Raw genomic sequence first — 144,179 nt, forward strand, 5'->3', positions numbered from 1 at the left:
CCCAAAGTTCAATTTAAAATGTGAATCCTAAATGTCATACTAGCTAGCAAAATCTGAAGCCTGCAGTCTCTCTCCAGTAAGATCTTACTAAGAAACCCTATGAGAAGGAAAATTGGTGAATTGAATCAAATTGTTGAACATAATTGGCTTTTCTCAGGTTTTGGATTTCATTTGTCAGCAAATTAAAAAAAAGAAAAATAATCAGTTAGGGCTACAAGTAAAGACAAGTAAAGACATTAAAAATATATCACTAGAACTACCATTTTTTTAAAAAAGGAGGAGAGACATATAATTTCAGACGGAAAAATACACTCCTCCAAAAGAAAGGAAATGCCAACTTTAAAATTTCATTTTTGCCATTGACTGGTGAAAATTTTATTGTACTTTCATGCTATTCCCTAGACCAGAGTTAGTAAATCACCAAATTAGATATTTTAAATAGCTGTTGCATTCATCTCTCTGTATAAGTAATTTTCCAGTGGGCTGGTAACACCTAGAATCAATTGGCTACAACTTCTTTTATCCCTTTCTACACGAGGGTGGGCTTGACTTTGAGACCAGAATATTTGGAATTCATCAATTCATTTGTTTAGATTTCTTACCTCTTGGATTTATTTAGCTATAAATATTTGTCTTAAAGATTTTTTTTTTTTATGGTTCTGAGGTCCTACCCAACTTCCACACACTGTCCAGCTGCTGTGGGCTGAATGTTTATGTCCCTCCAAAGTTCATATGTTGAAGACCTAATTCCAATGTGATGGTATTAGGAGGTGCGGCCTTTGGTAGATGATTAGGTACCTCATTAATAGGATGAGTGCTGTTATAAAAGAGACCCCAGAGAGATCCCTTAACCTTTTCACCATGTGAGGACACAGTACAAGGATGGCCACCTATGTCCAGGAGGCAGGCTCTCACCAGATCCTGAATCTGCTGGCACCCAGCCTTCAGAACTGTGGAGAAATAAGTGTTTGTTGTTTAAGCCACCCTGTCTATGTTTTTGTTATAGCAGTTCAAGTGGACTAAGACACTAATTACTACATTGTATTTTGGATAAATAAACACATTTATTTGGATTATAGTCAAGTCCAGATGGACCAAAATACATTGTTTCTTAAAGTTCATTTTTCTGATATAGTGTGCTTTGATTATAAAATATTAGCTTCAGAGAGTGATCTATTTACCTTCCCAAGTTATTCGTGAACATTTGTCTTTGGCATCTGTTTTTTTTATTTTTTTTTTATTTTATCATGTTATGTTAGTCACCATACAGTACATCTTCAGTTTTTGTTGTAGCGTTCCATGATTCATTGTTTGCATATAACACCCAGTGCTCCATGCAATACATGCCCTCAATACCCATCACCGTGCTAAGCCATCTGGTTTTAAGAGCAAATAACACTATCTACTTTAGCAACCTCACAGGTTTATTTTGAGAATAAAATCATGTGGTTTGTCCATAATAACTTGGCAAACCACAAAGGACTGTGCACATATTTAGGTTTATTGCCATCATTTGTAATAAGGGCCAGAGATACCAGTGATGGGCATCTTTTTTATTTAAATTAAATTTAAATTACTGGATCAAACCTGATAGTCTTCTCCAACAGGCCAACTTGTATCCATTCTACCTATCATTCAAGTTCTACCTCCAGCTCTCTTTCTCCTGGCTCATTTGACTTTTGAAGCTTTATCATTATCTTCTACACTGACTGATTTGATGCCAATGACCAGAGAATGACCTACCAATTATGGGAAAGGGAGACATCGGGAGTATTATCAACATATGAGGAGAAAAGGACCTTAAACGAGTGATCGTACAAGGAACAGAGACTAGTTTCTAGTTTGGGCACCACCATTCCCAGATCTTTCTACATGTATACTTGAAGAATCTGAGCAAGTATTGAAAAATAGTCCAGAGAACGTCCATGACCTCCACCTGTAGCACTTGTTAATTTGTCACTCGAGTTATAAGTGTATGTATGTATTGGAGGGCACGTACTGCATGGAGCACTGGGTGTTATACGAAAACAATGGATCATGGATCACCACATCATAAACTAATGATGTATTGTATGGTGACTAACATAATATAATAAATTTTTAAAAATTAAAAAATAATAAGTGTATGTATGTATAAATGCATATACGTATAGGCATGTGTGTGTACGTTTTTACAGGACTAAGATAAATTATTTTGTATTATAGGACATTGCTAATATATGTTTAGTTATTGAGCTTGAGTTGACTTGAAATCATTAGACTCAGAAAATGGGATTCTAGACGGAAAAACATTTAGTAGGTCGTGGGAGTAAGCATTCCTCTAATCCTGCCCGTACAGCTACTCATTTGGTCTTAGGATGTCTCAGTCTCTCTGGTTCTCAATTTCCCTGCCGATAAATATGGCTAAAATAATTCCCATGTCCATTAACCTTGTACATTATAAAATAAGACATTCTACACAAATACAAGACACACTGTCTTCTAGCTTTTAATCTTTCTCCTTTTTTTCCATGTTACTCCTCACCCTTCTGCCTTTTTTTTTAATCACAGAGGTTAAATTTTTCCTTTAGTGATGTAGTTCTTACCAGGTAAAACCTCAAATAAGAACAGGCTCTAGGAAAGGATACATTGTGTCAACTTCAATGTAATCATTTTTTATTTAAAATCTATCATCTTTCTTTGAATAATAACTTTTAAATTATACTTTATAAAATAGAACGTGTTCATATAATAAATTCAATAGATATATAGTTTTGTTAATATTTTATGTGATAACTCCCTTTCTCTAGGTCTCAAATTCCTCATTTGAAAGTGGGTTAAGGTTATTAGATGTTCTTGAAGATCTTTAAGATTTTATGACAAAAAAATATAAGTGATATTGCTTAATTGTTTAATATTTTCCGGGCACTCTAATAAGTGATTTAAAGATTTTATCATGTGATCGTCACAATAATCCTATAAAGGAGGTAGAGTTACCGTCCTCATTTCCCCCTTAAGAGAACAGGACTTGAAACCTGATATTTTTCTTTACAAAATTTATAATTTATCCAGAGATTCTGCCCATGAGGTCAAGGGGAAATGAGCAATAGCTGAGACAACTAAGCATCATGGAGAGAGCAATTTTAACCTTGCCAGCTTGATGAGCATTCGCTCCTGCCTTCCCTCACCTGGTCCAGGTGTGTTGACTTGTGTTAGAGGAGTAATGCAAGGTTGACCTGGTCTGTTTTCTGCAGTTCCCTGCCCACAATATAGTCTTCCTTGGAGTCAGGAGTCAGGAAGACTGTGGCTCAGTGAGTCTTTGATGGAATCTACTATAATGGGTATCACAGCTCCTTGGAGAGTAAACATCACCTGGGAGGGAATCTCAAGGTTTTCTGATACGATTCATGGGGAAACCCTTCTGACCACTGAGCTGAATCAGTGTTCTTTCTGTTACTACCTGATTCAGTGTCGTTTTTGTTCTTTTCAAGTAGTGGGAAAATGGTGTCTTCAGAAGTCACAGAGACCGGGACGCCTGGGTGGCTCAGTTGTTAAGCATCTGCCTTCAGCTCAGGTCATGATCTCGGGGTCCTGAGATCAAATCCCGCATCGGGCTCTCTGCTCAGTGGAGAGCCTGCTTCTCCCGCTCCCATCCCCCCTGCTTGTGTTCCCTCTCTCTCTGTGTCTCTCTCTGTCAAATAAATAAAATCTTAAAAAAAAAAAAAGTCACAGGGACCGAGGGGCAGACTGTGCAAAGCAACCTGTGTCTCCAGCCTCTGCCAAGTCATCAAATAATGTAGGGGTCTAGGCCTAGTTTCACCGGTCACTATTACACTATATGGTAATCCCTCAATTCTGGATTTTCACACGGTACAGTGACTCAGGCAGGAATCAGGCCCGAGATCAATCAGAGACATTATTGCAACCTGGTATATCACATAAGCCAGGGAGTGAGAATAAGGAAAACTCCTGGGACAGAGAAGTAATATGGGTTAAGGTAACTCAGCAGAGCTATAGTAATAAAGAGAATATAGAATGTAGAATATACACACTAAGCTGAACAAATCACTCCCTTGGCTCTGCTCAAGTTTCTGCAATCAAATTAATTTCATTCTTCATCTGTTGGAATTTTGGTCTTCAATGTTTAGTAAATTCCTTAAAAGTTAGAATACAGCAATGTCCACAAGAGCCAAACTGTGGAAAGAGCCAAGATGTCCATCGACAGATGAACGGATAAAGAAGATGTGGTATATATACACAATGGAATATTATGCAGCCATCAAAAGGAATGAGATCTTGCCATTTGCAACGATGTGGATGGAACTGGAGGGTGTTATGCTGAGTGAAATAAGTCAATCAGAGAAAGACATGTATCATATGACCTCACTGATATGAGGAATTCTTAATCTCAGGAAACAAACTGAGGGTTGATGGAGTGGTGGGGTGGCTGGGTGATAGACATTGGGGAGGGTATGTGCTATGGTGAGCGCTGTGAATTGTGCAAGACTGTTGAATCACAGATCTGTACTTCTGAAACAAATAATGCAATATATGTTAAGGAAAAAAAAAGAAGATAGCAGGAGGGGAAGAATGAAGGGGAGTAAATTGGAGGGGGAGACAAACCATGAGAGACGATGGGCTCTGAAAAACAAACTGAGGGTTCTAGAGGGGAGGGGGTGGGGAATGGGTTAGCCTGGTGAAAAAATAAATAAATAGATAGATAGATAAATAAGTTAGAATATATTATCACTCTACAAATGAATTTATTACCTGGGTTCTTTCTTAGTGGTTTTCAGGATATGAACAAAGATAGAAATGCAAAGATAGAGACCAGTATGATACCCTTAATAGCCTTAAGAGAACTTGACATAAATTCTGCAACACGGGGAGAGCTACTGTAATACCTCAAACCCAGGTTCAAAAAACAAACTTGAGAAAATAGTTCATATAAGGAAACCCTCCCCTCCTATAGTACCACACCTTTCACAGTTCTTTACCAGCTCGGCTCCTTACCTTTACCTTAGGAGCTCAAACAACTGGGGACATTACAGAGGGAGGGTGGTGTGTTTCGGGAGTCACATCTGGTGATCTTTCCATTCTTTGGGGGGCCTTGACGTATTTAGCATACATCAACCTGCATCCATCCATAAAAGTTTTTCTGAGTATCTAGCACCCAAACCTCATAAATAAGTGAAGCAACAACATGTCCTAAATATCAATTAAAAAATATGGCCAAAATAGGTAACACTAATATTTAACCATACCTTAATCATAAAATAGATGACCGAAATGCAATTAAAAACCAAAGGGAATATAGAACCCACTAAACATAGGTGAGAAATATAAAATTTCAGAGCACCAAAAGGTCATCCAGAAAGTTAAAAGAAAAGAGGCTCAAAAAATAAAGGAAGATTTGAAATACTCATTAACGGTAGGAATCTTCCCCTTACATTAGTCCTTTATGTAACTCAACTCAGCTCTAATTGATTACCTTCTTTTTAAAGTCACTCCATTGGATGAGATTATTGGGGGAATGATTAAGTAGTGGAATATGGGCCAAACCTCTGAAAAAGGTAATCTGGGAGAGAGAAAATGTCCGATGAGAGAATTGGAAGCAAACCATCATGAAGTAGTGTCACAGAATCTAGGAACAAAGAGAACCTTGGGATAAGCCTTCATATCTATTTATTTGGAGGTTGCTAGGAAGAATAATTTTGATTGAGTGGAAAGGGGTGATGAATAAGTAGATCTGGAGATTGCAGACCCATGACTGCAAAAGTCTGGAAGTAGAAAGATCAGTGGTAATGATCACTGGGTCTGTGAGCAGATGACTTGGAGATTCTCAGCACCTTCCTGGTCATAAACCTTGTGAGCCTAAGTGTCAACCACATCCTGCTGACTATGAGATGTTCCACTTAATAAAACAAAGCATCTCTCTCTCTCTGATTCTTTGCAATGGCAGTTGTTTTGAGTTGGAACATATTTTCAGAGAGGCACTCAGTTTTACCGTGGCTCATCCCTCAACCTCTAGTCATGAACACCAACTCGTGTAGATGAGCATGCATAGATACCGAAGCACGATTTGCTTGGGTTTGGAAAATTAAGAGCCTATGATACATATAACTCTGTATAATAATATAGACAAACAGAACATTATTCACTCCCATTTGAGAGAAATCTAAGTGGTTCTACTTGACAGAATGTAGGACAGAGAAACCAGAGGGTTTTGATCCAGTCCCACTTCTACCACAAGGTGGCTGCATGAGCTCAGATAAGGGGGGACAAAGGGTCCCGGGAGGTATGTAGCTGAGTGGGATAGCCTGTATCTGATGGTGCAAAGATTAGTGAGTGTTAAGTGTTAAGTGCTTCCCATGAGAGTGTAAGAGAGCAGAGGTCTCTCTGTTTAGGAAGTGCCCTCCCCATGATATGCTTGGCACTGGCTGGACTGGCAAATGTTCTTGGCAGACATAGGTCATACTAAGCCTCCACACTTTGATTGGGCCTTGGTGCCCATCTGATTTATCTCACAAGTCAGAGCACTTTTGAGAGTGTAGGCATCATTAAGAATCATGCACAAACTCCTCTGGTGAACATGGACGTAGGACATTCCTACACAGATATGAAACCCAACAATTTGATTAATCTCCTGTCCATCAGCCCCTTTTGTCTCCCTACTGTTCTCTCTCCCCATTTCCACTCGGGCTTCCAATCATCCTCTATTCTACCAATTTTGCTTTCCCTGAAAATTATGCACATATCACTCATCCCTGCCTCTGCAAGATGTTCCCTTCTCTTTTACTCTATGCACTTTCCAACCTTCTGTCCGACATTCATTCATCCTCCCCTATTATTCATCCTTCAAAGTCTAGCATTCATGCCACCTTTTCTGCAAAGCCTTCCCAAAGACCCCTAAGTAGAAATAATCACTCACTCCTCTGAGCTTTAAGTTTCTCTGTGTCTACGGTGCTGATGTGGTCATTCAATTATTAAAAGAAAGGACACTGGAGTCAGATGGTAGGACTTTTAATTCCTGTTTTGTGACTTGCTAGCTGGGAAAATTACTTAGCTTTCTCATGTATAAAATGCAGATATTACTACTACTGATACTTCACAGGATTATGGTGAGGGACAATGAGTTAATAGATGTAAAGTGCTTATGAAAAATACCTAGCATGTGGTAAGCCCTAAGAAGAGTTTTCTGTTGGTATCATCACCTTTTATTATGGACAATTCTATAATATCTGATTCTAACAACAAATGGTGGAATCCTTCAGGGCAGAGACGTTTTTTGTCTTTATAGACTTAGTTAGCATGAGAATAGTATCTGCTGAAAAACGGATGTTTAATAAATACTAACTGAATTATTTCTCTAGGGCGTCTTGCTGGAAAAGAGATTTGGGGGTATTAGGCTGACCTTTAACCAAATTGAAACCTACAGAACTGCCTTTTTGTTTCTCTTTCCCTCAACCATAAACAGACAGCTCTCTTTCTCAGCTAGACATCAGCTCATTTCTGTTACTTCCAGGGGAATTTGCTTTTAAAAAGAGAATATAGAATTTGGGAGGAAATTCGTTTTTTAATTTATTTCGTGATTAGTTTCAGAGGTAGAATTTAGTGGTTCATCAGTTGCATATACCATCCAGTGCTCATTACATCAAATGCCCTCCTTAAGGCCCATCACCCAATTCATTTTTTAATGACAGAATTCCAGGCATGAAAAACATAAAATACTTGGGAACAGGCGCTCTGACCAACATGATTTAGAGTATACCTTTATGAAGACTTTAAAGTTGGCTCAATGTACACAGTTCGTGTCCCCCTTCCCTGTTTTATTATAGTAGTCAGAATATAGTAATAAGAATGTTAATGGATTCACAGGATCTGAACCCTTTTTAAGGAAAAACACTAGGCTATATTTTATTGTTCCAGCATAGACTGTCAGGCCCCAGGCCTCCCACCTTCTCCTAATTGGGGGTTCAGAAAAGAAATCACTGGGGGCGCCTGGGTGGCTCAGTTGGTTAGGCGACTGCCTTCGGCTCAGGTCATGATCCTGGAGTCCCAGGATCGAGTCCCACATCGGGCTCCCCGCTCAGCAGGGAGTCTGCTTCTCCCTCTGACCCTCTTCCCTCTCGTGCTCTCTATCTCTCATTCTCTCTCTCTCAAATAAATAAATAAAATCTTTAAAAAAAAATAAAAGAAAAGAAATCATTGAATAAGCTACATAAATGTATCTTGTAAATGTTTTGTTAACCTGAATTTCAATATTTCTGAAGCAAAACTTGCTTTTACTTTAAACATTTTTGGATTCCTTGAGTGTATTGTGGGAGGGAATGGAGAAAATCTCTGGGCATTGCTAGGTCCTCTTCTTCTTTATGAGACTAATTATTGAATAAAGTGAACAGCTCAGCTGAAAGGAGAGGCAAAGTGGTTGCCTCAGAAAACTCTGTTTCTAATTAAGAAATAAAGAGGGAGGAGGGTTAAAGCATAGAATGCCACTCACTCCACAGTCTCTCCAGCGGACTGAAACAAGGAACACAAAGGAGCTTAACTTGGAAGCCTTAGAATAAATGCATGGGAGCCCTGGGGCTCTTTGAGTCTTCCCTGGAAAACCACTGGTTCAGTCTAAAAACTTGACCTGATAATATCACACTCATAATCACCCTATGAGCTGGTAGTGAAATGGAAACATCTAAACTAGGGCATTAGTCACAAAGCTTTCACTTTCCTTATATAGTTGGGAGCTAATCGTATTTGCCTAAGGACCTACAAGCAGAGAGGACAACCATGCGATGGAGAGGAAACCATCTTTGCTGATAAGTGCTAAGTTATTCCCCTTTTATACAGTTGAGGAGACAGAGAAAACATTTTATTTTGCCTCTGACGTTTAGTCCGTTCATATTGAAAGAGAGAAGATCCTATCATGCTCTCAATTAGTTATTTAAAATCCCTTTCTTCTGCTTATTGCCTTTCCTCATAAACTTGGTCTCATATATAGTTTAGAGGGACATAGGCTGGGAAAGGTAGACAAAATGCTTCAGGGCCAAAGACAATCTTTCTTCCTTGTAGCGGTAGAAGTTTCTCCACAGAAGAAAGGCAAAACAACAGTAACCCAGACTGTTATTTTGAAGCTGGGGGAGCAGACTTAGGTAAAACAAGAAAACAAAATAAACAAAACAATGAAGTATTGTGATAGAGTGAGCCATGCCTTCCAGCGTGTGCTGAAAAGTCACATGTGAGGATTTCAGAAGGATATTTCGCATGTGGGATCAGAAGAATTCCATTCCATCAACCCATCCATCCACTCTTACTAACTCTCAGGAACGTGGTTTGTCCTGTGCAAAATTATTTTCAGGGCTGTTTTAACTTCTTTATTCCTCAAAGTATAAATTAAAGGGTTCAGCATTGGTCCTACCAGATTCATCAGAATTTGAACCACAGTGCCCAGCATGGGGTTAGGCGTGGGCTGCAGGTAGACAGTGATGATGTGCCCGTAGGCACAAAGGATGGCAATGAGGTGGGCACTGCAAGCGGAGAAGGCCCGGCAGCGGCCCTCAGCTGAACGAATATGCAAGATGGAGATGGTGATTCGCGTGTAGGATAAGAGGTTAGGAGAAAGCAGAGGAGAGATACCAGGCCAACGTTGGTGAAACTCACCCTCTGGGCTAAGGATACATCAACACAGGCCAACGGCAAGAGTGCTGGAATATCACAGAAGAAGTGATCCACTTCATTAGGACCACAGTATGGCAAAGTGAAAGTGAGCAAAGTCAAGAATGGACTGGAATGGATACACCCTAACAGCCATGTGCCCACAGCCAGAGCCCCACAGATTCTAGGGCTCATGATGACTGTGTACCGCAGAGGGTAGCAGATAGCAGTGAAGCGGTCGTAGGCCATCACGGTATAGAAGCATTCACAAGAAGCATTCAATGCTGCCAAGGAAATGGAAGAAGAAGAGCTGGGAGACACAGTTCTCATAGGAAATGAGGGGGCTCAGTCCCATGAGGTACAGTAGCATTTTAAGACAGGTCACAGACGAGAAACGCATGTCAAACACAGACAAGTTCCCCGGGAAAAAATACATGGGTGTGTGAAGGCGAGTGGAAGAAAGAATAGCCACCAGGATGGACACATTTCCCAGCAGGGTGCAGGCATAGAAGGGCAAGAACAAGACAAAAAGCATAGTCTTCAGCCCCTTTGTGTGGGGAATCCCCAACAAGATGAATTCAGTCACCACTGAGCAGTTCTTCTTCCCCATGGGAGATGGTCCTAGGGGAGGAAAAGGAAGCACAGGACATGGAAGAATGCCCTGGCTTGATGGCAGTGAACATACTGGACAAATGAAATGTGTAATTGGAATGATAGCATTTTCGTTCAAAGTTAAGGAAAAATTGCTGAAGACCCATATCACAGGGCATTTTAACCGGAATATACTTGTCATAGAAAACTTAATGGTTACTGTGCCATATATTTTTGTTACACCAATTCTAAAGGCAAACATCCCTTATTAAAACAATACTTAAAAAAAAAAAGTATCTTAGAGCAAAGATTTTCAAAGGGAAGGACAGGGCCCACACAAATGTGTGCTCCTTCAGAGAGGAAGGATATCAGAAGCCTCAGAATCAACCAGGGCTTTTTCACATGTTGAGATATGAACTATAACTCAAGAATCACTATATTTGTGATTAAGGTAATTACAAACTTCTACCTAAGCCCAAAACAGCCATGATTCATGACAATCTTTCTTGAAAAGGTCAAAATCAGTAGTTGGTGTGATTATGCCAAAGTATTCTGTAACTTTTGGCTCTGTCCTTTGGAATAAATATGTATTTTATATTTATCCAGAGAATTAGGAACGGCAAAAGAAGAACCCCATTATACTAAGTCCTTTTGAAAGTTCTGGGGGCTTGGCACCATGGGGATTTAAGGATTGCTTTTATGGGTAACTAGGAAAGAAGTTAGCCCAGTGTAGCTAGAAAGAAGGCAGTCTATCTATCTGTCAGGCCAAGACCAATGCTAGTTGCTAGTACCACACCAATAGCCCAGTTAGCTCAGTTCCTTAATAAGAACTGGTCTGTTCCCAGAGTAGATAGAAAATAACTAAAACATGCAGTGGGATGATCCCTCCTAGAGAACTATCATCACAGCCCATCAGTTTGTTTCTCGGTGAAGATAATGGAAGCACAAAACCCCATGATTTCTGGCACTATTCTCAGAGGGTCTGGTCCCACCACTTGAATGAGCCACAGCAACTCACATACGTACACACACCACACATTATGTCCTTTAGCACTGAGCAGTCAGACAAAAGGCAGCAGGAGGAGATTCACTCTGTCTAGCACCCTGTTAAATTGATGCAATAATCCTATCTTGGGACAGATTTTGGTAGACTTGTCAAAATCATATTCCAAGGTGCCTACCCAATCACTCTTGGTGTTTCATGAATGGAAAACTAATGCAGTGATTGATGCTAACAGGGGGAAGCTGAAAAACTTGGGAGGTGAATGGAGATTGCTTGTATGAGCAAGACTCATACAGTTCATTGACCTTCATGCCTAAGGAAACTGGCCACAAGCATACAAGGAGCAGAAGTATCGGGACATGTCTAGGCATCAGCATGGATTACATCCAGATGCCTCTGCTGCAATGAAGAGTTCTCAGAAGGCCTATTTGAGGTGCTACAGAGTTCTCTCACCATCAGGGTGTGCATACCTTGTCCCTTATCATCCTTCACTGCCTGTCCTTCACCCCCATCCCTGATCAATAATTCATCTTGGGCCCTGATGGCACCCAGCCCACATCAAATTCCACTCTTAAACCATTATCCACATAGCCTTGAAGAAAGGTGTTCTCAAAATCAACTACCCTCTATGATAGGAGTCAGCAAACTATGACCTGTGGGGCATATCTCGTTTGCTGCCTGATTGTTTAAGTGAAGTTTTATTGGAACAAGCCTCATCCATTTGTTGGTATACTTTTCTATAGCACTTTTCATGCTACCATAGCAGAGTTCAGTATTTGTGATGGAGACCATATTGTCCTCGAGGCCTAAAATATATACTATCTGGACATTTAGATAAAAGGTTTGTTAATCCCTGGTCTATTAGATAGGGAATTTGTCACAGGTTTGTATCAGTTAGAATTGCTGTTCAGCTGTCTTCAAGGCAGAAAGACAACTGTCATGGATACATTTTTTTTTTTTTTAATGAATTTAATACACAAATGGGAGGAAAAAAAACTTTACCCACCAGGGGATTAGTGACCTTCTGAAACAATCTGCCCCCCAGCCAGTTTTTTCAGGGCTCCTTTGACATCTTTGTTTCTCAGAGTGTAGATTGTGGGGTTCAGCATGGGGGTGACTACATTGCCAAAGATTTGTACTGGGGTTACCAGCACCTCACTCTAAGATGGCTGGGTATAGATGAGGGCACAGGGCCTGAAAAACAGTGTGACCACTGAGAGGTGGGAGGCACAGGTGGACGCTGCCTTGCACCTCCCCTCAGCAGAGTGCATCTTTAGGATTGCAGTGACAATACCGACATAAGAAGCAAGGATGAGGAGAAAACATGTCATGGGCACAAGGCCGATATTGGTGAAGCTCACTGTCTCAATGATGAGGGCGTTACCACAAGCCAATGTGACTACAGGGAAGATGTCACAAAAGAAATAGTCTACTTTGTTAGACCCCCAGTATGGCAGTTGGAAGGTCAGTGTGGTGAGAATTGTGGCATGAAAAGAGCTAGTAAACCAGGTGCCGGCAGCCAGCAGGGCACACACCTGGCGGTTCATGATGATGATGTAACTCAGTGGGTGGCAGATGGCAGCAAATCGGTCATAGGCCATCACCGTGTAGAGCAGGCACTCGGTGCTACCCAGGAAGTGGTAAAAAAAAAAAAAAAAAGACCTGAGACATGCAACTACCCAAGGAGGTGACTCAGTTCCTCACCAGCAGGTTAGCCAACATCTTCGGGCTGCTCACAGAAGAGAAGCCAATGTCCAGCACAGAGAGGTTACAAAGAAAGAAATACATAGGAGTGTGGAGGTGGGGATCGGACATCACAGCTACAGGATAAGCAGATTTCCTAGTACGGTGCAGAGGTAGAAGACAGAGAACACAACAAAGAGCATGGTTTCTTGCCTCTCTGTGTATGGGACGCCCAGCAGAATGAACTCTGTAACCAAAGTGTAATTCCTCATCGCCATAGAAGTTAGACTTTATCCTGGAAAGGAGGAAAAATGACAATGAGTGAATGACCCAGGGAATGAAATTGCACTCTTTGCTACCAGTAGATTCATAAAAGGAAACATAATCATAGGCTCTATCAGTGAAAAGATAATATTTATTGTTACTTGGACTGAGGGGCAGCAAATGCCCCAGAAGGACGTGTGGTGTCTGGGGTGAGGACGCAATGCAGGTAACTTGACTGGTATATAGACAGGTATTATTTTATTATTATCAGATGGAGAAGAACAAATGGCAAAGAGTGTAGAAGTTTTGAGAGCTGAGAGAAGACAGGAAAGACAAAGGAAGGATAAAATAAGACAGAGAAAAGAGGAGGAATGGATTAGGCACATTTATAGTTTACATAGAATTTTCTTTCATAACCATTTGCTTCTGAAGCTTTAACAGAATCCCAGAAGCCAGGTATAATATCTCCATTTCATAGATGATGAAGAAATGATGATTCAGGGAAGTTAAATAACTTGCTCAGGTTCTCAGATACAGATTGTGACAGATCCAGGATCGGAACCCAAGGATTCTAGATGCATCATACCATAATTGGAAAAAGAGAAAAAAGAACTATGGAAATGCAAATAAAAGAAAAATCAATATATTCTCTAAACTGAAAGGGCCTTAACAATAATTTAGCTCAATCCCTGACTTTTTAACTTGGATGTTTCCATAAACATTCTTGCCAAGTGGTTCTTGAGTCCCTCTCTAATCATTCTTATGTTAATTCTATCCCTTTGTCTATTATTGCTCAACACTCCAGACAGCTATGCAACAAAGAATGTTATCACGGCATTCTTTATTTCAGTCAACCCGCTCAAACATCTCAAGAACAATCAAAGCGATGTTGAGAACACTATGACCTAAAATTGAACTTTTTCAGATGTAAAACTATAAGGAAGATTTTTCACCCTGGTTTCTGCTAAGTGCTGGAACCATTCTTTTTTGTTGTTTTATTTTGTTTCTGCAAAATCACAGGTCCCTACATATATAGTTTAAAGGTATCCAGTTTCACCATTTTAGTATTTACCCATCACCTAAGCCTATTAAAGCATCTTTCTGAGTTTTGACTCTGTCATCCAGTATAGACTGTGTTCTTTTCAGCATGACCTTCCTTTAATCATGTGGCCTCCTGCCATCCATCTCTAAGTACTTGCCCACTAGAAGCATATATATATATTTACTCTGAAGAAATCGGTAAGAGAATCTGTCCAAAAAGGTAATAAATTCTCCTTGACTAAGACTTGGATATATTGTACCTCCTTTTCCTGATCTCAGTGGAGAAGAGATCTAGATTATGTGTAATGATCCTTTCAATTTAACTACATTTGGGGGATTCCATTTAACACTGCACAGATGTACATACAGATTTTTTCATATCCTATGGATAAAGAAAGTCACTGCAAAGATAGAATATTTCATGTTTCTAGAGGGATTTTTTTTTTTTGCTCCAAAAGAGATTAAGAAAGAACAAATTCCATGACCTTGAAAGATTTTCCTCTAAGAGCAAGAACAAGGTAAGTATGCCCAGTGATACTACTTCTAGAGAAAGAAATTAGCCAAAAAACAAAACAAAACAAAACAAACAAAAATAGACAGAAACCAAAACAAAACAAATGAAAGAAAAACAACAAAGACAAGAACAACAGCAGCAAATATCCAAACTGGAAAAGAATAAGTAAAATTTTGTAGATTACATGATCTTCTATATAGAAAACCTTGAAGACTCCACATATGCACACACACACAAATAGCCACCACAAGTGAATGGATGAAGAAAATGTTGTATATACATGCAATAGAATATTATTCTGCTTTAAAAAAGAAAAAAATTCTGTAATATGTGACAATGTGGTTGGACCTTGAGGATATTAGTCTATGTGAAATAAGCCATTCACAGAAGGACAAACACTGCATGATTCCGCTTACATCAAGCATCTAAAATAGTTAAATTGATAGAACCAAATTGTGGAATGGTGGTTGCTAGGTGGGGAGAAGGAAATGGGGATTTACTAATCAACACGTGTCGTTTTGTTTAAGCAAGATGAATAAGTTCTAAAGATCTGCTGTACAGCATTGTACCCATAGTCAATATTCTGTATTATACACCTGAAAATCTGTTAAAGGTGTAGCTCTCATGATAAGTGTTCTTACCACAATACAATAAATTTAGGGGAAAAAAAGTATTTCTAAAAATGAAAACAAAAGGATCACAGAGGGGCACCTGGATGGCTCAGTCAGTTAAGCATCTGCCTTCAGCTCAGGTCATGATCTTGAGGTCCTGGAATCAAGCCCCACATTGGGCTCCCTGCTCAGCGGGAACTTCCTTCTCCCTCTCCCACCCTGCTCATGTTCTCTCTCTCTCTCAAATAAATAAATAAAATTGTAAAGAAAATGGATCACACAGACTAAAGGGAAAATCAATGCAAATAATTAAATAAATATGATACAGTATAATAATTATAGCATTAAAGATATATGTCTGTTATAGTTATGATATGATTAATACTTTCTGTTGGGGTTTTGAGGGACGTCTTCATAAAGAGTATCCAGGGTGTGTACTGTAAGATGCACTATATGAAGGAATAAAATATTTGGATTTTAATCAGTGATGCAAAATTATGAGCTTCACATTTGAGATAAATGACTTTGATAGCAATGTATGGGGTTTTATAGGAGAAATAGTTTAGAGATAGAAAGACAAGGTAAGAATCTAAAGCAACCACCCAAACAAGGGAGGAAGAAATGATAAATTCACATACACTTAAAAAGTGAATTAATGTCTAATAAATAATAGAAAGCCTAGAGATGCTTGGGTGGCTCAGTCAGTTAAATGTCTGCCTTTGGCTCAGGTCATGATTCCAGGATCCTGGGATTGAGCCCCGTGTCTGGCTCCCCACTCAGCAGGGAGTCTGCTTCTCCCCCCCTCCCATGTGTTCTCTCTCTCAAAACAAATAAATACAATCTTTTTAAAAAATAGACTAGGTGGATGGTAGTGCTATTAAACAGGATATGGAATTAAGTGAATTACAGAATGAAAATCAGATGATGTCTAGAAAGCAGTTGGATGTAGAACTCTGAAACTGAAAAGAAGCTCAGGACTAGACATGTAACGAAAAAATGGAAGATTACTCCTTGAATGTATGAAGTAGAAGAGTGCTGAAGATAGAACACAAGATAGAGGGATGCCTGGTGGCTCAGCTGGTTAAGTGGCTGCCTTTGGCTCAGGTCATGATCCCGGGGTCCTGGGATCGAGTCCTGCGTCAAGCTCCTTGCTCAGCGGGGAGCCTGCTTCTCCCTCTGCCTGCCATTCCCCTGCTTGTGCTCTCTCCATCTCTCTCTCTGACAAATAAATAAATAAAATTTTTAAAAAAAGAACACAAGATAGAGCACAAGAAAAGGGCTGGGAGCATCTGAGAAGTGTGGGGAGTTCTGAGGCCATTTTTCACTCCTTCCCACTCCCCAGATTATTCTGTGGCTCAGATATACTGTTAAAATCAGTATATTTAAGTAAACAAATGAAAATAACACTCATTTAGCACTCACTCTCAGCTAGAAAGGCATTACTCTAAGCCTTTTATATACATTAATGTACTTAATCCTCTTAATAACCACCTATAGTGGATACTATTATTATTCCTGACTTACAGAAGAGTAAACTGAGTCATAGAAGGTTAAGTAATTTGCCAAATTACTTTAACATTACCAGGCAGTAATTTCTGGAGCTAAATAGAGATCTTATGAGGTCTTGGGCTAAATTGAATCATGTGATTATGGTCGGTCTATTTTAGGAGATGATTATTTCAAAGTTTCTTAGAGCTCAGTCCAGGTTCTATGTTGGAGAGGGGGAAAAAAAAAAGCCTTATACAGTTGTGTGGCTTAAGCTTCACAGGGTGAGTCAAACACTTCACTGGACGCAGAAAAGACTATAGGATGAGTGCTAACTTCATGTATGACAGTATTGAAGTGAATTCCACAAAGTGACTCATTAAGCAACGCTAGTCCTGTGAATGACTCTCCAGAAACAAGTACACTGTAAGTATGTTAAGATAGTGACTTCAAGATGTAATGTATGGTGATTAACATAACAATAAAAAAATTTTAAAAAAAGATAGAGACTTCAAATTTCTTCTCTTCAGCAAGTCCCAAAATCCATGAGAACAATTATGCTAAGGGATATTTAACAATCTGGGAGCCCAAATTTTAAGGTTCCAGTAGTTAATCCCATAGTACAGTTCTTTAACTGTAGACATGTCTTTATCATCATGAGACAAACGAGGGCCATAGCACAGGCTTATATATTGGAACTCATGCAGAATAAATCTTAGATGATTCATTCTGAAAGGAAGCAAAAAGATGATCTCAGTTTGTGCCTCAAATACTACATGAAGAGGTGAATATCAGGAACAAAGAAATTTGCCCAATGTCGTAGACAAGGTAGGTGTGATTCTCAGTGAGTTATACCTAATCCCTTGACATCATTTCCAGCATTATTATGAAGAGGGATACACACACACACACACACACACACACACACACACACTTTTCTGGGGAAATGTCCAATGGTTTTCTTGTGTTCTTAAAAGAGTTCACAACGTCAAAATGGTAAGGAATCACTATTCAACCTAGAAAGATGATAACATGACATCTGCGATTGAGCAGGTTAATGGGAAGGTGAAATGAATACATTTTTTTTGTTCACTTATTTTCCATAAAGAAATAGTGAAAACATTGTACCTAGTTCACTAAGAGCAAATGTTGAACAAAACAGAGTAAAGAAGAGATGTAACAGAAAGGGCAGAGAAGAGAGAGAGCAATGGGGAAAGATAAAATGAGAAAGAGAAAGCAAAATATCTAATAGAAATATAGGCTTGGGGAACCTGGGTGGCTTAGTCGGTTAAGCGTCTGACTCTTGGTTTCAGCTCAGGTCGTGATCTCAGGGTCATGAGACTGAGCATGCATAGGGCTCCACGCTCAGCAAGGAATCTGCTTGGGGTTCTTTCCCCTTTCCTCTCCCTCCCACTCTGTTCCTCCCACTCTGTTCCTCCCCCTGCTCATGTGCTCTCTCTCTCTCTTTCTCTAAAATAAAAATTAAGAAAATAAAGAAATATAGGCTTACACCCCGCATGTAAACAGTGTTCTGGTCCAAGTTAAATGCAGGCTTATTCTCTTCTGTTTTTCTGGAACCACTTATAGATGCTTTTCTGGGTCACCTTATTAAGAAAGGATCCTAGAGACTGGCTTGGTCCTGAGGTCTTTAGACTTATTTTATGTTTCTGTGTTTCTACTCTTGAGCTAGTCAGTGTCTGTGAAAATAAACTCCCAATCAAAGGCTTAAACAGGTTCCCTGGAGTCTATGTTGAGTCCCTAAGTTTTAGAGGTAACATCATTGTCTCACTAATTAGGTTTGGAGAAACTAGTAATTTTTTATTATTTTTTAAATTATTATTATTTTGGAATGGGACATAACCAATTAATCCTTATACACAGATGATGAAACTTCTTCCCAAGACTATTCTAAAAAAGCTATCAGATACCTTGGAGAACACTCCACTTATTATCTCTGAAAAGCAAAGAGATAGTGCTACTTAAAAAGTGTTTACTCCTGACACTTTAATAGTCTCAATGATTGTTTCTTCCCCAAACCTACTACAGGGTTCATGATTGCTCTATGAGAGCCAGACCACAATATTTTGAATTATAAGGTCTGAGTTCAAGTCTCAGCCATGCAATGACTGATATATGAGAATGAACAAGTTACTTAAACTGTCTGATGATCACCAAATTTCTTTATCTGTAAAATTGAGATGATAATACCTATTGCATTATATATATATTTAGAATTTTTTAATTTTTTTATTATGTTAATCACCATACATTACATCATTAGTTCTTGATGTAGTGTTCCATGATTCATTGTTTGTGCATAACACCCAGTGCTCCACGCAGAACGTGCCCTCTTTAATACCCATCACCAGGCTAAACCATCCCCCCACCCCCCTCCCCTCTAGAACCCTCAGTTTGTTTTTCAGAGTCCATCGTCTCTCATCGTTCATCTCCCCCTCCGATTCCCCCCTTCATTCTTCCCCTCCTGCTATCTTCTTCTTCTTCTTTTTTTTTTAACATATAATGTATTATTTGTTTCAGAGGTACAGATCTGTGATTCAACAGTCTTGCACAATTCACAGCACTCACCATAGCACATACCCTCCCCAGTGTCTATCACCCAGCCGCTCCATCCCTCCCACCCCCCACCACTCCAGCAACCCTCAGTTTGTTTCCTGAGATTAAAATTCCTCAACAATGTCCACAATAGCCAAACTATGAAAAGAGCCAAAATGTCCATCGACAGATGGATGGATAAAGATGTGGTATATATATATACAATGGAATATTATGCAGCCATCAAAAGGAATAAAATCTTGCCATTGGCAACAACGTGGATGGAACTGGAGGGTGTTGTGCTGAGCGAAATAAGTCAATCAGAGAAAGACATGTATCATATGACCTCACTGACAGAATTTTTTAAAAGATTTATTTCTTTATTGTACAAAGAGAGAGAGCACGGGGGTTGGGTGGGAGAGTCAGAGGGAGAGAATCTTCAAGCAGACTCTCTGCTGAGCACAGAGCCAATGGAGGGCTTGACCTCATGACCCAAAATATCATGACCTGAGCCAAAACCAAGAGTTGGATGCTCAACTGACTGAGCTACCTAGGCACCCTGCCCTCATATTATATTTTTATGAATTTCAAATGAGATACTGTGTGTGCAAAGCAGTTTTTGAAATGTAATCTCTCTGTAAATATGAAGAACTAACACTACTTTGACTATTTTTCATTTAATAAATACTATTAGAAATGGCTGGTCTAATGTCTTGAAGAGATCTAGACTATTGGCATTTTTAATAACATGTTTACTGAGATATAATTCACATACCATAAAATTCATCCTTTTGAAGTATACAATGCAATGATTTTTAGTAAATTTAGAGAATTTTGCAACAAATACTGCAGTCCAATATTAGAACAATTCCAGCACTTCAGAAAGTTCCCTCATGTCCATTTGTAGCCAGTGCTCATATTCTCATCCCTAACTCCATGAATCTACTAATGTACTTTTTTAATCTTTACGGACTTGTCTTTTCTGGACAGTTAATGTAAATAAAATCATATATTACATCGTCTTTTGTGTCTGACTTCTTTTATCTTGTGTAATGTTTTCAAGGTTCATCCACCTAACTGTACTTTGTTCCCTTTTATGACCAAGTAATAGTCCACTATATGGATATACCACTTGTTGTTGATCCATTCATGAGTACGTGGGTTGTTTCCACTTTCAATTATTATTAGTAATGCTGCTATGAAAATTTATGAACAAGTTTCTGGGTGAACGTATGTTTTCAGATCTCTTGACAATATATCCACTGCAGGATCTAGATGACTGGTTTTCAACTTGACTTACATACAGAAGGGAAAAAATATTCATGGTGACTTATAATTTCTTATGTGTTATATTATCTCAACTATAAAACTAGATATGAACTCTTGCTTACAACATTTCCACAGTGATAAAACAAATATGAACTAAATGTAAAAAAAAAAAAAGCCCATAGAACCAATACAATTCTAATAGCACTCATTTGTTTTAATGGATTATAGGGGTTTTTTTCCTGAAACTTGATAATTGATATCGAATTTAATTAAAGAAAAACATTAGATTTGTGAATCTTAAATGTTTTATTTGTCAGCTTGATTCTATAACTCAAGGTATATTCAAACATCGTTTGAATTATCCTTCTTACCCTTTGTTGTAATCTTACTTCTTTTTGAAAATGATCTTTTACAATTATCAGTATATTATGTTTACTGGTTAACTAAATTTTAAAGTAACTACGACAATTAAATTTCAAAGGAAAGTCATCAATCCAAAGCAGTCTCTGTATTGGATGTCAATGTGGAGGCTGCTGGGGGACAAGATCAGCAAGCCCCACACTGTCCCACGCAAGGTGATGGGCCACTGTGGTTCTGCACTGGGGCGCCTCGCCCCTGCCCCCAGAGGCACTGGCATTGTCTCAGCCCCTGTGCCCAAGAAGCTACTGATGATGGCTTGTATGATGACTGCTATACCTGGGCCAGGGGCTGCACTGCCATGCTGGGTAGCTTTGCCAAGGCCATTTCTGATGTCATTTTCTAGACCTACAGCTCTCTCACCCCTGACCTCTGGAAAAAGACTGTTCCCACCAAGTCTCCCTATCGGGGATTCACTGACCATCTTGTAAAGACTCACACCAGAGTCTCCATTCAGAGAACTCAGGCTCCAGCTATGGCCAACCCATAGCTTTATACATACATACATACATAAATTAAATAAATGAGTAAAGTGAATTAAAGCCTGTTTAAAAAAAATCCATAATGGAATGGCTCAATCCCAGCAGATGTGGAGACAGAATAGATGACAAAGGCCACCACAAGGCACTGTGCATATCAGAGGAGACCAAGAGAAGGTGTATCAAAGTGGAGGAGTGGACCTTCCTCCCCACCAATGCTATAGTGTTAAGTAAGTCCCAGAGTTTAGAATCTGTTCTGGGGAAATGAGGGATGAGGGCAGAAAGTTTAAAATAGACTGGGTGTCTTAAATTCCACATATGAGTGAAATCATATTATATTTGTCTTTCTCTGACTGATGTATTTCCCTTAGCCTAATACCCTCTAGTTCCATCCACGTCACTGCAAATGGGAATTTAAGAAACAAAACAGATGAACATACAGGAAGGGAAGGAAAAATAAAATAAGGTGAAAACAGAGAGGGAGGCAAACCATAAGAGACTCTTAACTACAGGAAACAAACTGAGCATTGCTGGAGGGGAGGTCGGCCGGGGGATGGGGTAACTGGGGATGGGCATTAAGGAGGGCACCTGATGGAATGGGCACTGTTATATGCAACTGATGAATCACTAAACTCTACCCCGAAACTAATAATACACTATGTTAACTAAGCTGATTTTAAATAAAAATTTAAGTAAATAAATAAATAAAGACTGGGTTTGTAACTTGAATGTAATAATTTTGTAATTCAAATATGACAAATGTAACTTGAATGTCACTGACTTGAATGTAACTAGAATATTTTTTCCCCAGCATTTAGTAGAAATAGAGGTTCAAGATAAAAATAAACTTAGTTATGGAAAAATAAAGGAGGTGACATTTTGCACATTCATATACACAAAGGAAGTTTGTAGCATATGAACTACAGTTTACCCTCCATATATCCCCTCAGTATGTTTGAAATCACCCTCTCAGTATGTTTGGAATCAGTATGTTTGAAATTGTGGCTCCCCAACTACTGGGTATTTACCCCAAAGATACAAATGTAGGGATCCGAAGGGGTATGTGCACCCCGATGTTTATAGCAGCAATGTCCACAATAGCCAAACTGTGGAAAGAGCCAAGATGTCCATCGACAGATGAATGGATAAAGAAGACGTGGTATATATATACACAATGGAATATTATGCAGCCATCAAAAGGAATGAGATCTTGCCATTTGCAACGACGTGGATGGCACTGGAGGGTGTTATGCTGAGCGAAATAAGTCAATCAGAGAAAGACATGTATCCTATGACCTCACTGATAGGAGGAATTCTTAATCTCAGGAAACAAACTGAGGGTTGTTGGAGTGGTGGGGGGTGGGAGGGATGGGGTGGCTGGGTGATAGACATTGGGGAGGGTATGTGCTATGGTGAGCGCTGTGAATTGTGCAAGACTGTTGAATCACAGATCTGTACCTCTGAAACATATAATGCAATATATGTTAAGAAAAAAAAAAGAAATTGTGGCTCCCCAGGGGAACCACAGTGACATCAGCTATATATATAGATATAGATGTAGATATAGATATGTATCTCGAGTCAATCAAAGGCCTAAGAGTAGGAGGCCCAAAAGGAGAATTACAAGGAAGATAATAGGCCTAATTATGTTTAATGGACTTTGGAAATTGTCTGACCAGCCTGTTATTTTACTTGCAACATTTTCACTGACCTTAAAGCTTACACCTCATTTCACAGGGTTTAGCAAACTGGCTTTGGTCTGTTGCTGACTCACAGGGTCCTCTCTATAAGGTCTCCATGGAAACCAATGGCAGAAAGGAGCACACAGAGAGATAGTCTAATTAGTTTTTTTTTAAGGTTTTATTTATTTATTTACTTGACAGCGAGAGACACAGCGAGAGCAGGAACACAAGCAGGGGGAGTGGGAGAGGGAGAAGCAGGCTTCCCGCAGAGCAGGGAGCCTGACGCAGGGCTTGATCCCGGGACCCTGGGATCATGACCTGAGCCGAAGGCAGACGCTTAATGACTGAGCCACCCCGGCGCCCCAGTCTAATTAGTTTTAAGCCTGCTGTTTCTTTTTCCTTAGAGTCTGACAGTAGAGCCAATGCTTTCAGCATGGCTTATGCCAAATGAAAATAAATATATTATATATTACATAACACTATGCCATAAACAGTTTAAATACTAAAAAAATACTATAGTATAAAATAAAAATAATGTATAACATTATTATATAGGTATGCATATATTGTATCTACATAAATCTGATATATAATAATAATTCACATTATTTTGTAATAATAATATACTGTATTATAAATATATAATGTTAAATATTATATATTACTCATTTTTTTAGCTAAAGAAAAAAAAGTGGCATTTTTCTTATATTCTTGACATTTGTATGCCTTAGCCTCTCCTAAATTTTCTTCCAATGGTTACCCCATGCCCAAATGTTTAAATCCTATCAGCCAATAAGACTCAGTTTATATGTTGTCTCTTCCTTTAGGCTTACCCTGATATTCCCAGATCAAATTAACCTCTCTCATTTGAACCTACTTAGTATTTTAACTATATTTTTCTTGACAGGTAATATATAACTAGTTTTATAAGTTAATTACATGAAGACCTCTGTCTCATTCATTTTTTTATTCTCCATAGCACTGAGCTAAGTGACTTAATAGATTCTCAAAGAATGTTTGCTAAATTAATACCTCATTTAATTAAAATAAGAGAAAACCTATTTAGGCTTCAGATCCACGGATGGAGAACAGAACTCCCAATTTAGTACATTCATTTCCATTCCATCATTTAGCTACATAGGCCTCTTTCCTCATTTTGGGGAGAGGTTATAAGGGATCTCTGAGGTCCCTTCCAGCACAAAGGTTCTATTTAATAATCATGACATAAAAAATAAAATATAATTGTGATGCATTTAGACTAGCTTTTCTTGTGGGGTCCAGTCTAAATTTTTCCTTTTAGTCCTACTTGCCATTAGGTTCCAAGTAGATAAACTTAAGTCTGTAAATAATGAAATTGGCAGAGGACTGAGGTTTAGGATATCATTTACACATGGATATCCAACTGAATATTACAAATCCTGAAAGTCTTTCAACTGTGCTCAGGCCCGTGCTGAACCACTACAGGGGGAAAAAAGATGGAATCAGAGGTACAAGACATGTGGGGCATACAGGGCCTATTCTCAGGGAATCAGCAATCTATGAGGTGGATGGGACAAATAGAAAGATCATTGTAAAAACTTATTCTAAGGCAGATAAGATTAACAGAAGATTTAAATCCTAGATTATATTCCATTCCTTTAAGTGAAGAAACTCTCAATAGCAGAGCATCTCATTTTGTTCTCATTTGTTCTGTGTTATTTTATGTATGTCGTTTGGCCTACCTGGGTCCTGTTCTTTCCTCATATATAAAATGAGATAATTACTTTATGTGGTATTTAAGGTCTCATCCAACTCTATCCTCTTAAAGGGACATAAGAATCCATCTCTTTATTTTTTTTGTTTAATTTAATTTTATTGTGTTATGTAAGTCACCATACAGTACATCATTAGTTTTTGATGTAGTGTTCCATGATTCATTGTTTGTGCATAACACCCAGTGCTCCATGCAGTACGTGCCCTCCTTAATACCCATCACGGGGCTAACCCATCCCCCCACCCCCTTCCCCTCTAGAACCCTCAGTTTGTTTCTGGGAGTCCATAGTCTCTCATAAGAATCCATCTATTTTGATAGTGGTAGTTGTTTACTGGAGGCCCTAAAAAGATTTTGATGATTCATTCAAGATTTTGATATTTCATTCAATCAGTATTTTATCAAAATTATTATTATTCCCATTGATTATGTTATACATGAGTGCAGGTATGTGTTGATAGTGATAGTTTGTTTACTGGAGGCCCTAAAAAGATTTTGATGATATTTAGTTAAAAACAACAGATTTCATTCAATCAATATTTTATCAAAATTACTATTATTCCCATTGATTATGTTATATGTGTGTGTGGGTGTGTGTTTCTTTGTGTGTGTTTAGGTAATTAAATATTCCTTAGTGCCCATGGGGTGCTTGGGTGGCTCAGTCGGTTAAGCATCTGCCTTTGACTCAGGTCATGATCCCAGGGTCCTGGGACTGAGCCCCACATCGGGCTCCCTGCTCAGCGGGGAGCCTGCTTCTCCCTCTCCCTCTGTCCCTCCACCTGCTTGTGCATTCTCTCGTGCATTCTCTCTCTCTTAAATAAATAAATAAAATCTTAAAAAAAATTTCTTAGTGCCCTAAAAATAACTAAGAATGTAAAGCACCCCTAAATCTTGGATTTCAAAATTGGCAGGGCGGTGACATGAGCTGTGAAAAACCTTCACAGCATGCCTGATGGAAACAAACAAGTATTCAGTTCACTTAAGCCATGAGAACTGTCATGGTTGCTAAATTGAGCCTCCTGCATTCCCGCTTGAAATTCACCCTGAGGGTGCCTAGGTGGCTCAGCTGGTTAGGCAACTGCCTTTCGGCTCAGGTCATGATCCTGGAGTCCCGGAATCGAGTCCTGCATCGGGCTCCCTGCTCAGCAGGGAGTCTGCTTCTCCCTCTAACCCTCTTCCCTCTCGTGCTCTCTATCTCTCATTCTCTCTCTCTCTCTCAAATAAGTAAATAAAATCTTTTTTAAAAAAATGAAATTCACCCTGAGTCTCAAATCGCTCACTCTAGCCCCACTGTTTGGTCTAACCGCCTTGTTTTAATTCATGCTTTTCACCATGTGCTGGGCAAAGCCAGCTCTGAACCCTGAAATGTGAATGACTGATTCCAGTTATACTTCTCCAAGAAAGAAATTTCCACACTTAGAATATGCAGCCTTTTATAACCTTGACGTTAAAAACTCCATGTTTGCACTGTTCTGTGAAGACTACCTAACTGCATCCAAACTGGCAAGTGACTTTTTTTTATCACTAATGCTCACAAGGAAAACAATATCATCCTCTCTCTCTCAATGCAGTGATTTAGGAGGAGTCAGCCTCATGTTGGAAATGCTAGAAAAACTGATGTGAAGAAATTGTGCATGAGCGTGTGCTTAGAAAGGAGGCTGTAAGTTATGTGTGTGTTACATGCGTGTTACATGTGTGGTTCACACCCTTGGTTTTTTCTTGGAAATATAATTGCAGAGGGAACCCAAGACTGTAAACACTTTAACAAGGCTTTTGCACTTCCTAAGCCAATTAATTTCCAGTCTCATTAATTCACTTTGCCCTATTACACTGCTCACAAGTGGTGAACAAAAATTAGAGGGGAAAAAAAAAAGCCAAAGTCATAATGAGCATGAGAAGCATCTCATCAGAATGAGTCCCTTTGAGATTAATTAGCTAAAAAGTTCTCTTCTGGACCATTTGCTTACACCACACACAAAAATAGACTCAAAATGGTTGAAAGACCTAAATGTGAGACAGGAGTCCATCAAAATCCTAAAGGAGAACACAGGCAGCAACCTCTTCAACCTCAGCCACAGCAAATTCTTCCTAGATACATCACCAAAGGCAAGGGAAGCAAGGGCAAAAATGAACTCGTGGGATCTCATCAAGATAAAAAGCTTTTGCACAGCAAAAGAAACAGTCAACAAAACCAAAAGGCAACCGACAGAATGGGAGAAGATAGTTGCAAATGACATATCAGATAAAGGGCTAGTATCCAAAATCTATAAAGAACTTATCAAACTCAATACCCAAAGAACAAATGATCCAATCAAGAAATGGGCAGAAGACACGAACAGACATTTTTCCAAAGAAGACATCCAAATGGCCAACAGACACATGAAAAAGTGTTCAACATCGCTCGGCATCAGGGAGATCCAAATCAAAACCTTAATGAGATACCACCTCACACCCGTCAGAATGGCTAAAATTAACAAGTCAGGAAATGACAGATGTTGGCGGCGATGCGGAGAAAGGGGAACCCTCCTACACTGTTGGTGGGAATACAAGCTGGTGCAGCCACTCTGAAAAACAGTATGGAGGTTCCTCACAAAGTTGAAAATAGAGCTACCCTATGACCCAGCAATTGCACTACTGGGTATTTACCCCAAAGATACAAATGTAGTGATGCGAAGGGGTAAGTGCACCCTGATGTTTATAGCAGCAATGTCCACAATAGCCAAACTATGGAAAGAGCCAAGATGTCCATTGACAGATGAATGGATAAAGAAGATGTGGTATATATATAAACACAATGGAATATTATGCAGCCATCAAAAGGAATGAAATCTTGTCATTTGCAACAATGTGGATGGAACTGGAGGGTATTATGCTGAGCGAAATAAGTCAATCAGAGAAAGACATGTATCATATGACCTCACTGATAGGAGGAATTCTTAATCTCAGGAAACAAATTGAGGGTTGCTGGAGTGGTGGGGGTGGGAGGGGTGGGGTGGCTGGGTGATAGACACTGGGGAGGGTATGTGCTATGGTGAACGCTATGAATTGTGTAAGACTGTTGAATCACAGACCTGTACCTCTGAAACAAGTAATACATTATATGTTAAAAAAAACAAACAAAAAAGAAGATAGCAGGAAGGGAAAAATGAAGGGAGGGGAATTGGAGGGGGAGACCAACCATGAGAGACTATGGACTCTGAGAAACAAACTGAGGTTTCTAGAGGGGAGAGGGTGGGGGGATGGGTTAGCCTGGTGATGGGTATTAAAGAGGGCACGTACTGAATGGAGCACTGGGTGTTATATGCAAACAATAAATTATGGAACACTACATCAAAAACTAATGATGTAATGTATGGTGATTAACATAACAGTAAAAAAAAAAAAAAAAGAAAGAAAGAAAAAGTTCCCTTCTCAATGACTCCCGGAGAGAAATCTTGTAGCTTGAGTGTAAGAAAAGTTTTGTAAATGTGTTTCTTTTCTGGAACTTTCCATTACCTATTTTGAGAAACAAGGACCATTTTTCTGAGTTTCAAACAATGATGTTAATAGGCATGAACACAAAAAGCACGTGCTCTGATCAGTCACACCAATTTATACACTGTGGAGGAGGGGCATTAGAGCAGAGTTAGGCTTGGAAGTGTATTAGTTGGCCAGGCCTCACAGTTTCAGAGGCCAGGAACCTAAGATCAAGGTGTTGGAAAGGTTGGTTTCCACTGAGGGGGCAGAGAGGGATCTGCTTCATCCTGTCTCCTTGGCTTGTAGATGGCCATCCTCCTGCTGTCCCTTCCTGTGGTCATTCTCTGCATGTACATCCCAGGTGTCTCTGTGTCTCCAGCTTTTCTCATCTCATAAGGACACTGGTCACCTTGGATTAGGGCCCACTCGAACCGCCTCATTAAATTGAATCACCTCTATAAAGGTCCTACCTCCCAACACAGTCACATTCTGAGGTACTGGCAGTTAGGGCTTCAGTATATGAATTTGGGAAGAAGACAATGCAGCCCGTGACGAAGAGGAGACACATTTAGGGTTGAACGGTAGCTGGAGCATGCACACACTGCACGTATGATTTTGACCAGGTTGCTCAAGCTCTCGATCTCATATTTCTGAACTGTGAAATAGGGATAATAAGGAAAACTTACTTCTTAGGCTACTATGAGGATGACTGAGGTGCACATGTAGAGGACCCAGCCTGGTGTTTAGCGCATCATAAATGCTCTATAAATCTCAGCTAATCACAACAAACTTTTATGTTTTCTTTGTATCACAAACACTTCCTGATGGAAGTTTCAGTTTATCCTTCCCATGTACAGTTATAATGTAATAAGTCCATCAGCTCGCTTCTGTAATCTAAGTCCCATTCAATCTAATAGAACATTTAATCTTGTATTTTCACTTATTTTAAATTGTTTTGACAGATTCTCAGTTTTTGGTAGTATTTAGAAGAAGAAGCCGCATTTCTGGTATTTCCTGAGAATTTTGTATCTTGTTTACATTTGGGGGCAAACTGGAAACAGGATCTTTTGCTTTGTTTTGGTTTGGTTTCCTTCATAAGTCTTTTGTTTATATCTGCCTACAATTTGTTAGCTGTAGCTAAAGCCCCAGGAGATGTTACGTTGAGATAAACTGTGTAATTCTGATATTAATTCCATTATTTACAGATTTTGGGGATCATACATTCAAGGGTTCAGCATTTCAGTGACTTCAAATGAACAAAAAATAATTGTGAGAACCGTAATAAGAAACAGAGCCTCATCGATTTTGCCTCAATCCAAAATATTACATAACTAAAAAATAATGTATGAAATGAATGTATTAAATTAAAATGTCATATTATACACAGTATTGGCTATTACCATGTACTTATTCTACGCTAAGCCCTCCACTAAGACCCTTTGCATGGATAACACCATTTTACCTTCATGGTGACCCTGAGTTGGGTACTTACATCCTCCTCAAAATACATGTGAAGAGAGCTTGCCTAACACCACACAAATGACAAGTGGCCTTCAGGGGACTTAAACTCTGATCTGTCTGGCTACAAAGCCCAGCACACTCTCAAACATTGTTCTTAAACACCGCTCCTTGCCACTAATACTCTTGAAGAATTGTTTCCAAAGAGAAATCTTGTAAACTGAACACTGCTTTTCTATTGTCTATTTTTTACTTAAAGAAATGCATTTTTTTTAAAGAAATACATTTTTTAAGAAACAAAAAGGGAAAGGTAACATATTTATCATGTTCAAGATACAGTTGTTAGGTGATTTAAAGAAACATCCAAGTCAGTGTTTACAATTCAATGAGGTAAGCTTAAATACTTATATTTAAGTATTTAAATATAATTAAATTTAAATATAATTTAAAAATTATAAATTTTTTTATAAATTAAAAACATTTAATTATTTAATTAAATAATTAAATATTAATTTAATGTACCAATTAAAATATAGCAATTCAAGTTAGTTAAGTAACTTTTTAAAAGACATAAAGTGCATACGTGTTAAGGTAAAATTTAAACCACACTTGTCTGATTCTGTTACTTCTGTTGGCATAAACTAATACTATTTTTCTCAAAGTAGCATCTGTTTCTAGCAGATACTTAATAACATCTAACAACGTATATAGACTGAGCCAATAATAAAATGTAATCTAGAGGGGTCCCTGGGTGGCTCAGTCCATTGAGCCAACTCCAGATTTCAGCTCAGGTCATGATCTCAGGGTTGTGAGATGGAGCCCCGAGTCAAGCTCCACACTCAGCATGGAGTCTGCTTGAGATTTTCTCTCTCCCTCTCCCTCTGCCCCTCCCCCCACTCACTGCACACACACACACTCTCTCTCCCTCTCCAATACAATAAATAATTTTTTAAAAGATTGTATTTATTTGTGAGAGAGAGAGAGAGACAGAGATAGTAAGAGAGAGCATGATTGGGGAAGAGTGGGAGAGCAGGCTCCCTGGGACCCTGATGCAGGGCTTGATCCCAGAATCCTGGGATCATGACCTGAGCCTAAGGTAGATGCTTAACCAACTGAGCCACCCAGGTGCCCCAAATAAATATATCTTTTTAAAAATGTCATCTAGAAGTCACATTTTGATTTATTAGTGCAACAAATGAGGGGTTGGATAGTTCAGAACTCTAAGTACCCATCTGTCTCCCTTTCTTTACCTCTCTGCACCTAGTTAGCTGTTACCCTTTAGGGTCACTTTGTCAATCTTTTTCTCACATGATGAATTAATACTTTATGTCATAATATAAAACTGAAACACAGAGAAATAAGAACTTATGTCTGAGATAAAGAAATTTCACAAAGAAAATGACTGTTCAGCTTGGGTTTTGAAGGATGAGTAGAAGTTTTTCTAGCAGAGGAATCAGGGAAGGGCATCCCAAGAGGAGAGAATATATTTATAAAGGCACAAAATTATGAATGAGTATACTTGAAATGTTTTTTTGGAAACTTCTTCAACATCCTTACAGGATTAGTCATTTCTGTTTTAATTTTACTAGTCTATTTTATATTTTTCATTAAATATTTATTATATTTTTTCATATTTTTAAACAAATTCTAGTTAGTTTACATACAGTGCAATATTGGTTTCAGGAGTAGAATTCAGTGATTCATCACTTACATACAATACCCAGTGCTCATCATAATAAGTGTCCTCCTTAAAACCCATCAACCCTCAATTTGTTCTTTTTTTTTTTTAAATGAACAATTACCTTTATTGGAGCAGATTAGCCACTCTTTTGGCACTTGGCATGCAGCTATTGATCTGGCAAACACATTTTTTTATTATTATGTTATGTTAATCACCATACATTACATCATTAGTTTTTGATGTAGTGTTCCATGATTCATTGTTTGTGCATAACACCCAGTGCTCCATGCAGAACGTGCCCTCCTTAATACCCACCACCAGGCTAACCCATCCCCCACCCCCCTCCCCTCTAGAACCCTCAGTTTGTTTTTATCATTGAGTCTCTTATGTTTGTTTCCCTCTCTCTTTTTATTATATTTTACTTTAATCATGTATATATCTGCCTCCCATGTTTATCTATAAGCTTCTTAAGAATATGACTTTACATCAGAGGGGGAGACGAATCATGAGAGATGATGGACTCTGAAAAACAAACTGAGGGTTCTAGAGGGGAGGGGGGTGGGGGGATGGGTTAGCCTGGTGATGGGTATTAAAGAGGGCACGTTCTGCATGGAGCACTGGGTGTTATGCACAAACAATGAATCATGGAACACTACATCAAAAACTAATGATGTAATATACGGTGATTAACATAACAATAAAAAATTTTTAAAAAGGAATATGACTTTACAGATATTTGTAACTTCAGTGTTTAGCATAGTAATTACTAAATACATATGTGTTTGTTAAAATAACAGGACAACAAATAAATAATGTAAAGAGGTACCTTTGAGGACTATAGAAGGGCAGTTTAGCTAGAAAGGAGAGTGTGTGTGAGAGAGAGAGATGTGTTGCTGGGTGAACGTATGGCTTTGAGGAGATTAAAGAGGTAGGTTGGATCTGATTGTAAATTCTACAGATCCTTTACTAAGTTACTAAGATATTGTAATTCAACCTATAAGCAACAAACAATTGTTGGAGATCCTAAAGAAGCAGAGTAGTATTGTGTGGTTTGCATTTTGGGAAAGATACTAGTTTAGAAGTGAAAGAGTGATGACCGTAACATTTCTTAGGACCTCAGTCTGTATCCTTAACCCTCTCCAGAGGTCAACTTTAGAAAGTGTCCTTAGGTCCTCTGGATTCCCCATGTCTTCTGCCTGGGAGTAGTCTCTGGCCAAGGAATTTTTTTGAGTCTTACATATATGGAGCAGGCCAGACACGTGTGATAATTCATGCTCCCAAGAACATCCACCAACCAATGGGGGGCAGGAATTGGTATAAAAATACCCCCAGATTCTTTTGTAACTCAGTAGGACAACTTGGAGGTTGTTATATACCGTTTTTCAGAGAATTCCTGGGGCACAATTGAGCCCCAGTTCCTCACAGTGGTAACGCATTCATTGACACTTGTTTAATTGACGATTCTTTCCCTGTGTCACTTTCCCTCTATTTTATCATGTTTTCTGGGATAATCTTCCAAAAAAAATCATTTATCCTCAAACCTTTGTCTCAGAGTCTGCTTTTGGGAAAATCCAAACTAAATAAAATTTTCATTTTCTCTTTTCCCTATAGAAGGAAATCTTAAAGAGAGGCTGGTGATGGTATCCCTGTGTCGTATCTAGATATATTGAAAAGTAGAAAAAACCCACCAAAACATTTTGGCTGCTTAAAAGAAAAGGATTCTTATATTCTGGAAACTCACATTTATTTATAAATAAAAACAACAACAAAAAATAAACATGGGTAGAGTCACACAATGGAATTTGCCCTTTGGCAGTAATGAATTAATTTCAGACATGTGCAAAGATGTAAATGTCAAAAGAGTAACATTTAAGTGAAAACAGCAAATTTCAATAGAATTAAATTAATATTAAGTTCAAAAACTTGCAATATGGCATTGAGAGACACACACATATAGGGTAAAACTTAAAAGAAAAACAAGAGAATAATAAGCACATAATTCAGGAGAGTGATGACCTCTAGAGGGGTGAGAGTATGGAACTGGGCTAGGGTCTACTGAGAACATCCAAGGCACTGACACTGCTCTCTTCCTTAAACTAGGTAGTAGCACCCAGGTGTTCATTATATCAGAGTTCCTTATACTTTACGTATTTTTAATTAACATTATTTTCTAATGGTTTACTATTTAATAAAAACACTGTAAAAATATGTCCCACAGGATGATGATGTCTTTTTGATGTTGTCATTGATGATGATGTCATTTGATATTGTCACTAGGTTATGTCTCACCAATTTAGCATTCCAATAAACACAGGCACTATTGTTCTCCTTACCCCAAATGAACTAGCAAAACATAAATAATACTATTCTCTTAGCTTGGATAATTATTTTGTAAAAGTAAAGCCAGTGTTCTTGACCCACCAAAAACTGCAAATCAAGGGATGAAAGCATTAATCTTTGACTATATATTCATTTCAATCAATTTGAGAACAAATCAGCAGGGTCCCAAGGAGGGCAAAAAATACACAGAATGGGGCTCTACTCCTCTGAACACTCCTTTGAACACCTGTCTTCACAATCCCCCCATGCCAGGTGAGAACCATCACCTCAGCACCACTGTCAAGTGTCTATGTCACAGGTGTCCACTTTTGATGCCCACATCATAGTTTCTCTTTCCAGGATCTGTAGGTAAAACAAAATATGTACGTGAAATTCACAACAGGCAATTGGTTATGTAACAAATTTAGAGAGGAGCCAAAAGGAACAGTAATTGAAGACTACAGTGATATGTTGCAAAAATGGTTGGGATGTACAGGGATGCCTTTAAAGTATCTAGAATCCAGGGTGCCTGGGTGGCTCAGTCAGTTAAGCATCTGCTTCGGCTCAGGTCATGATCCCAGGGTCCTGGGATTGAGCCCTGAGTAGGGCTCCCTGCTCAGCAGGGAGTCTGCCTCTCCCTCTCCATCTGCTTCTCCCCCAGCTCATGGTCTCTCTCCCACTCTCTCTCTCTCTCTCAAATCCTTAAAAAGAAAAGAATCTAGAATCCACCTGGAGTCAGGTCTCGGATGCCACTCCTAGACCATGCTTGAATCCAGTGTCTTAGGAGACATTGCTGCTGTAACCCTCTCTGCTCCAAATGGTTTCTGAAACTCTGCTGTAAAATTCTTGCTCTTCTTTGGCCTCCCTGCTCTTGAATCTTGATTCTCTGTCTTTTCTCAGCCCCTGGGGATTAAATGTTCTGCTAAGGGGTCTACCTGATTTGGGGTTTCTCAAATTGACATTTTTTTCCTCAAATTCTTCTTATATTGTCCCTTTAATTATAGAATACAGAAAAGTCTCATTCCACCATCAGATCCAGCCTGAGCCTCCAGACCCCGGGCTAGGCTCCTGCTTAAGTGGAAAGATGCTGGACACAGCCTGGAGACATGAGAGCTGCCAGCATCTCTCAGAACCCTGAGACAACAGAGAGGTCAATTGTTTCAGGAGACAGAGATAGAGTCGTTTTGTGCAAGACGCCTCCAACCTAGGAACAAAGAGCTAGCTGGAGAAAGAACCCTAAAAACAGGTGAAATTAATTTTGTTTTTCCTGCAAGAACTCATAGATAGCAATTAATTAAGAGATACCCACCCGAGGAATGATCTCTCACCGTCACCATCCCCCATACACACACACTCACGCACACGCACACAAAACAAAAAATTGAGAAGTGTGCTGTTTCTTCTTGTAAAATTATTCTTCATCTAGGGGGGTGGGGAACAAACAAACCAACAAAAACTGCTTCGATTTCAACACCTCTTCTGGGACGTCCTTTCCCAGTCCCAGAAAAATGTACTCCGCATTTTCTGCCTTATTTCATACCTTGGTCACAGTATATATCATGGCAGGTTCTAATTCATTGTAAATCTGTTTATTTTCTCCAGCAGACTCTGACTTCATTCAGATAGAATCATGTCTTGTTCAGCTCTGCATTCTCCACTCCTAGCACAGAGTTATTGCTCAAATGACATCTGAATGAGTGAAAATAAAAGGGAATCGGTCTCATCTTTGACTCTACCCAATTATTTTATTTTGATGACCTTGAGCAGCTACACCCAGGAAACGGAGGAAAGGGAAAAGATCTTCAAATGGACTCAGAAAGGCTTGAGAAGGGTTTGGGATCCACTAGATTTGAAATAACTTCAGACGTATGTCTGCCTTCCCCTTTAGGCTCTTAAACTGTTTACTGAGAAACAAGGGAGAAACAGCACTGAGAGGGATTTTAGGAGCTTAAGAGAAGAGAGTGGGCCAGAGTTTGCCTCTGCCACAGGAACAGGTGTTGGCTCAACCCAGTGGCGGAAGGCTCAGACCCAGAGGCGCTAGTCTGGTCTGGCAGGTTCCTTTCGCTGCTCCCTCACTGTAAGAAGTACAGACAGGAAAAGAGAGCTGGTCTCTCTGCTTCTGCCCTTCCTCTTCCATTACCATTCTCCCTGTGGCCTTCTCTCTCTACATCACCGTGAGAAGAAACTTCTTAACAACTGTATTCCCCAAGCTGAATATTGTCCTCATTGCATTCAGTCATAAAAACAATAGTTCACTGTATTGAAATAGTGCATTTTTTCATTCTTAGCGTATTTCAGCCAATAAGTGAAGAAATGTAGGAATGGGGACCAAACTCCAACCCCTTCGGTAAACAGAGACAACAAAGACACAAAACAATGATGGCGTGGACCCAGCATCGCCCCCTGGTTGTGGTGAGCAATACAAAGCCAAGTCCAAAGGGAATCACAGCACAGTCCTTCCTCTGTGGATTCGCCCATCTGTCCTTTCCACATTCTCATCCGCGCACCCCACTCCCACCGCCAGAGCCTGCTCCCAGGTCTGAGCCCAGCAGATTGGGTTTGTAGCCAACAGTACACCAGTCAGTATCTCTGCTTCACTCAGAGACCCGCCTCAGCCCCCAGCCAGAAGACCTTCTCTTTGCACAACTTCTTTATGTTTTTGGAGGGTATCACTTGAAGCCTCAGGCATGCACCCCTCCCATTTTCTTTCAACAGCTCCTAGACCAATAAAAGTAGAGCTTCACCGATGCAAGCATTTGAGGAGACAATCACTGCAGGGAGAAGTGCCAGGGTGAGGGGGAAAGAAGAGGAAGAGGGGATGTAGGAGGAGGCAGCACATAAATACTGGGAAGCGGAAGGTCCAGGCTGTTCTGCCTCCTGGGAAGAGCTCCCTCCTTCCTTCATCAGCAGCCTGAGATCCTTAAGAGAGCACAAGTCCCAGAGTCAGAACACCCACCCTGGAGTCTTTATTCTGCCATTCACTCCTCATGTGTCCCTTGACAAGTCACTTTGAGCTCTTGGAATCTTAGTCCCCACACTGGAAAATGGAGATATTCATAAAAATACCTGTGCTTTCCGACTCAAAAATATTTGTGAGAACCCCATAAAATTGTCATAGAAGCTACAAAGTACCATTGAGGCCTTAGCTAGTGTTCTCTACCTACAACTGCTCGGGAAAGAAGCCCAAGTGATGCAGCACCTTCCTCAGAGATGATTTTACTTCCTTATTCCTGAGGCTATAGATCAAGGGGTTCAGCATGGGGGTAACCAGGTTATTCAGGATCTGGACAGTTGCATCCAGCCAGGGGCTTGGGGTTGGCCTGAGGTAGATGAGGACCACTGGCATGTAGAAAAGCAAGATGGCAGTGAGGTGGGCACTGCAGGTGGAGAAGGCACGGTGCCGGCCCTCTGCGGAGCGGATCTGCAGGATGGAGCAGACAATGCAACTGTAGGAGGTGAGGATAAGAAGGAAGCAACTGAGGGGCATAAGGCCCACACTGATGAACCCCACCATCTCCAGGGCTGAGGTATCAGCACAAGCCAGCTTCAGCATCACCGGGATATCGCAGAAGAAATAGTCCACCTCATTGGGGCCACAGTAGGGCAACTGGAAGGTGAGAGCAGTTAGAAAGGTGGCCTGAATGCAACCAAAAAAGGAGGTCCCCACGGCCAGGATGGCATACAATCTGTGGCTCATGATCACCGTGTAGCGCAGAGGGTAACAGATGGCGACAAAGCGGTCATAGGCCATCACTGTGTACAGGAAGCACTCCGTACAGCCCAGGAAATGGTAGAAGAAGAGCTGGGACACGCAGCCTGCGTAGGAGATGACCCGGCTGTTCCCTGAGAGGTAGAAGAGCATCTTGGGGGAACTCACAGAAGGGAAAAGTATGTCACACACTGACAGTTGGCACAGGAAGAAGTACATGGGAGTGTGGAGCTGAGTGGAGGAGACAATGGCCAGGAGGATGAGCAGGTTCCCCATAAGAGTGAAGATGTAGAAGCCCAAAAACAAGACAAAGAGCATGCTCTCCAGGTCCTCGGTGTGTGGGATGCCCAGCAGGATAAATTCAGTCACTACTGAGAGATTCCTCATAGCTGTGGGAAAGTCAGACCTCAGGAAGGAACCCAAAACACCAAAGTCTGAACACCAACATCAAATTATCAGGCTTTTTGCTGATGAGCGCTTTGGCTCTGTTTTTAACAAGCAATACCAGCTTTCTTATGAACGGCAAGATGTATATAAAAACATCAGGTGATAAGAAATGCCAATTTCCATCCTACTGTAAAATGGAGATATTCATAAAAATGTTTTGTAGAAGCTGATGGTTGTCCTCTGTGACAAGATCACAAGTTTAGAGATATATTCAAAATATTCTCATGTTGAGAAATCTTTTTACTGCTGTTCAGTTCTCTCTTTTGTATTTACTCTCTTTAGGCATATTTGTATTTTGAACTCTCATGATTTCTTTGAGTAACAAACTTCCACTATTCATTTTCCTCTAGAAAAGTCAGGGGGAAAATTGTGTTAGAAGTCAGAGCACTTCATTTGAATCCTGGCTTTGCCACTTCTTGGCTAAACTAATTAAAACCATTCATACATCTATGATAGGCATGGTTTCATCAGCTACATAGTGAAAATCATAATTATTATAACAATAGTATCAACAATGAAAATATCCTGGCCTCTTAGTAAAGTTTATGACATGTCTGTGAGAGTATCTGGCAAAAGCATAAATCCTAATGAAAAGTGTTCCTTTATTTTATGTATGTTTAACTTACTCCTCTAAGTGCTTTCCCTTAAAGTGGGCATTCTGCAATTATTTGTAAATAAATGTTTGTTAAACAAATTACTGAATAGAATTCAATCATATCGTCTTCAGAGTACCTCCTTCCAGACTTATAAGATCTAATATCCCCATCTCTACTGGGAGATGTTGCTTTGACTCTTCTAGTGCTTTTAACTTTTTCTATATAGATGACAGGCAACCCTGAAATATTAAGCAAAAGAAATAGTAGCAATAGGAAAGCATCAATTTCATGTTACTGTGATGAAGAAATAGAGTGGCCCTTATAGCAGGAAGTCAAAGAACAGCTCGAACACCGCAAGAGCAGGGTATGGTACCTGGAAGACACACAGGCCTCTTCCTCCCATTTCACATTTAATAATACTACTACATAAACACAAGCATATATATACGTACGTACCATTTAATGAATATTTACTGTGTTCCAAGGACTGCGCTCAGCACTTTCCCAATATGATTCATTTGTTTTAAGTAAACCTATAAGAAGAAGCTACTACTATTATTTTCATCTACAAAACAGGAAACTGAAGCTTGGGAAAATTAAGCAAGTTGCCCCAGTTTACAAAGCTAATAGGTGACAGAGCTGAGACCCTGTTTCATTCCATTCAGAAGGCTTTGTACTCCTAATCATTAGGAAAACTGCCCTCAGCCTCTGCTTTCTAAGACAGCCTGTTCCACTGCTGGGCAATGACACTTTCTAGAAGGGTTCACATCATCATTTTATATCCAGATGGGAAGAGTCTTCTTGTCTTACTTCTTCCTGGTTATTTCCAGTCTTGACTTGATAGCGCACCTAGTTAATATCTAATTTAGTTTTAGAGATCAGACAACAGTCCTTTTCTATCCCTTTGACATGAGACCTTAAAATCAACCCCAACATAGGAGCTTTCAGGTCATAGAGTCACATTCAACATGGGGATTCCAATTATAAACTGTGGCAAGTAACACTGAAAAACATATCAAAGAGAATGACCAAGCCAAAATGAGTCACTCGTATACCACCCTACAACTGGGCAAAACTGAAGACAGCAAAGAGAAACAGACACATTCTGGGGGAGCACTGCTGCTGACAACCTGCTTCTTGTTACTATTTCTAGTCACACCTGAATAGTGTCTCCAAACCATGGAAATTTTTGTGGGCTCTAGATCACCTCTCCTTGATCAAAAAAGGTTCTCAGAGTCTGTGGTCCTTGCCTACGATCAGATATTATGTCATTCTGTAATCCTGTTCAATTTAAAAGTCTATTTCTGGAAAAAGAAGTTCCCACAAGTTCCCAGAAAAGCCCCTGTGCATGGACCTGCTTTAGAGAGCAGACGAGAAGCAGAGGCTAATAGTGAGAGACGAGCAGTAGCCTGGACACACTCACACAGTCCACCCCAGAACACAGTCACTTTTTCCAAAGTGTTGTAACAAGACCTCACCTTTACTGTCTCTGAGCAGAGCACAGAGTGCTCTAGCCAAAGGAGCTTCAATTCCCCTACTTATAAAGAACTGAGTGAGTCTCATAGGGTTTGTACAGTTAAGACTTGCACATACTCACTCTCCCTGGATTGCTTCCTTGGAAGTGTTCTCAGATTCCCTTAAGCCCTACTTGGGACACAGACATAGCTCTAAGGGAACAATTAGTTTTTCAACCTTATTTAACATCCAGCTACGAAATAATAGCAAAAAGAGCATCAGAAAGGGACTCTCTAAAACAGGAAATATCTGCTCCTTCAAGATCACTTACATGGTAGCATGAGCTCTAATTCTATCCTTTTTTTTTTTTTTGATTGCCTTATACACCTTCAAGTCTTTGCTTATGATATCATTTGTCAATTGCTTTTGAAGTTATCTATACATTCATGTGACTATATAGAGTTATCTCTAATAAACATCACTATTCAAGGCAGAAACCTATCAGTTAGTAATTATTTATTATGCATCTTTTATCATTATGTGTGCTTCAGGTCAGTACTCCTAAAGAGAAATATTTTTATACTGGACACATCCATAGCAGATGACCAGGATAGATAAAGGGGCTGGCTATAAACTTTTTCAAAATGACTGACAAAAATTATTGACTAGCTAACATTCAGTTAATCCATTGTAAGCATTTACCATGAGCTAAGTGCTATGCTAAATTTTAAATTCATGATTACATTTAATCTCCAATAGAAACCTTATAAAGTAGGTGATATTATTTGACAAAGAAACTGAAAAGTAGGGGTGGCTCAGTCCATTAAGCATCCGACTCTTGATTTTGACTCAGGTCATGATCTTGGGGTGGTGAGATTGAGCCCCACATTAGGCTTCGCATTCAGTGCGGAAACTGCTTAGGATTCTTGCCCTTTGTCCCTCCCCCCTCCCCTCTCTCTCTTTCAGATAAATAAATAAAAATTTTAAAAAGAAACTGAAAAGTAAGGGTGCCTGGGTGGCTCAGTTGTTAGGCGTCTGCCTTCGGCTCAGGTCCTGGTCCCGGGGTCCTGGGATCGAGCCCCACATCGGGCTCCCTGCTCGGCGGGAAGCCTGCCTCTCCCTCTCCCACTCCCCCTGCTTGTGTTCCCTCTCTCGCTGTGTCTCTCTCTGTCAAATAAATAAATAAATAAAATCTTTTAAAAAATTTTTAAAAAACTGTAAAGTAGATGAAATAGCTTGAGGAGTACACAGCTAGAATGACACTGAACTGAGTCTCTAATTACCAAGCCAATGCCTTTAAGCATTATGCTATGATGAATTCCAGAGATTTGAGTTTTGTACCCAAACAAAAACAGAGATATAATGTGGTCCTCAAGTGTTTGCAGGGCTGGTGGTCTTGATATGTGCCACTTCGTGTGATGACTCAGGAATCATGGCGGATGTGGTACAGACAGATTTATTTTCAGAGTAGAAAGGGTTTCATTATTTACAAATGTATGTAGATGAAATATGCAGGCTTATGAGATGGTTAGCTCCTTGTTACTGGAAATATCCAAGGTGTGGAGAGAATCATCTTGTAAGTATACCATTAAGAATATTCTCAATTTGGGGATGCCTGGGTGGCTTAGTCAGTTAGGCTGACTTTGGCTTAAGTCATGATCTCAGAGTCCTGGGATCAAGCCCCGCATCGGGCTCCCTGCTCGGCAGGGAGTCTACTTCTCCCTCTCCCTCTGCCGCTGCCCCCTGCTTGTGCTTATGCACGCTCTCTCTCTGTGTGTGTCATATAAATAAAATCTCTTTTCAAAAAAAAAGAATATTCTCAGTTTGAATGAGAAACTTGAATTAATGCTCTTACTAATTCTGAAAGTATTTGGTTTTATTTATACTGCAAAACTTTTCAATGAGGGGTGCCTGGGTGGCTCAGGTCATGATCCCAGCATCCTGGGATTAAGTACCTCATCAGGCTCCCTGTTCAGCCGGGAGTCTGCTTCTCCCTCTCCTTCTGCCCCTCCTCCTGTTTGTGTGCTCACTCTTTCTCTATCTCAAATAAATAAAATCTTAAAAAAAAAAAACAACTCTTCAATAATACCAACCTGACAAAATAAAAGTGGAACTTCTATTTAATGTTGATAATTCTACCAATCCCTATGCAAAAGAAATTACAACATGACCATAGTGGTTACAAAAGTAACTAATATAATACCAAGACTGTTGTGAAAACATTTTTTAAAAAAGGAGAAACATAGGTCATGGAGGGAGTCCAGGTGCTACTCAGACAGGGTCTCACCAGATGAGAGTGGCCTGTTAAGATGTCTTAGTGAATAGAACACAGTTTTTTATTTTATTTTATTTTTTAGACCACAGTTTTAATAGCTAACATTTCTTGTGCATTTGCTGTATGACAGAATTGTGTTGAGGGCCCTACCAGTATTATCTCTCTCAGTTCTCACTAGAAATCTATTATGCAAGTAGTATTATTCTCCCCATTTCTAGTAGGAAATTTGGGCTCAAAGGGTTTAAGCAATTTAATCAAGGTAATAAAGTTGGTTAATGGTAAAGCTGTATCTCAAATTCAGGATAATATGACCCTTCCTTTTGAGTTACAAAGAAAAATGTTCATAACTAATTCTGACTTACAAATACTCATTCATAACTAATATCACCTTACTTCTGTGATTGCTTCAGTTTTCTGGGGCACGTTTATGTCCTTTTAATTAATTCTCTCAAGAACGTTGTAAGGTGACCCTTATGAGACCCATTTTACGAATGAGGACGTTGGAACTCAGAGCAACTGTGACTTTCCTAAAGCTAGACAGTAGAAGAGTGCGGGCATTCCCAGGCTTATCCCTCTTTCCACTACATCATTCATGCTTCCAAAAATGACTCCATACAGACAGCAGCTGTCCCTGCATCAGAGAATTATTAGTAGACTCATTCTAGAGATTTCGAGGAGGGTTATGCATACCCTCATAGTCATTACTGTTTTTATTTGTATTAGGTGACAAGATTATGGCCTTCCACTGTGAGAGAGAGTGAGAGAGCAAAAGAGAGAAGCTTGTTCAGCTCATGTTGTTTTATAGGAATGAGTCCCAGAAAGTTCAGTAGATATTTCACAAGAGAACTGTCTCACTATGGTATATTTGCAGGGAAATTCGCCTTATATTGAAATCATCCTTGTTTTAATCAGAGAAAACCACCTGCCTTGTTTAAATACTTTTCCCTCTACTCCAGGAATTTAAGTAAGTCACTGGCATATTCCAGAAGCAACTGGTTTCTCAACGAATCATTCAGCAGAACTTTCTGATTATAAATAGCAGGCATTCTTGGTCCAGTGACAGGTGCTTTATTGTTTGTTGGCAGCACAGGGGTCTGGGGGGGAATGGCTAAGCAAAAATTTCCTCTCTTACTGCAAAAACTCTGGGGAAGAATTGGACTATGAGCCAAAATGGAAAAGAGCAGGATGATGGCTAGTTAAGGGGTGATAAATTTGTTAGGCTGCTATTTTTCCCTTTCCTTTTCTTTCCTTCTTTCTTTTTCTTCTTTTTTTCCTTTTTTCTTTCTTTCTTCTAGTGGGGAAGTGCTCAATTTCTTTGATTTCTTGACAACTTAATGGTTTCTATGAAAGAGATGTAATCCACCTAATGGAGGAGTTAAAGTAATAAATGTAGGAATAAAAGTCATATTTTCTACGTTTTTGGTGGCAGAAAGGTGGGAATGATAGAAATATCAGGGACTTGAACCCCTGGAACGCTCTTGAATGATTTGGTGTCCTCAGTCATAACCAATTCTTAAGTGATTTCTCATGTTTCTATCTGGTCCCCACTCCCATTATCAAAGCCTGTAAACTGATGGGATATGGTTCAGGCACCACAGCAGGCTAGACTACTGGAACGGCTCCTGGATCAGAGAAAGCAGACAGATACCAGCAGAGAGATCACTAATCTAGCAGTGCCTAAGATATAGCCCCGTCTGCTAAGCAAACTAGAGTATCCAATTTCCATGGCATAAGCAGACAAGTAGGTCAAGGTTCAGAAACAGTAAAACTTTTATTAAGCAACAGACATCCTAGAAGATGCAGTAGAGCATCCCTACAAATTATATATATATATATACACATACAGAGAGAGAGAGAAAGAAAACCCAAAGATGAAGAGAAAATCTTGAAAGAAGCCAGAGTGGGTGAAAACACCTTACCCATTAAAGAGAAGGAAGAAGGAGTGCCTGGGTGGCTCAGTCGTTAAGCGTCTGCCTTCGGCTCAGGTCATGATCCCGGGGTCCTGGGATCCAGCCCTGCATCGGGCTCCCTGCTCGGCAGGAAGCCTGCTTCTCCCTCTCCCACTCCCCCTGCTTGTGTTCCCTCTCTCGCTGTGTCTTTCTCTGTCAATTAAATAAATAAAATCTTTTAATAAATAAATAAATAAATAAATAAATAAAAGGAAGAAGAAGAAGAAAAGAAATAGAAGAAGGAGGAGGAGGAGGGGGGGAGGAGAAGGAGACGAACAGATTTCTTGTCAAAAACTATACAAGCAAGAAAGGAGCGGAGTGAAATTATTAAAATGCTTAAAGTATAGGATATACAATTCTTCCAGCAAAATTTTCCTTCCAAAGTGAAGAATGATGAACTTTCCCAAACAAAAATCAAAGGAACCCATTCCAGAACACCTGTCCTGTGAGAAAGGTTAAAAGGAATCCTTCAGGAAGAAAGAAAATGATATAGGTCAGAAATTCAGATCAACATAAAAAAGAAAGAGTGTTGGAGAGTAAATAAAGCGAAACAAATCTTTTCTCGTTCTTAACTGATTTAAAAGATAAATTTTAAAGCAGTAATAATAACAGAGCATTGGGAAATCATAATACATAGGTAAGAGAAAGGAATGTCAGCAATGCCACAATGGGTGGGTCGGAGAGAAAATTAGGAAAACTCTGTCATATAAGGTGCCTGCACTACACATAAAGTGGTTTAGTGCTATCTGAAGATGGACTTCAGGCTAGTTTCAAATGTATATTGCAAATGCTAGGGCAGCAATTAAACAAATTAAGAAATATAATTGATAGGTTAAGAGCGGAGATAAAAGGAAATCCCATAAAATGCTTAATTCAAACCAGAGAAGGCAAAATAAGATGGAGGAAAAAAGCAAATGCAACAAATAGTAAACAGTTAAACATGGTAGATATAAATCCAATTACGTTAATAATTGCTTTAAATATGAATAAGTACATCAGAGATTGTCAGAGCGGATTAATAAAAACAAAAACAAAAAAAGACCCAAGTATATGCTGTCTACAGGAAGCCTACTTTGAATATAAAGACATATGTAGGTTAAACGTAAAGGGACAGAGAAACATATGCCATGCTAATGCTAATCAAAAGAAAGCTGGAGTGACTATACTCATTTCAGACAAAGCAGATTTCAGAAGAAGGAAAACCATCAGAGATCTAGGTACTACATAATGATAAAAGGGTGAATTCTCCAAGAAGATCTAATAATCCTAAACATATTTACACCTAACAAGAGAACATCACAATACATGAGGCGAAAACCAATGAAGCCGAAAGGAGAATCAATGCATGGAGTTAGCTCATTGCATGAGGTTTTTCTTGGTTTTCTTCTGGTCAGTCAGATACTAGAAACACATGGCCTGTTTTTAAGGAAGCGACGGCTGAGCTGGGAGAAGAACAGCACATGCTAAATGATCCCCAGGGTGACCATGCGGGAACTGGGGAAGATGGGCACTAGGCTTTATTAGTAAGTCTGTGTGCAGCAGGGTCCCCTGCACTGGAGGTACTGGGATCAGTGTGATGGGAGAATCTGGAGGCAGTGTTATCTGCCATCTGCCTCCTGGCCAAATCTCTGCAGCCAGGAAATAGCTGCAGGGTGTGGACGACCAATGGGAGCTGAGCTGAGCTTCTCTCCTGGGCTCCTTGCCCGGAGCATCGGTTCCTGAAAGTACAGATGGTGCTTTCCATTTTCCGAAAACATGAGGCACCAGCCTTGAAAGTGGGCTTCAATAAATGTGCCAAAACATACTTGTTGATGATGAAGACCGACGCTTGTTTAAATGTGAGGAGTTTACAGTTGGCACAACATTTTATCGCATGAGCCCGAATGGAAATACAAAATCATGCTACTTTAAGACCATAGTTGGTTCTGCATTTTAAAGAAGACAAATGGAAGGTTGCTTTTGCTGCTGTTATTTTTTGTTTTGTTTTTTTGCTGTAGAAGTCCCCAAGCCCTAGCCTCGTCTGCAAGCTGAAGGTAAGAAGAAAAAGGGAAGGGACAATAAATGCAATAAAAAATGATCCGTATAGGGCGCCCGGGTGGCTTGGATAGTTGGGCGTCTGCCTTCGGCTCGGGTCATGATCCCAGATCCCTGGGATCGGACCTCGAGTCTGGCTCCCTGCTCCTTGGGGAGCCTACTTCTCCCTCTCCCTCTGCCATTCCCTCTGCTTATGCTCTCTGGCTCTCTCTCTCTGTCAAATAAATAGATATAATCATTTTTAAAAAATGATCCGTATAATCAATGTAAAGGGCCATCTCTTTGTGAGCACAGGATAGTTCTACAACTTGCATGGTCTTTAAGAAACTGTCTCTTGTCATAGCATGGATAGGACCTATCCAGAGGGCAGCCATGGATACAAGCCTAAAGACTGAGCCCTCAAACTTTAATGTGCATGTGAATTTCCTGGAGACCTTGTTAAAAGGCAGACTTTGTTTGATACATTAGTTCTTGGGGTTGCCTAAGACTGCATTTCTAGCAAGCGTCCCGGTGATGTCACAGCCCTATTTCACAGGTCACACTCAGCTATAAACAGACTCGGGAGAAAGTCCTGGGAAATCAGTCTCCACCATACAAGTCAGGCTAATTCCCCTAATGTTCAACAGAACTCAGGTCTAGGCCATTCTCTACCTGAGTGAACAGATACTGAGGTCCCGCTCAGAATTCTTAAGTATTCAAGATGAAAGTGATAACGGAGTTCTAGGGTAATCCCACTTTTACAGATAGGGACACTAAGCTCCCGGGGGGTTAAATCATTTGTCCATTATCATGTAACTATTTAAGTGTACTGTCAGGATTCTTTTTTTTTTTTATTTTTATTGTTATGTTAATCACCATACATTACATCATTAGTTTTTGATGCAGTGTTCCATGATTCATTGTTTGTTCATAACACCCAGTGCTCCACGCAGAACGTGCCCTCCTCAATACCCATCACCAGGCTAACCCATCCCCCACCCCCTCCCCTCTAGAACCCTCAGTTTGTTTTTCAGAGTCCATCATCTCTCATGGTTCGTCTATACTGTCAGGATTCTAACAGTGCTTTTCTGATCAGTGTCCTTTACTTGCCTCCAACAGAAGATACGGGGCAGGACACGGTGTGAACAGTGTAGGCATCGGCAAAGCTGGGAGGGACTATAAGGGATAATAAAACCAATGGCAGGTTTAAAATGTACAAAAGATCAGATACAAGAAAATGCAGTGTAGATATAATCATCTTAATATTAATACAATAGTATTTGGGGGGACATCAAACAGGTCATTTCCACTAGGATAGAGTACGTAGGACAAAGCTCAGAGACAATCATGGGGAGTTCCTTTCTTCCTCACGGGCTGAGTGATCCAGGCTCAGGTCTCAGGCGAAGCTGCCTTTAAACCCACTTTTTTTCATCCCACACCGTGGCCTGTCCCCGTGTCTTTATTACAGATCAGAGCCCGCTTAGAGGCCTCATGGGTTCAGGCCAGGACTGAAGATTTCACTATCACCTTCTCACTGAGATGTTAAACAATTCAGGAGAAACATCTGTCTCCAACAATGATGATTCAATCCAGTCCCTTAGGCAGTGAGAGGGAAGGCATGCTGTATTGGCTAGCACAATCCAAACAGAATCAACCAAGAAGGCCGCCAGCAGTGCCATCTCTCACAGTGGACCCCCTGGAGTCTCTCTCTTCGTGATCTTGAGGTTATATTGATCCCAGGATTGGCTTTCAACCTCCGCTCCAATTCTCCATCCTATCTTAGAATAGAAAATTGGATAGCTCACCTGTCTGGTCCTGATAAGTATGTAAGATCAAAGGGAATAGAGAAATATAATGCACAGCATTCTCTTATTCAGGCATCCCTAACATCAGTGCTGTACCCTTGAGTGTGGCGCGCACGCCACCTGTTTCTCATGTGGTCCCTCTGGAAAACCTGGGAGGAATGTTACTGCCTAAGAACGTTTGAAATCCCTCCAAGAAAGGGAACAGGTTCTGGGACCACTGATGCTGGGCTGAGGGTACATGCTGGGGAAGGTGGATCATCCTACCCAAGGGGAACCTGGAACAGAGAGGCAAGGTGGGATGTGCGCATCCTCCACTCTGACGGCAAGAAACTGAGAGGATCAGGGTAAAATACAAAAATAATACCACAGCAGAAGAGCATAAAGCAAAGAGCAGTAGCATGGGAGAGACACTTGTTTTTCTGGACAGTTTCCTCAGAGGCCAAAGATGGCGGGGTCCACGGATGACTTGGTGAAAACAATAGCAGCTTTCACAAGCTCTTGCACGATGGAGGCTGTTATGAGGAGAAAACAAGAATGAGGGCTGAAGAACTATGGTGAGAGTAAAGACTCTTCCCCCCAGACTCACCATACACCTGCCTGATCTGCTACCCTGGCTCCTGGCTCCTGTCTTTCTTCAACACCCCTGACTTCAGTCTTTTTACTGCCCAGAGTCCCTTTCATCTTCTCCGGCCCCGGAAATACTCAACAGCAGTGAGATAATACACCCCCCAGGAGTGAGAGCTCCTGTCCAACCCTATACTCAGCATAGTGCTGAGACAGTGAGGAGAACAAACGCCACTTCACGTCCTTCTCACAATTCACAGTCCCCACCTTCCCTCCTCACTCACCTCTCCTCTCCCCCAATTTAAGACCGCACCCTCATCCTACCAAGGAGGGGATTATCCGGGAGACCAGAAAAGGTCGGAACCAGGACGGTCAGGGGAGGGGGCTTTGAGAACTGCTCCCCAGTCACCTTCTAGCAGGCCTGGAGGCTCCGCGCCAGGGAAGATGGCTAGCTTCCTAAGGAAGGAAGGAGAGCGGGTCTTGGCGTTGAACTCCTACCTGCATGGATGTGAATCCAGGTTCTGGCCTTCTTTTCCAGAAGTTCCCACTCACCCTTCATCTGCTTAGCATTGGAATGCAGCCAGACCACTGCCAGGACTGTGGCCCAGCTTGAGGAATTTGCATCCTGTACAATAGACAAAGACTTCCCTGAAGCCTCCAAGTCGGAGCTGGAAGCCCCTCAAGGGGATGCAAACAGCTCCGCTCCCTCCTCACTCACTTTGGCCCAACCTGCTCCTAAATGTCATGACCTGTGTATAATGCCAGGCCCTGAATGTCAGGGCAATAATCCCCTGAGTCTTAAGGTAGAAAAGTCTTAAGTTTTCAAATCCAGCATAACCATCAGGACAGTGCTCAAAGCTCCTACAACAACCCCAGCAAGGATGACGAAGCTATGAGAAGAGAAACACGTGCATAATTGCTTTGTATTTTATAATGTATTTTCATTTGAATCTTTGCCAAACAAAACAAGAGGAATTATCAATAATGACATTTTTAAGAGAGAAAACTGATTCACACGAAAGTGAAATGATTTGCCCAAAGTTAGCCTTCTAACAAATGACACAGTTGGGACTGGAGGCCCAATATTCTGATTCGAGTCCTCCTGCTCATGTCACTTAAGAGAGAGTCTCTGCCACAGAACGGAAAACGGTCTCCCGTGAGTTTTCACCTATGGTCCCAACTTTAGTTTTTAGAGTCAACAGATCAAGAGAAATTGCTCTTTTATATCACGACCTTTAAACTTTGGAAACAGCTATCAAGTCTTCTCTGAGGAATCCTGTTTCAATCAAAATTCTCAATTCCTGGGATGCCTGGTGGCTCAGTTGGTTAAGCATCTGCCTTCGGCCCAGGTCATGATCCCAGGGTCCTCGGACAGAGCCCCACATCGGGCTCCCTGCTCAGCCGGGAAGCCTGCTTCTCCCTCTCCCACTCCCCCTGCTTGTGTTCCCTCTCTCGCTGTCTCTCTCTGTCAAATAAATAAATAAAATCTTCAAAAAAAAAAAATCTCAATTCCCAGGGCACCTGGCTGGCTCAGTAGATTAAGCATCTGCCTCTGGCTCAGGTCATGATCGCAGGGTACTGGGATCGAGCCCCACTTCGGGCTCCCTGCTCAGCAAGGTGTCTGCTTCTCCCTCTCCCTCTGCCCCATCCCACCCCCAGCTTGAGCTAGGGCACGCAAGCACGTGTGCGCTCTCTCTCTCTCTCTCCCCCCCAAATAAATAAATAAATAAATAAATAAATAAATAAATAAATCTTTTTAAAAATTCCCAATTCCTTTAATTTTTCTTTAAGAGGACTGTTCATGTCAAAGCAGTAAGAATCCCCATGCTTAATCTAGTCTAGAAACAAACATCAGAGTGGTTTTTAAAATATATCTCCTTAAAGAGTGTTAGGCTGAGCGAAATAAGTCAATCAGAGAAAGACATGTATCATATGACCTCACTGATATGAGGAATTCTTAATCTCAGGAAACAAACTGAGGGTTGCTGAAGGGGAAGGGGGTGGGAGGGGTGGGGTGTCTGGGTGATAGAAACTGGGGAGGGTATGTGCTATGGTGAGCGCTGTGAATTGTGCAAGACTGTTGAATCACAGACCTGTACCTCTGAAACAAATAATACATTACATGTTAAAAAAATATATATATCTCCTTAAATAGTCATATCTGGAGGTCAGTGTACTAATGAATTTCTATGACCACAGTCCAAAATATGTAACATGCACAGCTCTTCTGACAACCTGTTGCCTTCCACTGATCATGTATCACATCTACTGGTACCCCTGAAGTTGGCGGTTACCTCAAATCTCCATGTGCAACAGTTCTTAAGTCATTTTGCTTCTAATCTCTACTTATATAGTTGAGGATTTAGAACCAAAAACAGTATTTTGATTCCTATTAAGTTGTATATTTTTTTCACAAAATATTGCAAGTCTTTCATTGTTCAAGGTCTTTTGGGATCTCCATTTTCTCAATACTCCATCTCCCAGTTTTGGCAAATTTACAAACAGGAAAGCATGGGATCTGAATCTTCATTGAAAATATAAACCTCCAGAGAATTCAGAGCCAGGTGGCTCTAAGAATCTGTTTTAAGTTTCAGTGAAATGAATTTTAAATGAATGTGTTCTCAGTCCCTACACTCATCATCTAAAAAATTCAAATTCCTTACTGAAATTCAGGTACACCAGGGTTCCTGACTCCCTGGATTTATTGGCCCTTTTACCATTATCAAAGAAGGAAATGTTAATCTGACCTGTCATTGGTTTCCCAATGAAACCAAGTTAGAATGTCATGATTCTTGTATCTTCTTCCACTTGTTGATAAATTATCCTTTTAATTATTTGTTCTAGAATAGTATTTTTCAACAGATATATAATGCTAAACACACATATAATCTTAAATGTCCTAGTAGCCACATGTAAAAATATAAAAATAAACAGTTACAATTATTTTACTAATATGTTGTACTTAACCTAATATATTCAAAATATCATTTTAACATGTAATCAATACAAAAATAATTATTGAGAATATTTACATTCCTTTTTTTTTTACATTAAGTTTTCACACAAGTGAAATCAGCATGTGTTTCACAATTATAGCACATTTTAATTCACTTAAGAATTTGGCTTCTCATTTGCATTAGCCATATTTCAAGTGCTCAAGAGCCACATGACTAGTGGATACTGTAGTGGATGATGCAGTTACAGGGTCTCTGAGGTTTATTTAACTAACCTTTCACATTTTGAAAATTCAGAATGGCACCCATCTTTCAGGTTTTTGGCATTTTGTCCTTATTTAACAATTTCTCAATTAGAAGATTTGGTTAGTTGCCTTGAGATTGTGGAATGTAATCTGTCCTTGTCAGTGTACTCAAACACATTCGAAATAACTAGGTCATCCTTATTAATACTTCCCCTAACCTGACTTCAGTGAAATTTTGCTAATTTGTGGACCACATCCTTTGTTTTGAAGAGAAGCAATGTGGGTCCTGAAGACAGTTCTAGAATTTAATCCAGCTCTGCCACAGATTGGCTGGCTAACCTCAGACACATTATTATAGTTCTCTATAAACAACAACATGAATAGGGTTTACCTTACTTAATTATGGTGATGAATAAATAAGTAGATGTTAAGTGCTTAGCACAGTGTTTGGCATAGAGTAATTGCTCAAAAAATATTAGATGATGGGCAGGGAATATAAAGTGAGAGAGGATGCTTGCTTTCCCTTTGTCATCCATCAACTCCCACCAACTAGGTTATTAGTTCCTTGTTCTTCCTGCTCTAACATACCAAGAAAAACCTTCAACCTCCGTTTATTAGAAATTAATTTAGCTTATGGCCTCCTCTATTCTCCTTTCTCAGATAAATAATGATTCACCCATATCTCATTACTGACCCCAACCCCTCAAAAACATGCAGCCTCCTTTTTTCTTCTCTGACTCTTACCTTGACAGGGACTGCAGCCAGTAAGTCTTCCAAACTTTTACCTAGGATCCCAGCCAGATTTTCATCCAGATACCAGGAACCATCTGCATTCTGGAGGGAAATCAGCTGCACAAGATGATTATCTCCAAAGACTTTGGCGAAGAAAGAAAGAGAGGATGAGAAATTATGGAGCTACTGACCCCTTAGCATACCTGAGAAACACAGATCTGACTTCACAGACAGGCTATCGCAAGAGTGCAGAGTGAAGCAGATCCTACCATGACGCCTGCTTAGTCCTTCCTCTGTTTTCTCTGTGACAATGTAGGCCACCTGAGTGGAACACTAACTCTAGGGGAGCTGCACTTAAAAATTTAGCAGTAAGAAGCAATGTCCACGATAGCCAAACTGTGGAAAGAGCCCAGATGTCCATCGACAGATGAATGGATAAAGAAGATGTGGTATATATACACAATGGAATATTATGCAGCCATCAAAAGGAATGAGATCTTGCCATTTGCAATGACGTGGATGGAACTGCAGGGTGTTATGCTGAGTGAAATAAGTCAGTCAGAGAAAGACATGTATCATATGACCTCACTGATACGAGGAATTCTTAATCTCAGGAAACAAACTGAGGGTTGCTGGAGTGGTGGGGGGTGGGAGGGATGGGGTGGCCGGGGGATAGACATTGGGGAGGGTATGTGCTATGGTGAGCGCTGTGAATTGTGTAAGACTGTTGAATCACAGACCTGTACCTCTGAAACAAATAATACATTATATGTTAAAAAAAAAAAAGAAGATAGCAGGAGGGAAGAATGAAGGAGAGTAAGTCAGAGGGGGAGACGAACCATGAGAGACGATGGACTCTGAAAAACAAACTGAGGGTTCTAGAGGGGACGGGGGTGGGGGGATGGGTTAGCCTGGTGATGGGTATTAAAGAGGGCACGTTCTGCGTGGAGCACTGGGTGTTATGCACAAACAATGAATCATGGAACACCACATCAAAAACTAATGATGCAATGTATGGTGATTAACATAACATAATAAAAAAAGAGAAAAAAATTTAGCAATAAAAAATGATAATGCTGCTTAAAGTTTTATTCCTATTTAATGGGCCTGAAAACTTGACATATATTAAAGAATTCTAGACCAATACAGCTTGAATTTTAACTCTAAAAAATTTCAAAAGAAAGCACATGTAAAGGAGACACTTGGCAATGTACCTCAGAGAGTAGTCTAGTATCTAATCCCAGTGGCTTGACAAGTACTTAAAGACCACACAGAAAGTATCTCACATCTGGCCCTCCATCATATAGGATGATGTACTTAGAGCAACGTAGAAATTAGCACTCAAAAAAAACATAACTAGAAAAACAATTCTCCTCTAATGGGAAAAAAAGTCTAAGGCCCTGAATTTCAACAATCTACGTCTGAATCTCACTTTGGCTAACTCTGAAAACACAATAGTTATATAACCAAAAGGAATCTCGGCTTTCTCTGTAAATTGGAGCCAATAATGCCTAAAGCATGAGGAAGAATGCAAAGTACCTACAAGACCCTTTGTTGGCTCCCTATAAGAAGTAGTTGCTAGGGGATGGAGCAAGACTGCGGAGGAGTAGACCTGGATTTCGTCTGGTCCCAGGAATTCAGCTGAATAGGGATCAAAACATTCTGAACACCTACAAACTCAACAGGAGATCGAAGAAAAGAATAGCAACAACTCTGAACAGTAAAGCGACCACTTACTGGAAGGTAGGACGTGCGGAGAAGTGAATCCGAGGCGATATTCGGGAGGATAGATGGCGGGGGAGGGGGTCTCTGTCAGCCACTTCTGGCAAGTGCTAGAGCCGCGGAGCACAAAATCAGAACTTTTAGAAGCCGGCTCCGCTGAGGGACGTCACTCCAGTGGCTAAGTGGGGGGGATGGAACCCTCCCAGGACAGTGTGGTCTCAGGACCCTCGGGGTCACAGAAAGACCGGGGGTGCCTGAGTGCGGCAGAGCTCCCAGGTATCGAAGCGGGGAAGCCGGCTGCAGAGATGGAGCCGAGGCATGGGCTCTCAGCTCGGGGTGGCCATAAACCATGATCAGCGACACAGTTGGGCCACTGCTCCTCCAGCAGGGACCCAACAAGAGGCAGATCTGGGGACACTCCCCTTCCTCCCCTGGGAGGAGCAGAGCAGGAGTGCACGGCAGGGATCTGCTGGGTTTGGAGACTCCACACGGGGTCGGGTGCCAGAGAGAGAAACGCTAGGTCACAGGCCGGGTGAGCACGGAATGCAGCCGGAGACCAGGGAGATGGGAGTGATTGACTGCTTTTCTCTGGGGGCGCACTGAGGAGCGGGGCCCCGAGTTCTCAGCTCCTCCGGGATGGAGATTGGGAGGCCACCATTTTCACTCTCTCCTCCAAAGCTGTACCAGAGCTTGCAGGGAACAAAAGCTCCCGAGAGCAAACTGGAGCAGATTACTTAGCCCGGACTCACAAGGGCAGGGCAATTCCACCTCCAGCAAAGACATTTGGGAACCACGGCAACAGGCCCCTCCCCCAGAAGATCAGCGAGAACAGCCAGCAAGCCAAGACCAAGTTTACCGATCAAGGAGAACGGGAGAACTCGAGCGCTAGGGGAATACTGCACATAGAATTCATGGCTTTTTTTCCATGATTCTTTAGTCTTTCAATGTTAATTTTTTTAACTGTCTTTTTTTTAATTGTTTTTTCCCTTTTTTAACCAATATCTTATCAATCCCTTTTTTAAAAAGTCTTTTTTATTTATCTTTTTTAGATCATATTCTATCCCTTCATAGTAGTTACCCTTATTTTTGGTAAATATACATATAAGTTGTTCTCTCTAAAATTTTTGGGATACAGTTTCTTCTAACAGATCAAAATATACCCTAAATCTCTAGTGTATGGCTTTGTTCTACTCTCCCGCCTGATCACATTCTCTCCCTTTTTTTTTCTTTTTAAATCCTCTTCTTTCTTTTTTCAATCAACTTCTTATCTTATCAATTCCTTTTATAAAATCTTTTATAATTTTCATCTTTACAGTCATAGTCCAACCCTTCATCATATTAACCCTTATTTTTGTACATATATGTTTTTTTTCTGTAAAATTTTGGGAGGCACTTTATTCTAACAGACCAAAATAAGCCCAAAATCTAGTGTATGGCACTGATCTATGCACCAGCCTGATCATATTTGATCATATTCTGTTTTTTGTTTTGTTTTGTTTTATTTTTGTTTGTTTTTATCTTTTTCTTTTCTTTTTTCTTCTTTCCCTTTCTTTCCCCCGGTTTCAGGTCTTTTCTGATTTGTTTATAGAGTATATATTCTGGGGACGTTGTTACCCTGTTAGTATTTTGTTCTCTCATTCTACTATTCTCCTCTGGACAAAATGAAGGAGGAAAAAAATCACCTCAACAAAAAGAACAAGAGGCAGTACCGACTTCCAGGGACCTAATCAATATGGACATTAGTAAGATGTCGGAACTAGAGTTCAGAATGATGATTTTAAAGATACTAGCTGAGCATGAAAAAAGCATGAAAGTTATGAGAGAAATCCTTTCTGGAGAAATAAAAGAACTAAAATCTAACCAAGTCGAAATCAAAAAGGCTATTAATGAGGTGCAATAAAAAATGGAGGCTCTAAGTGCTAGAATAAATGAGGCAGAAGAGAGAATTAGTGATATAGAAGATCAAATGATAGAAAATAAAGAAGCTGAGAAAAAGAGACATAAACAACTACTGGATCACGAGGGCAGAATTCCAGAGATAAGTGATACCGTAAGATGAAACAACATTAGAATAATTGGAATCCCAGAAGAGGAAGAGAGAGAGGGGCAGAAGGTATATTGGAGCAAATAATAGCAGAGAACTTCCCTAATGTGGGGAAGGAAACAGGCATCAAAATCCAGGAGGCACAGAGAACCCCTCCCAAAATCAATAAAAATAGGTCAACACCCCGACATCTAATAGTAAAACTTACGAGTCTCAGAGACAAAGAGAAAATCCTGAAAGCAGCTCGGGAGAAGAGATCTGTAAGCTACAATGGTGGAAACAAGATTGGCAACAGACCTATCCACAGAGACCTGACAGGCCAGAAAACACTGGCATGATATATTCAGAGCACTACTGAGAAAAATATGCAGCCAAGAATATTATATCCAGCTAGGCTGTCATTGAAAATAGGAGGAGAGATAAAAACCCTCCAGGACAAACAAAAACTAAAGGAATTTGCAAACATGAAACCAGCCCTCCAAGAAATATTGAAAGAGGTCCTCTAGGCAAAGAGAGAGCCTAAAAGCAGCACAGACCAGAAAGGAACACAGACAATATACAGTCACAGTCACCTTACAGGCAATACAATGGCACTAAATTCATACCTTTCAATAGTTACCCTGAAGGTAAATGGGTTCAATGCCCCAATCGAAAGACACAGGCTATCAGATTGGATTAAAAGACAAGACCCATCGATATGCTGTCTGCAAGAGACTCATTTTAGACCCAAAGACACCTCCAGATTGAAAGTGAGGGGGTGGAAAACCATTTACCATGCTAATGGACACCAAAAGAAAGCTGGGGTGGCAATCCTTATATCAGACAAATTAGATTTTAAACCAAATCCTGTAATAAGAGATGAGGAAGGACACAATCTCCCACTTAAAAGGTCTATCCAACAAGAAGATCTAACAATTGTAAATATCTATGCCCCTCACATGGGAGCAGTCAATTATATAAACCAATTAATAACAAAAGCAAAGAAACACATTGACAATAAGACAGTAATAGTGGGGGGCTTTAACACCCCATTCACTGAAATGGACAGATCATCTAAGCAAAAGATCAACAAAGAAATAAAGACTTTAAATGACACACTGGACGAAATGGACTTCATAGATATATTCAGAACATTCCATCCCAAAGCAACAGAATACACATTCTTCTCTAGTGCCCATGGAACATTCTCCAGGATAGATCACATCCTAGGTCACAAATCAGGTCTCAACCGGTACCAAAAGATTGGGATCATTCCCTGCATATTTTCAGACCACAATGCTTTGAAACTAGAACTCAATCACAAGAGGAAAGTCAGAAAGAACTCAAATACATGGAGGCTAAAGAGCATCCTACTAAAGAATGAATGGGTCAACCAGGAAATTAAAGAATAAAAAAAAGTCATGGAAACCAATGAAAATGAAAACACAACTCTTCAATATCTTTGGGATGCAGCAAAGGCAGTCCTAAGAGGAAAGTATATAGCAATACAAGCCTTTCTCAAGAAACAAGAAAGGTCTCAAATACACAACCTAACCCTACACCTAAAGCAGCTGGAGAAAAAGCAGCAAATAAAGCCTAAACCCAGCAGGAGAAGAGAAATAATGAAGATCAGAGCAGAAATCAATGAAATGGAAACCAAAGGAAAAGTAGAACAGATCAATGAAACTAGGAGTTGCTTCTTTGAAAGAATTAACAAGATTGATAAAGCCCTGGCCAGACTTATCCAAAAGAAAAGAGAAAGGACCCAAATCAACAAAATCATGAATGAAAGAGGAGAGATCACAACCAACACCAAAGAAATACAAACAATTATAAGAACATATTATGAGCAACTACATGTCAGCAAATTAGATAACCTGGAAGAAATGGATGAATTTCTAGAGATGTATCAACTACCAAAACTGAATCTGGAAGAAATAGAAAACCTGAACAGACCTATAGCCACTAAGGAAATTGAAGCAGTCATCAAAATTCTCCCAACAAACAAAAGCCCAGGGCCAGATGGCTTCCCAGGGGAAATATACCAAACATTTAAAGAAGAATTTATACCTATTCTTCTGAAACTGTTCCAAAAAAATAGAAATGGAAGGAAAACTTCCAATCTCGTTTTATGAGGCCACCATTACCTTGATCCCCGAACCAGACAAAGACCCCATCAAAAAGGAGAAATGCAGACCAATATGCTTGATGAACATGGATCCAAAAATTCTCACCAAAATACTAGCCAATAGGATCCAACAGTACATTAAAAGGATTATTCACCACGACCAAGTGGGATTTATCCCTGGGCTGCAAGGTTGGTTCAACATCTGCAAATCACTCAATGTGATACAATACATTAAAAAAAGAAAGAACAAGAACCATATGATCCTCTCAAGAGATGCAGAAAAAGCATTTGACAAAGTACAACATCCTTTCTTGATCAAAACTCTCCAGAGTATACGCATAGAGGGTACCTACCTCAATATCATAAAAGCCATCTATGAAAAACCTACAGCGAATATCATTCTCAATGGGGAAAAACTGAGAGCTTTCCCCCTGAGGTCAGGAACACGACAGGGATGTCCACTATCACCACTGCTATTCAACATAGTTTTAGAAGTCCTAGCCACAGCAATCAGACAACAAAAAGAAATCAAAGGCATCCAAATCGGCAAAGAGGAAGTCAAACTCTCACTCTTTGCAGATGATATGATACTTTATGTGGAAAACCCAAAAGACTCCACCCCACAACTGCTAGAACTCATACAGGAATTCAATAAAGTGGCAGGGTATAAAATCAGTGCACAGAAATCAGTGGCATTCCTATACACCAACAAGACAGAAGAGAGAGAAATTAAGGAGTTGATCCCATTTACAATTGCACCCAAAACCATAAGATATCTAGGAATAAATCTAACCAAAGAGGCAAAGGTTCTGTACTCAGAAAACTATAAAAGACTCATGAAGGAAATTGAGGAAGACACAAAGAAATGGAAAAACGTTCCATGCTCATGGATTGGAAGAACAAATATTGTGAAGATGTCAATGCTACCTAGAGCAATCTACACATTCAATGCAATCCCTATCAAAATACCATCTACTTTTTTCAAAGAAATGGAACAAATAATCCTAAAATTTGGATGGAATCAGAAAAGACCCTGAAGAGCCAGAGGAATGTCGAAAAAGAAAAGCAAAACTGGCGGCATCACAATTCCGGACTTCCAGCTCTATTACAAAGCTGTCATCCTCAAGACAGTATGGTACTGGCACAAAAACAGACACATAGATCAATGGAACAGAATCGAGAGCCCAGAAATGGACCCTCAACTCTATGGTCAACTAATCTTCAACAAAGCAGGAAAGAATGTCCAGTGGAAAAAAGACATCTCTTCAACAAATGGTGTTGGGAAAATTGGACAGCCACATGCAGAAGCATGAAACTGGACCATTTCCTTATTCCACACACAAAAATAGACTCAAAATGGTTGAAAGACCTCAATGTGAGACAGGAGTCCATCAAAATCCTAAAGGAGAACACAGGCAACAACTTCTTCGACCTCAGCCGCAGCAACTTCTTCCTAGAAACATCGCCAAAGGCAAGGGAAGCAAGGGCAAAAATGAACTATTGGGACCTTTTCAAGATAAAAAGCTTTTGCACAGCAAAAGAAACAGTCAACAAAACCGAAAGACAACCAACAGAATAGAAGATATTTGCAAATGACATATCAGATAAAGGGCTAGTATCCAAAATCTATAAAGAACTTCTTAAACTCAACACCCAAAGAACAAATGATCTAATCAAGAAATGGCAGAAGACATGAACAGACACTTTTCCAAAGAAGACATCCAAATGGCCAACAGACACATGAAGAAGTGCTCAACATTGCTCAGCATCAGGGAAATCCAAATCGAAACCTCAATGAAATATTATCTCACACCAGTCAGAATGGCTAAAATTAACAAGTCAGGAAACGACAGATGTTGGCTGGGATGTGGAGAAAGGGGAACCCTCCTACACTCTTGGTGGGAATGCAAGCTGGTGCAGCCACCCTGGAAGACAGTAAGGAGGTTCCTCAAAACATTGAAAATAAAGCTACCATATGATCCAGCAATTGCACTACTGGGTATTTACCCCAAAGATACAAATGTAGGGATCCGAAGGGGTATGTGCACCCCGATGCTTACAGCAGCAATGTCCACAATAGCCAAACTGTGGAAAGAGCCAAGATGTCCATCGACAGATGAATGGATAAAGAAGAAGCGGTATATATATATATATATATATATATATATATATATATATATATATATAAAATGGAATATTATGCAGCCATCAAAAGGAATGAAATCTTGCCATTTGCAATGACGTGGATGGAACTGGAAGGTATTATGCTGAGCGAAATAAGTCAATCAGAGAAAGACATGTATCATATGACCTCACTGATATGAGGAATTCTTTAATCTCAGAAAACAAACTGAGGGTTGCTGGAGTGGTGGGGGGTGGGAGGGATGGGGTGGCGGGGTGACAGATATTGGGGAGGGTATGTGCTATGGTGAGTGCTGTGAATTGTGTAAGACTGTTGAATCACAGACCTGTACCTCTGAAACAAATAATACATTATATGTTAAAAAAAAAAGAATAAGAAGAAGATAGCAGGAGGGGAAGAATGAAGGGGGGGAAATCGGAGGGGGAGATGAACCATGAGAGACTATGGACTCTGAAAAACTAAGGGTTCTAGAGGGGAGGGGGTGGGGTGATGGGTTAGCCTGGTGGTGGGTATTAAAGAGGGCATGTTCTGCATGGAGCACTGGGTGTTATACTCAAACAATGAATCATGGAACACTACACCAAAAACTAATGATGTAATGTATGGTGATTAACATAACAATAAAAGAATTTAAAGGGGGAAAAAAAAAAGAAGCAGTTGCTAATTAGTTCACAAGAACCAGAAGGTTAACACTCCTGGGTAATTTTTCTCTCTACTCCGGTAAGAGGATTCGTAAGAGAGAAAGGTTGAAGCTGGAATATTCTAAGTTGGGAAGGCCTAGGGAACTAACAAAAAGCGAGAAGCTACTCTGTGACTAACGTTAAGAATTTTCTCATGATAACCCTGTAAGGTGAGTAGTTGTGCAGCTGAGGGAGCTAAGCCTCTGGAAAGTGACTTAATTTACCTAAAACCCCACAGTAATTGGGAAGACAGAGATCTGACTCCACCTGAGACCTTGAAGCCCTCTCTTTAACTAGCAACCTAAAGAGAATGAATAAGTAGAGGGTAAATGGCGAATAAGATGTTTAAACGATTAAACAACTGTATACCACAAACTCTTGCTACAAAGATCGGAGACTAGAAAGAAGTTGCCTTTAAGCCCATTTTAGTCGAAAAGGTACTTCTTGGTGCCAAATGTACTTTGACTCAATTTGTCATGTATATGAGAAGCCCAGCTGTTTGGAACACAAGGTAATGACCAAGAATACCCTTTGGTGACAGAACAGAAGTCATTAGCCAGCATCGGGAAGATCTGTTTTCAAACCCAACTTGTAAAAGGCTGACCAGTGCAGCAGGTGGCCCAAACAGGGTGGCAGCAGAGTTCCGCAGAGGGAGGCCCCCAGCCTGCTGAGATAGCAACGTTTAACCAGGGCTTGACCCAGACTCTGCTGGCTACGTTTCAGGGTCCTATACCATAGACTAATCTAAGGCTGACCCCGGCAAACATAGAGACTGGACAAATCTCACCCTCTGCCTGACACTTTTCAAACAGATTACCTCCTAGCTAGAGAAAGCCAAAGGAAGTAGAGCGTGGAAGATTAGTTCTTCAGTCCCACAGATCAGAGAAGAGAACTGAGGCCCATCTCATCGGTACAATGAGTTTCAAAGTTGGTCCTATTGGGGGGAGAATGAGCCCTTGCCATCTGAGGAGAGGCCTTTTGAAGAAACATGCATTTCTTCTTTAGTCTATGACCAAGAGCATGGGGTCTGTCCAGTTCTACACAGGTGAGAGACAAACATGGGTGAGAAAAAGTCCCCGGAAAGATGCTTACCTAGAGCGCACAGGTCCTTGCTAACCATGGGCCTACAGGGTTTGCAACCATCCCGCTGATCTGGCATACCCTCATAACGACTGGTCCGTGTGGGCTGAGATGCAGGGGAAAAGTAGGAGGACTTGGCATTTGGAAGAGCTGAAAAACACCAGTACAGACGTTAAGACTGAGGCTCCTCTGCTCTCTGCTATGGGCAAAGGGCCCTGAGAATGTGGGACACCTGCCCTCCTATCCATGTCTGCCTCAGCCACCATATTTACTGAGCATTTTTTTCTTCTCCCATCAGCCCACCTCCTACACACATGCTCACCACCTGAGCCCTTCCTACTGTGTCCTCTGGAACCCTTGATACCTGACAATGATCTTTCCTGCATCTTTCCTTTCATTACAGGAGGCTTTTTCCAACTACTTGTCTTAACTTAAAAACTAATTTTTTTCTTCCAAAAACTGTTCTCCCTCTATCCCTCTCACAGGGTGCTCTCTCAAGGTACTACATAGCCCAAGTATCCAGGTTTGGAAGGTGGGATTGGCAACCTCTTCAGTCCCAATTGTGGCATCCAGCTCATTACTGCTCCACCCTCATCTGGATTGCCTTCCTCATACCTTAATGCTGTCAACCTCCAACCTCTCTGTCACTTTCCATTATTCACTAAAGTATCAGAATGCTAGTTTCTAGACCTGCGCTTCATTGCAAGGCCTGCCATCAACTGGAGAGATTTCGGTACCCTTGTAGATAACCCATCCAGCACCCTCATTCAAAGCGTCTTGACTTCCTCAAATCAAAGGGCTTCAGCTTCCATTCTATTTCAGTCACTCCCTCCCAAGCCAGAATCTCATTATCCAGCAAAACTGTTCCACCTGTAAAAAACAAATTGGAAAATACACACACACACACACACACACAGGAACACACACACACAATAATCCTACTTTTTAAATACAGTCTCCAATTTTTGCAGCCTTCTAACTCAGAGATCTGTCTTTTACCTGGCCTTTGACTTCATCTGGATCTCTCAGTCTGTCTCCTCTGCTTTTTCCCTACGATCCACTTCCTTCTGTCTTTAGTCTCTTTTCTATTTAGCTTCAATCCCAGGTCCCACACTTCACCACTCTCTTACCAGTCTCTCCGAGTATTTGATTTCCTTTTCATCACACCCATCTGGCAAAACCCAGTGTGAGCCAACACTCTGCCCCCTTTGTTCTTACACCAAAGCTGCTGAGTCCCGCTGAAATGAATCACATGGGGTATGCTTCCCGTTGCTAGTTTAGTGCCACTAAAAAAGTCAAGATATCAAAATTAAACCGGACCCTCAACACTCCTTGGCAAATGCCTTATTTCTCCCTGGGAATTTCACTCTCCAGTTGTCCATGGAGCTACTGCAAACCCTTTCCTCAAACCCTCTATTCTACCGCTTCTTGTTTCATACTCATTAGCGAATTTTGCTGTCTCTTTCCCTAAAACTATTGAAAACCTGGGGCGCCTGGGTGGCTCAGTCGTTAAGCATCTGCCTTCGGCTCAGGTCACGATCCCAGGGTCCTGGGATCAAGCCCTGCATCGGGCTCCCTGCTCAGCAGGAAGCCTGCTTCTCCCTCCCCCACTCCCCCTGCTTGTGTTCCCTCTCTCGCTGTCTCTCTCTCTGTCAAATAAATAAATGAAATCTTTAAAAAAAAAAAAACTATTGAAAAAAACCTATCAGACAGAAACTCCAAGCTCTTGCCTCTCAGCCTGTGAACTAGAATCGAATCCCACCACCTTTCCTCCTCGTCCTGGCAACAGTGGGACAGTGTCCTAATACTTGTCCTGTTATAGGCTAATCCTTCCACTGCTGCTCTATGGGTCATCTTCTCTTCCTCAAACACCCATTTCAATTAACTACCCTTTTCCCCTCCCCAAAAATGTCAACCCTCTCTGCTGACACTCGCCTACGGGTGTTACAACATCCTCAAATCTCTCCCATTCTGAAATTTTAAAGAGATATAATAAACACACAAAAATCCACCTCAACTCTACAACTTCTATACATATCACTCTCTATTTATTCCCCTTTTCAGCTAAATGTTTATCAAAAGTGTCTATACGCTCACTTCCCACCTCTCTTTCTCTTTAACATTCTGTAATATGGATTCTTTCCCAATCTAAGCCAATGAAATTGCTCTTGATTACATGAACAAGAACTTCTTTGATAAGTAACCCCATCATCCCCTTTCAAGTTTTTACTTTGACTTGTCTGCAGTATCTGATATTGATAATTCCCTTTGTTATATCATAGTTTCCTTTGTTTTGAATATGCACTTTTCTTCCTACTTCATTCCTTTTTTATTCTGGTTTGAGGAATGCTCTGCTACCCATCCCTAGATACTGGGTTTTCTTCAGTGTTTCAATCTCATCCCCCTTTCATCTCACTCTATACCTGCCCCATGAATAATCTCAACTATTCTCCTGATTTTAGTTAGGACCTAGATGTTAAACATTGCCAGATGTGTATCTTTATCCCTGAGCTCTTTTCTGAACACAAGCCCATCTATTTGTTTTCCTACTGGGCATCTTCATGTGCATATTCCATAGGGATCTCGAGTTCAAAATACTCAAAAATAATTGAACATGATACCTTCTAAAATTGCTCTTATACTTTTGTTACTTTATTTAAATAAATGATACCATTATACATGCAGTTGTCTAAACAAAACTCTGGGCTCACCTTGAAGCCTGCCTCTACAACTCACATCACATATTTCCCTCCAGCCACAGAATCCTGCCCAGGAAATTTCTCCACGATTCTAACCTTTAAGCCCCTCATATCTATACTCAAGCCTGCTTGGCTTTCACCGGGGACACCCATTCCCTAACACTCCCAGATCACTCCCATCAGCCATCTGTATAATCATCAACCATTGAATCATCAATAGGATCAGCTTCAGATTTAGACAGTTTGAATACTCAGTGTTTACGTGCACTTTGTTTCAATTGTCCTTGTTTTTTTTTCCCCTGGATTATTTAAAATCTCACTGCCTATGGCATATTTTCTAGTTCCCTAGAAAGGCCCCACACCAGCCAGAAATCCTAGATGTGGAGAGACAGGGGAAAAAATTCAACATCACAGGTTTTTACCTCAAATGATGTGTTTAGATATCCAGAGCCCCTTAATTTACATGCGTTCCAAAGGGGTAAAACTCACCACATCCAAGGTATTGTGGCATCACTGAAGCTGCACCCAACAGAACTGGCCTTGGAACATCCCTACGAGTCAGGGGCCCCTGCACTGGCTTGTTGAGATTCTTGTGGACCGCAATGAAGGCTGTCTGGGAGCTTATGACTCCACAATCAATGCTGATTTTCAGCACATCTTTTTTATCTTTTGCTGGAGTATCCCTGAAGCCCATGTCCTTGGCCCGGAGAAAGGACTTGGCAGCAAGGCGGTGAATGGTGAAGCTAAAAGAGAATCATCCCCATGACTTAGGGAAGAGCACGCATGTGCCAGTTACTCAGGGCCCTCAGAAGTTAGCATTGGCAGAAAGAGGAAAATGCCAGATAAAGGAAGAGATAAGACTTGAATGGGTTAGAAAGGTAAAGTGATTGTAGGGACACAACCGAGCCCCCCAAATTAAGAGAAAGAAACCAACCCTCTCGATGATTGCAGAGAAAGAAAGAAAGAAAGAAAGAAAGAAAGAAAGAAAGAAAGAAAAAAGGAAGGAAGGAAGGAAGAGAGAGAGAGAGAAAGAAAGAAAATAGCAAAGCAAACAAAATTCTCACTTGTCATCGGGCTTGGGTTGTAGAGAAAATGTCACCCTATTCTCCAAATTCTTGCCCTGGAGTGTGTACTTGAGGTAGACTTCTCCTGTCGCCTCTACTGGCTACAAAGTAAAGAGTAGACATGATGTAAGGGAGAGGTCACCAAGAGAAAGTTCACAACTGAGGCCGTTCCCCAACCCAACACATTAAAATGTCTGACTAGGAACCAGGTAGCTCAGGAAATCAGAAACCCGAAATTATGGAGAAGGGGAGTAGACTGGCTCCACCCGGCAAGTGTGATCTCTTGATGAGACTCCATTGGTTTTAAGAAAATTGTCCAGAGTAGAGTTTAGGGAAGTAGCTACTCTGATGAGAGGAACAAACATGAATAGGAACTCACAGGCATGGTCCCACTCAAAAGGGCATAGACGATTAACCTCTGACCCTTATAGAGGACAGTCTGTTCTGGTGAAAGCATTTTAGCAGACAGGCCACGAGGCAAATCCCAGCTCACAGAAATATCCTCTACTGCAGGCTGTAGAGCACGTTTCAGGGCCCTAAGAGCCTGGTGGAGGAAAGAGAACAGAATAAGCACAAAATATAACAATAGCAATAATGACCACTGTTAGCTGAATATTTATTACGCACCAGATTCTACGCAACACAGTATATGCTATGCCTATTCCTTAATACTATCCTAGGACATGGTGAGGGAGGATAAGGTAAAGGATAACATCACCCGAAAAAGAGGAACTTACAAGTAGAAGCAGAGCTAGAAGATGCCTTCCCTTGTGTATACTAACCAAATGGAGTATCAACGTACCACCTGTACCAATCTACCAGACATACTACAATTGTTCCTTCTTGTTTTCTTTGTCTCATGTGCATGGAGGATAGGATATAGCCAACCAGAAGAGTTCCTCAAGCACACATCTAGAATCTCAATCATGACAGTCAAAATTCTCTGTTTCTCTATTTCTGGTCTTAAACACAAAGCCCTAACCTCTTCCAGTATCTTGTCTCTGGGCTTCCAACTAGTAGGACCAGATGCCATTTCTCCAGAAACTACAGTGGGCCCCTTTTACATAAGGTCCAAAGTAGCCCCACTAAGTATGATAGCCCAAGGTGCTATGGATATAAGAATATGAATCCTGGTGCCAAGCTGTTGCTTCTGCCCTTGTGGCCATGTTCCCCCTGCTCCACACTCCTTCTGCATCACCCCTTCTGGACACAGGCCTGTCCCTCACCTTGGACTGCATCCTGTCCTTGCCTGTGATAAATTCTGAAGTGCCACCTGCCACTCGGGCAATGCCTTTTATTAGGCTGGTAGAGGCTCCTTCTCCAATACCAAAGGAGAAACATCTGCAATTACACAAGGATAAGAGCTTAGAGACAGGCACTAAAGCATGAAATTCTAAAATTAATACATATAGTCAAGAATACATAGTCTACTTCCTTGACCAAAAGCATTATAGCTACAATTTGTTGAGCATATTCTATGTTGCAGGAGACCAAATGCCTTAAATTGATGATGCAGTTTAATCATTACAAGACGCCTATGAAGCAGGCTTATGCTTCATTTTACGGGCATGAAACTGAAGCCCAGAGAATATAAGAAATATGTCCAAGATCACACACCAACTAAATGGTAGAGATGACATTCGAATATTAATCTGTCTGATCGTAAGATCCCATATATATATATATATATATATATATATATGTATATTATAGACAGTTCTATTTGGGAAACCAAATTGTGATTAAAAATCTTGGTGCACACGGACTATGGCAGGGGGAGAACTCTCCAGTTAGAACTCTTTCCCACCTTAAGACTGGTCTTGCCAGGGTGGATACGGTTCCAGGACAATGTTAGTCAAGCACTGATGATAGTGTCTATTTTGTCCTAATTCACCACTTCATCACTGTCCAATTAACCCATTCTTTGGATTTATTATTAAAAAAATTGATAAGGATATACTGCTTCTAGAATCAGTACCATATATATATGTATATATTAGGTGAATTAGGACAAAATAGACACTATCATCAGTGCTTGACTAACATTGTACTGGAACCGTATCCACCCTGGCAAGACCAGTTTTAAGGTGGGAAAGAGTTCTAACTGGAGAGTTCTCTCCCTGCCATAGTCCGTGTGCACCAAGATTTTTAATCACAATTTGGTTTCCCAAATAGAACTGCCTATAAGCAGAATGTATTGGTAATACTAATACAAGCATTTTTAGAAGGCATGACAAGGAGACTTCTCATTGTAAATACACTGGAATTTTTGGCTTATGTATCAGTCTCTTTTGAATTAGGTTAGTGTGAGTCATCATCCCCAATTCTAGTGATGTCAGCATCAGGATTATTATTCTAAAATTGAAGGGCTAAGAACTGAACTTCTAATTATGGTAACCTACCTTTGACCATGCCCCCTAGAGACCACAGCCTGCCATCATCTTGATATTATCACCTTCAAATTTCCAACACAATCTTGTAACTGAAGCCTACATTCCTTATGGCTTACTAAAGGGCATTTATGTGTATGTTTAAGTGTTTTATGTATAAAACTAAAGCTAAGAAATATTTATTGATGGCTAACAATACACTTAGAACTTACTTAAGTGCTTCTTGTGGGTGATAATAAGGAATACAATTATAATAATGGCAAAAAATTACATAGCACATATTTTGTGTCAAGCACAGTTCCTAATGCTTTACTTAGGTATACCCTTTGAACCCTCACAGTAAACCCATAAGGTTAAGTACCGCTATTATTCCCATTTTCAAATGAGGAAACTAAGACTTAGGGAGTTTAGTTGATTTATGCAAACAGCCAGCAAGCAGCAGAAGTAGAACTTAAATATATGATTTTGACTTAAAGTAGAATGACATAAGGACCCTCTGCTCACAGCAATGCCAAAAAGTTGTTTCAGCCAGTAGAGAACTGGAAAACCCATATATAATATTCTTAATAATCTTTTTGAAAACATCAAATGGTTACCAAGACAATAGGAATCTATGGGCCAAGACATGGGTGAGGAGGGAGGCAAGAGAGATGAGCCTGGCATCTGGTATCCTGTTACCCCTTAAAGCTAGTGCCAAGTACAAAATGGATGGCTCAAAGCATGAAAAGCCAAGACTTGGACTTTCCAAAGAGAAGGTGCCCTTATAGACACCCCAGGTTTTTATAAAACAACCCTGTAGAACTACAGCCCAGAGGTAGAGGTGAATCTGAAATAAGCCAGCCATCAAATGACTGAAGCCCATTTGACTCTAACTGAACTCAGATTACCTGCTTCTAGTCTAGCAATGCATCAGAAGCAAAGAGTACATCCTTGCAGAGGGAACATAACATCATCTAGAGGCTCAAAGAACTTCTACAACTTTTCACATAAAATATCTGACGTTAATGAAGGAATAGAAAAATCCCCCAATACTGGGAAATTATACACTATTACTTCTGAATAACATAGGTTTTAGAAAATCATAATGGTAATTAGAAAAATCCTCTTAAGTGGATGTCAATGGACACTGACAGATCCAGATTTAAGATTCAGATGTAGATATGCTTAAATTTAAGGATCTAAATACATATATTAGAAAAAGAAAAAGAAGTCTCAAAATCAACTACCTGAGCATCCATCTCCAGAGGTTAGAAAAAGAAGAGCCAATAAACCCAAAGAATTTAAAGGGAAGTGAATATATATGGGGGCGAATTTACAGGGAAATAATAAAGATGGGCGCAAATATTATTGATATAAAAAACTACCATAGAATAGACAGGATTTAAAAACCTCAAAAGCGCTGGTGCTCTGAAAGGATTATTAAAATTGACAAGCATTTAGGACAAGGAAAAAAACAGAGAAGACACAAATAACCAACATCAAGAATGAAAAGGTAATATATCACAGATTCTACAAAATTTAACAACAGCATAAGAAAATACAGCATAATTTTTATGCAAAAAATTTTGAAAATTTAGATAAAATATACAAATGCCCACAAAAAGCAAACATATAGAAGTATGAATAGTTCATTTCAATGAAAGAAATTTAAAAACTTTGCCACCAAAAAAAAAAAGCCTCCTGTCAACTTCTAGTAAACATTTAATAAAGAAAATCTTTCAGATAATAGAAAAATAAATGACTCTTCTCAGCTCATTTTATCATGCTGGCATAACATTGATTTCAAAACCTGACAAGAATATTATAAGAAAATACATGTCGATATTTCTCACAAAAATAGATTTAAAAATCCAAAACAGGTATTTGCCAACTGAATCCAAAAATACATTAAAAAGGTTAATACATCACCACTAATTTGGGTTTATTTCAGAAAGGCAAGGTCTAGTCCTTATAATTCACACTAGTCATTATAATTTTAACACTAGTCATTATAATTCACACATTAAAAGAAAAAAGGATAAAATCATACACTTATCTCAATAGATACATAAAATGCATTCAATATAATTCCACTACCACTCATTGTTTTTGTAAAAAAAAAAAAAAAGAGTAAAGAACTCTCAAAACAGAAATAAAAGTTCCTTAATCTGATAAAGGATATCTACCAAAAAAACCTATAGCCAACAATCACACTTTTTTTTTTTAAGATTTTATTTATTTTGAGAGAGAGAGAGAGAAAGTGAGAGAGGGAACACAAGCAGGGGGAGTGGCAGGCAGAGGGAGAGGGAGAAGCAGGTTCCCCGCTGAGCAGGGGGCCATCCCAGGACCCCGGGATCATGACTTGAGCCAAAGGTAGACACTTAACCCACTGAGCCACCCAGGCGCTCAACAATCACACTTATTGATGCGATGTCGAACATGTCCCCTCTGAGGGCCAAAATAAGATAAGAATGCCAGCTATGACCATATCTATTCAGGTTTGTACTGAAACTCTTTTCCAAGGCAACAGAGAAGGGAAGAAAAATAAATATGTAAGGACTGGAAAGGAAAAAAATAAGGCTAACATTATTTGCAAACACGATTATCCATAGAAAATCTATAAGAATCTGCAAATATACTATTAGAATTAATACTTAAATAAGGCAAAGTCACTGAATAAAAAGTCAATGTAAATTTTAAAAGCTACTAGTACGTGGAAATAAGTGCCTGGTAAACAAAATGTTTCAAAAATACTATTTAAAATAGGGGGAAAAATCACCTAGGGCAAAAATCTAATAAAAAAGGCATGAAGACATCTACACAGAGAATTAGAAAACATTATAGAGAGATTTGGTGTGTACTGTTGGATTAAGGAGATGAGTATATTTACTAATTTTATGGGAAACCAGATTTTTCACCATGGAGGAAAGAAAACACAAATATGGAATAGAAGAAAAAAGAGAAAGAACATTATGTCATTCCCTTGGAAGTAGGGGCATCAGTAAAAAAAAAAAATAAAAAAAAAAATAACATTCACTGGTTCAGTCTGCCAAAAATGCCTACCATCAATAACAGCCCAGTAACAAAGAGTTACACCTAATACTCAAATATAGACTTCTATTTATCATTTTCACTAAAAGAAATGAAGCTTCTTATAGAAATAGCTGGCTACAGGAATGGGAAAGTACAGGTGAGTGAAACTCTTTTTGCAAGAAAGAAAGAAATCTTCAAAAACCAAAGAGACACACAAAAAAGACATAGGAGGAAGTGAAAAGCAGCTTCCACTAGCCAAATCTGGAATTTTGAGACTCTAAATGAAAAATGAAAGTAACAAATCTTAAAAAATTGAAAAATAATTAAAGAATCTAAAAGTATATGTTGATATAACAAAAAGAAGGGAGGGGGGAGGAGGAAGGGAAACTCTTCTTTACAGTAGGATGCCAACTAATCTGGAAAAGTTGACAGAATTTAAAAAGCACTATTTGTAACCACTGACAGTAATAACATTTGGACAATAATCATCAATGAATGCTGAATCTACTGACTAAATATTTGTCGAGAACAGGATGTTTACAAAATTTCAGTTATCTGTCAGATACCAGCTTTAATGAAGTGGTCAAACTTATCACCAGACCCAACATTACTTTTGGAATATTTCTTCCTGAAATATTTAATATTACCCCAAACATGAATTTAAATAGTCAAACAAACATAAATTGAGATTCTACAAAAATAACTAGCTAGTACTCTTTCAAGATATCAGCGTCATGAAAGGTAATGAAAAGCTGAGGATCTCTCCCAGAGTAGAGAAGATTAAAAAAAACATAACAATGAAAATATTTGGTCTTCGATTTCCTCCTGGAACAAAAACAAAGACAAAAATCTATACAGGACATTATTAGAAAACTTGCTGGGGCACCCGGGTGGTTCAATCCATTAAACATCCAGCTCTTGATTTTGGCTCAGGTCAGGATCTCAGGGTCTTTGAGATTGAGCCCTGTGTCAGACTCCTTGCTCAGTGGGGAGTCTGCTTTTCTCCTTCTCCCTCTCCTTCTGCCCCTCCCCCCACTCATGCACTCTCTCCAGCCCCCTCTCTCTCTCTAAAATAAAGAAGAAAATCTTTTTCAAAAATTTCTTTAAAAAAAAAAAAAAGAACACTTGGCAAATATAGCCTGTCTTTAGATAATAATAGTATCATCTTGGGGCGCCTGGGTGGCTCAGTCGTTAAGCATCTGCCTTCAACTCAAGTCATGATCCCAGGGTCCTGGGATCGACCCCGCGTTGGGCTCCCTGCTCAGCGGGAAGCCTGTTTCTCCCTCTCCCACTCCCCCTGCTTGTGTTCCCTCTCTCGATGTTTCTCTCTCTCTGTCAAATAAATAAACAAAATCTTAAAAAAAAAAAGATAATAGTATCACCTCAACATTAAATACCCTGAATTTATTAGTTTTATTGTGGTTATTCATCAGGATGTCCTTGTTCTTAGAAGACGAGTGCATTATTATTTGCATATGAAAAATTACAGTATCTGTGGCTTGCTCTCAAATATTTTAGACCAAAAAAAAAATAGGTGAAGCAAATGTGGGAAAATGTTGACATCTGGTGGAAGACTATATTGTTCTATTCTTACAACTTCTCTATAGGTTTAAATTTTTTAAATAAAATATTGGGAGCACATATTAGAAGAATCAAGAAAGGCCTAAATTTGGGGAGGGTATGTGCTATGGTGAGTGCTGTGAATTGTGTAAGACTGATGAATCACAGACCTGTACCCCTGAAACAAATAATACATTATATGTTAATAAAAAAAAAAGAAAGGCTTAAATAAACGGATGGACATACCATGTAAATACACTAAAATACTCAGTTTGGTAAATACTAAATTCTCCCAAAACTGATCTATAAAATCAATGCAGTTCTCTTTTTTCAAGTGATCTCTATGCCCAACTTGGGGCTCAAACTCACAACCCCAAGATCAAGAGTTACATGCTGTACTGACTGAGCCACCCAGGTGCCCCTAAAGTTAATGCAATTCTAATCGATATCTCAACAGCCTCCTTTTTAGGTAAAAATTGACAAGATAATTCTAAAATACAAATATAAAGAGTCATGAATAGCTGAGACAATCTTGAAAAAAAAAAACAAAGTTGAATACATACTGTATTGGAAATCAATATTTATCAGAAAGCTACGTAAATTTATCTGGTATAATTCTGGCACATGTCTAGATAAATAGACTAATGGAATGGAACAAAGGATCTAGAAATAATCAATACACGTGTAGATGCTTATTTGTGACAAAAATGACACTGTACATCAGGGAGGAAAGGACAAACTTTTCATTAAATGGTACAGGGTCAATTTGATATCAACATGAAGAGATAATGAAAATTGGCCCCTTCCTTCCACAGTGCATAAAAATAAAACCCAGGCAAACTATACATCTAACTATAAAAGAAAAAATGATAAAACTTCTAGAAAATAACAAACAAAAAGAGCTCATGACTTTGGGTAGGGAAAGACTTTTTAACAGGACACAAAAACACTAACTGTAAAGGTAAAGACTAAAAAATTAAACTATATTACAATGACGAAAAACTATTCATAGATATCATTCGGAGAGTGAAAAGAATAGCTATAGAATGGGAAAAAATATATTTCCAGAACATATTAACAAAGCCCTTGTGTCTTGACCACAGATTGAACTAGAGATCAGTAAAAAAAGAAAGCCTAACAGAAAAAAAAATAGGAGAGATTTGAAGGTACATCACAAAACAGGACAGCCAACTGGTTAATAAATATGAAAAGGCACTCAACTCCATCAGTTACCAGAAAAATGCAAATTAAAACCATAATGAGATACCACTTTACACCTACAAAATTAGTTAAGATTTACAAAGACAAACAATGCCAAATTTTGGATAGGAATCTGGGCAACTAGAACCCTCATACAATGCTGGTATGAATTAAATTAGTACGATAACTTGGAAAACTATCTGGCATCCCCAATAAATTCTACAACTATGTCAACACAAAGAAATTTTGTGTGCATATGTATATACATGCACATATACATGAAATAAGTATGTATACATGCCTATGTGTGTATGTGCAAAAAATACATATATAAGAATGCTAGGATATTCACCGAAGAATTATTTTTAGCAGCTAAACCAAAGTCTATCAGCAGAAGAATCAATAAATAAATTATGGCATAATCACCCTATGGAATACTATACACCAATAAAAATTAACCACAGCTCCATGCAAAATACGTATGAATATCAACATACTGCTGAGGGAAAGAAGATACACAGAAACAAAAACATATTGTATGAGCCATTTATTTTTACTTAAAAACAAAAATAAACCATGGTGTTATAAATTAGGAGAGCTATTTCCTTTGGAGAGGAAAAAGTTAGGAGTGATCGAAGTGATAACAGTGATCAGCTGAATACTTATGATTTGTGTAGTTTTGTGTATGTTTTACTTTGATAAAAATGTTTATAGTTTTAAAAACCTGTCTTACTATTTAATTTCTGTTTCCATTCTGGTTTAGAAAGAATAAAGGACAATGACTTTGTGGTGTTACTGATGTTATTTAGGAAATTATCTTCTGGTGGAGAGGGGGGACATGATATAGAAAAGAATTTGTCAGCTCGTAAAACAAATTCTTCAATCACTCTATCCTCCACAAGGAATGTCAACACTGGATTAGAATGTCATGTGGGTTAGACTATAGGTGGCACTACCTGGATCAGTCACCCAGAAATCACATTCTCTACCTACCTGTGCCTCAGCCTGTTTCTCTTGACTTCGTTAATTATATTAAACGTGTCAGTAACTTCTCCATCTGTGAAGACAAAAAGCTGTCGAGGGAAAGAAGACATTCATCAAATCTCTGTGAAGATCATTTTTAAGATACCAGAATTCACCCTTGGAAAAAAATCAACCACTTTGTGGCAGAGACTGATGCCTCCTCAGACCGGCATGAGGGCCCTAATTTTCCATGGTCACTTGCACCACGTTCTCACAAGGTTTGTTGGGCACCTGGGATTTTCCTCACCTCCCCCTTCTCGTCTCATCTAAGGCTTTTGTGGAACTCTGCAAAAGGACCTCCATCACCCACAGCTCACAGCACAGAGCTAAGGAAAAAGAATTCTATCGCATGCTTCTTGTCTTTTTCTCCTTACTATATGAGAGAAGACTCTGAATTATATATCATATTTTAACAAGCCTACAATGAAGCTTGGGGTATGGATTTTTGAACAGAGATTTCATTCCCTCTGTCGCCTCCTATCAGCTCTCTTCCAGTTCCTACCTGAAGTGGGTGGCCCGCAATGGAAGGTTCCCTGTAAATGATCTGGAGTGGTGTCAAGATTTCCGTGCCCCCCAGGTCAGCCTGCATAAGCTTAACTCTCCTCAGTGCCTCCTCCATGGTCTGCTGAGTGTATTGCACACTATTCCTGAGAAAAAAACAAACATGCCCAGTGATGCCCAGTGACATGATAGCGGCTCAACATCATGCAGTACCAAGTCCCTGAATTGAGATGCCCCCACCGTAAACAACGTCACCTGAAATAACCACTGCCAAAGTCAACTGTGGAGTAACCCCCTTCAGCAATCTAGGCCTTTCTTTAAAGTATCTTTTCGGACTCTCAATGGGCTCTCTAGAAACTTACGGAAAGAATGCCTCATAGGAACTTCCAAATCCATAGACATTGAAATAACAGCCTATAGGCAAACTCTTCAGCAGCAAAAGCAGTGTTTCCTGAAGGAAGAGAGTACGGGGAGATGGTGAGAGAGGATCCTCTCAGACACACAGATGCTGCCAATCTAACTCTTGAGAGGGCGGACCTTCACCCACTTCATGAGTCCAGGCCCTCGCAGTCCAAGGCTAGCCTCAGAGTGGTCATGGTAGATGTAGCTCAGATGGGGAACACACCCAAAGTTCCAGATGGGCCCTAATTTAACTCCTGAGATTCATCCCCATTTGTGCATGTAACCAGAAAGAGAGAGGAACTGGTTTTACCTTGGCTGCCTCTATGCGCAGCTGAGATTTATCCTGTTTACTTATGGGGCATTGCATACTTCCTGAGCGGTCCATGAGGAAGACGAATTCTCCGCAGATAACTGGTGACTGAGCTTCTGGGATATTTGGGTAGAAACACACCATTGCAGACGGATCTTTCATGAAACCATCTAGTTAGAAAGGATAAGGACACTGTAATATGAAAAGGAACTCAAGAATACTAAAGACCCTCAAGAATCAATCATAGTGAGTTAGATAGGGAGTTGAGAAAATCCGAATCTAAAACACTGTTCGATCTTCATACTGTGTCTGCTGGCAAAGGGTTTGAGGTGAGTTATAAACCTAAAAGATATAGAAGCAGAAAAGATATGAAAGAGAAAAAAGACGGTAGAGGTTACCAGGCACAAGCCATAATTAAAATATATAGTTGGATGCTCGTTTCCTAGCAGCTAAGTAAATGAGTGAAATGCATGAAGTTAAAATGTTCCAGCATTTGCCAGAAGAATCGAGCTAATTTCTTTGCAGAGACACCCTCCTTTCAAATCAAATCAGTGGGAAATTTATCACATGGGTCCTTATTTAAGTCTTTAATTACACTTTTGAAAACATGATGTTTATGGGGAATTCTTATGTTGACAATTTGTAAGAGCTGAGAGTATAGTGTCATACACACCAAGGAAAGTCCATCTGCTTTGGGTATGAAACATCTCCAGAGCTAGGATGTGTGTTAGACTCTAATAGCATCACCCAAACAATACCACAGAGGAAACCATGGGAGTCTGGCCTTTGTTACCAAGTTGTCAAAGCTTTGATTTTATTTTGAGGAACAAGTGAAAACTGATGCAGGAATTGAAATGTTAGTATTGAGATAGAGATGAAATGAGAATGGCTGGGTTATATCCACTTGTTTTATAGTTCAGAAAATATAAGTTAACAAAGAATGGAATTCCAATATCCTATTTTTATAAAGTGATTCAAGAATGATGAATTTAAATTCTCAGTAGCCTTGGGATTCAGTATGCCTATAGGATGCGGCTCATTTTAATCTCTTAACCCTGGGATAACCCAGTGACCAAACTGGCTTCCAAATAAAACGGGTGCAACTCAGCAAGTATTTGCTTAAACACTGGTTCAAGGATAACTTCTAAAAAATCTAGACCTCTGGATACATGGTGGAAGAGTAGCTTTTTTTAATAGGCAAGATAAATTCCCTTCCATTTTAAGACACAGCTGATTGTAATGCGATTGGGGCTAGACTGGCAAATCAGAAAGGGTGCCATGATGATGAAATAAGTATATATATCTAATGTGTTTAGAACAATGCCAGATACACAAAATGCACTATCTAGGTATTTCTACTATAATTCCTTTGGTGTGGCTCAAGTTATTTTCACCTACATGAGTTTCTGTTTCCTCTTTTTTATTTATTTATTTTTAAAAATTTTACATATTTATTTGACAGAGACACAGCGAGAGAAGGAACACAAGCAGGGGGAGTGGGAGAGGGAGAAGCAGGCTCCCTGCTGAGCAGGGAGCCCCACGCGGGGCTCGATCCCAGGACCCAGGGATCATGACCTAAGCCGAAGGCAGATGCTTAACGACTGAGCCACCCAGGTGCCCCTGCTTCTTCATTTTTAAGTCAGACTTTTCAAGCCCTAGCTCCTCAGCTTGCTAGCCTCAGTTTCTCCATCTGAAGAATCCAAGTAATAATACCTGCCTCAAGATGATTTTAAGGGTTAAGTGATAGCATACATTTAGGGAACTCAACCGAGAGCTTAACTCAGGTTAAACTCTTAATAACAATTTTAGAAAGTTTTTATAATTTTTATATTACTTTTATTAAATTATACATATAATTTTTAAAAAATCATGTTCTTAACATGGTTAAGTACACTCTAAGTTTAAAAAATAGAAATGCTGTATTTTCATCATGTAGTGGTATGCTTCATTTGGCAGAACTCTCAATGGTTTTAGTGAGCCAAGCTGCCAGTTGTTTGCTTCTTTATACGGATGGGAACAGCAAGTCGTCTTGACCAGACAGAATGTCTGGAAAGCCAGATTTGCGTGGCCCTGCTAGAGGGATTCACAAGATCATAAAGGCTACCCCCGATGTCCCCCTCTGGCCTGCAGAGCCCGCCATAGGAACAGATGAGGAATTCGGCCAAGGGCCAAGGGCCAAGGGAACTGCTTGGAAGGACAGGAACTGAGATCTCAACTCATATCTTTTAAGATTCAGGATTATAAAACTTTCTGTGGTGGATTAAAATAATTCTGACTGAAGACCAGACCCCCACTACTGTGGGAGTATTTCATGGACACCCAAGGGGGAACCCACTAAAGGGAAAGGACAGAACCAGTACAAAAGGACTCAACTAACGTACAGACAGAGCATGGAGCTTCACGCAAGAGAAGCTAGAGCAAACCTGGTTGAGGTTGGGAGCCCCTCTAACGGCTTTAGCATGGACAGCTTGCCTGGAGGAAAAATGGTTGAACAAGTGAGGACAAACTAAGGAGCTCTCAGCAGACTTGGCCAAACATTAACAGTGAGAGAGAAGAATGCCCTATGGAGGACCAACTGCAGGAAATTGTCTTCAGATTGGTTGTAGCTACAGAAGTAAGAGCCTAACCCAAGCTAGGGCACTTTGACTATGACTGTCCCCAAACATCCTTCCATTCGACAAATGGGGAAAATGTTTCAGAAGTGGCAGTATCTTTCTAGTTTGGCTTCATGGTCCCTGCAATCCAGGGGCATGGCTGCCCGGGAAAGCCCCAAGAGAGCAACAGACTGACATGGGTGATACTAGTTATAATCATAAAGAAAAGTACACATATAGACAGGAGAATTTAGAAAATATGAGAAATTAAAGAAATTAAGAAACTAAATCTATTAAGAAGCTAAACTTAGTCTTAGAAGTTAAGATACTAGGGCGAGATGAAAAAAAATCTCTGGAGATGGATGATGAGGCATTATCAGATTTGGAAATCTTTGATAGTTTGAGAAGTGAAAATATCACATAGTTATTTTTATTTCATTTTTTCCTACAAATGAATATTTACTTTTTTTGTTGAAGTATAATTAACATACAGTGTCATATTAATTTCAGGGATACAACATAATGATTCAACAACTCTATACATTACTCAGCATTCAGTACAAGAAGTATAGTCACCATCCACCGCCAAATATTATTACAATCTTATTGGCTCTATTCCTTGTGCTCTCCTCTTCATCTCTGTGACTGATTTATTTTGCAACTGAAAATGTATACCTCTTAGTAAAATAGATAATACATAAGGGGATAGAATAGAATAGAAATAGATCAAAGAGATTAAGAGATACAAACTTCCAGTTATTTTTCATCTTAATTTGCACTTGTAGAGACTGATTGTTGTCATTTATGTTTGTAAACTAGTTGTGTTTTCTCTTGTGAATTATTTGTCCATGTCCTTGATCCAATTATGTACTGACCCACTTAAATCTGCCTACAAGACATAATCACGTAGATGGATAATCATTGTATCTCACCATTTTTGCACACCATAATGTAAGCTATTTGAATGTTTTACCCACTACTGGACAGGAGGAAAGAAAAGTGAGGGCAATTTGAAGGTAATTCCAAGACAGGAGTTCCCCTTCAGGTGGTCACTACAAAGGAAGAAAGAGCATACCTGGGTTGTCTTTAGGTTGCCCCATCTCCACAGCAACAGTGGGGGTGTGCACCTCACTGTAGTAAATCAGGAGTTCCACATCTCGATCAAATTTGTGTCCATCAGTCAAGGAAACCTGAGTTAAGAACAAGCAAAAGATCCATATTAGAACTCTCACCATTTGCTGCGTGCGGCTGAGGTCAGGGCTGAGAGCTACAGGCTTCTTCCATGAGGAAGTGTGGTCAGGAGCAGGGACAAGAATGAAGAGAAGGCTTTGGAGAAGAAATGGGGATAAAGAAGGAACAGAGCGGGATTCCCTCTAGTTAATAGGGGAAAGTAAGGACCATTTTGGAAGGACTGAGTGGGGAACAAGATCAGAACCCAAAGAATAGGGGTGCTGGCAATAACAGTGTTTTCTTACGAATTACCTGGGCAGAAGTCTTATCTTCTCCAAGGTATTCAGTAGGACTAAAAGGGCAGTTGGATTGGATCCTCTCAATGCCATGCTGGGAACTGATGGTGGCAAACATGCTGAATGTATAGGGCAGGTCCTCCAAAGGAACTACAGGAGTCTTCATATCAAGGCAACTGTCCTCAAACGATCCTACAAAAAGTGACTTTAATTCTGTTTCCCCTTCCCACGCTTCTTAGCCCCCCCACAACCTTGAGGGGGTTTCCCAACTTACATCACCCACCACAGGGATTTAAAAGGAAAGAATAGTCACCAGAGCCACGGTATCGAGGATTCAAAACAGCTGGGAGCACATAGCGCAGGGCTCCATCTGCTTCCAAGGGCAGCTCCTGCACGGACTTCAGGGTGAGTGCCACCTTTGACCCTGGGTTCAGATTCCCCACATTGCAACAGAAGACGTCCCTGGAGTACTTGTCCTCCTCCAATAGGAAAGCTTGGCGGCGGTTGCTGATGGCACTCTCATAGATGCTGTGGGCCTAAGGAGAACAGAGAAAGAGAGGTGATAGCAAAGGCGGCATGTTTGAATGAAGTGATGAGTAGTACAGGAAACAAAAACTGATGGAGAAGGCCTGTGATCGGTCCTGCCAAGCTCACAGCTATACTTTGAATGCCTCTGATTGATTCCCGCCGCCGCGCCCCCCCCTCGCCGCCCCGCCAATGATTTTAGGAAAATAGCAGCTAGAGGGGAGTAGAAGAAAGCATTCCACATCAGCACTTTTTGTGGAGGAGCATTTGTAGAGATCCTAAGAGTATGCATGAAGGAAATAAGAAGGGGAGAGATAATCTACTCATCCCTAGTACCTTCCTCTTCTCCTGTAATTCTGCTTTAATTTTCTTCCCATCCACCACGGCCTCAAAGCTGTAGACAGCTGAGTCATCATCCATGGGGAACACAAAGAAGGTCTCCAAAGGAACATCTTCCTCATTCTCATAGTTTAAGGTAGCAGACACACCAGCCACAAACTCACGAATGGACAAGGTCACACAGATGCTCTTCAGGGGTACTGGAGATAGACCACAGTTCAAGAGGTGAACAAACTTTAATAGAAGTCTTCCTGCCTGCCAGGCATGGGGCCAGATGCCAAAGATACAGTGGCAAGTAAGGGTCACGAATCAGGCTTACCTGGTTCCTCTTTGCGGGTTAGTAGGCCACCAGGGAGCACCATGGTGATATAGGGCTACTGTGGAAACGACACGTCATGAAAACAGTGATATGTTGGGGATTATTTATTCAAATACCAGACTTTATGTGCTTCTGTCCAGCGTAAGAATATATTCAGAGGATTGATGATGGAGCTGGAAGGAGAAAAAAGCTATAAAGAAGGGGACAAAGATACCAATTGCAAGCCTTCTCCTAAAGGTCAGACCCAAATGGGGAAGCTGTAAGACTCACTAAGTCCCCACTAAACAGGAAGTCCCCCACTAAACAGGAAGTCCCCCACTAAACAGGAAGTCCCCCACTAAACAGGAAGTCCCCCACTAAACAGGAAGTCCCCCACTAAACAGGAAGTCTCTGAAACACCCAAGGCTGGTTCAAATACCAGTTTCACTTTTTCGAAAGTGTATTTAATACAAGGAAATGTTGTTGCTGTTATAATTATTATGGCTGTTAAATAGACCTTGGCTGTTACTTTGGTTCATGCTACCCAGAGACCCGCTTCGTAAGAAACTGCTTGATCCAGAATGGTCCCCTGCAACTTAGATCATTTATCTTGTGACTTTTCTTTTGGGGCTCATAATTGAAATCACTGTTTGTTTCCTCTGTCCAAGATATTCTAATATACATATATAAATATCATATATGCAACATGTCCTCGATTTTAAATCATGTCATCCTACCTGTATCTTCCAAATTTTATTATAATCTTAGACAACCACCTCATGTGATATGGCAACAAGGAGGTAAATTTATATACCTAGACTATGATTTACATTATGATTCTTTTATCCAGAGAATTAGCAGGTGGGTCTGGTCCTAGTCATTGGCCCTAACAGCCCTCGAAGCTGCCCTCCGACCACCCTGAACAGAATCACTTGTGACCTTGCCTCCCCCTGTTCTGTCAAGGGTGACATGAGCTGCAATCTCCAGCACCAGTTAGGGGACATGTCACTGAAAATACAACTTAAGGAACTAAAACAGAAATGCCTGGTGCACAAAGAATGCTGAAGGAGAGTGAAACTAATGTGCTTATCCAGAGTCCCAGGACAGATGAGTCATGGGGAAGCCCAAGCTTCACTCAGGAACTCAGAGTCCAGAAAAACATGTAGGCTCTTGAGAAAGGCAACTTTCCTTCCTAGAACAACCCCCCTCAAGGATCCTGAAGATTCTGGCAGAAATACTTCTAGGCCCTTTATGCTCATCCCAATCACCATTTAAACCTCACACCCTACCCCCATCCAGAGCAATGTCCATGTGCCTCATCTGTCTGATAGCATTGGTGCTTCTTGCACATCGTGTCCCATCTCCACAAATCAGCACCAATACATCAGGCTTTTGGTTCCATGTTTGTTATTTTGCAGAACTGGATAAAAACTGCGGGTGACTAAATGGCTCGCAATTGATAGAAACACAGAGGGAAGTAGCAGCTGTAGGAAGAGGACAGAATGCTCAGGAAAAGGGTTATCCTGCAGATGCTTGACTGGGGTCAGGTCTCTGGTGCAACAGGCTGGCGCTGGGGAAGGAAGAATGTTTAGTAACATCAGTAGGAAGCTTAAAGCAGGAGAAGGACCCAGGATACAGGTGTACAACAGCTGAAGAAACCCGACAGGCAAGCAAAGCTCTAAGGCTTGGCAGTACTCACCAAGGGTGGCTTTAGGTGAAAAGACAGAGCAGAGAGGTGTCTCCTACAAAAATAAACAGCCTTATGCCCTCAGAACAAATCCCTCTCTGAGGAAAATTTGTTCTTCTGCAGCTTCTCCCCCACCATTTCAGAAATGCACCTAGCAACAGGTAGGCAAAGACTGACCACAGCAGCTGACCAAGGTCAAAGCCAATACGAGGCAGCTGGGAACATGGCGGGGGGGGGGGGGGGGGAGTGCTCCCTGAGCCGGGGGCTGCGTGTTAAGGTGGACCCTCAGAAATCCAGGAATCCCGGCACCTTGCGGTTCAGCACCCGCCAGGGAGAGGGAGGAGCCGGCGAGCTCTGGCGCAGCGAGCCACACCCCTGCAGCCTGTTGCAGGAAACCTGAAAACTCGTGATCCAGACCAAGAGGCGATTTGAATGCGGAGTGGGGCTTACGTAGATTTACTCTTTAAAGTTTCAGTTCTAGATTTGCAGTGTTCAAGCATTAACAGAAGGGATCAGAGTCGGCCCCTTGAATATCTCTATATGAAAAGGGTTAGGGGCTGCAATCTGGCTGCGGTCGCGAGTGGGGGAGGTTTTAAACTCCATTTCCACAGCATAAAATCAGATAAAATTGAGAAAACATCAATTTTCTACAAGAAAGAAAGAAAAGTAAAATAAAAGAGAAGGAAAGTTTAAAAAAAAAAAAAAAAGGACCTTGAGAGGATCAGGGATGCCTAATCCCTTATCCAGCCCCCATAAGACTCCCCCTAAACAGCCAAACCTGCAGAAAACTCCCAGGGACCTAACATCAGAACTCAATACCCCACCCCCTTGGGCTTGCAGTTAAAACAAGCCCCTGCATATTTGGCGATGGGGAAAGAACGGGTCTCAGCCATCAGGGTGAAGGGGTGGGATCCAGCCCCAGCGAGGCCTGCCAGTCCCCTACCTTCTCCCGCAGTCTGAGAGCTCTGAGTCACAGCCAGGAGGAAACAGCTGCGGTTCAAAATTTCTGAGGAGACCTGCCCCTTCTAGGGACCGGTTATAAAGTAGCAACTATTTGATTAAGGGATCAAGGGAAAATTCTTCAACCCTAGAATGTTTGCTTGTTTTCCTTTTTTATTTTTTAAATTTTATTTTATAATGTTATGTTAGTCACCATACAGTACATCATTAGTTTTTGATGTGGTGTTCCATGATTCGTTGTTTGTTTTCCTTTGCCTAGTCTCAGTGAGGGAACCATCAGAGGATAGGCAAAGGGAAGAGATTTTTTTTTTAACCAGTGAAATGCTTGAACATCAACAATCACATCCTATTTCTGTAACAGACTTAATTATCAAAGGCTTACTGTGCACTGGGCCCTGCTAATAATACTGTGTGGTAGAACGTGAACTTTATGGACATTATATCATTGACTCTTCATCTCTAATTTGAGTCATTTGTCCCAAGAGTGCATCCTTCCTAACATCATGGGGGAGAAGGGTTTGAAGGGGAGGGGGGTGGCGAGGAAACAGGGCAATGCTCACAGGGACCAAGGCTTCCAGTCATGGGTGGTTTATGGGTTTTTCATCAGGATCATAAAATTAAGGTGTTTGGTTTTGTTTTTGGGGGAGGGGGTTTGTTTTTTGTTTGTTGGGTTTTTTGATAGTGGGGATAACAATGTAAGTAAGTGAGAACACCTATGCTCATTTTCCTGGCTAAAAGACGCTAGAAGGGATCAAGTTTCTTATGTCTTCTTTATTTCAGAACGATGTTAAATCTGACAAAGAAAGAATCATATTGCCATTGAGAATATGCATAGGATAAAGAGAATATGCGTATGAAAAACTCAGGTTGATTTTGGTCTCTGCGATGTCATTCATATTTACTTTCTCTGAGTTTGTTGTCTTATTTGTAAAATGAAAATAATGGCATACTTACCTCCCCGGGTTTATATTAAAGATCCAATGGATCTTAATGGAGGTGATATCTGTGTGTGTGAGTCTGTGCACGCGCGCGTGTGTAGACCCATGTACAGTAAAGCGCAATATAAGCACAGATTCTATTTTATCATTATTAGGCTTTAGGACTACATTCTTTACATGTACCAAACTCATTGTGAGAGGGAATGATCCTTTTCTCTTGGTAGAAATCACATCTGGTGTTGGTTCTCCTGACTGTAACTTCTGTTGGCTACAGTGTCTGGTCAACAACACGGAAATACTGGAAAAATCATCTGACCCAGCTGGACTAGAGAAATTCCACAGACTATACATGGCAGCTGGGTTGGAAGGAACTGAATCAGGAAACATACATATGATGCTGGTTATTGGAAGGACACTTACATGAAAAGCCTCTGAACCTGGCACAATATACATAATTAAACAGACCTTTATAGCTATTAAAAATATGAATACATTTTATTATCTGTTTATTCATACTTAGTGTAAACACATGAAGAATTTCACTCTCTGCATACAGACTATTAAATGAATCCAATGATCAGATTTTGAAAGAGAACATGTAATTCATTCCTTTAGTCAACATAAAATTATTGGACTTCTACTGTAGGCAAAGCATTGTTCTAAACATTGGCATAGTGGCAATAACAAGACACAAAGACCCTTCCCTAGCTGGAGTTTACATTGCAGGGGGAGGAAATATTCAATAAACAAATAAGCAAGTAAATAAACAAGAAAATATCTAGTGGTATAAACGCTTAAGGAAAACAAAATTTGTAATATAATAGGTTGTATAATACAACCTACTTTAGATTAGGTGTCTCCACTCAAAAATCTGTCCTCACGACTGCATGTTGCTAAGTATCCTCCAGTGTCAATTCTCAAGTTTAGCACAAGATGAGCCAAGTCTATGGCCATTCAGAATAAAGACATTTCCCAGCCTCCCTTAAAACTAGGTGTGACCTTAGGACTAAGTTCTGGCCAATGAGAAATAAAAAATGACGTGTGCAATTTCACACCACACCTTTTCAAAGAAAAGATTATGACCTCCTCCTCACTTTACCCTCTTCCTATTCACTTATGGGAATGCAGATATATTCTGAGCGACTTTAGACTATGAAGACTAGGGTGAAAACCCCTAAGAATGGAGAATCCACGAGACAGAAGGGTCCTAAGTCCCTGAGGCTTTCATGAAGTAGAACCACTGCATTTGCACAGATTTTACAGGAGAAAGTAATGAATTTCTCTATGGTTCATAACAGGTATTTGGGCTCTGTGCCACACACTCCTTATCTTCCCTAATACCTGATTATGATCAATAAGAAGAGTAAACTTTTAAGGCCAACAATCTTCTTTTGAATATGAAAAGTATATTTACACAAAATGGAAAGAAAGTTCTGTAATTATGAGAAGAGTGTCTGATCCATTTCAGCACCTACCAAGGCAACACATATGCCCTATTTATGTTCGTGTGTGTTGATCATAGAATGCTGCTTATTTTCATCCAGTTCTTTTGACAGTCATTTCCCTTCCTGACAGAAGAGCTGTTTGTGTTACTGCATAGAAATGCTTAGCACAGGGGTACCTGGGTGTCTCAGTTGGTTAAATGTCTGACTTTGGCTCATGTTGTGATCTCAGGGCCCCTGGGTTGGAACCTCATGTCAGGCTTCCTGCTGAGTGGGGAGTCTGCTTGTCCCTCTCCCTCTGCCCCTCCCCCTGCTCATGTGGTCTCTCTCTCTCTCTCAAATAAATAAATAAAATATTTTTTTTAAAAAGGGGAGATACTTAATAAGGTCAGAACAAGCTGTTTTGGTCATCATTTCCTGCTGTTCTCTCTCTTATGTCACTTATCATTTCCTGCTGTGCTCTCTCTCATGTCTCTTATCATCATGGAGTTTCATCTAAGTCTCCTCTTGTTTTTCTCTCTCCTGATGTTTCCTCAGTGATTCATCTAAGCCTTCCTCTTGTTCTTATCATACTTGAGCCCTTATATGTTTTTAAAACTTTTAAACCTTAAGTAAAGAAATGCCTAAAACGCATAAAATTATTTGATTAATGAATAAATACATATAAATGCTGATGGCTGTTTCCTCTTAGGACTTGTGATTGCTCTCCATCATAGATATTGTAAGATAGATTTCGACAGATCAAATGAATAAATGCTTAGAAATGTACACAAGTCTTATAAGCATTTATTACCTGACCTATCAGTGATAACAATTGCAATTAATAGCCATCATTTTTATGTAATCACTGGGGTAACTTGCAAATTTTATGCTTGGAGAGATCACATGAAAATGGAGCCCAACAGGAATTTAGCATAGATGGATGAATAATCAATGGGATGAATTGGAAAAAAATACAGATCTAACTACTGTATATTGAATTCTTATGAGAAACCAGTGCTAAGTAATTTACATAGTAAGATGAAGAGCTTTAATTTCACACAGGGATAATGGCTGTCATCACAAAACCACTTAGTTGCTTGTCAGAAACTCCTTAGAAGATGCTGACTATTGTTTAAGAGTAATAATTTCCATCGACTATAAGCAAATATACTTTGGGCAAAGAAGCACAAATAAGTACAAAAGGAGACAGGCAGGATGAAGCCCATGGGTCTAAATCCCTGAGGACCAATAGAAGGCATACCTTCCTTATCCAGAGGCTCAAAAACTGTAAAGAAAACTAGGAGTCAGGTTCTGATGTTTTCATATCAACTTGGTTTTGCCATTGAATTCAGTCCATGAGTCTAGGCTCCATTCTTACCTCTACTACTGAATAGTTGTGTAATCTCGAGGAAGGAACTTAACTTCTCTGGTGATCCATATCATCATTTGCGAAGTAGACTAATGATACTTACCCTGTATCTATGTGGTGAGAATTAAATAAAATAAGATTTTTAAAGATGTCTGTCACAAGTAAGCACTCTTTAAATGTTAGTTCCACTTTCCCTTTCCTGGGACTTTTTTCCCTTTCTTGGTTGGCCTGGTTAAATGCTGAGAGTCTGAAAATCTTATATCATTTAGAGTCTCTAGCGAACAGGCTATTATTATGAGAAGGATTCCTAGACTTCTTACATTTTTACCAACTCCAGAAATGTTAGTTTGTTTCTGTTACTTACCATGTCTTTCACTATAATTACTCGTAGTTAAAACAAACAAAACTAAAAAAACAAACAAAAAATTGAGCCAACAGACAAAGAAAACAAAACTTCATCCTAAAATTGGGTAAGGCAGGAGTGGGGGGGGGAGCAAAGTTTCTAATGATGAAGAGAAATCTACATTCCCTCCACTTTCAGTAAAAATTGTAGGAGCAAGTAGTTTGTGTCAGGAACTGTGTAAGCATTGTTTCATTTACTCCTCATAATCACCCTGTGAAATACTATTATAATTCCATATTATAACCTATATTAAGGTTCAGAAAGGACTACTGACCTTCTCAAGGGCTTATAGCTGATGAGAAACAGGCTTGTTCTTTATACCAGAACCTTCTGGCTCCAAGGTGGATGCTTTTTCACCATGCTAGAATTTCTTCTACAACCAAAAAGGGAATAGGTAGAAATTGGGGGGGAAAAAATGACAGAGAAGTGGCCAAATCTCTGAGGCTTGTAAAGAACAAAAAAGTCTACTCAGAGCAGAAAAATTGGGTGGTTGGAGGAACCACAAGCTCTTTGACTCCCAATTCCTTTCAAGATTATCTTGATTACCATGTACTATTTTTTCACTCTTAAACTCTCTCAACACCCAGCATTTAATTGCTCCCTGTGCTCGGAGAGCTCCTGTTCCCTGAGTCTTGGACTACATCATGGATGGGGATCCAGAGGGACTATGAGATAATTTAAAGTCCTACAAAGGTAGAAGATCATTTTGCTTCTGCTAACTCCGAGGTAATTACACTAAGTGATAGGACAGTCGTCGAATGTATAGCATCCTCCTTCTGTGTGAGTCTGAATGCAAAAGAGCAGTTGGAGTCTACAGATAGACCACCCAAGTCCAGTCCTAGGGAAGAGAGACATTTGAAATGGAGAGCCCCACACCTCTATAGAAGAAGCTGAAGATAAAAGGAGGGAAAATTTTGTTTTCCTTACTTGAGCCAGTCATGACCATTTGACCACGTAAGTCTCAGAGCATCTCCCCATCTTTCTCAATTTTTCACTTTGACTTTCACTCTGGAGTACTGGGTAGCAAGGATTATTGGAAGAAATCACAGTCAAGAGCTTCCTTCTCATTTTAGGCAATGACTAGAATCCTTTCCTCCATTCACTCTATCAAACAGCATGCAGGAATGCATTCATTTATTCTTTTTTGTTCATTAAGCCTTAATTCAGTAACTTTCATGTTCCAAGCACCACACAGTTGCTTACGATTAAAGAATTAAATATATTCCCTGACATGGAGAAAATATATTTCTTTTTTTTTTTTAGATTTATTTATTTATTTGAGAGAAGGAGGGAGGGGCAGGAGAGGGAGAGAAGGAAACTCCCCACTAAGCAAGAACCTGACATGGGGCTTGATCTCATGACCTTGAGATCATGACCTGAACTGAAATCAAGAGTCAGACGCTCAACTGACTGATCCACCTAGGCACCCCAAGAGCCTAGACTTGAAATCAAATCTGCCTGGCACAAGAGTCTTGTCTTCCCTTATCACCATTCCCTCACAGCAGCATTCTATTAACTCTCTGTTCATGGAACCTAGACCGAAATTGTTCTGAAGTCCACAAGGGTGCCTATGGTGCAAGCTTCAGCACAAGTACAAACGGACTTCAGGTTCAGCTGATATCTCACCAGAAGCACTCAAAAGTCATCTGAGAAAAAACTAAGGAACACTGACTTCCCTCCAACAAGAAACCCAACGACTTAAAGAACTGAATACAATAAACCGAGTCTCTCTAGAGACTTGATACCGTCAGACAGTAATAACAAAGTAAATCAATTGCATCGATATATTGCGATAATGCTGTTCTAGCTCTAATTATCACATGAACTAAGATGCATAATCTAAATCTAGAACTATGGTTGTGTGAATAATTTTTGTCTGGTTTTAGTATTTTTACACTAATTCCTTTTTACGTCCTTTTATTTTTGCTACAGAACTTTCCACCAATCATGACTTCCTCCTTTTCCTTCTCTTCAGGAAAGTCCATTCTTCTTCCTATCACTTACATGTTTCTCCCCCAGCAAGAGACAACGATGAGTTACTGGCAATTATGAAGATGTTCAAGGCTCATCCTATCTTTTCTAGTTCAGGAATTAGATACTCTACGTTGTGTACCTAAATTCCCTTCATGGACCCTCAAGCCAAAAGGAGGCTCACCACAGCCATTGATTCCCAAGGTTAATAAAAAAAGACTTAAAATAGTCTGAAGACAAAAGGAATCATTTCAGAGCATTCTAAAGTTCTATTCAAACACACACATTTTTGGGTACTACTACATGGCACTTACAGTCAAACTATAACCATAGTTTGACTGTAAGTGCTTTTGGGTACTACTACATGGCACTTACAGTCAAACTATAACCATAAACTAATTTCCAACTTTTTGTTCATTTACCTATCCAGCAAATATTTAAATGCCAGCTATTTACAAGCACTGTGATCAATACTACAGATTTAGTGACAAATTCAGGTGTAAAAGAGGATCAGAGAAATCAATCAGGAATTATCTTTTTAAAAGATTTTATTTATTTATTTGACAGACAGAGACACAGTGAGAGACACAGCAGGGTGGGAGAGGGAGAAGCAGACTTCCCGCCAAGCAGGGAGTCCCATGTGGGGCTCCATCCCAGGACCCTGGGATCATGACCTGAACCGAAGGCAGATGTTTAACAACTGAGCCACCCAGGTGCCCCTCAATCAGGAATTATAATTAGAAGTCAGGAAATTATAATTAGGCAATTTTCATATACTTTGGATTTCCAAAGAACAAATCATGAAAGTAAAAGCTGAAAGTGAAAACATCATCTCTTTTGGGACAAGTCACAAGCACCTTTGAATGCCAGCACTGTAAAAGACAGCTAACTGACCACAGCACACCCTAGCAGCAGTTCCTGATTCTCAGCATATTCTGTTTTGGGACTTTTTCCTTTAAAATGAAACAAATAGTTAAACTCATAGAAATCAGAAAGGGAGACAAACCATGAGAGACTCTGGAATCCAGAAACAAACTAAGGGTTACAGAAGGGAGGCAGGTGGGGGGATGGAGTAACTGGGTGACGGGCATTAAGGAGCCACGTGCTGTGATGAACACTGTGCGTTACAGGCCACTAATGAATTGTTGAACACTACATCAAAACTAATGATGTACTATTGTTGGCTAACTGAACATAAAAAAAAAAAGAAACAAAGTCAAGAATGGTGGTTGCCAGGGCAGGGATGAGAGAGAAAATGGGAGCAGATAAAAGGGTATAAACTCTCAGTAAGGCAAAATGAATAAATTCTAGAGATCTGCTGCACAACATCGTGCTTATGGTTAACAATATTGTACCCTTAAAAACCTGTCAAGAGGGTAGATCTCATTGTAAGTTTTCTTACCAGAATCAAATAAAAATAAAAAGCAGAAAACACAGAACAGTTGCAGAATGAAAATACTTTTATTGCACTAAGAATTCAAAAATTCCAACTGTTAGCAAATATTAAATATCCCATAGCTGCATTTTTATATATGATGTAACTTCACTAAAATCAACCTTCCCAATAATACAACTTAGCTGCTAATCTCTAAACAATTTAAAACCCCAGGACTACATCCAGATTGAGTTTCTTTTCTTTCAAATGAGCATTACCAAATAAGAAAATGCTCGAACTAAGAAATATATTTAATTAGAATAATATTAATATGATCCGAATTCTAATGCTCATTGCACTGAACCACAATGCATTGCTGTCATCAAAGATGTGGGTGCCCACATTAACCTTTGATGAATATTTAGGGCATTTGACAATGGCTTTGAGTAACCCTAGGGATGTTCTGAAAAGGAATCAGGAGGATGAGGCTTCCAGGCTAGTCTAGTTTAAGGCATTTATTGCTGTATAATTGGTTGTGGATGTTAATGAAATTATGTTCATCTGTTCAATATTGAGGTCTTTGTTCCCTTAGCCCATTCAGTATTTCACCATGGTGGTGTTTCATATTGCTTTGTATATCCGTATTCATGAAGGAAGATGATATCTTGAGATACAAACGCATAGACTTGCTTTACCACCCCCTAAGTGTCTTTGATCTAATCCCTAAATCTTAATTTCAGCATCGTATTTATATTTAAACAAAGATTGGGGCACCTGGATCGCTCAGTTGGCAAGCATGTGACTCTTGATCTCGGGGTTTTAAGTGTAAGAACCGTGTTGGGTATAGAGATTACTTAAAAACAAAATCTTTAAAAGAAATTTTAAAAAAATATTGGTGGTGATTAATGTGTTGGTATTGTGTCTGCCACGAGTCAGCCTCTACATTCATGCTTTCATCATCTTGTCTGCTCCAGGAGCATGAGGAATCACACAGAGCTCCATGAGTTTATTCTACTGGGAATACCTCAGACAGAGGGACTGGAGACTGTGCTGTTTGTCATCTTCTCATCTATTTACCTCTTCACCTTGCTTGGCAATTTACTCATCCTTACAGCAATTGTTTCTTCCTCTACCCTTCACACCCCCATGTATTTCTTCCTGGGACTCCTATCTATTTTTGACATGTTGTTCCCATCTGTAACCTGTCCCAAGATGCTATTCTATCTCTCTGGCCAAAGCCAAGCCATTTCTTATGAGGGCTGTGCGGCTCAGCTCTTCTTCTACCATTTCCTGGGGTCTAGTGAAGGCTGCCTCTATTCTGTGATGGCATATGACCGCTTTGTGGCCATCTGTCACCCACTGAGGTATATGCTCATCATGAGACCTGGGGTCTGTGTCAGCTTGGTCGTGGCAGCCTGGTTGGTGGGTTGCCTTCATGCCACCGTCCTGACCTCCTTCACCTTTCAGTTAACCTACGGCGGCTCCAACCGGGTGGACTACTTCTTCTGTGACATTCCTGCTGTCTCACCCCTGGCCTGTGCTGACAGCTCCCTGGCACAGAGAGTGGGCTCCACTAATGTTGGCTTTCTGACTTTAATGCTTTTGTTCAGTGTTTGTGTCTCCTACACGCGCATTGGGATTGCCATTCTGAGAATCCAATCAGCAGAGGGCAGGCAGAAAGCTTTCTCCACCTGCAGTGCCCACCTCACTGCAATCCTCTGTGCCTATGGTCCTGTCATCGTCATCTATCTGCAGCCCACACCCAACCCCTTGCTTGGTGCCATGGTGCAGATATTAAATAACATCGTCTCACCCATGCTGAACTCATTAATCTATTTCTTAAGAAACAGAGAAGTGAAAAGGTCCCTGAAAAGAGTGTTCCACAATGTAGTATTTATTTCTCGGGAATAAATTATGGGTTTTTAAAAATGGATTATGGAAATTTATTTCTCAACATCATCCACATATTTCCTCCTTTTAAACAATAGAAAATGCTTCCTTGAAAGCATTCTGTTTTGTTTGCCTAATAAGATTTTCTGTGTTTGTTTTCTCTGTTTGTTTAACCCCTGCAGCCTTATAAATAACTCTACAACTAATATTATCCTCAGTGCCTTATTCCTGAGTAAGGAATCCGTAGGGCATAGCAAGCATCTGGAGACAGATTCCTTATTCCTCTAATGGGCAGCCAATTTTGTCTGGTTGAAGATAGTGAGGACCTGTGGTGGGCCCAGAAGCACCCCTCATTAGTCCATCTCAATGCCAGATCACTCTCATTTCATTTCTCTTGCTGAACTTGAAATATTCTTCTTTTCTGCCTATAAACATTTCAGTTCCTCCACGTTGCCAAGAATAGTATTAATTAACATTTATAGAGCATGATCTATTCTCCAGGCACTATGATGAACATTTCACAGATGTTATCTAATCTTCACATCACCTTCATATGGTAGAGTTTTTGTTTTTTAAAGGAAACAAACAAACAAAAAAACAGCTTTGAGGATTAGAGGTTTCAAATAATGGACCTAAATTTGCACAGTAAGTAGGAAACCAAACCTCAAACTCAGATCCAGTTAGCTCCAAATCTCCTACTCTTAATTCCTCATTTACATAACTCCCTAAAGGTCCTGCTTGGCAATATATTCATCCTCATGACCTCTCTCCAGAGCTCATGACACATAGAAGGTGTTCAATTAATAACTGGGAAAATATGCACTGACAAAGGTCATGTTCATATATGGACTTCATTATTATCTCCATTTATTCTGTCACTGTCCATTCTCCCATATGGAGTTAGTGGCACTAAGCTATAGCAATAATTGTATTGCCCTTTTTAACACATCTATTTATGGTAAAGCCAGCCTAGACCCAAGCCCTATTAACGCCTGTTGTCACGGTTTTCCTACTACCCCATCCCACCAATGTTACTCCTTAATGTGAAGGGATTGGGAAAGTCTTCCCGTCTGTGCTGTTTGAAAAGAAGATGGGGGCGCCTGGGTGGCTCAGTCGTTAAGCCTCTGCCTTTGGCTCAGGTCATGATCCCAGGGTCCTGGGATGGAGCCCCACATGGGGCTCCCTGCTCGGCAGGAAGCCTGCTTCTCCCTCTCCCACTCCCCCTGCTTGTGTTCCCTCTCTCGCTGTGTCTCTCTCTGTCAAATAAATAAATAAATTCTTAAAAAAAAAAGAAAAGAAAAGAAGATGGCCTAATTATGGGGTTGGGATTCCATTACCATGATCATCTGGTTCTCCCACCAAGTTACTTTTCCCAACTTGGTCTCCAGTGATACTAGAGTTGATCATTATTTTTCAATTTTTTTCCAGAATCTAGGGAAAAAGTGGGTACTATTTACTGGAAATCTCACAGACATACCAGCCCTTAGCTGTATAACATACCAGCTTTCACAGACATTCTAGTGATTTGTAGTTTTTGTATTCCATTTTTACTCACAAAGTTTCCCATCCTATTTGAAACCATTAAAACAAAACCAAAAAAGTGAAGACCTCAAATAAGATATATTGCTGCCCTTACAAAAGGCATGAGACAAAATGAAGCTCATTTACGTGTAGATAAATGATTTAAGGTGCAATAGGGAGGTTCTCTGGCCCCTTCTAACCTGGTTAGCAAAACCTAAGATCACATAGAATTTTATTCCCACACTTTGAAAATGCCTATCCTACTTAATATGCTGGATCCAAGCAATTCTAGCATTAGTTTGCTGCCCCTTTAATGCTAGCTATTGGTGGAAGAATTCACATGCTATGGTATCTGGTAAAGCCTGCATGGTGTTTATGGGCAGATATTCATCAAACTAGTACTGATATTTGTTCAGCAGATTTCTTTTCTGTCTTTTTCACTGTCGTGTACTCAGGACACCCACTGGCATAGTAAACATCCAGTGTAAGTTTGTGGAATGAATGAATGAATACTACTTAACCATTCTAGAAATGGACAGTTCCGTTTTTAAATAGATACTTCTCCAAAGAAGACATACAAATGGCCAACAAGGATATGAAAAGATGCTCAATATCACTAATCATTAGGAAAATGTAAGTCAAACTCACAATGAGTCATCACCTCATACACTTTAGATGACTATTACTTAAAAAGGAAAATAATAAGTGTTGGCAAGGATGTGCAGAAATTGGAAACTTTGTGCACTATAGGTGGGAATGTAAAATGGTGCAGCCACTGTGGAAAATAGTATGGTGTTTCCTCAAAAAAATTAAAATAACCATCTGATCCAGCAATTCCACTTCTGAGCATATATCAAAAAGAATTGAAAGCAAGGTTTTGAAAAGATATTCACATTCATAACATGTTCATAGCAGCATTATTCACAATAACCAGGAGCTGGAAGCGATCCAAGTATCCACTGATGGTGAATGGATAAACAAAATGTGGTATATATGTACATGGAATATTATTCAGCCTTAAAAAGGAAGGAAATTCTGATACATGCTACCACATGGATAAACTTTGAGGATATGATATTAAGTGAAATATACCAGTCACAAAAAGGCAAATACTGTGTGATTCCAGTTACATGAGGCATTCAGAGTAGTCAAATCAATAGAAAAAGAAAATAGAACGGTGGGTGTCAAGGGCAGGGAGAGCGGAAAATGGGTAGTTGTTTAATGGATATAGAGTTGCAGTTTCACAACAAGTTTTGCAAAAAGTTCTGGAGATTCGTTGCACAACAGTACAAATGTACTTAACACTACTGAACTGCACACTTAAAAATGGTAAAGATAGGACTACTTGCATGGGTCAGTCGGTTAAGCATTGACTCTTGGTTTCAACTCAGGTCATGATCCCAGGGTCATTAGATTGAGCCCCTTGTCAGGCTCCATGCTCAGCACAGAATCTGCTGGAGATTCTCTCTCCCTCCCCTTCTGCTCCTCCCCTGGCTCACACATGCTCTCTCTCTCTCTCAAATAAATAAATCTTTTAAAAATGGTAAAGATAGTAAATTTTATGCTATGTGTAATTTACCACAACTTAAAAATAAACCTGCTTATCCAGTTTTCACATATCCTGTGGTTTTTGAGTTTGCTAGTTCTCTCCCTTGTCTTGTAACTACATATATCACTGAACCCTCTCAGGTCACAGTTTAATTGTTAAATACCTCAGTTTGGTGTGGGTAGAGAAGAATGTAGCCTAAGGTGGACTTCAGGTGATCTGCCTGGGCTTACCATTCACTGAGTCCTTACCCCTTAACCAGCACTGTGCAATTGATTTATGTATATTATCTAATTTATCTGTGTAAGAATGCTGAGATCATTTTACAGAAGGTGAAACAAAGTTTAGGGATATCAGGTAAATTTCCCTAAGTCACAGCTTGCTTATAGATAGAACTAGGATTCTAGCTCACATCCTCATGCAGTTGTACATAATCCAGCAATTTTGCTGAAACTTTGAAAATAAATGTTTGACCTTCTACACACACAGCCCAAAAACCTTATTCCAGCTTTTTTCATTTTGCTACCTCTGATGTATGAGAGCTATCCCACATTAGTTCTTATTCCTGTCTTCAAGCCCTTCAAAAATCCCTTCTCTTAACCAACTGTAACTCTTCATTCTATTTTCCACAATTTACTCCGACCTTTTCTATTATTCATGAATCTTTCCTTCTCCTTACCCAGTACACTGATTCTATAAAACAAAGGCCCGGGGAATACGACAAAGACAAAATTCCTATAGCAGGCGAAGCAACAAAAAGACTGTGAATACCTAAGCCTTATTTTTTATCTTCACATAAATGTATCTATGTATAAATGGATGGTTGAAGGAGTGTTCACCCAAATATTAAAAATGGGAAATCCAATCTGGGGAGATTTCCACTTTCTTCTCTACGGTTCTGCTTTACTTTTACGATTTTGCAATGCGATTGTAACATTTAATTTTTAAAAGAACTATTTTCTTTCTTTTTTAATTTAAATTCAATTAGCCAACATACCGTACATCATTAGTTTTTGATGTAGAGTTCATTGATTCATTAGTTTCAGATACCACCCAGTGCCCATCACAACACGTGCCCTCCTCAGTACCTATCACCCTGTTACCCCATCCCTCCACCCCCCTCCCCTTACACAACCCTCAGTTTGTTTCCCAGAGTTAAGAGTCTCTCATGGTTTGTCTCCCTTTCTGATTTCTTCACATTCAGTTTTTCCTCCCTTCCTCCATGATCCTCTGGGCTATTTCTTATGTTCCACGTATAAGTGAAACCATATGATAATTGTCTTTCTCTGATTGACTTATTTCACTTAACATAATACCCTCGAGTTCTAGCCACATCAATGTAAATAGTAGGTATTCATCCTTTCTGATGGCTGAGTAATATTCCATTGTATATATGAACCACATTGTCTTTATCCATTCATCTGTTGAAGGACATCTTGGCTCCTTCTACAGTTTGGCTATTGTGGACGTTGCTGCTATGAACATTGGGGTGCATGTGCCCTTTCTTTTCATTACATCCGTATCTTCACAGTAAATACCCAGTAGTGCAATTGCTGGGTCATAGGGTTAAAAGCTATTTTCAAGAGAAAAAAGAAAATAGACATCTCATTATGGGACCAAGAGAGGCTAATTATGCAAACCAGAAGGTTTTAAGGGAAAAAAAAAGAACAATTACTTTGGAGGAAAAACTGGACAATCATTCCTAAAACCAACGGTGTAGTGTGTATTATGTTGTTTATAAATTGTGTCTGAACTAATTCATAATAAAATGTCTTAATCCCACAGAGTGTGGTTCTGTTTTTCTCATCCTCATTAGTTTCTATCCTCAGTTCGCTCTAGTCTTCTGAGTGTTCCCAGAAGATACCTTTGTGGGGGCTTTACCTGATTATCAGAATCAAAGTCTGGTTCTCAGTGTATGTTCTGGTACGGAAACTCAAAGAGCAAAAATTGAAGTTCTGTTCTGGTGTCATCAGATTAGGCTAAAGCAGGGCATTAATCCACATACATTCTTAGTAGCATCTCTCTGACCTAGTGACTGTCTTTTCTGCTTTTTTCCTGAATAAGTATCTCAAATTATGTACTGCAAAGATCTTTATTTGTCACCCCCGGTGTAGTCTAGCTCCTTCCCACAGCTAGGATTATCTTTTCGTGTTCCCTCACTCCCTTAATACACTCAAATACAATGCTGCTAAAAGCCTTCTTAGCATTTCTTAAAGCTCCTCACAGAGACACCACCCATCCCTTTACAGGGATCAGCTGGGCTCTGAATAATCATTTCCCATTCAGCCTCTCCAGCCTCATCTCTCAATTCTTTTCCTCTCTTTCCTTGGGTCCTTCAAGTGGGCTGTGCTCCCTTTCAAAGTGTTTGCACAGGCTTTGGCCCCATCTAAAATGTGCTGTGCTTTCCCTTTCCTGCACCCTTACTCACTCTTCAGGTCTCCGATTGGTTTACATTTTCCCAGGGAATTCCTCCCTGACCTTCAGGGAACACCACGTAACTATAATTCATAATGCGCACATATGTTTACTGACAGGAAGGAGAAACATGAGCGAACACAAATACTCTCTCATTATAACTTTTCAATCCGTTGAACTTTTCTTCCTAGCATTTGCCACATTAAATAATTATAAGTTATATGTATGATTATTTGAGTAATGTCTTTCTTCTTTTACTAGACTGTCAGTTCTTTGAAGGCAGAGACCAAGGACAGTCTCTGTTCACCAGAACATAGCAGTTTTATTTTTTATTATTTTTTATTTTTCTATTTATTTGAGAGAGAGAAAACATGAGTGGGGGAGGGGCAGAGGGACAAGCAGACTTCCTGCTGAGCAGGGAGCCCAATGTGAGACTCCAACCCAGGACCCTGAGATCACAGCCTGAGCCAAAGTGAGATGCTTAACCAATTGAGCCATCAAGGCTCCCCAGAACATAACAGTTTTAGCACATCACTACAGTTGCTACTAAATTTTTCAAGAATGAATAAATGACTTCCTTGAAACTTCTAATTTGTTTACGTCGCTTTCTTTCTTCCTGTCAACTCTTTCTTATCTTAGCTTCTTATTTAGTTTAGATTTTTTACTATTATTATAACTGTTCCAAAGTACTTGAATCCTTCCCTCCATCATGTACTTCTTACCTAGTCTTCAGTGATCCCACCTGCTTGCTCTATTCCTGAACCCATCCCATGAGGCTTTCTTAGAGAAAAATCACAAACCAGACAGTTTAGCAATACTATAAATTCATGGTTACCTACCTCAAGCGTTTGCTAGCAATCTTATGACTTTTCTTTATTGGGATTGCTCTCATGCCCTATTGGAGCGACTTGTAATAGGCTTAGCACTTAGACTTCTACCCAACTCCTAGGTTCTAACTCATAAAAAATGAAAACAGCATTCACCAGCAAACTGAGGACTAAAAGATCAGCAAAATCTCAGTATTCCCCATCACAGTGTTCTCTGCTAAGTTGAATGGAAAATGTGGCTTAAACTGAGTCCAAGTGGAGACTCTTCCTCTTTCCTGATTGAATTAGAGACAGCAGGACCTATAATACAGGAGCTGCCTGATTTATCCACCTAGTCACAGGAAAGAACACTGAAACAAGGAGAGAAAGGGAGAATGGCTTTTTTTCCCCAATAGGCCTCCTCACTCTTCACCCTTTCTCTGTCCCATATTGAGAACCTAGATCAAGTGCATCATTCTATCATTCAGTTTTATGTATGACCTTTACTATCAAACGCAGTGCTGTGTACATTGCCAGACTTTCTGAATAAATGTTGGTCTTTAATAAATTAAATTTCCTAAAGGGTGAAATGCTTTTGTGTATGATCATTTCTTTAATGTGCTCTCATCTGTTGAAGAAAGTAAAAGGCTTGAGTACATAGCTTTGCTGAGTAAAACATAAATAAAATCATTAATTTAAAAAGGTTAATGTCATTAAATATAAATATTTGATATATTCAAGGCAAACATAGAGTCTCCATTAGACAAAGTTTTAGTTATGCAAGATGAATAAGTTCTAAAAGTGTATTGTACAACATGGTGACTATAGTTAAAATGCTCATATGTAGGTCTTAAATGCTCTTACCATGCACATGGGAAGAAAGAAAAGAAAAGAAAAGGAAAGAAAAAAGACAAGAGAAAGTTATTTTGTGAGGTGATAGATATGATAATTAGCTTGATTGTGGCGATCACTTTACAATGTATACATACATCAAAACATCCAGTTGTATAAATTAAACATATACAATATTCATCAATTACAGCTCAGTAAAGATTTTTTTTAAAAAAAGAATGACCCCTATGTTCATAGCAGCATTATTTACAAAAGCCAAGATATGGAAGCAACCCAAGTGTCCATCCATTGATGAATGGATCCAGAAACTATATGTATAGACACACACACACACACACACACACACACACATATATATGAATATTATTCAACCATAAAAAAGAATGAAGTCTTGCCATTTGCAAAGACATGGATGGAGCTAGAGAGTATAACACTAAATGAAATAAGTCAGAGAAAGACAAATACCATATAATTTCCCTCATATGTGGAATTTAAGAAACCAAACAAACAAGCAAAGGGAAAAAATAAGAGAGACAGAGACAAAGAAACAGAGAACATTAATTATAGAGAATAATGTGACCAGAAGGGAGGTGGGTGGTGGAATGGATTAAAATGTGATGGGGATTAAGGAGGGCACTTGTTGTGATGAGCACAGGGTGATGTAGGGAAGTGTTGAATTATTAAATTATACACCTGAAACTAAAACTACACTGTATGTTAACTAACTGGAATGTAAATAAAAATTGAAAAAACAAAAAACAAAACAAAGAATAAATGAAATCTGCCTTTACAGGTTCAGCCTCAAGACCAAGGATTCATTTTCAATTATTTATTCCTACACAAAATACAACCACCAAACTGAGTGACTTAAAAAGCAATTTATTATTATAAAAACCAAATTGAAACTGCAGACAAAATACGACTTGCACTTATACTTTTGTTGCTTATGATAATCCTGGAATATTTTACACTTTCTGGAGGAAAGTGTAAACAAAAATAAAACTTTCTGAGTTATTCTATTGAAGTGTGCCCTATTGAGATTTGATCACTATTCTATAATAGGTATCATCACTGAAAGCAGCTGACCTTTTGGGAATGTAGACCATTTGTATTTTCACGTGCCCATGATATTACTTTAGCACACAATCACCTTGATTCTAAATGTTCAGTTTGGACATCTAAGATAGTCCATGACATATGTCTTTCCTGAATAAATTGTTACCAGACCAAGGTAAATTTAATGGTATTTTACTTCCTACTCAAAAGCGTATTTACCGTCTTTTCTATTTGTACTGACTATTTTTTCAAGTCAGTCATCATGCCTCAAAACATTAAAGACAATCAGAAATATATAGGATGGTAGAATTGTTAACTTTTATATCCTGTTATCATTAGTTAGATGTGCAACAAAAACATTGTTAACTTACACAACAAAATTCCAGAGGTATTTGGAATAGTGTACCTACCTAAACATTCCTTTTTTAAAAAAAAATTATTTATTTGAGAGACAGTGAGAGAGCACAAGCAGGGGAAGGGGCAAAGGGAGGGGGAGAAGCAGACTCCCCACTCAGCAGGGAGCCCGACATGGGGCTCAATCCCAGGACCCTGAGATCATGACCTGAGCCAAAGGCAGAAGCTTAACTTACAGAGCCATAGAGGAGCCCCAAAGATTTATTTATTTATTTACTCATTCATTCATTCATTCATTTATTCGTTTATTTAGAGAGCATGTGCATGAGCAGTAGGGAAGGGTGTGGATGAGGGACAGAGGGAGAGGGAAGAGAGAATCTCATGCAGACTCCACGCTGAACATGGAGCCCAACTGGGGGCTCAATCCCACGACCCTGAGCCGAAATCAAGAGTCAGATGTTCAACAGACTGAGCCACCCAAGACCCCCTAAACATTCCTTAAACACTGAATCTTGAAGATCAGAAACTGTATGGCGAAAAGTCCTAAAGGATAGGCCAAATCCCAGTTCCTTTCAGAGTAAGCTCCATGATTTGTTCTTTGATCATATTTTTCCTCATCTGTAGACTTCATCAGAGTTTTATGAGGTTAAAATAAGACTATAGGAAACTCTTTGCCTCTCAGACTCAAAAAACTTATTTTTGAGCAGAGGGACTATGTCTGACCACCCCTTCCCTGATCGTTCTGCTTCTCCTGGCAAATAATCGATGCCCTGCCTGTCATAACTGGTATTTGTTGGAACAAATGATCCATGTATGCACAAATAAGCAAGTGAATGAGTGTATTTAATGAGGAATTTGGTAAGCCATCCCTTGCCCCAAAAAATACTTCTAGAGTATATGAGGCATTTAACTTGGGAGCTTGAACAGATGCCAAGTGATATAAGACAGATGCTTCGAGTGATAGCTAAGCTTTCTTTTGGCCTCTTAGCATATCTCTTCTCTCTTTTTCCTGGCAATAAGCCTTTCCGTTATCTTTTGGAGAGCTGCTCATCTCCATTCCACTGTACCTTGTACCCTGGCCACAGAGGTAGGCATGTGACCCAGCCAAGGAAATCAGATTTGAATCTGGAGCTGAGGCACATGGAAGCAAAAGGCAGCTGAGGCTGAATCATTTGGTGGTGGTGCTCAGGGGCTACTCCATAAATTCCTACTGCTGAGGGCCCTAGGGCTGCCCAAGTTCCCACACTTCCATGAGACTGGTTTTCCACTCATTTATTTAATTCTCTGGGTTACCCCAGTTACTGTTGCTTGCAAGAAGTCAATCTTATCATACAGTGCAGTAAAATAACATAATTTGTTTATTAAGATAACACATACACATAAAAGAGTAGTAAATACACAAATATACATAAAAATGTGTGATATATGTAACAAAGGAATTTTTTTTAAAGATTTTATTTATTTGACAGAGAGAGAGACACAGAGAGGGAACACAAGCAGGGGGAGAGGGAGAAGCAGGCTCCCCACTGAGCAGGGAGCCTGATGTGGGGCTCAATCCCAGGACCCTGAGATTATGACCTGAGCCGAAGACAGACGCTTAACCATCTGAGCCACCCAGGCGCCCTGTAACAAAGGAATGTTTTAAAATTATTTTTCCACCTAAGTATATTTTACCATACAAATCATAAAACATTTCATCTTTAGTCACTTTTCTTCCCTGCCCCCCCCCCATTTCTAAGGTCCAATTAGTCTGAGTCACTAATTGCTTTCTTGCTCAATAGGATCCCTGACTTGGGGGATTAATACCCAAAGGAAGAGAAAGTTATTTAAAATCTGCATTTGGGAATGATTGCAGTTCCTGGAGTCAGAGAGGAGTCTGTGAGGGAGTTAAAGAGCATTTAGATTTGTGACATTCAATTTGAAAGTGACTGAAAGAGAACAATTCAGGATATCCACCTGCAGACTATAAGCCAATGGGGATTTAACAGGAGGCCTTCTTCCTTCACTGGAGAAGGAGAGGAAAGCAGCATTGAATAGCACCAGCAGTTACAGTTACCAGTTACATCCCCTGTTTGCCATGTAAGTGTCCAAAGTTTGCCCTTCACTTCTCTTATTTTGGCTCTCTCTTCCCTCATAATCACCAAAAAATTTTTAAAAAGTAGGTAGATAGATTGATTGATAGATGGGTAGATAAAGGGCTTAGGCAATAGCATTCAGGAGTTGATCTATAATTTAAGGATCTCACTGTATTTAAAAAGTTAAAACAAGCTGAAAAAGATATCAGAATTTTTTAAAATATGGAAATTGGACAGGAGCCTCTACTACCCCTGTGCCTTCTGCTGCCATAAGATTAGGCTAGTACTTAGCTTGGGTCTGGTTAGACAATCATAGACTCTGGAGACTGAAATGGAGACTACCAGTTACTCTTTGTGCCAAATTCAGGAAAATGGAAGCTACTGGTTACTCACATGCACTAAAATCCGGAGCATATGGACCCTGTTAATGTAATCTTGTGTTCATGAAGAGCTATCTGAGACCCTTCTTTTGGATAGTTTCCCACTGTTGACCTCATACCTAGGGAGAAAATGTGGGAAAGATTCTGTATCTTCTGTATGTATGGCTTATAGGATCATAAATGGTTTTTGGAGAGTTAATGTGACTAAATTGTCTTAGATGAATATAAGAAACTTAGATGGGACCTTGTTTGTAACAAAGACATTGAGTCTTCATATTTATCCTTTTAGAATCACAAAGCAGCACTAAGGAATCGATGCAATTTGGTAGTGTACATGAAGAATGCAGGATAGGAGACTGGTCAGGTAGGGCTTCCTGGTAAGATGGTAATAAGGGGCATCTGTAAAGAGAAACTCACCTGCAGAGAGATACCCAGGATTGAGAGAAGCAAGCAGATGAAGACAATTCTATCAGGAAGTACTACTCTGTAAAAATCTAGATCATCTGGCTCCTTTTCCATTACATTGGCTTAAACACAGTTAATTTACATACATATTAAATTTAACCACAGATGTCTTTCCACAGACACCCAAGAGTTGATTCTTCCATAAAAAGGAGAAATCACACAATGGTGACTGAATTCATCCTGCTGGGAATCCCTGAGACGGAGGGCCTAGAGACTGTCCTCTCCGTCTTCTCCTCAATCTATTTATGTACCCTCTTGGGAAATGTGTTCATCCTGACAGCTATTCTCTCCTCCCCTCGGCTGCACACCCCTATGTACTTTTTCTTGGGAAACCTCTCCATGTTTGACCCGGGTTTCTCTTCCACAACTGTTCCCAAGATGCTGTTATACCTTTCAGGGCAGGGTCAAGGTATCTCTTTTCAGGGCTGCATATCCCAGCTCTTCTTCTACCATTTCCTGGGCTACACTGAGTGTTTCCTGTACACAGTGATGGCCTATGACCGCTTTGTCGTCATCTGTTATCCTTTGAGATACATGGTCATCATGAACCACAGGGTATGCGCCATCTTAGCCATAGGGACCTGGATGGGTGGCTGTGTTCACGCCATTATTCTAACCTCCCTCACCTTCCAGTTGTCCTACTGTGCCTCTAATGAGGTGGACGACTACTTCTGTGACATACTGATATCTTACCTCTAGCCTGTGGTGACACATCTCTAGCCCAGAGGGTAGGTTTTACAAATGTTGGCCTTTTGTCTCTCATTTGCTTTTCTCTCATCCTCGTTTCCTACACTCGCGTTGGGATCTCCATATCAAAAATTCGCTCAGCAGAGGGCAGGCAGCAAGACTTCTCCACCTGCAGTGCCCACATCACTGCAATTCTTTGTGCTTTTGGGCCGGTAATCATCATCTATCTCCAACCCAACACCAGTGCCTTGCTCGGTGCGATAATTCAGATATTGAATAATCTTGTCACCCCCAGGCTGAACCCACTAATCTACGGCCTGAGGAATAAGGATGTAAAATCAGCCCTGCAAAGTGCATTTCATAAGAGAGGCTTTGCTGTGGAGAATAAGTGAGAAAACCTAAAGCTTTGCTAGGCAAAGTTGGAGTCTCCGTTTCTTAGGACAAATTCTCATTTGCAGCTTCCAAGATATTGAAATGAAATGTACGCTGAATCGATCTACCACTTAACCTTGCTGTTTAAAAATAAACGTCTGTTTTCCTATTTCTCCCTGTTGTATAATGAAAGATGATTAATAGACTCACTTAGCAGACAGTGAACTGATTCTTATGCTGCATGGAATTCTCTTCCAGAACCACTCTCCTCCCTAAAGCGTTTCTTAGTTGTTTAAATCTCTGAAAGTTAGGAGAACATATTTTCTTTCTCATAATCTCAGTTAAAAGCATATTCACAAAAATCTAGAGAAAAAGGAGGATGGAAAAAATTCCAAAAAAGCCCAGATTAATACAGAATACCAGAACTCAATATCCTTCCTTTTTGTAGAGTATAACCTCCAATTTTCTGCCAATCAACACCAAAACTCAAACTAAATTAAGTAACGTATAAAATAAGATCTTCCTCGTGCATGGTCAACTGTGGTTTAAAGATTTTTCTAGTGTGGACATTCCTCCACAATCTAAATATTCTTCTTGCATTATTAGCTGCCTGGAAGGCTATGAACTTGAATCATTTTTTTATTAGCTCCCAAAAACTCAGCTTTAGTTTTGTAAAAGATAGTAAAAAACAAACAACCCAATGAAGTTTAAATATGTTACTACATGTTTTTCCAAAACAAGGAACAATGATTTATCTTTGTCTGTTATAGAAAGCCCATGTTATAATATTCACTCAAATTCAAGTAACAGTAATAAATTTCCCTCTCCAGGGCACCTAGGTGACTCAGTCGGTTAAGCCACAGGCTCTTGATTCCATCTCACCTCATGATCTCAGGGGGTCCTGGGATGGACCAGTGTTGGGCTCTGTGCTGGGCGTGGAGCCTACTTAAGGTTCTCTCTCCTTCTCCCTTTGTCCCTCCCCCTGCTCATGGTCTCTCTCTCTCTCTCAAATAAATAGATAAAAAATATTTAGGCGGAGCAAGATGGCAGAAGACTAGGAGACCTGGATTTTGTCCGGTCTCAGGAATTCAGCTGAATAGGGATCAAACCATTCTGAACACCTACGAACTCAACAGATCAAAGAAAAGAATAGCAACAACTCTCTGAACAGAGAAGCGACCACTTACTGGAAGGTAGGACATGCGGAGAAGTGAATCCGAGGCGATATTCAGGAGGATAGACGGCGGGGGAGGGGGCCTCCGGCGGCCGCTTCTGGCAAGTGCTAGAGCCGCGGAGCACAAAATCGGACCTTTTAGAAGGCGGCTCCGCTGAGGGACGTCGCTCCAGTGGCTAAGTGGGGGGTGGAACCCTCGCGGGACAGTGTGGTCTCAGGACACTCGGAGTCACAGAAAGACCGGGGGTGCCTGAGTGCGGCAGAGCTCCCAGGTATCGGAGCGGGGAAGCCGGCTGCAGAGACGGAGCCGAGGCGCGGGCTCTCAGCTCGGGGTTGCCATAAACCGTGATCCGCGGCCTAGTTGGGCCACTGCTCCTCCAGCAGGGACCCAACAAGTGGCAGAGCCGGGGAGACTCCCCTTCCTCCCCAGGGAGGAGCGGCGCGGGAGTGCACGGCAGGGATCTGCTGGGTTTGGAGACTCCACACGGGGTCGGGTGCCAGAGATAGAAACACTCGGTCACAGGCCGGGTGAGCACGGAGTGCGGCCGGGGACCGGGGAGATGAGAGTGACTGCTTTTCTCTGGGGGCGCACTGAGGAGCGGCGCCCCAAGTTCTTGGCTCCTCCAGGCAGAGATTGGGAGGCCACCATTTTCACTCTGGTCCTCCAAAGCTGTACCAGAGCTTGCAGGGAACAAAATCTCCTGAGAGCAAACCCAAGCAGATTGCTTAGCCCGGACCGACGAGGGCGGGGCAATTCCACCTCTGGCAAAGACATTTTGGAACCACGGCAACAGGCCCCTCCCCCAGAAGATCAGCACGAACAGCCCGCAAGCCAAGACCAAGTTTACCAATCAAGGAAAATGGGAGAACTCCAGCGCTAGGGGAATACTGCACATAGAATTCATGGCTTGTTTACCATGATTCATTAGTTTTTCAAAGTTAATTTTTAACTGATTTTTTTAATTTTTTTCCCTTTTTCAACCAACATCTTATCAATTCCTTTTTTAAAAAAAATATTTTTTATTTTTCATTTTTAGAATATTTTATCCCTTCATAGTAGTTACCCTTATTTTTGGCATATATATATAAGTTGTTCTCTCTTTAAAATTTTGAGATACAGTTTCTTCTAACAGATCAAAATATACCCTAAATCACTAGTGTATGGCTTTGTTCTAGTCTCCTGGCTGATGACATTCTCTCCCCCTTTTTTTTTAAATCTTTCTTTTTTCAAACAACTTCTTATCTTATCAATTCCTTTTATACAATCTTTTATAATTTTCATCTTTACATTCATCTTCCATCCCTTCATTGTATCAACCCTTATTTTGTACATATATAAGTCTTTCTTCCTTTAAAATTTTAAGAGGTACTTTCTTCTAACAGACCAAAATACGCCCAAAATAGAGTGTGTGACACTAATCTATGCACTAGCCTGATCATATCTGATCATATTCTGTTTTTTTGTTTGTTTTGTTCTGTTTTTGTTTGTTTTTATCTTTTTCTTTTTTTTCTCTCTTTCTCTTTTCTTTCTTTCCCTTTCTTTTCCGCTGGTTTCCGGTTTTTTCTGATTTGTATAGAGTATATTTGCGGGGGACGTTGTTAACCTGTCAGCATTTTGTTCTCTCATTCATCTATTCTCCTCTGGACAAAATGACAAGACGAAAGAAATCACTTGCACAAAAAGAACAAGAGGTAGTACCATCAGCCAGGGACCTACTCAATACGGCCATTAGTATGATGTTGGACCTAGAGTGCAGAATCATGACTTTAAAGATACTAGCTGGGCTTGAAAAAAGCGTGGAAGTTATTAGAGAAACCCTTTCTGGAGAAATAAAAGAACTAAAATCTAAACAGGTCGAAATCAAAAAGGCTGTTAATGGAGTGCAATAAAAAATGGGGGCATAACTGCTAGGATAAATGAGGCAGAAGAGAGAATCAGCAATATAGAAGACCAAATGATGGAAAATAAAGAGGCTGAGAAAAAGAGAGAGAAACAACTACAGGATCACGAGAGCAGAATTCGAGAGATAAGTGATATGATAAGACGAAACAACATTAGAATAATTGGGATCCCAGAAGAAGAAGAAAGAGAGAGAGGGGCAGAAGGCATATTGGAGCAAATTATAGCAGAGAACTTCCCTAATGTGGGGAAGGAAACAGGCATCAAAATCCAGGAGGCACAGAGAACCCCTCTGAAAATCAATAAAAACAGGTCAACACCCTGACATCTAATAGTAAAACTTACGAGTCTCAGAGACAAAGAGAAAATCCTGAAAGCAGCTCGGGAGAAGAGATATGTAACCTACAATGGTAGAAACATTAGATTGGCAACAGACCTATCCACAGAGACCTGGCAGGCCAGAAAGGACTGGCATGATATCCTCAGAGCACTAAACGAGAAAAATATGCAGCCAAGAATACTATATCCAGCTAGGCTATCATTGAAATTAGAAGGAGAGATAAAAAGCTTCCAGAACAAACAAAAACTAAAGGAATTTGCAAACACAAAACCAGCCCTACAAGAAATATTGAAAGAGGTCCTCTAGGCAAAGAGAGAGCCTAAAAGCAGCATAGATCCAAAAGGAACACAGACAATATACAGTCACAGTCACCTTACAGGCAATACAATGGCACTAAATTCATATCTTTCAATAGTTACCCTGAATGTAAATGGGCTAAATGCCCCAATCAAAAGACATAGGCTATCAGAATGGATTAAAAAACAAGACCCATCGATATGCTGTCTGCAAGAGACTCACTTTAGACCCAAAGACAACCCCGATTGAAAGTGAGAGGGTGGAAAACCATTTACCATGTTAACGGACACCAAAAGAAAGCTGGGGTGGCAATCCTTATATCAGACAAATTAGATTTTAAAACAAAGACTGTAATAAGACATGAGGAAGGACACTATATCCTACTTAAAGGGTCTATCCAACAAGAAGATCTAACAATTGTAAATATCTGTGCCCCTAACATGGGAGCAGCCAATTATATAAGGCAATTATTAACAAAAGCAAAGAAACACATTGACAACAATACAATAATAGTGGGGGAATTTAACACCCCCCTGACTGAAATGGACAGATCATCTAAGCTAAAGATCAACAAGGAAATAAAGACTTCAAATGAAACACTGGACCAAATGGACTTTACGGATATATTCAGAACATTCCATCCCAAAGCAACGGAATACACATTCTTCTCTAGTGCCCATGGAACATTCGCCAGAATTGATCACATCCTAGGTCACAAATCAGGTCTCAACCAGTACCAAAAGATTGGGATCATTCCCTGCATATTTTCAGACCACAATGCTTTGAAACTAGAATTCAATCACAAGAGGAAAGTCGGAAAGAACTCAAATACATGAAGGCTAAGGAGCATCCTACTAAAGAATGAATGGGTCAACCAGGAAATTAAAGAAGAATTAAAAAATTCATGGAAACTAATGAAAATGAAAACACAACTCTTCAAAATCTTTGGGATACAGCAAAGGCAGTCCTGAGAGGAAAGTATATAGCCATAACAAGCCTTTCTCAAGAAACAAGAAAGGTCTCAAATACACAACCTAACCCTACACCTAAAGGAGCTGGAGAAAGAACAGCAAATAAAGCCTAAACCCAGCAAGAGAAGAGAAATAATCAAGATCAGAGCAGAAATCAATGAACTAAAAACAAAAAGAACGGTAGAACAGATCAACGAAACTAGGAGCTGGTTCTTTGAAAGAATTAACAAGATTGATAAACCCCTGGCCAGACTTATCCAAAAGAAAAGAGAAAGGACCCAAATCAACAAAATCATGCATGAAAGAGGAGAGATCACAACCAACACCAAAGAAATACAAACAATTATAAGAACATATTATGAGCAACTCTATGCCAGCAAATTAGATAACCTGGAAGAAATGGGTGCATTCCTGGAGATGTATCAACTACCAAAATTGAACCAGGAAGAACTAGAAAACCTGAACAGACCTATCACCACTAAGGAAATAGAAGCAGTCATCAAAAATCTCCCAATAAACAAAAGCCCAGGGCCAGATGGCTTCCCAGGGAATTCTACCAAACATTTCAAGAAGAATTAATACCTATTCTCCTGAAACTGTTCCAAAATATAGAAATGGAAGGAAAACTTCCAAACTTATTTTATGAGGCCACCATTACCTTGATCTCAAAACCAGACAAAGACCCCATCAAAAAGGAGAATTACAGACCAATATCCTTGATGAACATGGATGCAAAAATTCTCACCAAAATACTAGCCAATAGGATCCAAGGGTACATTAAAAGGATTCTTCACCATGACCAAGTGGGATTTATCCCTGGGCTGCAAGGCTGGTTCAACATCCGCAAATCAATCAACGTGATACAATACATTAACAAAAGAAAGAACAAGAATCATATGATCCTCTCAAGAGATGCAGAAAAAGCATTTGACAAAGTACAGCATCCTTTCTTGATCAAAACTCTTCAGAGTATAGGGATAGAGGGTACCTACCTTAATATCATAAAAGCCATCTATGAAAAACCTACAGTGAATATCATTCTCAATGGGGAAAAGCTGAGAGCTTTTCCCCTAAGGTCAGGAACACGGCAGGGATGTCCACTATCACCACTGCTATTCAACATAGTATTAGAAGTCCTAGCCACAGCAATCAGACAACAAAAAGAAATCAAAGGCATCCAAATCAGCAAAGAAGAAGTCAAACTCTCACTCTTTGCAGATGATATGATACTGTATGTGGAAAACCCAAAAGACTCCACCCCAAAACTGCTAGAACTCATACAGGAATTCAGTAAAGTAGCAGGCTATAAAATCAATGCACAGAAATCAGTGGCATTCCTATACACCAACGACAAGACAGAAGAGAGACAAATCAAGCAGTCGGTCCCATTTACAATTGCACCCAAAACCATAAGATACCTAGGAATAAATTTAGCCAAAGAGGCAAAGGATCTGTACTGAGAAAACTATAAAAGACTCATGAAAGAAATTGAAGAAGACACAAAGAAATGGAAAAACGTTCCATGCTCATGGATTGGGAGAACCAACATTGTGAAGATGTCAATGCTACCTAGAGCAATCTACACATTCAATGCAATCCCCATCAAAATACCACCCACTTTTTTCAAAGAAATGGAACAAATAATCCTAAAATTTGTATGGAACCAGAGGAGACCCCGAATAGCCAGAGGAATCTTGAAAAAGAAAAGCAAAGCTGGCGGCATCAAATTCCAGAGTTCCAGCTCTATGACAAAGCTGTCCTCATCAAGACAGTATGGTACTGGCACAAAAACAGACACATAGATCAATGCAACAGAAGTGAGAGCCCAAAAATGGACCCTCAACTCTACGGTCAACTCATCTTTGACAAAGCAGGAAAGAATGTCCAATGGCAAAAAGACAGTCTCTTCAACAAATGGTGTTGGGAAAATTGGACAGCCACATGCAGAAGAATGAAACTGGACCATTTCCTTACACCACACACAACAATAGACCCCAAATGGTTGAAAGACCTCAACGTGAGACAGGAGTCCATCAAAATCCTAAAGGAGAACACAGGTAGCAACCTCTTCGACCTCAGCCGCAGCAACTTCTTCCTAGAAACATCACCAAACAACAGAAACAAGGGCAAAAATGAACTATTGGGACCTTTTCCAGATCAAAAGCTTCTGCACAGCAAAAGAAACAGTCAACAAAACCAAAAGACATCCAACAGAATAGAAGAAGATATTTGCAAATGACATATCGGATAAAGGGCTAGTATCCAAAATCTATAAAGAACTTCTTAAACTCAACACCCAAAGAACAAATGATCCAATCAAGAAATGGCAGAAGACATGAACAGACACTTTTCCAAAGAAGACATCCAAATGGCCAACAGACACATGAAGAAGTGCTCAACATTGCTCAGCATCAGGGAAATCCAAATCAAAACCTCAATGAAATATTATCTCACACCAATCAGAATGGCTAAAATTAACAAGTCAGGGAACGACAGATGTTGGCAGGGATGTGGAGAAAGGGGAACCCTCCTACACTGTTGGTGGGAATGCAAGCTGGTGCAGCCACCCTGGAAAACAGTATGGAGGTTCCTCAAAACATTTGAAAATAAAGGTACCATATGATCCAGCAATTGAACTACTGGGTATTTACCCCAAAGATACAAATGTAGGGATCCCAAGGGGTACGTGCACCCCAATGTTTATAGCAGCAATGTCCACAATAGCCAAACTGTGGAAAGAGCCAAGATGTCCATCGACAGATGAATGGATAAAGAAGAAGTGGTATATATACACAATGGAATATTATGCAGCCATCAAAAGGAATGAGATCTTGCCATTTGCAACGACGTGGATGGAACTGGAGGGTGTTATGCTGAGCGAAATAAGTCAATCAGAGAAACACATGTATCATATGACCTCACTGATGTGAGGAATTCTTAATCTCAGAAAACAAACTGAGGGTTGCTGGAGTGGTGGGGGGTGGGAGGGATGGCGTGGCTGGGTGATAGACATTGGGGAGGGTATGTGCTATGGTGAGCGCTGTGAATTGTGCAAGACTGTTGAATCACAGATCTGTACTTCTGAAGAATGAAGGAGAGTAAGTTAGAGGGGGAGACGAACGATGAAAGACAATGGACTCTGAAAAACAACCTGAGGGTTCTAGAGGGGAGGAGGGTGGGGGGATGGGTGAGCCTGGTGATGGGTATTAAAGAGGGCACATTCTGCGTGGAGCACTGGGTGTTATGCACAAACAATGAATCATGGAACACTACATCAAAAACTAATGATGTAATATATGGTGATTAACATAACAATTAAAAAATTTAAAAATATATTTAAATAAATATTTAAATAAATTTCCCTCTCCATTGAAAAGAACATATTTCTTCTTTTCTCATAGTAAGATCAATGTAATTTATTTTGACTCTTTTAATTTCTATGTTCCATAATGCTAAGGAAAAAAATAAATTTTATTTATAGAAACAATGTTAAATTTTTGTATTTAAATTTTAAATTAAAAATCTTTTCTTGATTTTTTTCTTTTTATATTTCACCTACCAGTTGTTTGCGGCTTTTCTTGCAAGCCACTTTAAATCCTTTTTAGAAGGAAGCAGAGAATAAATAATGTACTATAACAAAAGGAAAGACAGGAAGAAAGAAAGAGAAAAAAAGAAGGGGAGGGGAGGAGGGGAAGAAGGAAGGAGGGAGGGAGGGAGGGCAGGAAGGAAGGAAGGAGGGAAGGAAGGAAGGAGGGAAGGAAGGAAGGGAGAGGGATGGAGGGAGGGAAGGAAGAGAGGGAGGGAGGAAAAAGTAAGCAAGCTGTATTTTAGGAATAAAACAGCCTTTTTCATAATGCAATGATTATTTTCTTCCTTTTCTTACCTTCAGTTCCTGTCTATCAGCAAGTGATTGAAGATAAGTTCTCCAGGTAGAAGCTATAACCATCACACTGAATGTGGAATGAACCCAATATTAAATGGGCTCCAGTGACAGGGATGCCAATCACCAGTGCTTTGTGATTTGCTATATAAAAATCTCTAATGTGAGATATTGTAATTGTACCTTACAAGCAATTAGGTAATCACTCTGGTTAAAAATCAGGACACTAATTCAATTTCTTTTTTTTATTGTATCTTTTTTTTATTTTATTATGTTATGTTAATCACCATACATTACATCATTAGTTTTTGATGCAGTGTTCCATGATTCGTTGTTTGCATATAACACCCAGTACTCCATGCAGAACGTGCCCTCTTTAATACCCATCACCTGGCTAACCCATCCCCCACCCCCTCCCCTCTAGAACCCTCAGTTTGTTTTTCAGTGTCCATTGTCTCTCATGGTTCGTCTCCCCCTCCGAATTCCCCCTCTTCATTTTTCCCTTCCTACTATCGTCTTTTTTTTTTTTTTTATTAACATATAATGTATTGGGACGCCTGGGTGGCTCAGTCGTTAAGTGTCTGCCTTCGACTCAGGTCATGATCCCAGGGTCCTGGGATCGAGGCCCGAATCGGGCTCACTGCTCAGCAGGAAGCCTGCTTCTCCTTCTCGCACTACCCCTGCTTGTGCTCCCTCTCTCGCTGTGTCTCTCTCTGTCAAAATAAATAAATAAAATCTTCAAAAAAAAAAACCATATAATGTATTATTTGTTTCAGAGGTACAGGTCTGTGATTCATCAGTCCTACACAATTCACAGCGCTCACCATAGCACATACCCTCCCCAATGTCCATCACCCAGCCACCCCATGCCTCCTACCCCCCACCACTCCAGCAACTCTCAGTTTGTTTCCTGAGATTAAGTTTCAAGCAACCTTTGTTACACTGAAGGCCTTTTCAGATAAGCAACAATTGACTTGAAATAATAAACATGTCTAATGTTAAAGGACAAAACATAAACAATGGCTCAATTTTCCCTTATCTCTTTAATAAAAATATCACCAAAATTAATAACTTCCATTATAGCAAGGTTGCTATCATTTTTAATACTCTGTTAACTGGAAAACACAAGAGTTAACACAATTCCTTAAGCCCTGCCATGACGCTGTCAGCGCTTTCTTCTTCCAGACTCCAAGGATTCCTGCTCCTTGCTTTCCAGCTTCTTAGATGGAAACACCCTCATTTTCTTACCTGAACTCCCCCTTTGGCAGGCAAGTCCTGAAATAGGCATATATCTTAAAACCTCCACTCTTATGTTCTTTAAACACACACACATTGTTTCAATCATTTTACCACTTGTCACTGCAAAGAAACACATGACAATACTAAAAGATAATAAACAGTTGTAAAGTTACAATGGTTGAATTTTACCCTAACAGTTTGCCTACAATGTCTCAAAATGTAATGCCAGCCAGTGCTGTATCTCTTGTCTCTTCTTATTTCTTCACCTTCTGTTGAAGGACCACGTTTATCAGCTAAGAACCTGGACTGAGACGTTTCTTTGGCAGAACCAAAAGTAGAATCCAGGTCTTCTGTTTTGCAGGTCAGTTCTTTTTCTGTCTCACAAACTTATAAATGCTGACTGAGAAATCTATGGATGGTCCTGATGCTACAGAACTTTGGCTAATTTCTAGGCAAGTCATCACGACGATAAAAATACTAAGATACAAAATAATTCATCATTTTGTTGTAAGAGGGCATATCTAACTGAACCTGAAATTTTATTTCTCCTAACATAAAAAATAAAGCTTTTAAACATAAAAAATTCTAATACCAAAGTTGCCTAGCTTTTCTGTTATGATGAAGCACCCATAGGAAACTCCCTTAAATTGACTTTTTAAATTTAGACATAATTGAAACTTACCAAAAAGCTGAACTAGTACAAAAAATCCATGTATACCTCTCACTCAGATTCCCAAAACTGTTTTCATTATGTTACTTTATTCTCTTTTTATATATAAATACATATATACACATATGTATACATACACTCACACATGTGTACTCATTCTTTTTTCTGAGCCAGTTAGTTGTAGATATGATGAGTTGTAGACATAGTGCCTTTTTTCCCTACACACCCCATTTACAGTGTGTTTTCTAAAACTAAGGACACCCCCTTACATAACTATAATAGTTATCAAAACTAGGAAATTAACATTAATATAGTACTATTATCTAATCTACATTCTTTAGATTTTACTAATTATCCATTAATTGCCTTTATAGTAAAAAAAAAATCCAAGAATTATGCACTGCATAAAGTTACTTAACTCTGGTTTCCTTTCATCAAGAATAGTTCCTGAGTCATGCTTTGTATTCCAAGATATTAATGTTTTTGAAGATTTTAGGCCTGGTATTTTGTAAGACATCCATCAGTTTGAATTTGTCTGATGTTCCCTCCTCATTAGGTTCAGGTTATGCATTTGGGGAAGGACTAACTCAGAAATGATGTTTTATTCTTCTCAATATATCATACCAGGAGGTTCTGGTATGTGGCTTAGGCTCTTTGTCCTATTACTAGTGAGGTTAATTTTGAACATTTGGTTAAGGTGATATCTGCCAGATTACTCAAGTACAAAGTTATTATTTTGCTTTCCTAATCAGTAGTGATCTTTTATGGGGAGGAGGGGTACTTTGACATTATGTAAAGATTCTGTTACTCCTTGAATTTTTACCTTCTAGTTTTAGCATCCATGTATGGTTCTTGCCTGAATCAATTATTATGATGGTTGCCAAATAATTATTTTCCAATTTAATCATTCATACTATACTTACTAATTGGCTTTCTACTGTAAGGGGGAGCTTTCTCATCTCCTTTATTTATTTATGTAAAAATGACACTCTAACAAACTGAATAAAGCACATGATACCTATCTTGTTGAGAATATGACAAAGGCTGTCAGCTAGAATCATAGGATAAGATGATCATACTAGGACCATATCTTATTGAGGAGGAGCATCCCTTTTTAAGAGAGGAGTTATAAAAGATATCAAAATAAGGTTCTCCCACTGGACTAAATAACTTCCAAGTTCCCTTTCAACTCTGAAATACTAATTCTGTGATTTCATATAGCTGTCTTGGAACTGTGGACCAACTTCTCTGGTTGGGGAAATGGGAGTATGGATAAAGGAATGCAAATGGGAGATGAAAATGGGACAGAAAGAAATATTTCTTTCTTGGTATGAAATCCTTGCTGAATTATCCAACAAATAAAAAAACAATTCCTCCTTCATTTGCTTGGTGCCCCCTAGTTGAAATATTAGATGTGAAACACAAGTCAAGGATACCAGTCAACCAAATAACCAGATTTATTTATTTTGAGGATATAGAAGACAGGTGGCATAATCAGGATACATTCCAGAGACAACAACAACATTTTTCAAGACAGAAAATGCAAGGTTCTTGGACCTCAATGTCACCATTAAACACAGGGTTTTATGATAACATAGGAATGAAGCACTGATGTTAGATGGCCTGGGGCCAGAAGACTTCTAAAACATGGTGGTTTTGCCTATTACCATATTAATATTAAATCTTCATAGTTTGCTCTAAATGGTCATCTTTGAGCAATGATATGAAAGAACTCCTCTAAAACTCACTTACATCGGGCAGGAAACAATAAAATAGCAAATCCCTAACATTCTGAAACAATTGTAGGGAATGGGCACTGAACATATGAGATACAGTGTTGTGCAGTCAAACTTAGAGCAAATCACCTCTATAGAGGGAAGGAGATTTGGGCTGGGGAGAATACAAGGCCATTTTTGCTTCCAGAGTTACAAATGTGGCGTACCCTGGTTATAAGGTGAGTTAGAATGACTGTACTTCATTCATTCATGACAAAAACACAGGCCTCAAAAGAAATGGAAATTAGTAGGTTAAGCATGTACTGGAGGATGTGTTATTAGTCAACACATATTTATTGATTACTTATTATGCACGCTAATTAGGATCTGTACAATCATTAGGAAGTGAATAAAATGAGCATGGGCCCGATCTTTGGAAAACTTGCATCAAAAGAAGGGAGCCTTAAGTAAAACCTGGAAACTAGGAGATCACCACTGTACATTTTTTAATATTGAAAGAAACAGGAATATCTGAAAATCCTCTATTAAAGAAGAAGTATCTCTAGGTGAATCCTTCCCCAGCATAAGACAACCTAATACAGTAATAAACCTTCCGGTAAGATATTTCTCACAATTGGATATTAAGTCAAAATCCAGGGTTCATGGGCTCCAGGCAACCTACACAGGCTGACAGGCATTCTGACAGCTACCATGAAGATTTATTCTCTTCTCTCCACAATTCTTTGCCTACATTCCCACCCCCTAGAACCACTAGGTCTCTTATGTAGTTTTCATTTAGAATAGTAGTTGGGTTGAAGTTACATCATGTACTGGGTCGAGTGAATATTATTTTGCTTGGCATATTACTATATGGCTAGGAATTTGCTTTTGTTTTTAATATTTTAGGTACTGGCCTCTTTTGTGAAAATGATAAATTTCCATGTGGGAAAATAGAAATTAATTGAGAGCCTCAATGGTTGGGCAATTCAAATTGGGAAGTACGAAAGGAGGCTCACCCCATTCCATCAGGAAAGAGCCCAGAAATGAGCCACGGAAGAAGGAACCATGACCCTAAATGAGGCCTCTCAACTTTAGAATAAGATGAATATGAAATTATGGAGGGGAGAATTTTGTACCCTTAATTCTTTGCACTTTAATATACAGCCAAAAGGTATTTTGTATTTATATTTTAATTTCTTTCTGAAATTTTAATAAGAAGATTCATATTCAAAGCTGATATCCTTATGTAGTTTAATTTTGTTGGCATTATATTATTTAGCATATTTTCATACTGATGAGTGCTAATTTTACAGCATCTTCTGTTGGGCTATATTGAAAAACGTGGCTAGACATAATTTGTGATGAGAAATAGATTATAGAATGCATTTTTGGCTGAGGGCGCAGTGTGTCCTTGATATTAAATCAATTTATGTTCTGTTGTGAAGAGACCAGCAGGATGGTGTGCTGGATGATCCAGGCAGATCTCTCTAGGTTGCCAGGCAACCAGTGGGCTGAAGTATGTGTGCTGCCTGCCCCCAGCAAAAGGGGGAGGGCCAATCAAGATGCCGCTGGTCCCAAGGTTTTAGAGGGAGATAGACTATTCTCTTGCATGATCAATCCAACTTTATTGGTAATAAAAATCAACATTTTATTTTGACCATCAAGTTGATCCTTAGATTTATTAGCTAATGAGCAGACATGAGAAAGTGGGCAGAAAGATGATTGATAGACTCCCTCAATGTACATGATTACATTATTCTATCCTTGGGTTGTTGTGATACTTCACATAGCCCAACTTGCTTATAGATGAATTCATGAATTTGTACAATGTGGTTCAATGTTTAAAATTCTGACCTCAGCCTAATATGTATAAAGAATCATCACAAATTCTTCCCAAGTGGATGCCAAGTGAGCTTTATACTGAGCACAAGACAAAGAAAGTAATTCTTTATCAATCGTCAGCAACTTTTTAAGTGATTAAAATAGTACACAGGAGAAATTAGCACCTCCCCTCTTCCCTTCCAACCTTTTGAGTGATAACATGACAACATGGCCAAATCCTCAAGTTTCAGAGAGCACACTTGACCTTCTCACACTCTCACTCCCAATCACCCATGAAGTTCCGCTATTCAATTTCTTAACTATTTCCCACTAATTATCACCCACTGTCCTCCCTAATTGCCACCACCTCTTTTCACACCCCCATCACATGCAGATGGCCTCCCAAATGGAATCCTGACCACTGCCCTAACCTGAATCCAGCCTCCTGTCCATGCTGATTCCAATTTCCGTTTTAGAACTCCATCAGATCACATTGCTCACTGACAGCATTCTATAGTCTACAGTAGGAAGTACAGACCTTCTAGCACATCATATAAAACCCTTCACAGCCTGACTCCCACAGAATTTTCTATTCACATGACCATGTATGAAACTGAGTTGTGTTTTCTCGAACACATGCTGTAGGCCCAAGAATGTTTGATGAACCACTACTAACCTTTTCAATCTGGACTTCTCTCAAATCATATCTCTTCCATGATGCCAACCTGGAGAAGATGATTTCTCCTCTGTTTGTCTAGCACACATGGACTTTTACTGGTGGGCTTCCTTCAGCATCATGCTTTAGCGAGAGTGAGAAATACAGACTTGGGTTGAATCCTCACAATTGCTGTGTGACATTGGGCTTATTAAACTTCCCAGGCCTTAGTTTCTTCCCCTTCAGTTCTGAATAATAACACCTCCCTCATGTGGACATTGGCAGGATTAAATAATATTCTAAGCACCTATCATGATCCTGGCTCATAGAAGTAGCACAGTAATTTTTTAAATTATTTTTCCCCTTTCTTCTCCTTCCCACATAAGTTGTAAAAGTTCCTTGATACAATTGTAAATCTTAAGCACCTCGCATGATGCTTTCACATATGGATGTTCAGTAAGTGTTCAGGAACGAAATATGTCATTAACAAATACATCTATAAACCAGAGTCAATGAAAGAACATCGATTAACTATGATAATCAAGGAATTAATTTGTGTGCTTTCGGCGATACAAAGCAACTTAAAATTAGCCTCAGAGAAACAAGAAAGAATCATGTAAAATGGTTATACATGCCATATTATGACACACACCAATTAAATTGTTCTGACAACAATAGCCATGATCTTTAATTAAAACTGGTTCTATACAGAAATCGTTACCGGTTTTTATCCCAGAATTAAGTGTTTTATTATTACCAAGGTCTACAATAAGAACTACTTAGTCGAGCACTGCAGGGAGAGGGCGGAGCAAGATGGCGGAGGAGTAGGAGACCTGGGTTTCGTCTGGTCTCAGGAAGTCAGCTGAATAGGGATCAAACCACTCTGAACACCTACGAACTCAACAGGAGATGGAAGATAAGAATAGTAACAACACTCTGAACAGAAAACCGACCACTTTCTGGAAGGTAGGACGTGCGGAGAAGTGAATCCGAGGCGATATTCGGGAGCATAGACGGCGGGGGAGGGGGCCTCCGCCGGCCGCTCCTGGCAAGTGCTAGAGCCGCGGAGCACAAAATCGGACCTTTTAGAAGGCGGCTCCGCTGAGGGACGTCGCTCCAGTGGCTAAGCGGGGGGTGGAACCCTCGCGGGACAGTGTGGTCTCAGGACCCTTCGGGTCACAGAAAGACCAGGGTTGCCTGAGTGCGGCAGAGCTCCCAGGTATCGGGGCAGGGAAGCCGGCTGCAGAGACGGAGCCGAGGCCGGGCTCTCAGCTCAGGGTTGCCATAAACTGTGATCCGCGGCCCAGTCGGGCCACTGCTCCTCCAGCAGGGACCCGACAAGCGGCAGAGGCGGGGAGACTCCCCTTCCTCCTCCGGGAGGAGCGGCGCAGGAGCGCACCGCAGGGATCTGCTGGGTTTGGAGACTCCACACGGGGTCGGGTACCAGAGATAGAAACGCTCGGTCACAGGCCGGGTGAGCACGGAGTGCGGCCGGAGACCGGGGAGACGGGAGAGACTGCTTTTCTCTGGGGGCGCACTGAGGAGCGGGGCCCTGAGTTCTTGGCTCCTCCGGGTGGAGATTGGGAGGCCACCATTTTCACCCTGGTCCTCCAAAGCTGTACCGAGAGCTTGCAGGGAACAAAAGCTCCTGAGAGCAAACCGGAGCAGCTTGCTTAGCCCGGAATCACAAGGGCGGGACAATTCTGCCTCCGGCAAAGACGTTTGGGAACCATGGCAACAGGCCCCTCCCCCAGAAGATCAGCACGAACAGCCAGCAAGCCAAGACCAAGTTTACCGATCAAGGAGAACGGGAGAACTCCAGCACTAGGGGAATACTGCACATAGAATTCATGGCTTTTTTACCATGATTCATTAGTTTTTCAAAGTTAATTTTTTTAACTGGTTTTTTTTTTTGAATTTTTCTTTTTCCCCTTTTCAAACAACATCTTATCAATCCCTTTTTTAAAAAAAAAAACCTTTTTTATTTTTCATTTTTAGGGTCATATTTTTATCCCTTCATAGTAGTTACCCTTATTTTTGGCATATATATATATATATATAAGTTGTTCTCTCTTTAAAATTTTGAGATACAATTTCTTCTAACAGATCAAAATATGCCCTAAATCACTAGTGTATGGCTTTATTCTAGTCTCCCGCCTGATCACATTCTCTCCCTTTTTTTTCTTTTTTTCTTTTTTCTTTTTCTTTTTAAATCTTCTTTCTTTTTAAAAACAACCTCATCAATTCCTTTTATAAAATCTTTTATAATTTTCATCTTTACAGTCATCTGCCATCCCTTCATTTTATCAACCCTCATTTTGTACATATATAAGTCTTTCTTCCTTTAAAATTTTAGGAGGCACTTTCTTCTAACAGACCAAAATATGCCCAAAAGCTAGTGTGTGGCACTGATCTATGCACTAGCCTGATCATATTTGATCATATTGTTTTTTATTTGTTTTGTTCTGTTTTTGTTTGTTTTTATCTTTTTCTTTTTCCTTTTTTTTTTCCTCTTCTTTCTTCCCCTTTCTTGTCCCCTGGTTTCAGGTCTTTTCTGATTTGTATAGAGTATATTTCCTGGGGACGTTGTTAACCTGTTAGCATTCTGTTCTCTCATTCATCTGTCCTCCCCTGGACAAAATGACAAGATGAAAAAAATCACTTCAGCAAAAAGAACAAGAGGTAGTACCATCAGCCAGGGACCTACTCAATATGGACATTAGTACGATGTCGGACCTAGAGTTCAGAATCATGACTTTAAAGATACTAGCTGGGCTTGAAAAAAGTGTGGAAGTTATTAGAGAAACGCTTTGTTGAGAAATAAAAGAATTAAAATCTAACCAAGTCGAAATCAAAAGGCTATTAATGAGGTGAAATCAAAAATGGGGGCACTAACTGCTAGGATAAATGAGGCAGAAGACACAATCAGCAATATAGAAGACCAAACGATGGAAAATAAAGAGGCTGAGAAAAAGAGAGATAAATAACTACAGGATCACGAGGGCAAAATTCGAGAGACAAGCGATACGATAAGACAAAACAACATTAGAATAATTGGGATCCCAGAAGAAGAAGAAAGAGAGAGAGGGGCAGAAGGTATATGGAGCAAATAATAGCAGAGAACTTCCCTAATGTGAGGAAGGAAACAGACATCAAAATCCAGGAGGCACAGAGAACCCCTCTCAAAATCAATAAAAATAGGTCAACACCCCAACATCTAATAGTAAAACTTACGAGTCTCAGAGACAAAGAGAAAATCCTGAAAGCAGCTCAGGAGAAGAGATATGTAACCTACAATGGTAGAAACATTAGATTGGCAACAGACCTATCCACAGAGACCTGGCAGGCCAGAAAGGACTGGCATGATATCCTCAGAGCACTAAACGAGAAAAATATGCAGCCAAGAATACTATATCCAGCTAGGCTATCATTGAAATTAGAAGGAGAGATAAAAAGCTTCCAGAACAAACAAAAACTAAAGGAATTTGCAAACACAAAACCAGCCCTACAAGAAATATTGAAAGAGGTCCTCTAGGCAAAGAGAGAGCCTAAAAGCAGCATAGATCTGAAAGGAACACAGACAATATACAGTCACAGTCACCTTACAGGCAATACAATGGCACTAAATTCATACCTTTCAATAGTTACCCTGAATGGGCTAAATGCCCCAATCAAAAGACACAGGCTATCAGATTGGATTAAAAAACAAGATCCATCGATATGCTGTCTGCAGGAGACTCATTTTAGACCCAAAGACACCCCCCGATTGAAAGTGAGGGGGTGGAAAACCATTTACCATGCAAATAGACACCAAAAGAAAGCTGGGGTGGCAATCTTTATATCAGACGAATTAGATTTTAAAACAAAGACTGTAATGAGAGATGAAGAAGGACACTATATCCTACTTAAAGGGTCTATCCAACAAGAAGATCTAACAATTGTAAATATCTATGCCCCTAACGTGGGAGCAGCCAATCATATAAGGCAATTAATAACAAAAGCGAAGAAACACATTGAAAACAATACAATAAGAGTGGGGGACTTTAACACCCCCCTCACTGGAAAGGAGAGATCATCTAAGCTAATGATCAACAAGGAAATAAAGACTTTCAATGACACACTGGACCAAATGGACTTTACGGATATATTCAGAACATTCCATCCCAAAGCAACAGAATACACATTCTTCTCTAGTGCCCATGGAACATTCGCCAGAATTGATCACATCCTAGGTCACAAATCAGGTCTCAACCAGTACCAAAAGATTGGGATTATTCCCTGCATATTTTCAGACCACAATGCTTTGAAACTAGAACTCAATCACAAGAGGAAAGTCGAAAAAATTCAAATACATGGAGGCTAAGGAGCATCCTACTAAAGAATGAATGGGTCAACCAGGAAATTAGAGAAGAATTAAAAAAATTCATGGAAACCAATGAAAATGAAAACACAACTCTTCAAAATCTTTGGGATACAGCAAAGGCAGTCCTAAGAGGAAAGTATATAGCCATACAAGCCTTTCTCAAGAAACAAGAGAGGTCTCAAATACACAACCTAACCCTACACCTAAAGGAGCTGGAGAAAGAACAGCAAATTAGCCTAAACCCAGCAGGAGAAGAGAAATAAGATGGATCAGAGCAGAAATCAATGAAATAGAAACCAAAAGAACGGTAGAACAGATCAACGAAACTAGGAGCTGGTTCTTTGAAAGAATTAACAAGATTGATAAACCCCTGGCCAGACTTATCCAAAAGAAAAGAGAAAGGACCCAAATCAACAAAATCATGCATGAAAGAGGAGAGTTCACAACCAACACCAAAGAAATACAAACCATTATAAGAACATATTATGAGCAACTCAATGCCAGCAAATTAGATAACCTGGAAGAAATGGGTGCATGCCTAGAGATGTATCAACTACCAAAACTGAACCAGGAAGAACTAGAAAACCTGAACAGACCTATAACCACTAAGGAAATTGAAGCAGTCATCAAAAATCTCCCAACAAACAAAAGCCCAGGGCCAGATGGCTTCCCAGGGGAATTCTATCAGTCTTTTCAAGAAGAATTAATACCTATTCTCCTGAAACTGTTCCAAAAAATAGAAATGGAAGGAAAACTTCCAAACCCATTTTATGAGGCCACCATTACCTTGATCTCAAAACCAGACAAAGACCCCATCAGAAAGGAGAATTACAGACCAATATCCTTGATGAACATGGATGCAAAAATTCTCACCAAAATACTAGCCAATAGGATCCAAGGGTACATTAAAAGGATTATTCACCATGACCAAGTGGGATTTATCCCTGGGCTGCAAGGCTGGTTCAACATCCGCAAATCAATCAACGTGATACAATACATTAACAAAAGAAAGAACAAGAATCATATGATCCTCTCAAGAGATGCAGAAAAAGCATTTGACAAAGTACAGCATCCTTTCTTGATCAAAACTCTTCAGAGTTTAGGGATAGAGGGCACCTACCTCAATATCATAAAAGCCATCTATGAAAAACCTACAGCGAATATCATTCTTAATGGGGAAAAGCGGAGAGCTTTTCCCCTAAGGTCAGGAACGCGGCAGGGATGTCCACTATCACCACTGCTATTCAACATAGTATTAGAAGTCCTAGCCACAGCAATCAGACAACAAAAACAAATCAAAGGCATCCAAATCGGCAAGGAGGAAGTCAAACTCTCACTCTTTGCAGATGATATGATACTGTATGTGGAAAACCCAAAAGACTCCACCCCAAAACTGCTAGAACTCATACAGGAATTCAGTAAAGTAACAGGCTATAAAATCAATGCACAGAAATCAGTGGCATTCCTATACACCAACAATGAGACAGAAGAGAGACAAATCAAGGAGTCGATCCCATTTACAATTGCACCCCAAACCATAAGATACCTAGGAATAAATTTAACCAAAGAGGCAAAGGATCTGTACTCAGAAAACTATAAAAGACTCATGAAAGAAATTAAAGAAGACACAAAGAAATGGAGAAACGTTCCATGCTCATGGATTGGAATAACAAATATTGTGAAGGTGTCAGTGGTACCTAGAGCAATCTACACATTCAATGCAATCCCCATCAAAATACCATCCACCTTTTTCAAAGAATGGGGCAAATAATCCTAAAATTTGTATGGAACCAGAAGAGACCCCGAATAGCCAGAGGAATCTTGAAAAAGAAAAGCAAAGCTGGCGGCATCACAATTCCAGACTTCCAGCTCTATGACAAAGCTGTCCTCATCAAGACAGTATGGTACTGGCACAAAAACAGACACATAGATCAATGGAACAGAATCGAGAGCCCAGAAATGGACCCTCAACTCTATGGTCAACTAATCTTCAACAAAGCAGGAAAGAATGTCCAATGGCAAAAAGACAGTCTCTTCAACAAATGGTGTTGGGAAAATTGGACAGCCACATGCAGAAGAATGAAACTGGACCATTTCCTTACACCACACACCAAAATAGACTCCAAATGGTTGAAAGACCTAAACGTGAGACAGGAGTCCATCAAAATCCTAAAGGAGAACACAGGTAGCAACCTCTTCGACCTCAGCCACAGCAACTTCTTCCTAGAAACATCGCCAAAGGCAAGGGAAGCAAGGGCAAAAATGAACTTTTGGGATTTCATCAAGATCAAAAGCTTTTGCACAGCAAAAGAAACAGTCCACAAAACCGAAAGACAACCGACAGAATGGGAGAAAATATTTGCAAATGACATATCAGATAAAGGGCTAGTATCCAAAATCTATAAAGAACTTATCAAACTCAACACCCAAAGAACAAATAATCCAATCAAGAAATGGGCAGAAGACATGAACAGACACTTTTCCAAAGAAGACATCCAAATGGCCAACAGACGCGTGAAAAAGTGCTCAATATCGCTCGGCATCAGGGAAATCCAAATCAAAACCTCAATGAGATTCCACCTCACACCAGTCAGAATGGCTAAAATTAACAAGTCAGGGAACGACAGATGTTGGCGAGGATGCGGAGAAAGGGGAACCCTCCTACACTCTTGGTGGGAATGCAAGCTGGTGCAACCACTCTGGAAAACAGTATGGAGGTTCCTCAAACAGTTGAAAATAGAGCTACCATACGATCCAGCAATTGCACTACTGGGTATTTACCCCAAAGATACAAATGTAGGGATCCCAAGGGGTACGTGCACCCCAATGTTTATAGCAGCAATGTCCACAATAGCCAAACTGTGGAAAGAGCCAAGATGTCCATCGACAGATGAATGGATAAAGAAGAAGTGGTATATATACACAATGGAATATTATGCAGCCATCAAAAGGAATGAGATCTTGCCATTTGCAACGACGTGGATGGTACTGGAGGGTGTTATGCTGAGTGAAATAAGTCAATCAGAGAAAGACATGTATCATATGACCTCACTGATGTGAGGAATTCTTAATCTCAGGAAACAAACTGAGGGTTGCTGGAGTGGTGGGGGGTGGGAGGGATGGGGTGGCTGGGTGATAGACATTGGGGAGGGTATGTGCTATGGTGAGCATTGTGAATTGTACAAGACTGATGAATCACGGATCTGTACTTCTGAAACAAATAATGCAATACATGTTAAAAAAAAGAAGAAGAAGATAGCAGGAGAAGACGAATGAAGGGGAGTAAGTCGGAGGGGGAGACGAACCATTAGAGACGATGGACTCTGAAAAACAAACTGAGGGTTCTAGAGGAGAGGGGGTGGGGAGGATGGATTAGCCTGGTGATGGGTATTAAAGAGGGCACATTCTGCGTGGAGCACTGGGTGTTATGCACAAACAATGAATCATGGAACACTACATCCAAAACTAATGATGTAATGTATGGTGATTAACATAACAATAAAAAAATTATTAAAAAAAAAAGAACTACTTAGTCAATCTTTCCATAACAAGAACCATGACCATACAGAGAAAAAAATCTCAAAGGAAGATCAAAACCAATTTTATTTAAATTTTCATAGACTAGGAGAGATTTGGTTCTTTCAAAGCAAAATAAGTAGAAACTGGGATAACTATCAAAATTTGGATGAGATGTTTTGTGAGAGACTTTCCGCTGTGTGGATCCTAAAAATGACACATTCTGGCCCCTCTGTATTTTATTACAGACCGTGCTCTTGTCTCCATCATCTTTGATACTCCCATGTAATGAGATGAGTTTTGAGGTAGGATAAAATAAGCATCTTGTCTTTATATGAAGACTTTTTAATTATTCTTAGAGAAGGATCTATAGTTTTAATGAAATCAGATAAGCACAGAGGAGAGCAATGCTGGAGTGGGGGCAGGAGCTAATGGGCACAGACTGTGCTGGTCTGGAGTGGGGGCAGGAGCTAATGGGCATGGATTGTGCTGGTCTGGAGTGGGGGCAGGAGCTAATGGACATGGACTCTGCTGGTCTGGAGTGGGGGCAGGAGCTAATGGACATGGACTCTGCTGGTCTGGAGTGGGGGCAGGAGCTAATGGACATGGACTCTGCTGGTCTGGAGTGGGGGCAGGAGCTAATGGGCATGGATTGTGCTGGTCTAGGGTGGTAAAAGGAGGGAGAACAGGGAAGAATGCTGTATGTTGGTTCTATGAAGATTTATAAGATGAAAACATATGGAAAAATGAATCCAAGGCTATTCAGAGTTTCCTCTTTAGGAATGTGCTAGTGAGGATTTCCTGAAATTAGAGGCCTCAACTTAAAGATAGATACTGTAAAGAAGAATGGCCTACCGATCCAAATTATACATTAACAGTGCTTTGTATGGCTTTTCTTTCTCTTATACCTAAAAGTGGTTTCTTTAACAGGATCTTATTATATTATATTATATTATATTATATTATATTATATTATATTAATATATTTATATTAAGCAAAACTTTTGTTGATATTCTTCTGCTGACTTCTCTAAGATACAAAGTCACAGAGTGAAGTCTGAGTTTATCCTACTGGGAATCACTAAGAGCTGGCAACTGTATTTTATTATCCTGCTCTTATCTTTAATTATGTATCCTCTTGAGAAATGTTATATTCTGAGTTACTGTTTGTTCCTTTGGGCTTCACATGGGCCCCCTTTTCTTGGCTTTGACAAATGTCTCCCATGTTTGACATGAGTTTGTTTTCAGTGATTGGCCTGCCTTGCAAGCAGAGAGAGGTCATCCTTTTTAGGGGTTCTGCGGCCCATGTTTTCTTTTCTTATGTACAGATTTTCCCATCCACAGTGATGCAGTCCCACCAGTTTGCTGCCATTAGTTACCCACTGCAATCTATGATCACCAGGAGGCAGGAGCTCTATATGCTACTTGTCACAGGGACCTGGCTAGAAGGCTGGTTATGTGTAAACCTCCTCACTCTTCACCTTACAGTTACCCTAATCCAGTGCCAAAGATATGGGCTATCATTGCTGGAACATTCCTGAAGCTAACCTGTGACCCACGCAAACAAACGGAGAGGGTACACTTTCCGAATGTTGGTCTTTTCCCCACCCCACCCCCGTTTCCGTTATTCTTATATTTGCAAAGGAAGGGTAATACCAAAAATTCTCTCAGCAGAGGACACGCAAGGAGCTTCCTCAGCCTGCATCAAGCCTTCCTTGATTCTGTGATTCGGCTACTGAACTTGTGTGACTGTCTTGTTGAACTCCCTGATCTCTAGCTTGAGAAACAAAACTGTGAAATGAGTTCCAAATAAAATAGTGAAAAGACAAACTTTATTCATACAGTACAGGAGAAGACTCAGAGGAATCTTTATTCTTCTAGAGGAATCTTTATCCTTTTTTTTAGCCACTTTCAAGGAAATGTGCTTTAACTAGTACTGTCCTTAACTTCATTCCTAAGTCCTATTTTATACTGTGGATATTTACTGGAACTCATGCTTTAAAAGTGAATATAGCTCATTATGACAATGTCAGATATTCAATTGCTATTCATCATTTGATGTTCCCTCCCCAAAACTAAACAATGTTTTAATTCTTTTCTCATTTCTGTGGAGAAAACACAGGAAGGGAGACTATGACACTGCAGAACATTCACTAAATTGCTTATCTCCCTTACCTTAGAACATTGGTTTTCAAACGTTTTTTTAGAAGACATTACTAAAAATTAATTCCTATATGTGAAACAAAAATAGATGAGGTAATTCTTTTTTTTTTTATAAAGCCCCACTTATCTAGAGAAAAGCTCACCTCAGTGGGCACAATAGGATAGTATCTCATTTTGTTCATGTGGGTGAGAATTATATTATCTTCTACCCAGTTCTTTTCTATTAAAAAGAGCAAAATTCAAGGACTCTTGATTATTTAAAGAAAATTATATTTTTCACGCACGCTGACTCTATTACTGAAATAATTTAGCCACTGACGCCTGAGGATTTATTTAGTCATGTACTTTAGAAGCAGCCAGTACAAGGCAATTGAAAATTGTATGACTCACTATTAAGGCTGTTGCTTATTTTCATAAAAATAATGAGGCAGATCAAAAGGAATGAGATCTTGCCATTTGCAACGACGTGGATGGAACTGGAGGGTCTTATGCTGAGTGAAGTAAGTCAATCATAGAAAAACATGTATCATATGACCTCACTGATAGGAGGAATTCTTAATCTCAGGAAACAAACTGAGGGTTGCTGGAGTGGTGGGGGGTGGGAGGGATGGGGTGGCTGGGTGATAGACATTGGGTAGGGTATGTGCTATGGTGAGCACTGTGAATTGTGCAAGACTGTTGAATCACAGATCTGTACCTCTGAAACAAATAATGCAATATATGTTAAGAAAAAAAAAAGGAAGAAGATAGCAGGAGGGGAAGAATGAAGGGGGTAAATCAGAGGGGGAGACGAACCATGAGAGATGGTGGACTCTGAAAAACAAACTGAGGGTTCTAGAGGGGAGGGGGGTGGGGGGATGGGTTAGCCTGGTGATGGGTATTAAAGAGGGCACGTTCTGCATGGAGCACTGGGTGTTATGCACAAACAATGAATCATGGAACACTACATCCAAAACTAATGATGTAATGTATGGTGATTAACATAACAATAAAAAATTTAAAGAATAAAAAAGGACCACTGATAATAATTTGGTGGACATCTTCCCCCCAAACACACATATGTATGCCCACATATATACAAATTTAAACAAGTGAAATAATACTGTAGTTACTATTCTGTACCCTAATATTCCTATTCCCTAAACATTTTCTACATCAATAAATATAATCATCTCAATTAAAGTAGATACCAAAAAAATCCATGTTATGGCGTTAGAATGTACTTAATGCACTAATGGAAATTTTGTTTCTTAACTGTTCACTATCATAAACCATCATGTTTAATCCTCCCAACTGAGACGCTCACTCCATAAAGCTATTTCATTCCTACATGTATAACCTCAGTTTCTTCCCTGGTTTAGAAAGGCAGTGTAACATGGTTATAGTCTCACATCTTTTCCCAGAATATTTTTGCATTATCTTAAAAGGGAAATCTCTCATTTTATTACTTTTACAAAATTTTCTTTGGGTTACAATATTTGGGAGTGAGCATCCTAAAATGCAAAGGAAGGAAACTCAAATTTACAAACCAAGCAGTTCAAATAGAAGATATTTAGAAGGACAGCCTGAAAGGAAGAAAATTATAGATATCCTTTCCCACAGTGGTATGCGCTTAAGAAGATGTGGGGAGGAAGGCAGAGTTTCACCACTCCTTCATTGCTTACACAGTTACTCATGGTCTTCCAAGAGCAAAAGGAAAGGGATATAGGGCCCCTAGCAAGTTATTATGATTTATGTTAACTACAAAGAGACAAAGGCTTTCAAAGACTTTGCTTAAATAAGAAACACATTTGGCTAGTAGGTTTATATTATACCTTTATGAAGAGGTGTTGGAGAGATGGAGAGGATGTGACCACAGGTTGACCTTGAGTTGCACCTGGAACTCTGAGGCTCTTCACCCCTCCCCTGTCCTCGGAATGTGTATCACGCTTGCCTTTCCCCACTCCCAGAAGTTGCCCCAAGGTACACAGCCTTGAGATAGTGATGTGCTATGGGGCCCAGTTTCAGATTATACTGGAAAGATCCCAAGGTTTTGAACTAACAAGAGGAAAACAATTCTGCCTGGAAATAAACTTTTCAAGTAATGATACTTTCAGAAAAATACAAGCATGTTTAAGTACTAAAATTAATGCAACAAATTATCAATCAAAGTAACCAAATAGGAAACCAGAGATTTTAAGCAGCCAAAAGTTACATTTCAGAGGACATAGAACAATTTCCCCCATGCAAGTGGGTGTCCTAAAATTTCCCATTATTAAAGTAACACTTACAGAGGCAATTTTATAAAAATCAAAGACAGAAATACGGCACCATACCTTTTCTCAAGACCTGGAGTTTTGTGAGTGTTTTCATTTATCATTCATCATTTTATCGAAAGGGACTTGACAATACCCAGTGGTATAGATTGTTACAGTTACTATCAAGGAATGATGATAATACCCCATAGCTAAAAAATTCCCTCTATTGTTTCCTTATGTTAAAACTAAAACTTGGTAACATGTTATCATTACACAATTTCTAGGCTAAAATCAGTCCCTGGAGCTTCTTGATAAAGGAGATGAAGTCTCTTTCTATGATAAAGAAAATGCCCAATTCTCTTCCTCCTTTAGTAGCTAAGAGGGGGGATAGTGAAGGTATGGGCTAGAACAGATATTTGCATTAGCATCAGAGTAGTGCTTTTGCATTCTGTAAATGCAATGTGGGGTCCTGTAACCTTTGCCAGCCATATTCCCATCAAGACTTTCTCTCTTCTTACCTAAATTACTTCTATGGCACACACAACAATGCATATAGTGGCACCCGCAGGTAAAAATGACAGTAATTTGAAGCTGTTTCTCTAGAAAGAGATTTATATGCGGCATCATCAGAAAACCATAAGCTTCCCAAACCTCTCTCACATGGTTGTAATCATCATTTCAACCATTCTTTATGCTCTCAATTGAGTCCCAGGATCTTTTTTGCAGCCTCTCAGTGTGCAGAAATGAGTCTAGCTTGTTGATGTTCCAATGGTGCCATCTGCCGACCAATATGGGGCGTGCACCTTGATTCAGAGGTCAATCTCAACAGCAGCATTCAAAATCAAGTGTCTTGATTCAATTTTTCTGCATGATGCATAATCTACTCTGAACATAACCTAAATCAGTTTATTAGGTGTAAAGGCAGGACCTAAGGCATTAGTATCATATAGGAATCTACAATAGGTGGAATTAAATGGTACCAGAATTATTTTATGCCCTGAAATATTTGATAACATTTCTACAAGATTTTCATTAATATAATGATCCATTTCTCCTTTCTTCTTATTCAAAACCATGAAGAGCTATCATCCTGGCACAATAGAGAAATATTCCATCCTTCTTATCTCTTCTCTAGATTTATCACACATAACAAAGTCCAATATGTTATTCTTCTTTGCATTAATTGTCAGGACAAATCTGTGATTTTATTTTTTTTTTAATCTGTGATTTTAAATAAGATCCAGACAGTAGTCTCTGAGTTAGCCTTTACTGATTTCCCATAAGGTATTTATGAAAAATCAGAAATAAAAAATTCCTAGGAAGGCTGAAATATACTAATGACATCCAGATTATTTCATTTAGAAGAATATCTCTTAAATATAAAATTTATGGAGCTAAATTGTGAATCACAACCCGTGGCTGGCCAATGCAATCTTCCAAAGATAATAATCATGCCCCCCTAAGAATGGAGATCAGGATGTTACAAGGCCCACAGTTATTAAGTGTTAGATTAAAGATAAGGTAAAAATATCACATGTTTTCTACAACTAGGGTATCATGATGTTTATTATACATTAGTTATTAAATCCCAAAAGTTTGCATTTTGCAATCTAATTTTGAAATGAAAATCTTTGCCTGGTCTTTAAGAAATTCCTTAGCGTAATATATTACTGGGGGAATTTTGGAAGGTGTGAGAGCTTTCTCTTTACCCATATGAATTTTGCCCACATGAAATTGAGCTTGTCTGGTCTATACCTAGGTTTAAAACTTGACCTAGAAACAATCTCAATGTACTGTGGTGCAGCTACTCCCTGAAACTTTGGATGGTAGCTATGACATAGAGCTGAATGTGTTATTAGGAACCAATGAGTGCAGTTCTGGAAACATAACCCTGGAATTGGGAGAATGTGGACAGTTAGTTTGGGTTATTGCATGTGGGATCTAAGACCCTGGTCTGTTAACTCAAAGAAATGAGTCAATGTGTGTTGTGTAATTAGGCTCATTGAGCAAATTAATTTATTAAGAATAACTTTAATGCTGACTATTGGACCTGAAAAAAAGTGAAAGTGGGAAAACAAAAAAGTTGGAGCAGTATTTAAAGATACAATTAATTCCATTTATTTCAAAAATGTATTTAGCTCCTTCTATGTTCCTCTGTTCTATAGTAGGTGCCTGAGATTTAGTGTCTACCCATGAGCAGTTTACAGCTAGTGTTTATGTGAATGTGGGCTGGAGAGGGTTACACTAACAAATTTCAAATTACTATTTGAAGTTCAACAGTAATAATGTATTAGACACCGTGATAGCACAGAGCAAGGAGAAATCAGTGCGGTCAAGCTGGATTAGGGAGAGCTTCCCAGAATAGAAGATAATTAAGCTGTGCTGGTAAGAATGGGAACGATAGAAAATTACATCTTTCTAAAAGCCTACCATGGTCCTGATATTGTGTAAGATGCTTTGTACACATTATCTTATTTAATTCTGACAACAGAATCTTACAGAAAGCTGTGAGGTATGAGTTTTTATACCATTTTTACAGATGATGACACCAGCACCCATAGTGATGAGCCTAGAATCTGAAACCAAAATCGCTGGTCTGCAAATCTCATACAATTGTTCCATCATATCTATAATGCAGGAGCTTAGAAGGGGGAGAGAAGGATGCTTATGGAATGATGTAGAGACACAACTCATAGAAGAGCTGTCTTAAAATGGCTGAAGTGTGGGTGTGTGTGGAAGGAGTGGTTGTATATGAGAACAGACAAAAAGAGCCTGGTCTATTGAGAAGTTCGAACACTCAACTTTTGGTCAAAGTTTTCTTTGTGATAAATTTATGAACAGTTAGGGGAGAGCATGTTGTAAAAAAATTAGGCTGAGGGAACCAAGGATGGGAATACGCACCAAGAAAACAATCTGAACACAATAGGAAGGAGATACATGGGAACTATATGTTCAAAGATGAATAGAGAAGAAGGTAAATGGAGGAGAAGACAGTGGGGAAAAATTATGGCCAGGAGATCTCAATAAGGTAGAAGTGAAAGTCTAGTGGGAGAATGGGATGACAAATCTGGAAGACAGGAGGTTATATTCAGAAGTGGGTAGTCAAGTTTGTGGGGTAGTCAAGTCAATGGGGCAGGTAAGGGTGATGGCAGGTTCTAAGGAATGGCCCCAGGTTGGGATTCTGGAGTACAGTGGAGGTGAGGGCATCTGCATGAGAGCTTTGAGATTAAGGTGATAAATGGTTCATCCCTGAAGACCTGAGATTAGGGAAAGAAAGTTCTCTGGCTCCCAAAGATTTCAGTGAGTGTTTAGGCATGACTGTGAGAATAACGGATGATAAAGGATGAGTACAGAAGACGTATTTGGACTTCTGCAGGAGAAAAAGTTCTGCAGAACAGCAGTAATGAACTGAAGAAGTTCAAACCTGACTTTGTGGGTACATTTTGGATAATAAATTTGTTTTTTTCTATTAAGTTAGTTGCAACATTTAAAAATTGGTAAGCTTTACATAAATATCTGCATTTCTGGGTTTTTTGGAAAACTCAGAGGCCCTATCAACAATTAAGCTAATTACCAATACGGCAACTAACACAACTGGGTTTTTTGCTACATATGGAATTTCAGATAAAACAGATACAAATTCTCCGGAAAGGGAGACTCTCCTTTAAGACCGAAAGTGTAACATTCTAAAGAAGGTTTTTGCAGAAGTCAATAGGAAGTGTTAAGGAAGAGGTCAGGAGTGCATGGAGAATCACTGTGAAGGAAACTTGTACAGTTTGAATATGCAAGCGGCGCGGAAGGTACAGAGCTTATGTGCAGAGCTAGGGAGGGCTTGTGTGTTTAGTGATTGGGAATAACTAGGGTGAGAGTCATGGTAAGATTAAAGGGGCCCAAGGCTTTATGCAGATGCAAACAGATGGTATTGGAGGCTTGGTGCAACTAGGAGAAAATAGCCTGATCTGTGAAGGACTGAAGTTAATAGAAGCTCAAACCTCATGGTTCCTCGGTGCCTCAGTCCAGTGAGTGTCTGCCTTCGGCTCAGGTCCTGGGATATGCCTGGCCTGCATTGGGCTTCCTGCTCAGCAGGGAGTCTGCTTCTCCCTCTCCCTTGACCTCTGCCCCTCTCCCCCTGCTCATGCTTGCTCTCTCCCACTGTCACACTCTCTTTCTCTCAAATAGATAAATAAATCTTAAAAAAAAAAAGCTAAAACCCCTGCAGTTTAAAAGTCCAGATGATACCCAAAGGTAGAGTTCATGCATAAATACCATGAGTTTTCCAAATACTATTAGCATAAGAAAACACATTTGCTTTTATATCCAGTATCTGTTTTTGTTTATGATTATTTTTAAAAGGAAGGAAATAAGAAATTTGTATACAATTGCTAGAGAGTGAGAAATGTTTGAGATTCTTATTTATCTCACAACAGAAAGTTACAAATTGAGAGAGGGTAGCTAACCTAACTTATATCACGTGGCTCCTCCAGTGTAATTTCCATCAAAATGGGTCAACCATTTATAGTGAATTTCATTTCATTTATTGTGCTTAACTCACTGATATGTAGAAACACGGTGCAAAATATCATTTTACTAAAGAAAGAGATTAATAATTTTTTCCATTTTCTTTAAGTGAATAGGGTTGTGTGTGTGTGTGTGTGTGTGTGTATGTGTGTGTGTGATATAGTAATGTGCTCAGGAAGGCTACCCTCTAAATATTAATAGTAAGTTTTCTATATTCTGGCACAGACAATTGATAAGTTCCCCACCAAAACCAATATGGAATAAGTCCAAAATTGTTAAGACAGGAAATATAAGTAACAAAGTCCAAAACTATTATGGAGTAAGTCCAGGAAGAGGAAGTACATTTTATAATAACACGTTTCCATTCAGGGGGGTTATGAATTGATGTGGTGACACACTACACATCTTATACAACATCTCCTAATTAAAATGCCCATAAGGATGCTCAAAACTTGTAATCGTGCCAGAAACCAATGATATAAAGTCATTTTGAAAAAGATGTCTTAGAATCTAGGGAAATTTTCCAATAATAAGAACCCAGATATTATTTGAAAACAAAGAAAAGAGTGAAAAAGAGAGAGAATAGAAATCATGACCTGACCATGAATTGACCTCTAATTAAAAAAAAGTCATAAATACAGGTTAAGGAAGAAGAAAGAATGAGGAAGAGTAAGTCTTTTGTCTGGTCCCAGTTCCATCATCTTCTGACTCTGACTAAGCCACTTTCCCATACACTCTCTTCTCCATCGACGTTCCTTTCTACAGCCCTGTGCAGATAGCAATTTCTAATATGCAACATAGCGGGAGAACTGCAGTTGGAGGGAGAAAGGAGGGAGTTCTTTGGACATGTAGGCCAAATAAGGAGAAAAATCTGTAACTAATGTACTGTAAGTGATAAAAGTGAGAAAGACAGGGTCTCTAGTAAGAGGAAAACGGGAGTCAAAGCGATACCAAGTTTAGATCAAGAGGAACTTAGTTAAGATAAAAAGAAAGTAAGAAAAATTCCCAGTTAGAAATCCAATGGTAAAATTTAAAGGCTTTTTCCCCTCCTCAGTTACAGTATGAGTATTAATAATTTCTATGCCCTAGGTTGCATCTTATCATAATTTTGTATGCTAAAGCCGTTAAATATTATAGTATCAGGAAATATTAAAACAAGAAACAAGTGAAGTTCAAAAAAAATCTGATGCTTAAAATAATGTTAAAAATTTGGTACATAACAAGCCTGTTTTTGATGCTGGTATATGTGGACAGTGACACAACTTGATCACATGTGAGAATATAAAAATACCTTTAATCAATTCCAAAATGTAAAATTTATCATTCATATTTTCTAGCGACTAAGGTATAAAATAATAATTTAAAAAGCAAAGTTTATAAAAACTCTACAGCTCTTTATAATTAACCATGTAGGTAAAAACCTCATACATATACTTATAATTTTATACAAAGCAAGAGAAAAGACCCAAGTTAAAAAAAAAGACAGATATTAATGATATTGGAATGAATGAGTAACAAAGATACAACCCAACATTTTTTACCTCAAAACCAAATGTCAAGATAGCTAATCAATGAATTTAAAAGTTTCTCATTCAGCAAGTAACTGGATAAAAGATAAACTTTTGGCAAATCTAATTATGTAGATAGTGAGAAAGTGCAAACAAAAATTACAATGAGAATCGTAATATAATAATAGATACAAGGGGAAAAAGTTAATGTAGTTATTCTGATAAACTTGAAAGCCCTAATTGATCCCCTGAGTGAAAAAAAAAAAAATCCCCTGAGTGTTCTGGTTACAAATATGGATTTCTGGTCCTCTCTTCAGAATTTATGAATCAGAATCTCTGGAGGATGACACACAGGAACTGTATTTTTTTTTAATTATAATCTTTAACCCCACAGACTCAAGGTGATTTAAAGTAAGTGTGACAGTCACTGACTTGATAGAATGAAATTTTCATTAGGAAAGTATTCATCACAAGAACAACTCAAGAGAAAAATTAAAAAATCTGAATAAATTAATGGTTATGAAGAAAAGGAAAGCTGTTTTCCAAGAATTACTTATAAAAATCACATTACAGCCAGATGACGTTATAGACTATTTTAAGAAAGAAATAATCCTCCTGTGTTCTCTTTTCTATAGCATACAAAATTTAATCAGTACGTTTATCTGATTTATTTTATAAAGGTAACAGGTGAGACTAAAAATTAATTTTAAAAACATGCCACCAAATCCATAATTAAAACAGATGTGAATCTCTGAATAAAGTTCAAACAAATGAAATCCAAGCAAATACTAAAAAGCCCGATATTGGGCACCTGGGTGGCTCAGTTGGTTAAGCGACTGCCTTTGGCTCAGGTCATGATCCTGGAGTCCTGGGATCGAGTCCCGCATTGGGCTCCCTGCTCAGTGGGGAGTTTGCTTCTCCCTCTGACCCTACCCCCTCTTGTGCTCTCTCTCACTCTCTCTCTCAAATAAATGAAATCTTTAAAAATAAAAAATAAAAAGCCCAATATCAATGACTATTTAGTTTATTCTAAGAGTTCACAGATAGATTAATATTGCGAATGCATTCAAATGTAAAATAATAAGACAACAGGTTAGCTATCAAAAAGATAAACAGAAAGTAAATTTCCAAATTTTAATCAAGTAAATTCCAAGTATATTAATGAATTTATTGTCTAAAAAGAACACCTAGAACTCATTATTAAACATTTGTTTAAAAGGAGTTATAGGGGGCGCCTGGGTGGCTCAGTTGGTTAAGCGACTGCCTTCGGCTCAGGTCATGATCCTGGAGTCCCGGGATCGGGTCCCACATTGGGCTCCCTGCTGAGCAGGGAGTCTGCTTCTCCCTCTGACTCTCCCCCCTCTCATGTGCTCTCTCTCTCTCTCTCATTCTCTTTCAAATAAATAAATAAATCTTTAAAAATAAAAGGAGTTATAAAAATTTCTAAGTTAACGCAAAATAAGGAAAAAGAATAAAAAACAGAGAAAAAAGATTGAAAAATTTGATTACATATAAAATAAAGACTTCTGTACATAAGATACTGCAAATGAAAACAAAAGATAAATAACAAAATGAGTGAAAATATAACACATATGAAAAGTTAATATTCTCAATTTGTGAAGAACACAAAATAATAAGAAAATTCCCCAGACCTATATTAAAAAGTTTATTCAAATAAATACATAAAATTATACTGCCTCAATTGAAATAACAATGAACATTCCAACAATGAATTATTAACTTAACAAATTTTATGACAGTATTATGAAGGGAAAATGTATTTTGGGGGGCGGTTATAGACACCTCTGTAAAGTATTTTGACAGGGTGCATAAAACAAACAAAACAGCTTAAATTCTTTGACCCAGTAATACCACAACTAAAAACACATATGAAGTGTGGTAAAAACTTTTAGCACAAAAATGTTCTTGTAGGGTATTGGCTAATGGGGAAAAATAAATCATACTATAAGCTTGGTGATACATGAATTATTATGATGATTATATTGATAGGATGGAATATCATACAGCCTTTAAAAAAATATGCCTATTAACATTTTATTGTGAGCAGGGGTTTCTAGCAGGCAGTGGATCTTTTCCCAGCAAAACTGATAAAAATTATAACAAACTATTTAAAGTCTCTGAAAATGGTCCTAAGGATATATGGCAAAAATAATAATAATAATAATTCAAGAAAATGTACCATAAGTTGGTAATAACAGAGAATATCTGTAGTATCTGAACTGAGATCTGCTCCCCAGCATCCCTATCTAATCCAGTGAGACAGAAACTCTACTCCACACTGGTGCAGCCAAGACCTAGCTCTTTCTCCCCAGCTCCCAGTCAGAGAGATTAGCTTCCTGGAAGGGGCAGGATGTCAGCATTTCTCATCCTGTCGCCACCTACCTGCTGTTGAGGCTAAGTTCCAGATAGGTGTGGCCATGTGACGGCTCCCTTCTTCTGCCCAGCTCCCTAGAGGCTCTACCTTGAGAATATGGGGGCTCTGACTGACTTTGCCCTAGCTGGTAAGGCAATGGTACCACACCAAGAGACACAAGCTGAGGGGCGCCTGGGTGGCTCAGTCAGTTAAGCAGCTGCCTTCGGCTCAGGTCATGATCCCAGCGTCCTGGGATCGAGCCCCACACTGGGCTCCTTCCTCAGCGGGCAGCCTGCTTTTCCCTCTCCCTCTACTTGCCACTCCACTTGCTTGTGTTCTCCCTCTCTCTATCTCTATCAAATAAATAAATAAAATCTTTAAAAAAAAAGAGACACAAGCTGAGATGATGTGAGGCTACTGCTCATCTCCCATTTCTACTGAGTGCACAGCTCTTGAAGTAGAGGTATAAGAGAGAGGCACACCACCGTCTCCACTCCCAGCTCTGGAGCTCTTGTTCAGACCTTATGTCTGGGGAAAGAATCAAACAACCTGGGGAAAGACGACCAAAAGAAGCCTGCCTGGGGTCAGAACAAATCTCAAACCTGGACCTCATGGAACTACACCTTAAATGACCTGAAATATGATTGGATTCATTTGTAGAGCAATTTAGGTCCCTGGAAAATGTTGAAACACAATAAAGCAATCAGTCAGAAATCAGTGGAGCTCTGCAGCTGGGTGTGGTCAGGGAAAGAGACCATCAAAGTGAGCCCTGCTGATGCCAGTGTAGTGCGAGGACAACTTTGGGCACCCAAAAGGTGGCAAGTTAAGATGTAAGACGGTAAGTCCCAGAGCAACGGCCAAGGTAACAACTTGGAAAATATAGTGAAAAAACTCATTAAAGAATTTAAAATGTAACATTAGAAATTAATGCAAAAGAAAAAGTAGAGGAGGAAGAGAGAAACAAAAACATACATGACATGAGACCTACAGGAAACAAAAAAGTAAAATAGTCCATGAAAATCCAACTGTATCAATATTAAAATTAAAATGTGAATGGATTAAAAATTCAATCAAAAGGCAGAGATTGTCAAACTGTACATGTATATATACATATATACATACATATATGTATATATATATAACCAAATATATACTATCTACAGGAGACACACTTTAGATTCAAAGATACAAATCAAATGAAAGTAAAAGCATATGGAAAAAGATATATCATGCAAACAACTATAGGGAAGCTGAAGTGACTAGACCAACAGACAAAAAAGACTTTAAAACAAAAAAATGTTACTAGAGATAGAGACATTTTATAATGATAGAAGAGTCAATCTATTAAGAAGATATAACAATTATAAACAAAAATGTATCTAATAACAATACCAAAATACATGAAGCAAAAACTGGGGGAAATGAAGGGAAGAGAAAATTTAAACAATGTCTCACTTTAAATAATGAACAAAATAACTAGGCAGAAGATCAACAAGGACATAAATGACTTTAACAACACTGTATATCAACTAGACCTGACAGACATCTATGGAACATTCCACCCAACAACAGCAGTTGTTCTCAAGTTCACGTGGAACATTCTCTGAAATAGACCATATGCTAGTCAATAAAATAAACCTCAATAAGTTTAAAAGAATTGAAATATCCACAGTATGTTCTCTAACAGCAACAAAATAAACTTAGAAAGCAGCAACAGAAGGAAATTTGGGAAATTCACAAATATGTGGAATTTAAACAATGCACTAAAATAACCAGTAAATCAAAGAGAAAATAGACATGTAAATTAGAAAATACTTTGAGGGGCTCCTGGTGGCTCAGTCGTTAAGCCTCTGCCTTCGGCTCAGGTCATGGTCCCGGGATCCTAGGACCGAGCCCCACATCAGGCTCCCTGCTCAGCGGGGGGCCTGCTTCTCCCTCCCCCACTCCCCCCGCTTGTGTTCCCTCTCTCACTGTGTCTCTGCCTGTCAAATGTATAAATAAAAGCTTTAAAAAAAATACTTTGAGATGAATAGAAACAAAGATTCCATATACCAAAACTTATGCGATGCTCCTAAAATAGTACTTAGAGGAAAATTGGTACTTTGAATGTCTATAATAAGACAATTCCAAATCAATAACCTAACTTTTCACCTTAGAATCTGAAAAGAGAAGAGCACACTAAATCTAGAACTAGCAAAACAAAGAAAATAAAACAGATTCTGGTGGAAATTAATGAGATGGAGAATAGAAAAATAGAGAAAAATCAATAAAACTAATAGCTGGTTCTTTAAAGGATCAACAAAATTGACAAACCTTTGGCTGGAGCGACCAACTAAAGGAAAGAGAGAGGATTCAGATTACTAGAATCAGAACTGAAAGATGGAACATTATTACCAACCTTACAGAAATAGAAAGGATTATAAAAGAATAATATCAGCGGGGAGGGGGAGGTGGAGCAAGATGGCGGAGGAGTAGGAGACCTGGCTTTCGTCTGGTCTCAGGAAGT

General features: G+C 39.7%; 4 protein-coding genes and 2 pseudogenes across 6 annotated transcripts; 2 read left to right on the forward strand and 4 right to left on the reverse strand.

Moving 5' to 3' along the window:
• Positions 1-9,286: 9,286 nt before the first annotated feature.
• On the reverse strand, positions 9,287-10,237 carry LOC114226080 (olfactory receptor 10D3-like; annotated as a pseudogene).
• Positions 10,238-12,234: 1,997 nt separating this feature from the next.
• Positions 12,235-13,182, reverse strand: LOC114225972 (olfactory receptor 10D3-like; annotated as a pseudogene).
• A 23,861-nt stretch (positions 13,183-37,043) lies between these two features.
• Positions 37,044-37,979, reverse strand: LOC114226071 (olfactory receptor 10D1B). The gene has a single exon (XM_028125971.2). It carries the CDS (start codon positions 37,977-37,979, stop codon positions 37,044-37,046), a length of 936 nt encoding a protein of 311 aa, XP_027981772.1.
• A 9,586-nt stretch (positions 37,980-47,565) lies between these two features.
• Positions 47,566-84,454, reverse strand: VWA5A (von Willebrand factor A domain containing 5A). 3 transcript variants are annotated; one of them, XM_028125985.2, is made up of 19 exons: positions 84,417-84,445; positions 83,486-83,528; positions 81,808-81,865; positions 81,486-81,688; positions 80,938-81,160; positions 80,641-80,816; positions 80,234-80,348; positions 76,565-76,734; positions 76,215-76,303; positions 75,854-75,998; positions 75,322-75,401; positions 67,393-67,507; positions 66,546-66,710; positions 66,167-66,267; positions 65,592-65,845; positions 62,416-62,553; positions 52,640-52,770; positions 49,195-49,321; positions 47,566-48,644 (listed from the first exon to the last, which is right to left on the reverse strand). In XM_028125985.2, the coding sequence occupies exons 3-19, from the start codon at positions 81,848-81,850 to the stop codon at positions 48,565-48,567; spliced, it is 2,355 nt and encodes a 784-aa protein (XP_027981786.1). In that variant the 5' UTR covers positions 81,851-81,865; positions 83,486-83,528; positions 84,417-84,445; the 3' UTR covers positions 47,566-48,564. The 3 variants fall into 3 exon arrangements, with proteins under 3 accessions (XP_027981786.1, XP_027981785.1, XP_027981784.1); XM_028125984.2 differs by lacking the exon at positions 83,486-83,528 and having other exon boundaries at positions 84,417-84,454; XM_028125983.2 differs by lacking the exon at positions 83,486-83,528 and having other exon boundaries at positions 81,808-81,980; positions 84,417-84,454.
• An 8,437-nt stretch (positions 84,455-92,891) lies between these two features.
• LOC114225976 (olfactory receptor 10N1-like) lies at positions 92,892-93,824 on the forward strand. The gene has a single exon (XM_028125855.2). The coding sequence runs from the start codon at positions 92,892-92,894 to the stop codon at positions 93,822-93,824; it is 933 nt and encodes a 310-aa protein (XP_027981656.2).
• Positions 93,825-105,420: 11,596 nt separating this feature from the next.
• LOC114226023 (putative olfactory receptor 10D4) lies at positions 105,421-106,352 on the forward strand. The gene is given in 2 exon segments (XM_028125927.2): positions 105,421-105,952; positions 105,955-106,352. Coding segments are annotated over 2 exon segments (915 nt in total). The 5' UTR covers positions 105,421-105,435.
• Positions 106,353-144,179: the final 37,827 nt, after the last annotated feature.

The sequence above is a fragment of the Eumetopias jubatus genome, unplaced genomic scaffold, assembly GCF_037043125.1.
Source record: "Eumetopias jubatus isolate StellerSeaLion01/CBP00866 unplaced genomic scaffold, mEumJub1_p1.0 scaffold_13, whole genome shotgun sequence".
Lineage (NCBI taxonomy): Eukaryota > Metazoa > Chordata > Mammalia > Carnivora > Otariidae > Eumetopias > Eumetopias jubatus.

Coding starts and splice junctions, on each gene's coding strand:
- LOC114226071 (XM_028125971.2), bottom strand. CDS start 37,979: ATGAGGAATCTCTCAGTAGTGACTGAATTTATCCTGCTGGGCATCCCA.
- VWA5A (XM_028125984.2), bottom strand. CDS start 81,850: ATGGTGCTCCCTGGTGGCCTACTAACCCGCAAAGAGGAACCAG. Junction 76,304..76,564: donor TGCGCATAGAGGCAGCCAAG/GTAAAACCAGTT, acceptor CTCTTCCTTCAG/GAAACACTGCTTTTGCTGCT. Junction 49,322..52,639: donor TGGCTGCAGTCCCTGTCAAG/GTAAGAGTCAGA, acceptor TCTATTGTACAG/GATGCAAATTCCTCAAGCTG.
- LOC114225976 (XM_028125855.2), top strand. CDS start 92,892: ATGAGGAATCACACAGAGCTCCATGAGTTTATTCTACTGGGAATACCT.